The sequence below is a fragment of the Numida meleagris genome, chromosome 17 (genome assembly GCF_002078875.1).
Source record: "Numida meleagris isolate 19003 breed g44 Domestic line chromosome 17, NumMel1.0, whole genome shotgun sequence".
Taxonomy (NCBI): domain Eukaryota; kingdom Metazoa; phylum Chordata; class Aves; order Galliformes; family Numididae; genus Numida; species Numida meleagris.
This window is the reverse complement of record NC_034425.1, coordinates 8586890-8730049: the sequence shown is the minus strand read 5'-3', so window position 1 is coordinate 8730049 and position 143160 is coordinate 8586890. Positions and strand designations below refer to the sequence as shown.

Genomic DNA, 143160 nt, shown 5'->3' with positions numbered 1-143160 from the left:
CAGACACTGCTGCTGGAGTGGAGCTCTGCAAGCGGGAAAGTTTCCAGACAAAAGGCCAGTGTTGACATAGTTGTGGTCTCTCCAGGCCGTGGTTGAGACACATCACTGGGGTGGTATGAGGGGAAGTTTCCATTAACCATTGTTCCCAGCTTGCTTCCACCACCACTGTGGAGTTCTGCAGCTGGATTTCCAAAGGAGCTCAATGCTCAAGAGCTCTCATTTCAGCAACTTAAATAGAGGGGCTAAGATCTTTCCAAAACACTTGGCATTCATCAGCCCCCATTGAGAACAAAGCTAAGCACATTAAAAAACCCAGCCACTTTGCTGTTGTGAAAATTTGGCCACTGTTGTGAGTATGGAGCGTTTAAATAATGCAGAGACTGGCAGTGAAGGCATCTGGCAGCTGATGCTGAACAGCAGGGGCTTTACCTTCACCTGGCCTTGCGGCTGGCACTGGAGGCTTCCTCCTTGGCTCATTCCTTGCACATCGTGGCCTCTGACCGGCCCTCTCTCGGGATGTTGTGACAGCTGTGAAGCTTGCTGATGTGAGGATTAGTCGGCTGCTAGGCACATGACGTTCAGATTGCTGTTCTTATTTGACCTACCTCTGATTGCGAGGAATTTAGTGCATAAAAATAACACCCTGAACAAATTTGGCAGAAGGATGCACAGCTAAAGTGCCATGCACACAGGGGGAGAGGAGGTTGAAAAGCAGTGTAACATGAGGCCACATACTGTACTTCTGCAGTAACAGCAGTGCCAAGTCCAGCGCAGCCCACGCTGTCATCTTAGGTTACGACGAGTTCCAGCACCACATAGATGCAGTGGCCATTAGCCAGTAAACTAACGAAGACAGGTTCCTGGCTTGCATTATTGGCAAAACTTGATAGAATAAATACAAAGATACAAAGTGCCAGGAGTTGCCTAATGTAAAACATTGGACAAGGAAATACTGGTTTTTTTTGCCTGGGGTTTCATCCACCCTCATTAACTCTGTTGTGCTCAGTGGAGTTCCTGATCATCTGCAGAGCACTCTGCACACCAGAGCGGAGAGCAAACACAGACTGACAGAGGTGTGCAGGTGGTGGGAGCCTGTGAATCTCTTCTAGCATAACAGTCTTCAGGCTCCTAGGTGATAATGCTTAGCTGTGCACATAATTTTTTCAGGCAGTGCATTAGTGAATAGCAGTCACCTTTACTGAGCCTTGCCTTGAAGGTCCTTAAGGACCTTTACCTACTGAGAGCTTGGACTGGGCAAAGCAAAGTTCATGCAGGTGGGTAACAAGGCAGGATTGTGGTTACTGCACGTTCTTCTCCCACATTACTTGGAAATGCAGTGCTCTTTGTTTTATTGGTTTGTTGTTTTGTTTTTTTTTCACTGAACAAGATGCAATACCTCAATATCCCATGCTTAAAAGGAGCTTTTGTGCCCTTTCTTTCTTTAGAGAGATCTTGTAAAATTTCATTTACAAACCTCATATAATTCTGTCATATGGCACATTGTAGATAAATGATAATATGTGAGCTGATAGCCTGTACCTAGAACTTTAGCAATACTGCAATACCAGTGCTTCTGTTGAGGGCTATTAGAAAGCTGGGGCAGATTTCACAATCTCCATGACTTTTAGAAACACCCTGCACGCTCACTGAAAATATTATAAAGTATTCAGAGAGAGCTTCATTTTTATCTGCATTACAGAAGTTGCAAGATTTATACATGCGTATTTCTATATATTGGTCTGCATTAAAGACTGTCTGCTCTGATACAAGCATGCTAACATCAAAGGAAGCTTTCCTGCATTTAATCCTTTAAATAAGCCTGTTTCTGCCAGCCCATGTATCTGGAATGAGATTAGCCATCCATTTAAAGCAAGGGACAAAAATGTCTTGGTTTACTGAGCCTTCTGGGCTGGCTTTAAAACAGTTAATAGTTTGGATTTCCTCGCCACCCCCTTTGAAGACAGTTTAGCTTAAACACCTATTAAACAAAGTTATCCCCAGGTCTAGCGAAAAAACCTTCCTGTGAAAGCTGCCCACAAGTGGAGTCCCATTGCCCGTGTCCTGCTGCCTGTGTCCCTTGAGTTGGTCTGTACCTGCCAGGCCTTAGTAGGCCTCAGCAGGCCTCAGCGGGCCAAGGTGGGCTGAGGCATCGCCATCCCAGAGCTGCCCAAGCCCCAGGCCCTGAGCACACAGCACACGGTGCTGGGCTCGGTGAGGAAGGCTGCCAGGAAGCCCCGCACTCAGCACCGAGGCCTTGGCAGCGGCGTGCCATGTCGTGCGGCACGAGAGGAAACGCTGTGCTGGCGCAGTGCGGGCAGATGAATTCTTTCCTCTTGCTCTCTCATACAGATATATATATTAATCGAATAACTTTGATCCTCCTTTTTTCTTCTCCCAGGCCCTTACTAACCTTTCCTGGAAGCTGATTTTATCAGTGCTATTTTAGAATGGGAATTACAAAAGACAGGCTCCCTGTTAGTAAGCCCTGGTTTGCACAATGCAATTCCCCGGTGCATTTTCTGTGCGGTTCCAATATTGTTGCTGCAATCTTTTAGATTAAAATAAAACCTACATTGTTAACGGTGACCTTGATTTGGAATTAGAAATGACACTTAATGTTTACCATTTTACACCATAAATATTACAGATGCAGGCACGAATAAGGAAATATTATGCAGTCACAGGATGTTTGTGTAGATATTATGAAAGCCATCATCTCTCTAAAGTCAAAATGAATTAGCTAATAGCCGAAATTATAAAAGAATATCTACTTCAATCACAAGTTCTTCTGAAGTCTGTGAGGCTGGTACTTCTGAGGCTTGCGAAAACTTCTGAAAATTCTGCCCATGGGGATGGGCAGCTGACCTTAGGATCCTATTTTGGGAACCTTTGGTTGAGATTTTAAATTGGAGTTGTAGTGGGAATGGTGCCTGTACTGGGGCTGTCACACTGAAGTCTTGAAGGGTATACTGAAGGTTAAGAAAGGAAATGTAGGGGTGATAATAGTTCTTTTCTTGCGGTAGGCTCATTTTAAATAGTTCTTATATACCATTAAAAGAGCAATAAATAGTGTAAATAAGGGTTCTTCCGTTTTTGCACAGCATCTTTGTAGCCTGCTATGTTGCTAGTTTCCTTCACTGTCTTTAAAACATTGCTGGTAAGATTTCTGAGAAAATAGTTAGCACCTCCTTAGTGGAGAGCTTTAGCACAGTTTGACAGTACGCTTTCATGAGATTTTTTTCCTATTACAACTAATACACTCAGATTCTAGAAATCTGTGTGAGAATAAGAGGAAAGATTACAGTGTAATGGATAAATCAGACCTAAATTACAGTACTTAAGATTTGTTCCTGAGGCTGCGATCATAAGGCATGGGTTGGAGCGGTAAGCGGTAAGCCCTCTGCCTGCACTTGAGCACAGCTCTACTGGGTTCATTGGTCCTAAATGAGGACGTAAGATTAGCAACCAGAATTAGGAACCAGTTTTGAAAATAATGGCGTGAGCATGTCTAGATCAGAATATGCACCCTAAAAATGGGCAATCTAATATTTGACTAGAGTTGCTACCAAACTTACAGTGAAAGCTTAAAGAATTATTGGTTGTAAAGTATTTACAGAGCCTCTAAAATCCATGTTCAGTGGTATTATTTACATGATTTCTTCTAACATAGCTGAATTCTTCCTTTATTTTTGTAGGTCAGATCTTGCCAACAAACCGAAACACACCGAGTCCTATTGATCCGGAGACCATCCAAGTTCCCGTTGGCTACGAACCTGACCCTGCAGATCTTGCTCTTTCCAGTATTCCTGGCCAGGAGATGTTTGACCCTCGTAAGCGCAAATTCTCTGAAGAAGAGCTGAAACCACAGCCAATGATTAAGAAAGCTCGCAAAGTCTTCATTCCAGATGACCTGAAGGTAAATTGGAACTGGTGACAAGATTGTTCATACACAGACCCTAAGGCAGTTGTTCTTTCAGATACACATTAGGAGCATGAATCTGTTTGCTCATGTAATGTAAATCTGCCAAACTAAAAATGGCTTTTTTGTAGAATAAAACTGTTAATGGTTCTGAGGAAGATTGAGGGGAGGATGTCCCTTTTGTGTTAATCAACACTTGAAATTCATATCAATATTAATTTCCTTTGTATGCCAGAAACTTCCTGCGTGACCTTGGCCGAGCTTAATTTGTCCCATATTTCCCATTTACAAAACAGTCTGATCACGTTTCCTTTTCCTCCACTCTGTCTGGCTCATTGGCATAGTCTTCAAGGAAGAATCCCTCTCTCACAGAGTGTAGTCTGTGGAGACAGAATAAAATATGTTTTGTCTTGTTTGAAAGTTTCTTTAGCTCTGTGTTTTACCAACAAGTGGGAACACTACGCTACATACTGTTAATTTAAGTGAAAGAATCTAAAACTGTTGAAGGAAAGTAGAAGAAAATAATTTTGCCAATAAGTGTATTTTAGTACAATACTTAAAATATAATACAATCATAATACAGTATTTAAAAAGAAGCACACTTGTTTATGTCTCTCACCATTTCTGAGATGGGAAGAGCAAAAGCTCCCCAGAAGAGAGCTGCACAAATTGACCGGCTGATTCAGTTTATCAAATAACTGTGAAAATTGTCATTACTTTCAAAATTCTATTCCCAGCATGTGATTGCCAAGAGGACCTTTTTATCAGAAGTAGTCAGTGCGGTTTCATTTGGCTGTTGCTCCCCAAGATTGAAAGCCTGTTGGAAGAGGGAATCTTTGGCTGTGTGTGCCAAGAGGCTGTGGTGCCACGTGTGTACGCCACAGTGATAGAGTTAGGGAAAGAAGCTGATGCTGTTTGCTATTTTTGTCCCTCAGGATAATGTTGTGCAAGCTAAAAGCGCAGAAAGCACAATCCCAGTAGTGTTCAGGTGATAATGTTGCTGTCACTTTGTAATGTCCTCTGTTTTCATTCAGAAATGTTTCTCGGTACCATGGCATTATTTTTTCAGGCAAATTTTACTATTTTTGATGCTCTGTTGGCATTGCAGTGTACTGTGAGGTCTACCTAAGTAGAGAAGTTCAGTGCAGAAATGGCTACACGGATGTAAGGAGAGTGAAAATTGTCTCTCTGTTGTATGTCATTTTGTGGTATCTCCCAGGTATCCTAGCTAGCCAAAGGTAGCTTTTGCCAAAAATGCCTCACGACAGAGGCAGAAAATGTCAGTGCCTTGCATGCAGCAGTGGAGCACATGAGTTTTCAGTCTAGGACCGAACTGGAATTTCGGGGTCACATTTCCCCGAGATAATCACATCAGATGCCCTTGACTCATTTCAGAATGCTTGACCCAAGTGCTGCTTCTGCCCTGGCATGTGGAATGGCTGTTGAGTTCTTGGGGAGGGTAAGCAGATTAGACCAGTCAATCGTCTCTGGGTTGCATGTGATTTTGAAATGCCAGCCTTACCTCTTTTGGGCCTGGATTAAGGGATTTGCCGCAGCAATTTGTTAAAATAAAGATGGATGAAGCCTAGGTGGCACACTAATAAATTGCTTAAAGCTGATTTTTTTTGGAGTGGAATGAGATGGGAAATTATAAACAAGATTTGGGTCATAGCTTTTTGCTGCATGCTTGTTTTTAAGAGGATTTTGGGGGGGTCCTATCTAAATGCAGGTGAAAAGAAATTTAGAGATACACTGGCTCCAAATCATGGTTGCTGGACACCTCACTCAGCTAAAATAGTATAAAGCAGTTGTAGAGTGCTTCTAGCTGTCATTTTGCTCTTGCTTTGCCTTGTGCAAGCAGCGGCAGAAGATGCAGAGCAGCTGTATTAGCCTTGGCGTGTTTCCTGCAGAAAGACAGAGGAGTGGGTGATGTTTCCCTGCTCAGTAGGGACAGATGGCTCGCAGCTCTCGCCCGGGAGATGGGGCTGTGCTACCATGCTTGGTGAAACAGGAGTGCTGCACTCAGATCGTAAGCAAATGTAAGCATATAAAAATGGAAGGATGGTGCTGGGAAGTTGGAGCTGTGTGGCTCAACCAGGCAGTCTGAGGGCTGGATGGCCGTGTCACTCTCTTCAGGGAACTGAATTTCACTTTTCCTAAGAGATTCTGCTCACTTTGTGTTTACTGAGTTGTTCCAAATTTCTAGAGCTTAGTTCACTTTCATAGCAACAGTGATGCTACCGTTTTATTAGAAGAGTGGAGAAATCAGGTGAAATTAAGTAGTAAGTTAGAGCTTTTGATGTACAAATGCAACTAAGGTGATCTCCTAGAGGCAAGTCTTTTGGGGGAACGCTTTGGGAATATGTTGACTTGTGAAACTTTAGAGGTGAGCAGACGTATTTCTGGCAAATGCTTTTTTCTTCACTGTCAGAGCCCATTGCACGAATCTCTTTGCAGGTGATACCAAAGCAGCCATCCTTGTTTTGCCATTCCTGAATTGGCTGCCAAGGAATCCTCATCCAGTGACTTGCTGCTCTGGTGTGCAAACACGAACCCTTTGGGGTGCTGTAGTGAAAGCTCTGAACAGAGGAAAGAGCTGAACAACAGAGGATGTGGATGGTTCCAGCAAACGGAGTGACCTGGGTGTTGGGTGGCAAAGAGGAGCAGGGCCATACGGGAATTAATCAGTACTGCTTGAGCAACCAGTTGGGAGTCACTGCACACGTGGGTGGATGTGCTAACTAGGGCAGCATAGCTGTGAGATGGGTCATGCTGCTGGAGTATCACCTTGGTTTTCCTCGGAGGAATTCATTCCCAGGAGGATGAGGGGGTTTGTGTAAACGTTCTGGCAGAAGTACAGGCAGGCCTCTGTGCTCGCTGGCTGGGCTGAGCCCTGCAGGTCTGCAACTCATGTCCCTGCAGTGCCCGGCCTTGTCAGGGCTCATTGGGCCATTGAAACAGAATAGGCAAAATCACAGCAAAACCCGTGGGGTCGGGGCAGCCGCAGCCTGGGGGCTGCACGCAGAGCCCATCCCGCTGGCCGCTCCCTTCCAGATGTCTAACACCTCGTTTGTGTCTCCCCGTGTTCCGTGAGCAGGATGACAAGTACTGGGCAAGGCGCAGAAAGAACAACATGGCTGCCAAGCGGTCGCGGGACGCGCGCCGGCTGAAGGAGAACCAGATCGCCATCCGCGCCTCCTTCCTGGAGAAGGAGAACTCGGCGCTCCGGCAGGAGGTGGCCGACCTGCGGAAAGAGCTGGGCAAATGCAAGAACGTCCTGGCCAAGTACGAGGCTCGGCACGGCCCCCTGTAAAGTCACGGGAGGGGAGTGGGGTTTTTTTTTTTTTTTTTTCTTTTTTCTTTTTTTTTTGTTTTGTTTTGTTTTGTTTTGTTTCGGTTGCGGGTTGGCATTTGAATAGATGGACAATGTGTTTCCTGTTTGATAGCACCACGCCCAAACCAACCTTTCTGTCTTCAGCACTTTACCAGAAGCAGAAACAAAACTGACTTAACGTTATTTTGTTGTTGTTGTTTGCGTGTCCCGGCGTGTATGTGTGCACGTGTGTTCACACGTCCGTGTGCGCGTGTGCTTGCACGCGTGTGTGTGCATGTGCGTGTGAGCGTGTGTGTGTGTGTGCGTGCGCACGCATCTCAGCACTTCCCATTTTTACGAAGCCCTCTTCGAAGGGTGCCACATTTTTACCTGGACTGTTGAGGACCGCCATCGTAAGCTTTTTATTGTATTTTTTCAGTGCTGCTTCGGATTAGGGTTTTTATGTTCTTGTAACCGGTTCCATCCTCCTTGACTCACTTGGAAAGATCCCAGTATAAATTATATATTTAACAAAAAAAAAAAAAAAAAAAAAGGAAAAAAAGAAAAAAGAAAAAAAAAAAGTAGATCTCAGTTTTTCGAGAGTAACGAGCTGTCGTTTAAGTACGTCTAATCAGAAAAGTTAACATGCTAATAAAGTGCACAAATAATAATTTAGTACTACACTGCAGAAATATTAATTTATAGATTGCTTTTGTTGTATTTTAAGTTCTGGTGATAATTGTCTTCGGATTTAAAGTGCTGTTAGACTGAGTTAGCTCGACTCATTATAGATCCCGTAATGGCTTCTCTGTAGCTATTAAGGTTCCTTTTATTTCCACGGACCCCAGGTAGGTAGGAGTACTATTGATAGACCACGGAGTGTGTACCTTGCACTGTCTGTACCTGAAGCAATAATCCTGTTGTACGCTAGCGCGCATGCTGCCTGGATGTTCCTAGTGGACGTAGGATGGTTTCCCTACCCAACAGGAGTTTTCATGTCTTTAACAAAAAAAAAAACATTAAAAAGTAAAAGACACATTCATGTGAGCATGCTAACTGTATCCCTGCCATAGGGAGCGCATGTATAGGAAGCAGGATAATTAGCTGCAACAACGAAATTAATAGTGTCAAATCAGATCTGGCGTTGAAATCAGAGGGGCTTTTCTGTTTTCAGTTAGTTATGAGTTCCATTTTGTGATTAAAAATTAAATTACCTGCATTGAGTTGTTTTTTTCCCATGTTGTGTAATATATTTTCTGTGGATTCTATCTTGCTGTTCTAAAAATCACTTTAATTCAGTTAGAAGAAGTCACTGGTTTGCAAAGCCCATTTTTCCTAGTGATTGTTGTTTTGAGTGTGACATGAACTGATGGTTCTGAATTCTGTTGTTTTAAACTCTCTTTGCTTTTGAACACTTATGTTCGAATCTAAAGTGGACTTCTGAGAAATGAATGTAAGAGACACTGGTGTATTTCAGAGGGGGATGGTGTTGTCGTATACTGTGGTTAATCCAATCAATCTAAGTGTTTACTATAGACCAAAAGAACAGATATTATAAAATGTATAAAGTTTATACAGAATAATTATAGTATGTTTGTTTTGTACAGTATTTTTCAAGTACAAATACCGACAGTGTATTTTGAAAGACATATATTATATATAACAAAGAGAAAAAGCTATTCCATGTTAAAAATATATAGCAAAGATGATATATATTCTCCATTATTGTACAGAAAGGAAACGCTACGGAGGTTGTTGGTTGGTTTTAGTTTTTGTTTTGTTAATCTCTGATATTTTAAGCCTACCACTGGCACGCTGGCATGTTCTGTGCTTTAAATTAAATTGTTATGGAAGTAGTGTGGCTTTCCAGGCTGCTCGGTGTTCCTGAGGAAGAGAGACTTCGCTATTTTCCATCGGAAACATGTAGCGGTTCTGTTTCATGGGGACAAAGCACAATATGGATTTTAGGCAACTATTGATTGGACAGCACAGTTTCTAAAGGCAGAAAAATAGCACGTAACCCAAAAAAACCCAACTCGGTCATTTCTAATCTGCTGCTGCTGCTGCTGCTGCTAGAATCTGTTTCCAGGTGATTCTTTTTTAATAAACAGCTCAGTTCATGTATGCAGTTCCGTGTAGTGCATGTGGTTATTCACATGTGAGGAAGATTCGGTGCTACATGTCTTGCTCACCGTTTTCTGAGCGTTTTGGCATTGTTTTCAAATACAAAGGTTGTTCATTCCATTAAGTAACGATTCACGCTTCAGGAGATTGCTACAAAGGGCCCCGCATTTTGCTCAGCATTACAAGTATCTGTGCACTATTGATGTTGTCCCAGTGCTTTTCCTCAGACAGACCCAGCGTGTCCCTCCCCTCCGGGCCATTCACTCAGTGAGCAGAGTTTCCATGTGCTGCAGCGAGGCTTGGAGTGCAGCAAGTTGTTTTCTAGGGGTCAGTGCAAGGCACCAGATGCATGGGTACAGAAGCAGGGGGCAGCGGTCGGTGCAGCTGAGCCTTTCCTCGTCTGCTCTGTGCACTAGGAAGCCACGTTTGTTTCCCTGTGGTGCTGCGTGGCAGTGGTGGGGCTCCCCAAGCAGCCACTGCCACGGATGCATCTTCAGCAGCAGCGCAGCGAGCAGCAGCAGTTTCTCATCACCATCCCTGTGAGTATTCTTGGAGTGGTGCCTGAAAAGGGGAAATGGTGGAAATGAAATCAGCTGGTACGGAAATGGCTGCAGCCATGGGTGCGCTGCACTGTGACCGCAGAGCGCTCTTGGAAGGAGCCCGAGGGCCTTGGGCACCCACCCCGAGCTCTGGGAGCCGTGGGAGCTCGGTACTTGGGCTCGCTAGGAAAGGGAATGCTCATGGCCTAGAGTCTGGGAAGGACAACCAGGCTGTCTCCCCAGGATGACATAAACCAGCAGAAAATGGGGCTCCTTTTCAGGCCCTAGGGTCAGCTCAGCTGCTATCATCACACCGCCAGCGGCTCTGAAGGAGCTTGCAGGCACAAGAAATTCCCGTTTTATAAAAGTAGAAATAAATGTGTGTGCAGAATAAATACTAGTGCGTCTAAAGGATTCACTGACCTCTCCTAAAAACGTAAGCATGGGTAAGATGCTTATTTTTTTTCCTCTGGGTCTTAGAAGTGAATTCTTTCTTTTCGAGAAGGAATATCCTCTAAAAACAAATCGAATCCGAGATGCGTTTGCGAACGCCTTGGGAGCCTGCTTGGGAAAGCGTGTGGCAGAGGGCACGGGGAGCGCTGCTCTTCCTTTCCCAGTGGTGCCATGGAGTCCCGGAACCTGGCGCCGTGGCAGCACCGCTCTGACTTGAACCCACAGAAGCCAGGAGCTCAGCAGGCGCTGGGTGCAGCAATGCAGCACGGAGCCGCGCGCCGACAGCTCCCCGGCCTTGCAGCATCCTGCCTCTGTGGGTTTGTAATCACCCCACTTATTGCTTCAGAGCTATTTTTGCATGTGACTTACCATAGGGATGTGCAGTTTATTTTTATTTTGTTGAGGTTTTTTTTTTTTTTTTTTGGTTTTCTTTTCCGATGTCGAGAAGGATATATATATATATGTATTAAAACAAGTGATCAACCATTGTATTTCTGGCAACACCACAAGACAGCATCTGTTTAAATACAAGTTTAATAAGATCAAATTAACTGTACGACATGAAATGGATTGCATCCTGTATGCTGTTCGGCCCAAATTTTATTTTGTTTTATTTTTTGTCTGTTATTCTCAATGTTTAATAAACTTTTAAATTTGTCTTCTCTCACCTCTGTGCTCTGGTCTGTCAGGGTGGGGAGGGCTCTTCTCCCGCCGTGCCCCCTCACGCTTCCATATTTTCCAGCATATCTATACACACACACGCATATAAGCGTACATTTAAGCGCGTAGCTGGCATACACAGATGTGTGTAAATACACGCGACGGAGAAACGCTGACAAACGCGCATCGCCGCGCGTTCGTTCACACAGCGCCGCACAGCAGCGCTCCCCGTGCCGCTGCCGCCCCCTGGCGGCCGGCGGAGGCGCAGCCGCTCCCGCCTCAGGGACGGAAAAGCGGCCTCCAGGGGGCGCCATCGCCGGCGGTCACTCGGGGAAGGGGCGGCGCTGCACGGCTCGGCACGGAGCAGCCGCAGGTCAGGCCGCGAAGAGCCTTAAAGTGGGGCTTGAAACAGGGGAACGGAACTCGCTGAGCTCGGGGTTTCTGCTGCGAATTTCCATTTCATTCCTCCCCCTAATCATACTGCAAATGAGAGCGTGCGTGAGAGAAATGGGAGGCACTGTGGGCGGAATGTGGAGCTGCGTCTCGTCGACGGCCACCGAGAACCCGTCGCAGAGCTGCTGCCATCCCGGCACGAAGCCGCAGCCGCACGGGGCTTCCACCCACGCGTTCCCGCCGGGGGTGGCCGCGTCCCGCGGCTCCGGATCCCGCCGGCTCCGACACAAGGGGTCACGCACGAGCTGTGCTCCGCTCCTGGCTTCTGGGCTCAGTGCCAAACCGCTCCGCTTTTCACCTCTCCTTCGCCGACGGCTGTAATCTCCTCCCCATTGTATTTCTCCCTCTGTGATGCTGCAGGAGGACACGGGGCCCTGGCAGGTGCTGCGGGCCACAACGGGGACAAACCGTGACCCCCACTGGCACCACAGCGCCGTGCTGCTCGCCTGACACCAGCAGGAGATGGCAGCGGGTGGCACGGCCACTGCCCGCAGCCGGCACGGGGACCCCGAGGGCAGGACCCTGGCACCGGCTGGGGGAGCCGCGTGTGCAGCCCAGCACGGGCCCAGCAGCGCAGCTCCGGGTGGTGGGTGCTGGGTTTGCTCACTTTGTTTCTATCTAGAGCCTTGCAGCGCATGTATTTTATGGAGATCTGTTCCTCTGTATGCATTTGAGCGTGTGTAAGCGTTTAAGTACGCGCCGAGGTTGTGTACGTGCATTTTAGTGCAGTGAACTACATGGCCTGCTTAGGAAAGGTGGGGGTGCAGGCGGGCAGGAGCCTTCTGTTGGTTGCTGGGTCAAACCTCAAACCCCAGTGCTTCAGCACAGCTTGAGACATGAACTCAAGGGCCCAAGGCCAAAGGAAAAGGAAAATCAGCATCATTTGAAGCAAACAAACACATCGGAGAGCTGATCAGAACTGCTTCCAAACCACAGATAGGGGGTGAGATAAGCACAGACCCCCAGCGCCAATGGGGATCCCAGTCCTGCTGCCCTGCACAGGCACAACAGCAAATACGTCCCAGCAGCTTTGTCTGTGGGGGAAATGGGTGAGTGACGGGTAGGCCCCACAGGAAACCAGCCCCAGCCGTTGCATGCACCCCTGCTGCAGCCGGTCCTAAGGGGATCTTCCCTTCTTTTCCATGCGGAGCTGCTTGGAGTTTTGAGTGTTGTTCCCGGGGTGGAATAGTGCTGCATTGCTTGGTTGCACGGTGAGGGCAGGAGCCTCCCAAAGCTGCAGCCCAAGAAGTTTGTGGGCAGAGGACACCCTTTATTTTCCCTCCGCTTGCTCACTTTTATCATCACTCCGTTTATTGCTGAGTACTTGAACTGCTGCAGAGTTCCTGAAGGCGGCAGAGGTGACGGACACAGAATGTGCTCATGTGAGCACCTGCGGGGCCAGGAGGAGGGGGATGCTGGGGGCAGCGTGCAAGGAACAGAAAATGTGACTTGTGAAAAAGGATGAAGGAACTGAGTTTGTTTGAGTCTAGGGGAGAATAAAGAAAGGGGAGGAGTGACCGCCTGCACACGCGTAGAACGTCGCTGTAAGGGCTCTTTGAGCACACTGCAAGCAGGGCAGGGAGTAATGGGCTTGAATTATAGCAGAGACAATGAACGCAGCTCAGATAGCAGAAAAAAAAGTTTAGGAGGGCAGAGGGTAAAATCCAGAAATAAACTGCCTGGGAGGGTTGTGAAATCCCTGTTGTTTGAGGCTGTTTGGAACAGGTTGGACAAGCCCATCAGGAATGACAGGCAGAGTTCATCCTGCCTGCAGGCAGAGGAAGGGATAAAAATATCTGAGTCCCTTCAAGCTTTATTTTCAGTGCTGTAGCAGAAGGCTGATTAAGCTGCTCAGCAACACCGTCAGCTTCAAGACAAAGGCTGTTTTCATTCAGTCAAACGTTCATAGAAGGCGGCGTGCATTTAAAAAAAAAATCTGTATTCCCTTCCTAAACTCATCTTTAGCTTCCCGGGTGTGTGCTTTTTAATTTCAGAAGATGGTTGAGCCCCCGGAGCGATGACATCCAGTCCTTTACTGCGTGCCATGCTACTGAATTGTGGCCGGTTGAAGCCCAACGTACCATGGATTCCCTAGGTTGGCTGCGCGTTGTGGGTTGGGTTTCATTGCTGGTGTTAATCACTGGTGAAGTCGCTCACTAATTAGCAGCGCCCTCTGTCCAAGCAGCCCGTGAGCTGGTCTGAGCATCCTGTCTGGAATGAGGCTCGGTCCCTGGCCATGCCAAGGGAGCTGCGTGCCGTCCCCAGTCACTGCCTGTGCTCCAAACCTCTGTGTCACAGCTGGGCTGAACAGGACACCAGGGAGCAAGGAGAGTTCTGCGCAGCTGTGGCCACTAATGCGGCAGGTCCCTGCTAATGGCTTTTCACATCCGTGAAAATGTAAGGGAGATTTTTCAAAGGCACCTAAAGGATTTGGGAGCACAAATCCACCGCCAGCATGGCTCATGCTGCTAAGCAACGAAGACATCCGCATATATCCTTCCGAGAGCAGCCAGCCTCATTAGAGGCAGTGATGTAACTTCTGTTATAAAACTGGTGTTGGCTTCACTGCCAGCCTTTCACAAGAGGATTCTGTTCCCCTGCTCCTCCTCTGTAACTAGCAGCCTGGTTCTGCAGAGGGACATGACTGCCGCCCGTACTGCACACCGTCTAGCTCACCACGTGCAGCAGGGGATGCCTGCTGTGACACAAGCCATCACACAGTTCAGCAGCAACACACTGGCTCACTGCAGCATACTACTCAAATCAGAATTTGGAAAATTCCTGCTTTGGGGTTGTGTAGTAGAAATGCAGAGTCACAGCCTGGAGCAGTGATCCAGCACCTGGTGGGAAGGCAGGGCCAGCCTAGGGCAGCTCAGGTGCATGCAATATGGAGCCAGGATCCACCTCTTCCCAGACCTCACTTAAGGATTGGCAGTGGAGGTGAGGGCATCTCACTGGAGATCCCTGCATCTCTGTGGCCTTCCAAGGGTAAGCAGATTCTTTCCTTTGTTTCTGTGTCCACAGCTGCTGCCTTTGAGCTTACCCTCTCTTGCTGTGAGTGAGGAGTGACTAAATGAACCTGGTACCCGTAAAATAGAATGGCTTTGGAAGGTGCAAGTAGGACTAAAGTTGTGTGGCCTACTTGCACCTTGGGGGATGTTATTGGAGTTTGGGGGATCGTTAGTCCCCATGGTAATAGGTACACGGCCTGCAGACACAGAAGTCAACACTCCTGTTTTCATTGGTAAGGGGACCTTAATCATGTCCCTATGGCAAATCAGGACCCCCCCCCTCCACCCCCCCTCCTTGGGAGCGTATGGAAATGCTAAGTCACGGCCTGAAGCAGTGATGGAGCACCTGGTGGGAAGGCAGGGCCAGCCCAGGGCAGCTCAGCTGCAAGCAATGCACCTGAGTGATTGGAAGGGGTGGAGCCAGGATCCACCCTTCCCAGACCTCATTTAAGGGCTGGCAGTGGAGGTGAGGGTATTTTGCTGGAGATCCCTGTGTACTTGAGGCCTTCTGAAGGTAAGTAGTTTCTTTCCTTTATTTCTACGCTCACAGCTCCTGCATTTGAGCAAATCCTTACTTGCTGCAGCTTAGGACCTTGCTACTCTGCTGTCATTCTGTGCTTTCCATCACATTGCAGTGTTATAGGTTGCTTTCCTTTAGAGATAGTAAGACCAGAATACTGCATTAGTCCAGACTGTACGTGGCACAGATGTTATAAGAGGCTTCACTTGATCTTTGTGTTTGAATTCTCAGTGCAGCTGACACTGAGCAACCTAGGGGCATTTGGCCCTGGGTTTGGAACTGCTGCTCCACCACAGGTGCTATGGCTGGGCTGCACTCATCCTAACAAAGCATCCAAATGCTTACAAGGAGCCACGAGTGAACACTTCAGGCGCTTTATGTGCATTCCCTTTTCAGACTGTGGCAGTACTCGGTGAGTTTAGTCAGAGAAATTCTGGAAAGGGAAAGCAAACTTCTTTTTAATAATGGAAGAATGACAGTGAACAACCTCTGGCTGTTGAGGAGCAGCTGCCCCTGCCACAACGCAGCCAACCTGCTTAACTTCCAGGAAACGCACACAGCAGACACGCATCTGCCTCATCTTCCTGGTCATTCTTCTGTTAACTATTTTTAGATTTAATGACACCTATTGACAGCGACTAACAGGCAGAGGCTAACATCCTGCACGCTTCTAAAAATAGCAAAGCATGGAGAAAGGACTTAGTCAAGCAGACAGTGCAAACATGGCAGCCTTAGCCTCCGGAGAAATCATGCAGCTAAAGAAAGAATTGTGTAGGTGACTCAGAGGCTTCCAAAGAAGCAGGGTCCTGGGCACAATTTAAGCTAAAGTTTTAATAGAAAAACCTCTCTGAAGAGATCAGCACCTTGTGCTTAAGTTAAGTTGCTCATTCTGCTCTCCTGCCACATACGTTTCACTAAGGAGCAGCACAAAAGATGCAGTTAAACCTGTCCGAATTACCCAGGCCAAATATCAGCATGGAGGAGTTCTGATCTGAGCTAGGAGAGCTGTGCAGGAAGCCATGAACACGGTTTGTAATTACTGCAGGCCCACAGCGCTCCCCAGTATCAGTGCATGCTGCGCTGGGGGCATCCTGGTAAAGACCCCCAGACCCTCCCAAGCTTCTATCACTGCTCCATTTACACTCAGCACACTTGTTGCAAATTCTAAACCCTGCAGGCACAGAAGCTGCAGGAGCGAGTGCTTCTAAGGCATTTTTAAAGATGTTTGCTTCCCTAAGAAGCGGCTGCATCTCTGAGGCTGCAGAAAGCAGTGGTAGAAAAGCAGCATTGTTACCCCCAGGAGCTCACAGGGAGGGGGTGGGGCCTGGGACACAAGAGCCTGATTGACAGAACATTGGTTTGCAGACAAATGTGTTTTTAGTTCAGCTTGTCTGTGGTTTATCCGTGTACTGCTGCATAAGAGGGAAGTTCTATGTTTTAGCACAGCGTGCTTGAACAAAACCAGTATGAAAAAGAGCAAAGCTGAAGTAGTATGGTCCAAACGTGGATCAAAATGCACATGAAAATGAGATGTCTTGCTGCACTGGCAGCACACAGAATCATCTTGATTGTACTCCTAGTGTTCTTAGTTTGAAGGGATGGCTGAGACAGCAAAACTTTAAGAAAAACCTCTATGGAGGGGTCATTATATTCAAATCCAGATCTCCTGTGCTAGCACCAGCAACAGGCTTTGTCCCTTACACACCTGCACCAGTGCTGGGAGAAATTCAAGAATACAAGGGTTTCCAAATTGCACAAAATGTTTATTGTTAGTTTAGTACATTCAGTATCATATTGACTAGAGTACAGTAATTCAAAATATTTTTGGCGACTTGAAATTTTTAAAAACCATTTCAAACACTCCAAAAAGCAATGCCAGGAAAAAAATTAATTTCAAATTAAAACAAACGTATTCGAGCAGCCGTTTCACTTTTGACTCCAGGAAACCTTTGCACGTGTTCTAGTGGTTTTAACAGTACTGCGTTTAAAGGAAACATATGAAATCACCCAGTGGAAAACACTATAAGAGACACAATGTTAAAAAACTGAGGCATCTGGATGTGTGGGACAGTTGCACTGGAAGCACCCACCTGGTCGCTCTGCTGCTGTGCTGCTGCTTCTCCAGCCACCTCCTGACACTGCACAGCAACTCCTCTTCAGTGCCTTGAATGCTAGGCTCTGCTTACAAAAGGATCTAACCTAAAACACGCAGCCCCCTGGCCAATCGAGGTGCAACAGTAAGTGGTGCCTTGAAAAGCGCCCCGACCTTGCTACGCGTCATCTGAAGATAGGCAATATTCAGAACGAAATCTGAGAAAGGCAACACGTTTTGGTTTCGTTTTCAAATACTGACATGAAAAACTGAGTAAATTAGAAAAAGGATAAAGTCAATCTTAATATAAGACATTCATTATACAGTGGGACAGAGAACAATTATCGGATAAACAGTATTACAATGACTCTTCTACATCTGGTCATTTAATGCACATTCTACAGTCTTGCTACCACGTTTTATTTTCCTGTACAGAAAGACAGCAATGCAAGTAGAGACTGGTTCTACTCTGTGTTTTAAGTCCCAGAATGACAAGTGACACTGTATCAGGTCTTACACCTTTCCTCCCTAGCAGGCTGTGCTTGGGGAGAACCAATAGCCACGGCCTCCCTGTGCTCAGTAACTGCTCTGACCTGGGTTTCCTATGACACATCAGCTGAAGCCCCAAGGAAAGATGCTGGGAGCTGGTTTTGTCGGCCCATTTGGAATCCCTTTGAAAATTGGAAGCCTTAATATTACAGCACCAGTATACATACTCTGGAGGAGTTTCTAACTTTGTTTTGGATCGAGGCCTATTAGCCGGCCGCCTTCATTAACGCAGCTTCCATCAAACTGCTGCCCCGTCTATTGCACAGCACCAAGTCAGAGTGGGAATCTTGAAGAACTGGTTAATGCCAGTTTCTTCTAGCTGACTTCATTTCCATCTCAGAGCCAAATTACGGTGCTGTTCAAGTGGTATTATAGATAAGCACACCATTATCACATTAAAACTCAGCAGAAGAGTATTTACATGTTAGTTTGCAAAAGTGGTTATAATTACACCTATACTACAACCCTTGGAAGAGGTACAATGTTTGCCTGTCAGTACAGTATGTGGAATGTAACCGTTTCTTGCAAGATCTTGCAACGTGAGGAACTGCATAGATGACAGTTTTGTTTTCAGTTCAATAAATGTACTTTTAAAGTTTACAAAACCCCCGGAAAGTTTCTATAAAAGTCATATCAAGATGATGGGTGGTAAAAGTAGATCGTTCATCTGTGATTGATGTTTAACAAATGGCTAGTGGAAGGGTGACAGAAACCCATTTCAAATCAAGAGTTCTATTTTCACTATTGCACTGACTTCATTGGAATCGTTAATTTAGAAAAATCATGTCATTAAAAAACCTCAAAGTTAAACTAGAATACAAAATTTCTTTGTAAACATCAGGTAGCCAGTTCTACTAACATGGAATGGACTCTGAGTACTGCAGTACAGTACCTCCATTAGTTACAGCACTTGCCATATGAAGGGCAATTCCAGGACACGCACGCATCAGTTCACAGTAATTGTGTTCAGAGAACTACCAAAGTCAGTGCAGTTTTTCTGTGCAATTTTCCAATTTCCCCAAATTCCTTAAGTCAAATAATACTGTTACAGAGGCCAAGTGCAGCTCTCCCCCCACCCCAATACGTACACGTACATCATAAGTGACGAATGATGTCTGCAGGACTTCTGTAGAGGTACTTCCAAATGGCATAGTAATGAACTGCAGCCGCTGTGGCCACAAACACGTGCCAGATGGCATGGGCAAAAGGAATGACTCCATCGCTCTTGAAGAACACCACGCCAAGACAATAGATCAAGCCTCCCCAGGCAACCTCCTCGAGTCCTTCGGTGTTGCTCTGACAATTAACAAGGACATATTAGGGACGGAGCACAATGGAGGGAAAGAACATTTCCTACACATGGTGGGTATCTTGGTGAAGTCTGGAACCCAAGCTCTTTTATTTAGTCTCTGCAGCCCAGACTCAACAAAAGGAGGGAGCACTTCACTGAGCCTAAGCTCTAAATCCAGAATATAGCTGGCTATATTTGGTTCTTCTGCAGAGAACATTTATAATTATGGTAGACTAAAATTAAGATTTTTTCTTGTCAGAAGAAACAGCTGCACCAGAACTTAGACTAGTCATAAAAGGAAAGTCTGTGTGTTTGTAATGTCAATAGTCACATTCCTTACCATGGATGTCACTACCAGAGCAGGAGAAAATCCCATCGCCAAATAGAAGAAGAGTTCAACAATCTTGTACCTAACATGGAACAGAAGTGAATCTTTTCAGGTGCTGTACAGGAATATGAGCACTTATTTCAACAGTAAAGATAAGAAAATATATTCCATTTTATGTTAGCATGAGGCCATTAAACTTTTCAGAAAGCTTTCTGCACATTTTATTGTAAGAATAAAGCCAACATCTCTGCATGCTAAAGTTGCAGGCAATACTTCATTCATTAAAACGCCTGGATGCGTTAATTTGCGTTAAATGCTAGTGAGAATAAAACATTCAGAACACTTATATTCCTATTGGAGAAGAAACTCAGTAGCTCTTCATCAAAACAACCAACAGTTGGTCTTGTCCAATGGAAATAAGTAATGAAATCAGGCTCCAGAACTTAGAGCTGAAGCTGACAAACACAGATTTCAAGCAGGAAACTCTCCTGCTCCTCCTCCATACACAGTATTACGTTGCAGTATAATCCGGGCATCATTTGACCTTATCTTACCTCACCCATTCTCACTCCTGCTTTCGTGCAGCAAAGTTCAGTTTCCAATCTGGATGCTTCCCTCCCCCAGCTTTTAGAGAAGACAATAAAATAGCCTAAAGACACGTTATGACAGAGTATCTTTGAGCAAGCTACAACTTGGCATCATTCTCATCACTTATCTCCAGCATCTCAAAGGTCTTCCTTCAGTGTGTGAAAGGCCAGAGACAACGCTCAGAAAGTAAAACAAAAGTCTCAGTTTGAAGTTAAATGCAAATAACAATTCTTACTTTTCATGGTAGAGAAATACATAAACAGTGCCTCCAGCAGCCATCAGCCAGATAAACCAACGCATGTGAGATGCTAGAGGTCCAAGCTCACGAAGATTTAACCTGGAAGTACAAAGGTTTCAACAGACAAGATGAATGAATGAATGAATGGAGCACGCTGACACAAGAATACTGTGTTTCATATAAATAAAATATATATGATTCATATAAATAAATATCCAGAGCTATAACTTAGTCATGATGGGGGAGAAGACTGTGGGCATACACACAGAGGCAGAAGCGTGTTTATGTTGATGTGAGAAAAACACCAAGTGGGATATGGGGAATATACACAAAGAACTTTCTGTTTTTTTCTAATTACTTTCTGCTTAGCAAATCCCACAAAATTATGTTTGGTTTTACAACGCAGAACACGATCAACTGCATCTGTGAAGACCCCTATAGAAATTGGAAGGTTGCAAGGATGAAGTGTTTACATGGAGTGCTTCACAATTAAAGGTTTTCTTCCCCTCCCCACTTCTTACCATGGGGCATACGACGCTGCAATGAAGACGTAGATCATCATTCTGTCACACATGTGAAAGCAATGCTCCATTGTCCTAGTAAGGGAGAGAACAGGTCAACAGGGCAGATTTTGGGAAGATTTTTGTATCACTGAATTTTCCTGACACATTTTGGAATTACTTTAGGGGAAATACAGCATAATATCTTAAAATCATTTGGAAGACTGTTCACTTTATTTCAGCTTCACAAGGTCATAAGCAAGGCACGTAGGAGATGAGCATTCTTTTACTCCTCTCCCTCTCTCTATCTCACCATACATTCTACTCACTGACAGTGAGGCAGAAAGCTGTCACATCAACCCTGCTTAACCCAGAAATGGTTATCCAGGGACTGAGTTAAACCCAATTAATGGCCCCGAATTATATAGGTGTCATAAAAAATATAAAATACATCACATTTTAGTTTTGCTGTTGCTGCCTCTCTTCCAAGGCTGTTAGTCATTTTAATTCTCTTGGCAAACTCTGCGTTACTCCAGGTACTTGAGAATGACATAGTCCCAAACAGTGTTCTCATGACTGAGATGGGATTACATCGACCTCACACATGGGTTATGTTCTTCCCACTCAACTACTAAGATTAAGAGCTGCAAAGGCTCCTTAGATCAACATCTTTTCCTTCCAAAATGCAGCAGACACGTTTGTTTGTATGTGAGCTTGGCTCACTGTTTCTTTCAACAGAATCAAGGGTTCGTGTTGCTTCGTTGTTCTTTTCTGCAATTATGTGATTAAGGACAAGGTACCACTCTGACCTTTGTAAAACTACTAGTTTTTGACCACTTGAGAAACACAGCATTAAAACCTCACAGAACATGAAAGTAAAACATCTACAGAAGAGCTACAGCAATACCTTAAGTGACTCTTTTTCCAAGAAACAATATGAAACACTGTGGAGACGATGAAGAGCGCGCAGAGCCCCATGCCATAGATCCATGCTGTTATTTTTTCCCATCGATCGTCAGAAAGTCGGTGGAGAAGGGCACTGCCCACAATTGCAGGAACAATGAGGAACTAAAACAAAAACCAAAAAAAAAAAAGGTCGTTAAGACTCTACTCACAGCAAATGTAGCTACCACCCACAGCATTGCAACAGCAGGGCAGCTCATCCTGCAGCACGCCATAGAGGAACATGAGTACAACATCTGGTGGCAGTCTCCCAGCTGGAATGAGTTTTCCATTTAGTTGTACATCGACACACAAGGGTCAAGATTCTGACAGTGTCTCAGACAATGAAGTTATACCTGCTTGTGACAGATTTACTCTCATATGGGATTAGGATGGGCTGCTAGCTCCTCTAGGCATGACTGATTTTTTATTTTCACATTCTGCTTCCTGTTCCTAAAAAGGTTTTGATCTTACTCTAAGCTGAGCTCTAAAGCACCTCTTGTGCATTGAGGCTAATCACAGGACAGACCAAAAGAAACGGAAATAGCAAGTGAGTAAAAAAATGAACATTTTAACATATGCAGTTAAATAGATGGTAACGGAATTAACCAAAGGCTTTGCAGAACTTGGGCTTCAGACACCAAATACATTAGCTGCAGACTTAGAATCATAGAATGGTTTGGGTGGGAAGGGGCCTTTAAGATCATCTAGTTCCAACCCCCTGCTATAGGCATGGACACCTCCCTCTAGCCCAGGTTGCTCACAGCCCCATCCAGCCTGGCCTTGAATGCTTCCAGGGAGGGGGCATCCACAACCCCACTGGGCAACCTGTTCCAGTGCCTCACCACCCTCACAGTAGAGAATTTCTTCCTGATATCTAGTCTAAATCTACCCTCTTCCAGTTTAAAACTACGTTCTCTTGTCCTGTCACTACATGCCCCATAAGAAGTCTCTCCCCAGCTTTCCTGTAGGTCCTTTTCAGGTACTGAAGGCCACCATAAGGTCCCCCTGGCGCCTTCTCTTCTTCAGGCTGAATAGCCCCAGCTCTCTCAGCCTGTCCCTGTAAGGAAGGTGCTCCATCTTCATGGCCCTCCTCTGGACCTGCTCCCACAGCTCCATGTCCTTCTTGTGTTGGGGGCCCCAGAACTGGATGCAGTACTTCAGGTAGGGTCCCTCCAGGTGGGGACTTCTGCTATAAAGATGCTTAATGCACAAATACGAAATTATATTGCAGTGTATGCCGTACTGTTTTCCTTACAACATCCTTCCTCGAGCAGCGTTAACTCAGGTTTTCCAGCACAATGTGGAAATGCATTTAAAACTCCACTTGTTTTCCAGGTTAAGTTACATCATCTACCTTTGTCTCATTCAGAAAGAAAACACCAAACCAGGAAGTATTTAAAGGGAAGAACCTGCCAACTCAGACATTTCTACCTGTCTCCTTTGACTATGAAGGAGAATCTTGGCAGCCCTTACGTTAAAAATTCAGTATAAGTTCTTTTTCAGACACTTCACAGGTTAAATTCTTCATTGCTTAACATGCTAAACAAAGTCAGGAACCAGAAACGTTTAAACAAATATGGCAATTCTGCTTTGCATTACAGGTTTGTTAGCTTAGAGTACAAAGTTCTGGTCTAGCCAGTACTATCTGTCCTTTATCTACTTGCAGACAAAGAAATTGAGACACTTATCACAGCTGCAGCTCAGAAGATGGAGAATGTACTGACTCAATCTGTAAAGCAGCTGGTTATTCCAGAAAAAGAGCTAAAAAAACATAACAATTCTTCTTCCTATGGATTTTGAAGTGTATCAATTGTAGCTTCATTACTGTTATATTCTCTTCTTTTTTGCAAAGCTTTCTACATTTAAGCCATACAAATGAGAAGTGTGGCATTCTTCTATCTATAGCATTTGGACCAGAGGTGAAAATACTTTGAGTTTTGCAATGAGTCTATGGAAGCTGACCTCATGCACTTTAAGGCCAAAAATAGTCTTCCAGTCTGGCTTCTCATTTGTCACAAACCATAAATTTCCACATACATATCCTGGACGTCTCTCAAATTTAAGAAAGGTTAAAGCATTTCACTCCTCAGGAGATTAGTCGCTCTGGTTTTCCACATATGGCATACAGTTTAAAGAGTGGCTAAAGCCCTTAAGACAGCAGGGAACTGATTAGATGTGACAGTTATTTCATTTCACATTTGCAGGAGACAGATTAAAAACAAAATCTGTTCCAGTCAAGTGGACAAAAGTTCTTTAGATTCTTGTGACTTTACTATATCTAACATCCATCTCAAAGGAAAGACACTAGTGAACAAAACAAGACAGACTCTCATATGAAAAATCCATAGTGCAAGAACGGTGTTTTAATCTTAAGAGAGAAGCAATCAGTCCTTTAAAAGGAGGGGTAGTTAACAGAAAAAGTTAAAAGAATCAGAACTAATAGAATTAGCGTGGTTGTGCTGTGTCATTTTAGGGGAATGACACGGCATGTCTAAGTTGCCAGCATTCCCAGTAGCAAAATTAGCTAAAGTCATGAAAAGTTTTGCTTATTTCATCATGAAGTGCAATTCCTCCAAATTAATATCATAGCAAATTCCCTGCTAACTCCCATCTGTTCGGGGTTGCTGAGAATAACGGTACTTTGGTCAGCATTTTGTCTGTATTCTTTCCTTATATCTGTAGATACTCTTTCCCATGGAATGGTTTAAAAAACTATTAAAAATTGCTTTTATATATAATATTCATACCAAAATTATTTTCTTTGCACATGAGGTTATGTAGGTCACACAGTCAGCAGTACGCACAGCCACTGTGGCAAAGCATGGGATCACTGCTGCTCTCTCACCTGCCTTTCATTGAGGGGGAATGCTGGTAGCATGAAGACAGACCCTACACCTCTTTGGGATGGAAGAGGACACAAAGAGCAAGAAGCAGCCAAAACAATTAGAGAAAAGAAATAATCACGTGACAGTTAGAAGGAATATGATAAACCGTGCCCATTTCAGACTCCCTGCTCCAGAAGTGTAGCTCTGAAGCCAGGTACAACATCTCTCTACGCACGGATTTTTCTCCTCACAAATAAGGAGACAAACATCATGGAAGGAGGTGCCTACTGGCAACTTGGATTTTTCCACTATGCAGAGTATAGAGAAACTGCTAATAACCATCAGACACAACCAAGACATTTTCTTGATGAGAGCACTTCTGACATTTTGAAGGCTCCTCCTTCCATGCACCAATGGCCTGGAAGATGCTCTGAGCTTCATTTCTGAAATATTTACACTTCCCCACCCACCCCCACCCCCGCTGCACAAAATGAGTCTAACTTGTCTTAAGAATAGCTCCTCCTTTTAAGGCAATGGAAAAGCTTTGAGCAACGTAAGGAAAGTTGTGCCTAAGTTCTGAGGTTTGAATACAACAGAGCATATCTTTGTCTAATAAACCTTACATACACTAGAAAGTTTCAGTATGAAATAGCAACCCCCCCACAACGCTTCGACTTCGCTTACCTTACAACTCAAATGCTCATTACTCTTGCTTTTCTCATACACCGTTTCCTTCCTGTTCTTCTACACAGAGTGCTGTCTTTTCTGTCTCTATATTCAACTGCTTAGCAGCCCTTCCTGTCTCCTAGTGACTAAAGACAGGTCAGTGCTTTGTTTAAGGTTTAAAAACAATTTTCAAGACATTTTAAATAGCTTTTCTAGTAAGAAATTTGAAGATACCTTACCACGCTACGCAAAGTTAGCTTCATTCTCGTACCCCAGAGCTGTCTGTAGGATCCTGTATTCCCATTTACCAACTGATGTTTCTGAAGCAGCGGCCCAAACAGACTACCACGCATTGAAGTAGAAAACCAGACGTGACACCTACCTGAGTACAGCCAGTCATGAAATACAAGCTGCCTACTTTCTGAATTATGAGTAAAATTTTGAAAGATATATGGAGAACCATTGCTAAACACTGTTACACAGATATTCTATCAGTGTCTAACTGAAAACTCCTATTGTAGGCTAGCAGCAATTGCTCAACTACTTGAGCTTCTAATATTAGTAAAATCATCTGTAACGAGAAAAAAAAGCATGCCCCCTAGCTTTTTCTGTATAACTCATTGTGCTTTCCCAGTTTAGATTCCCATTTCAAGGCTTCACATTTTGATTTAAAAAGGTACTTATTGCATACAATTTTAGTTACAGAGCAACAATCCCCTTATTATACTTTATTTTCTCTAAAGTGTATGTTAACATATCCTCAAGTTATGAACAGTCTCTGGTATGCTGTAGCATACAGCCTGGCTGTTCAGAAAGTAATTAGACAAATTCACCATAAACAGCAGCAAACCACAAAACACTGATAGGTCATCTTGGCTGTAACCTGCTGCTGACAGGCAGGAACATCACATGCCTGTTTTTCAGCTAGGTGAAGCCTAGAATTGCTGAGGAATACAGCAACTTCTGCCAGGTACCTTCAAATCCAACTTCCCGGTCAGGATTTGTACAAGGATTAGGAGATAAACCACATACTAGTGCTAACTAACAGAATGTTGCTACATTTCTCTAGACAAATAAGCACATATTTACATAATGCTGTAAAGCTTCAGTTTGCTTTTCTACACGTAAACCAAAGTAATTCTGTTTTCACCAGCAACGACGATTGCTGGAAAACAACTAGCTGGCTGGTGATCCCATTTACTAGGCTGTTAGGGCTGAAGCTTATGAAGCAAAACCAGAGAGACTGTAAAAATGCATACACTTGGGCTAAGGTAAGCATTTATCCATAGAAAAGGACACGAATTTACTGAAACACCTCGTTTAGAAAGGAAAAAGGGAATGTACTTACTGCGTGCGTGTAACAGTTAGCAGCATGTTCGTAGCAAGTGGGTTTGTAGCGGCTGTTGGCTGGAGCTGGGTGGTTCATGAACCTGTTGAGTAATTAAAGAGTATTTTTAATAAGCCACCTCTTTGGAATGTCATCAAGGACCATCTCCAATGCAGTCATGTTGCAAATATAAATACAGACATCTTTAAGGTAACCATTATTAAAATTCCAAGTTTGTCCAAATACGTTCTCTCACCAGAAATACAGGTTAAAACATTTCTGTGACTGTGTAGGGGATGGTTATCTGCAATCAAGACTTTTCTCATTTAATAGAAGATACATAGAGAAGTCACACCTCCCTCTCCCTTCAATTGCTTGGTCAAAGGAAGAATTAACTATTTCCTATTTTAATTACATAACAAAGACTTGCATTTTTCTTGAATTATGGCCTTCATCACAGCTGCCGAGGGTTACTCCTTTTCAATGAGACTCTCAGGTCTACAGCAATATTCCAGCTCTGCAGCACCTTGGAATAAACCTACTGGAACCTTCTTCTCTATTCCTACAGCAAACAACTTTTGCAGTTGGAGTGCTAGACAGATTTTTCTGTGTGTGCAGTGCTACTTTCTATCCATAACTAAGCCAAGTTACATAGGGAAGAAGGGAGACGCTAGTGGTTAACGCAGAAGAGGAACAATTTCCATAAGCTTACCAGAGACATTGCCTCTTTTCCTCTAAGAATTTTCAAACGTTACCTAGCAATCAATCAATCACAGCAAACAAAGTCTGTGCGAGTCAAACCAAGTCCGGCAAAACCTGAGAAAAGCATGGAAGAACCAGCCAAAACAACGGGGCATTTCAATACTGCAAGAACCAAACGTTTGAGTTGTTTCCATGAAATTACAAGAATCAGATCTGCATATAAAAACCTCTGAAAACCAGCACACATATACACAACCAAACTGCCCAAGTAAAGCCAGGAACCCCTGCAGCAATGGGACGCACGCAGCCTCCCAGCACAGAGTGCTGCCGCACACAAGAGATGCTTTCACTTGTAAGTTCTCGTGTGTATCCCAGGGTACTGCAGACTCCTGTAAAACGGAGCACTGACAGGCACACAGGTATCCAGCAGGGCAGGAACAGCTCCACGTACACGGAGCATCTCGGTATGCTCAGAACGGAGAACAGCTTTGCTGGCAATTTTTGTATACACAGCTTATGAGGGGAACCACAACCAAGCCAACCAGAATTTTACTGTCTGCACAAGCAGTTCCCAATTTCTGGGATATGAGATAGGTGGTTTGCAAACCACTTATCAGTCTGTCAAGAAAACCACTGTTTCCTAAGCTGATATGTGAAAATGCATTAAAACTATTTAAGAGCCTTGATAAAGTAACACGGTACCATGATGATTTCCAAATTGTGGCAATTAAAAGAAAAACCAATGAAAAAACATCAACTGTTACTAACATTAAGGATTAAAAAAAAAAAAAATTATTCACAAAATACCAGTGCAGAAGGCTGTTGCAAAGGAACAGTTCCAAGGGAGTTCATACATTGTTTAAAAACGACATTTTTTTGCCAGCGAGAAATGACACTTCGTTCTCAGCTCCAAGAGGAGAATGAGGCTGTAGTCACATGAAGCCTTGCAGAAAGTTGGAGAACAGTTCTGCTGCCCAGCTGCCGAAGATCATCTCCGCATCACCTGCAGATGCAACGCTCGGTTTATGCAGATCTGCTCCCAAGTTTGGGGGACATTTAAAAATGAAGGCATCGGTTGGCTCAGCGGAGGGACCACCATCACTGCCGCCACTCGACTCCACAGATTGAAGTCACAGAAAAGCTCCCACGTGTAGAATGCTATTCCATGCCTTAGAGGGCCACAGTGGTACTGCAGAAGCCCTACAGGAGGGGAGAGGCTAAACCCGCCCCCCCCAAAACCACGAAGGAATAGGCTTATCCTCAGTAATAGCTTGATCATTTCTGTTGGTCGACATTCCCGTGTATTATCATCTGAAAAGCTATTAATAATTGAAGGCAGCCTGCTAATGGGACCTCCTGCTATCCATTAGAGGGCTTTTTGAAATGTTTTCCTCTTCATTTATATTTATTCAGGAGAAAAGGTGATGGATCGTTCTCACAGCAGGGCCTGGCGTAAGGTAAGATTTCAGGATGATGAACAAACCTTTCTGAAAAGTCTCTTATTGGGATCTGGCATTCTTGCTAGTTTAGGCAGTGTTATCAGCAGTAGAAGAGGACAAAGGCATTAACAAAGCGATCTGTTCCCTCTTATCCACACAAAGGGCCTTTTTCACCCTTGTTTGTGCTGTCACAAGAAATAGTCATTTATCTACATGGTAACTTTATCCTGGCAAAACAGACATGTTTTCAGACAACTTCACACGTGCACCTTTAATTACACGTAATTTCAACCATCTTCCTTAAATAAAACAATAAACAGTCTCGATCGTCTGATTTAAAACAATAAGCTTACTGTTGTGACTACTGAGCAGAACGCTTTACTAGACTCCCACGGCCACTGAAACGTGCTTTTCTTCCATTCTGGATTCCCATCTGCAGATGGAATTATCCTTTGATGCACAAAGCAAGGCATCAGAAAAAAAAAAAAACAAAAAAAAAATAACAACCAAACAGCAAATACTGATAAAGTCTCAAAGATGTAATTTTTTTATTTTGGTCTTTTCAGGAAGCATGCTTCCTTCATTCAGCTCAAAAGGGCTCGCACTTCCTTCTAGCAGCTGAAAAGCACATTGTCCCTTTTTATATCATTTTTTTCCTTGTGCTCTCCAGCAGCAGGAAAGGCCAGTCAGACCTCCTAAGCCACAAATAACAGCACACCCCCAAAAACAGCACCAAGGCGGGGATAATTCCACGCAGACAGCAGCAGCACGCATTAAGTGGGCGTATAAATTTAGATACCAAAGCAATTTATTACATTGCCGAGGCTCTGTGCTTTTGAGAGGAAAAAACACCACAAGCAGGTCAGAACAGACCAGCGCTGCGTTTCAACGATAACCACATAGGCGCGATTTTGAAGAGAAAGAAACAGGCTTACAGTAGGGCTGATGATTATTATTTTTAAACTAAAACGGGAGATATCTCCTCTTTGTGAATTCGGCCCATTCAGTTCCAGCGACAGGCACATCCCTCCGGGCCTGGCACCCTCCTGCCCGCGCTAGCTGCTATCTAGTTGTGGCTGGTACCTGCCCACATCATCTCTTGCATCGCTGAACTACCGAGACACAGACGTAATTCACGACAACGCAGAAGCAGGCTGCTTCTTTGGAAACATCAATGAAATCACACACGTGTAAGGATCCCCATACAGCACGATGCTAAGAATTCACCGATATCAGCTCCGCTCTGAGAACCAAGGCCGTGGGCGAAGGCGCCTGCATCCCCGGCGCTTCCTTGCGAGCGCTGCACAGCACAAAGGCGCGGGGACATCAGCCTCGTGCAGAAAGGTCCGATCACGTTCGCGCCTCTCTCTCCCTCCGTTCCCTTTCAGTTTTATTTCCTTTTTTTTTTAACGCTCACGCTTCGGCTTCTGGAGCAAGCAGCCCCGCAGCGGTGCGTTTACCTGAGGAGAGAAGCCCGGCGCACGCCGGCCTGCCCGGGCAGCCGCTCTCGCTCCGAAGCGGCGCCGGGAGCCGATGCAGCTCCGCAGCCCCAGCAGCCCGAGCCGGGGGGGCCGAGAGCCACAGGTCGGGGCACCGCGGCGGGTCCGCGGCACACGGGCGGATGTGTGACCCTTCACCCATTTAGAGGGGAAAAAACATCGCCGCCGCAACACTGCCCGCACGGAACCGCCGCCCACCCCCCGCCCCGCCGCGGTGCTCAGCCCGACGGAGCCGCGCTGCCCCGGGGTCGGCACGGAGACCGCGCGCACCGCCCGCAGCCGGGCACGGCCGCACGGAGAGAACCGACCGCCCCCAGCCCGGGGACCCCACGGGCACGGAGGGAAGAGAAGGTGGGGGGGAGGGACGGGTCTCTCACCTCCGGAACCGCTCCTGGAGCCGCCGCATGGGTCCGGGCCGCCCGCCCCGGCCGGGCGCTGGGCGGGGGGTCGGGACGGGAGGCTGCGGGCGGCTCCTGAGGCGGCGAGGGCCGGAGTCCGGGCCCTCATTGGCGTGCGGGCCGCCGCGGCGCGGAGCGACGGCCAAAGCCGTCCGTCGGTGAGGAGCTAGAGCCGGGCAGGCGGGCAGCCGGCCGCTTTAACCGCCCTCCGGGCTCCCCGCAGCCCGCCCGGCCCGCGCCTCGGCCCGCCCCCAGCGCACGGCCCGCCCCCGCCATGAGGCGGGACCATGGCGGGGGGACATGGCGGCCGCCGCGGGCGGGGAGAGGCTGGGTTGCGCTGCGCTGCTCCTCAGGCGCGGCGGGGTTAGATCGCTTCCACCTCCACGATTCACCCAAAGAAACAGATAGCTGAGGGTCTGCCGATGCAAACAGGCCCATCTTTTGAAGTGCAGAAGCGAAAAGGGCCCCATCCGTGAGGAAGGGGGGTGGGGGTGGTGGGCTCGGGCTCAGCGCGGGGCTGGGGTCTGCCGGCGCTGCCGCTCCGTGCCCTCCGCCTGGGCTGCGGTGGTTACGCTGCTGCTGCTAACCCGGCAGCTCTCTTCCTTCACTCCCCCCCCCCCCCCAGGCTGTACGCCGCTGAGGTATCCTTATCTGCTCACACCCTACAGTTGTCCAAGCAAGGGTTATTTTGCATAAGAAACGGTGTTGAGAATGTTTCCATAAGATAGGTGTGGTATTGCCTATACCACTACGGTACAAATCAGGGCATGAATGAGGAGAATATTAAGTTCTATTCGAGCTCCTGTGTTCTAATCTAAGATCTTGTTTACAATGGGATTCAAACAGTTCCAGCCCTCAACAAAAGCGATTAGTGCAGGCACACCAAAGCAAACCACCATCAGACAAATAAACAATCCAGCACCGCTATGGGTTAGGTAGGACAGAGGCAGATGGGACCTGCTGCTCCTGCAGGAGTTAACCCCAGCTCAGCTGCCACCTCGGCCTGCCGGGAGAAATTAGCGTTGTCACTTGACTGGCGGGCAAACTAAATCCAATCTCTCTATGGCCCTTCCTCCCTTTTACTAAATCTTCCTCCACACAGTGACTGAGCAAACAATGAAGTGGTAACAGCGTTGTAAACTGCCCCCACGAGGCTTGCCTGCCCCTTGGTTCTCCTCTTTCAGGACGGAGTAAGCTCTGCTGGAGGAATTGCAGCTTTCAGTCGTACAGGGGCTTGCTGCCATGCCCACTGAGGCTGGGCCAGGACAGCCTGCAGACAGGCCATTGCTCTTAGGCGAAGGCAGAACTTGGGGATGGAAAAGTGTACAGAAGTCAGGGCGGTCAGGTGAAGCCCCCAGTGATGGGAAAAAAAGTTAATACAGCACTCATTTTTAAGAAGGGTAGAAAGGATGACCCAAGGAACTATCGACCTGTTAGCCTCACCTCAGTGCCAGGGAAGATCATGGAGCAGGGCCTCCTGGAAGCTATGCTAAGGCCCATGGAAGAGAGGGAGGTGATATGGGACAACCAGCATGGCTTCACCAAGAGCAGGTCCTGCCTACCCAACCTTCTCACATTTTATGACAGCATAACCGTACCAGTAAACAAGGGAAGAGCCACTGATGTCATTTATCTGGGCTTCAGTAAGGCCTTTGACACAGTTCCCCATAAGATCCTTCTCTCCAAATTGGAATGATACGGATTTGATTGGTGGACTGTTTGATGAACGAGGAACTGATTGCAAGATTGTACCCAGAGAGCGGAGGTCAACGGCTCAATGTCCGGATGGAGATCAGGTCTGTTGCGATAGGACAAGGAGAGATGGCTTCAAATTAATAGAGGAGAGATTTAGATTGGGTTTAAGGAAAAAGTTTTGTACACTAAGGGTGTGAGGCACTGGCACAGGTTGCATAGAGAGCTGATGGAAGCTCTGTCCTTGGAGACATTCAAGGTCAGGCTGGACCAGGCTCTGAGCACCCTGATTTACCTGTAGATGTCCCTGTTCATTGCAGGGGAGTTGGACTAGGTGCCTTTTAAAGGTCCCTTCCAACTCAGGCAAGTCTATGATTCCAAGAAATGCAGAGCCAAGATAGTTCCTGGATGCTACTCCTGAGTTTCAGGAGGGCTTAAATTACTTCCATTAATCTCAGCAAGATATCACTGTTAATATACTGGTATAATTTTTCATCTGATTTAAGTGTCACTACTAATAAAAGAAAGTTTCATGTTCTGGAGGTACATCCTGCTCATGATATCTATTAATCCAAAAGGAACAAAGCTTTGGGACTGCAGAGGATCCCAGCCAAACAAGCCTGGCTGCATTTTATTGGTATCCCGGTAGTGTGGCTTTATTTTGAGGTGAAACTTGTGGTAGTTCAGCTTAGTGCCACACCCACTCATCCTTGCATTCCTCTACATCTGCCCCAATAATTTGCTCTTTTGGGCTGTAAAAATGTTTAAGAATGTATGATTCTGTGGACACCAGGACTGGGAGGCTGGCTCTGTGGCTCTGGTGCGAGCTGGCCTCCTGTAACACAAATCTGAGACCTTTAGAGGTGCCCACAGAGTCATTGCATTTGGTCTCCATCTCCTCTCACTCTCTCTACCCTTCTTTGGCTGTTTCTTCTGACTCTTCCCAAGTCACTCTCATTATTTTTTCCTTCCCTGCTGCCTTTCATATCTGATTCTACCAGCAAATGTGTCACAGAGGCTTTTTCTACGCATTTGTTCTATGGTCACAGATCTCACACGCTGTGAGATCTCTGAAACAACAACTGACATAGCTTCCTGTTGTTGGAACATCAAAGATTTAACAGATTCAAGATCTAGCTAAAATCACTGCTTCAAACTTATTTGAGTGACGATAAGAACATTCAAGCCACAAAGCTCAAACAAGTGGAACCAGTTGAAGAAGACCACCAGCCATTGTGAGAGCTGTGACGAGACTGGAAAAAATTGGCAAAACATGCATTTAACTGAATCTCCATGTCTCTTAAGGATACCACTAAATTACTCAGCATAGATATCTTTAAAGTAATCCTGACCAATAACATTTTTTAGTACCAGTGACTCTTGTCGAACTCATTTCTATAATTGCTTTTTATGATAAAATGACTCAGAGTGCCTTTTTTAAAATCAGAACAGAAGAAACCTCATTATGGACCAAGTGACTATTAAATATAAATCCTAAAAATTGGCATTAAGTATATAGAATTAAGGAATTAAAACCCTTATTTGTTTGATTACTCTTATTTGCAAAGTATGAAAGCAAAAAAAAAAAAACCCCTTAACTTCAAATACAAGCTCATTTGATTCAAAAAGAGTTCTCAAGACTAAGAGATATGTCATAGTCTCTTCAGCCAGAAATATGTTTTAATAGGTGAGTCAGGGTCATGAGAAGATGGAAGAACTTTCCTTACTGGTTGCATTGCTGCTGTGGGGGTCTCATGTAGTGTGTTTGGAAAAGGAGCAATGCATTCATATGTAGAATCATCACATTGAAAACAAATAGCAAAGAGCTTGTTAATAAGGAATTTAACTTGTTATTTTTTCATTAGGAGAAAGGAATTTAGTTCTTATCAGTGCTGTGAGGTATTTGTAGGATGGATTTTACAGGATGAATGAGACAATCCCTATTTGATTCCTAATAGAAGCTGTTTGCATAGCAAATCTGTTCTCTAATTGCAGTTCTTGACAGTCTCGGAAGCGAAGTTGATGACCACAGGAGCTGTGTGGTTTGCCCTTATCGTTTCTAGGTCAAATTTTTTACCCATGCAGAAGCTCTTACAGTGCCTTCAGAGGAACTGTCTACTGTCTAGAGAGAGGAGTTTGTTCCGGACATTTAAGCCAGCACTTTTATGAGCATTAAACTGGCACACAAACATGTGTCATTACTGAATCAGAACTCGGGCAGCTTTTATAGGGTTATGCAAATAGAGACACAGATGTGGGGTCAATAGCTACAGAATTAGCAGTAATAGAATGAAAACAAGAACCTCTTGGGTTGCCACAATGGGCAGGACTTGCTGGAAGCTTACCTTTACCCAGTCAAGGTGAAATTTTAAGTGCCACATGAGATGTCAGCGCTGAGAGGTTCTGTCAGGAGGTTACACTGAACATCTCACACAAAAGCCGAGTTTCTTATAGCCATTTGGCGCAGGTAATTTGTTTATGTATCAGCCTGCATAATACCTAGTGTCTTGATTTGTTGAACAGGTAACAGACAAGCATACATCCGTGCTACCAAATGGATCTACCAGTGATCTTGCTAAGTAATGTTCCCAGGCAGGTACTTACTTTTTGGAGCTGCTGGTGGTGACGGGCTCTGGTGGAGCAGCAGAGAGGCACGCTGTGGCTTGGGAAGCTCTCAGCTGAAGTAATGCAGCAGAGAGGCAAGCTGAGCAGCACCGGGCCTTAACGAGGCGTGGGAAACAAGTCTGACAGGTGAAACTCCTCTCCACTCCCAGCCTACACACTTCTGGCAAGGGAGGGGAAAAGTATCTTTTGCTTTCTTCTTACTTTGTAACAAATATGAGAATCTGGACTTCCTCTCTTGGGAGTCTTCATGCTAATGGAGGAGGGTGGTGGTTTCCCTGAGGTTTGATTTAGAAGCTTTAGAGGTAAAGCTCCTTCCCGTTCTCAAGTTTAGAGAACAAATTCTGAAAGAAGTGTGGTTGTCACTGACTGCTTCATACATGGTCATGGTAGAAATGCAGTCTGACAAAGACCTTCTAGGCTGATAAAACCTAATTAACTGACACAATTCTGGACGGAAATGCTATTCTTCAAGTTTCTAATACGAAAATTGGTTTTGCAGTAACACAACCTGTAGGACCAGGACAACAACAGGTCCCAGGTGAGCCCAAGGCAAAGCTCAGTGTGCTGCCCTTGGCTGTGCTCAGGCACATCCCTGTAGTGCTGCAAACCAGCTCATATTCCCCAGGGAGACTTGGCATGTGTGGGGACACGTGGCTGCAAAACATCCTGTGCCTGGGCTCAGCATGGCACGGCCTCCTGGGGCCGAGGCTCCTGCACACCTCATGGACATCTCTCTCTTTTTTTCTTGCCGCAAACTGGCCCAGATTGCTGCCTTTCCTGACAATCTTCATGAAGGAGAAGAATCTTGTACTGAAATGCACGTCAATGGTCTTGCGAAACAAGTACCTCTCCCTCCCTCAGCCATCCCCCAGCCTAATTAATAAGGTCATCCCACTGAAGGCAGCTTATAAATAGCTTTCCAAACACTAATGGAATTAGTTCTGCCCTGGACAACTTCTCCAGGGTGACACCGGTGTCTAAGAGGGACCAGCTCCTTGGCACACACCGCCACTTGCAGTGGAAATAATGTTGAAGCACAAACATTTACCTGATGTCACAGCCCTCTTGCTGCCAGCGTTAACCTGAAATGGGATTACAGTGTTACTTAGTAATATCATAGAGAAGATTTACTGCAAGTAAAACAAGTGATGTTAGAGGGTTGTGCCTGGTTGTAGATTAGGTTATGCTAGATAATGAAATTTAAAAATCTGCTGAAGGTTTCTTTCTATCAGTATTTCTGATAAAAGGGTATTTTTCATGGCTACAAACCCTCAAGATTTTGCAGGGACCATGAACAGCTATGTTGGGGGATAATATAAAAGTACTGCAGGTCAGTAGGAATCTTTAATATGAGGTCAATCAGTAGGAAATAAGTAGGGTAGCTATAAAGTCTCAGAAGAGAGCGGTGTCTTAAAATTACTCAGTTACTTAAATCATCCGTGAATTGACCCATTGAATTCCTCTGAAAGCAATGACTGAATTATTAAGACTTTAAAATTTTGGAATTTTCTATTAAAAAAACAACAATGAAATACATCACAGAAAATGTAAACTTACACCAAAATACAGAGAGAATGTGTCAGTTGTTCTCTGATGTAGGGACTTCAAACTAGTGAGAGTTATGCTTCTTAAATGAGATACAGACGTTACGAAATTATAATTTCATTATCTGTTTGACTAATGAAGTTAAATTCTATCGTCAGGAAAATCATGCAGAAACTGTTATTTTGCAGTCATTTGGCCTGTGCATCAGATGGCAGTCCTGCTGTCTGTTGCATTTGAAGACAAGCCTGTTCTAGGTAGTAAAATCACACAGATTTCAAAAGACAGACCTAGAAAAGTAAAGGTCAAATTTAATTCTAATCTATCCTTTCCAACAACAAAAAAAGTCTTCAAAAAGATTTCATTATCTCACACGACATTCTTGATTGTAAAAGCACGGTTTCTCATATTCCGGTGGTTGAGACTATTTATAAAACACTGAGTTTTTTCCTCGTTGTGATTGGCAAATGTGGTTTTGTTTGGATTCACGACATACCTCATGTTGCTGGTTGAAGTGCACATGCGCACTGCAGGGCTGCGGTGATTTATGTTACAAAGAAAACTTTCTGTTGGAGTGAAAAATTCCTCCTTGTGGATGTTATATGCTTGGCCTCCCTGGGTGAAGAAGCCACAAGGCCTGAAGCTGCTCTGTGTAACTGAAACAAGGTTACAGTGACAGGGAAGGAGGGGAGAAGAGCAGCACTTGCTGGGCTGGATACTGGCCCTGCAGCAGCCACGCACAGGTCTGAATCATCAGATGAACCAAGGCAGCTGATGACGGCAAAGAACTTGGATTTCAGAAAGTGTAGAAACATCCTGCTTTCAAATATTGATTCTGTAGTGTTTCCTTTGTGAAGCGTTAGTCAGTGTCCCAAAATTCGAGGCTTGTTTAGAAATGACAAAAGTCTGTTTGTTTTGGCTTTTAGTTATTGGACTGAAAAAGAGATGATCAGGGATGTTAACTTTTTTTTTTTAAAGCAGAGCATTATGCGTGCAGAACAAATAATTTCTCTATTTTATACATATACTCATTTTTGGTGCCTCAGAAGTAAATGGAAAATGTTCACGCTAACACCAAATCCAGAATAAAACAGATCTACCTTTAAGTCCCTTTCCCCAGGCAAAGCAGAGCGTCTTTAATTGATGTTCGTGGAATTTCTGTGCAAAAACTTTTATTCTCCTTTCTTCCCACCATTGCATTTTTTTTCCTGCAGACGTGCCTGCCATCTGTAATGACTCAATACCTCATTTTTGACATCACAATCAATGATGTGAAATAAGCTGTTACTTAATGGGACCGACATAAAATCCATTTAAGTTAAAGGAAAGACTCTCATTGTTTCCTATCAGCTCTAGGTCAAGCCTAAAGAGAGCAGAGGGAGTGGAATTTACCCTGTCATTTGTCATCTGAGAGGAAATGGTTTCCATATCCCATTTGGACTACTCAGAGATTTTAAACGTATTCAGTGAAAGAAAACAAATTGATTTCTTGTCAGTGGATAAACGGTTGAAACTTTACTCCAATAGGATATCCTCTCATTTTCAGATTTTTAAGATAAATTTGCCTGAACTACATTATTTTTTTCCTCAGTATTTTAGAAAAATCAAACCCAGGGGTGAAAGCCAAGACCAACAGAAGCCAGCTCTCTCGACCAGGTGTCCGACTGCCCTGTGTGGCCATGAAACAGCAGCGGAGGAGCCAGCGGCCTCTGCCCTGTCCTGTAACTGCTGGGAGGCCCAAAGGAAGAAGCCACAGGAGGTGGGAGGTTGTTGGGTGCCCGATGGCCAGTGGGCAAGCAGCCACCCAGAAGGGCACAGCGTGCCTTGAGCTGTTTTTCCAAGACTGCACATTCCTATTCTCCGTATTCCGGGGTCTGAAGCTCAGACAGCAACACGATCAAGGAGAAGATAAGTTAGCTTAACAAAATCAAGAAATAACAGACAATGCTCCCGCTGAAGAGCTGAAACAGGGGTAACTGCACACACACACAGCACGGCTTTCAGAAACTCTTTTTCTGAGCAAAGTGGGGAGAGTCAAACCTTGCCAGGCCTTACCTCGTTCTGCTGCACTGGATGTACAGTTTTTTTTTTTTTGTTTGTTTGTTTTTTATCTGCAGCTTGTGGACATAAAATTGCAAGGTCGCATTTTTGGGAACAGAATGCAAAGCCTTGGAGGAAGGCCACGCTGCAAAACGTGTTTTCTCCATACTTCCCCAGCAGCCAGGCTGCAGCGCTGGCAGGTCACAGCCTGGGAATTCCCAATCCGTGCTTGGACCATTCCTCCCAGCTGAGGTCACCCCAACTCTCCGTCTTTCTGTTTGCATTTAGCAGGATCAATTTTATAGATTGCAGGACCAGACACAGCCCTGGCATACGCCCGCAGGGTGCCCCGGCTAACACGGTGGCAGCTGGCAGTGCCCCAGAGCAGTGTTATCAGCTGTGCGTGACACGTTGCAAACAGCCTTGGTTTCTGAACTGCCACTCATTCCTTGTAATTTTACTGCAATCTAGGAATGATATTTTACTTAAATACTGCTCTTCTTGATTGTAGGCGGAGCTCCAAAGCTTGCAGCACCCTTGGCATGGGAAAAATCTCTGCAGAGGTCTCAGGGAAAGGGACAATTTTTTTAATCTGAATTTTCAAATCTGACATTTTCAATTCTGTTATTTTTGTTACAGCTTTCCCCAGGCTCCAGCAGAGACTCATGCTCTATCACACACAAGGTGGCTTAAAAATGAATATTTTTGAACACAAAATCCCTCCACATACACCAGAAAAGTATCATACTAAAGTTACAAAATCAAATGCCTTAATATTAGGAAGTACCAGAATCAAAGTCACTCTAACCTGCTCTTTCTGTATGTGTCTAATACGGAACAGTACGTAATGCTATCAAACTGCAGTTTTCCTTCTGGAAAAAATGACACACTGGGTAGTCTATGTTCTCGTAGGGAGCAGCTATTCAATATTTCATTTGCTCTTTACTTTTTATTTTGTGCCTGAGGTTTCATCCAAACTGGGAGGTCTCACAAAAAGCCTTCTTGACAATCCCATCTCATCCTGTGGGAGCAGAGCAGTCCTAACCTAAATTGGGCAGGGGATGTGTTGTTGCTTGGATGTTCGTGGCATGCAGATGGGTGCTTGGGATAACTGGGTGCAAACACAGCTGTACTCGTGGCTGGGGATCTAATGGTGCCCTTTAGGCTCTCGCCTCTACCCAGTGCTATGCAGCTCAAGCTGAGCTGCATGTTACACAACCAAGCCAAAAGAGCTAGAGGTCTGTAACAGCAAGAGAATTGGATCAAGACTTGTGTAACAAGACTGAGACCTTAAAAGGAGATGTTGCTTTAGGTATCTCTGTGCTGCTAAGGAGCAGAGAACAAATATTTGTAGGACAGCCTTCACAAATCCCATTCGCATAACCCTCCCACCAGCAACAACAGGCTTCCAAACAGCTCTCTGTTAACTTTTGCTGCAGGTGATGAGCATGCCAGACTCAGAGAGCAGCCGCACACCAAACCTGGCCCTGGCACAGCAGGACCAAGCCATCAGGGGATGACCCACAGCCACTCCATAGCTGCAACTCAACGCACCTTCATCCTGGCTGCTCAGCTGGGCAGCTTTATGGCCCAAATCCTGCTTTTCTTGTAAGCTGAAAAGTAAAAAACTAAACCAAACTGCTCAGAGCATCTGTGTCACTCAGCATGTACCACCTGCAGCTTGGCCTTGACAGAGGAGGGATGGAAAGCAGCACCCTGGGGCACCAGCTCTGCCCATCGGCTCCTCAGCCTCTGCATCACAGAATCATCTGTGTTGGAAAAGACCTTCAAGATCACAAAATCCAACCCCCAACATGAGCTACCGAGGCCCACCACTCAACCACGTCCCTCGTGCCACGTCCACATGCCTCAAATGCCTCCAGGGATGGGGACTCCGCCACTATCTGCTGCCTGGAGCTCTGTGGGACCGCATTCTCCACTCACAGTGCATCAGGCTGCCAAAAACAAGCAAGCTGTGGCGTGGGGTATGATGTGTCCACAACAACTGGGCACTCTTGCATGCCAAAGAGAGTTCCCAGCTTGGAGGGGACAAATGGGATGGCAGCCATCCCTCCTCAGACACTGACACAGATGAGGGCAGAGGCTGCCCTTTCCTGCCCACAGAGGCACAGCACAGGGCCATGGCCGCACAGCCCTGCAGGCCGGCTGCCAGCTTGGCCCAGCCCTGACCTCGTGCAGCCCCATGGCTGCAGCTCCAAGGCCAGCCCTGAGCCATGGCTTTGTCCTCTGCCAGAAGGGTTTGTTGTGACGGCAGGGGAATTAATTAATGGGCCTCACCTCCCTGGCTGTAAAATCCCTGGGGAGATGAGGCGTGCATCATTTTTACTGTGCCACAGCCAGGTGAGCGTAACGCAATATTTCCACTCAGGGATGACGGTGCTCTGCTACCTGACTGTACAAAACACAGCTGCTTTCCTCACTTAGTGGTGGCAAAGCTGCTATCCATTAACCATCCCACTTTGAAAATCATACCCAGCCTCCCAGAGGGGCCACCTCAGAGCCTGCCAGCTGCAGGAGGCTGATGTCGGGCATGGCCAAGGCAACTGCGATCGCTTTCTTTGCACTGGGACCTCAAGCAGCATCAAAGGAGCAAGCTCTGTTTATACTTTTTTCACTTCACTATCTATTTTTGCTAATAAAATCTGCAAATAAACATACAGAGCCAGGTCATTTTTTACCTCTATCTGCTGTTGATAGAATACATTGCCTTTCCTACAGATTTTCAGTTATATCTCGGCTTCTATTACGTGCTTCCCAACATCAACACAAGAAGAAAACGTTTGCCATTACAACCCTTTGCAAACATGGTTCTCTTCCAAGATTTCTGCCTTGCTGCTAAATAAATGTGTACACAAGATAGCACGCGCGTACGTGCATGTTACTACAAAAGACCATTATTTACACAACGTCCAAACCTGTACAAACTCCGCTGTATAGTTCAGGCAGTGTTTCCTAAGTCACAGAGCCCACACAGCCACGCTCACACCGCCTCCAGATCCGGAATTCCTGCACAAGGAGAACCCCAGCCCCATTCCTCCTCTGAGCCTCAGAACATCGAGCTGCTGCCCCTCTGCACTGCCTCAACATCCCAGTCACTGCATCACTCGCGCAGAAGGAGCCTGGTTTGAAAACCAGAGGCTGTTTCTTGCTTTGCAGCCAGGCAGCAGCATCTTCCATTTTGGCCATATGAGCACATTGTGAGCTCCGCCTGGAAGCCTTGCAGGGATGTATCTGTATGTGCACTGATAGGTGGCCCATGGTTTGCCATCTAGATTTGGCTGCAGAAGTGATAGAGAGGGGAGTAAAGACCAGGGTGATTTACAACTGCTTGAGATCTGGTCTGCAAGTTGCAATATACCTCACGCACAACACACATGGCTGTGTGTCATACAGCAGAGGCTGGGCCAAGAGGCAGCTTGGCTGCAGAAGGCACAACATCAGGAGAGCACAAGCCCGGTCAGGTAAGAGCTTTGTATTGAAAACGTGTCCTGACACACTTTCCAGAGGAGATGAGGTATTTTTGAAGCTGACTTTTTTCTTCCAACTCCCTAGTTCTCTGAGCTCATTAAAATAAAGGCACTAATTTCCAGGAGGGGCCAAGAGGGAAAGGTCAAGGAAGGACTTCATGTCAGTTCTCAAATTCCAGCAAGAAGAACAGCGGAGTTTCATTAAGCCACTGTCGAGCTACAAATTACTGCACTGTTGAAAGAATGTAGGGCTGCTATTACCTTACATGCAAAGGGCAGTGGCAGAGAAGACCTGATGACTTACAGCTTGTGTACAAGCCTGCCTCCTGCCATGCACAGGCTGCTAGCAGCAGGAGCTCAGCTTGGCAGGGCAGGGCCCCAGCCCTGTCACCCAGTGTCACACATGCCCTTTGCACCACGGCTGACATCCACGCTGCTTCGTGCTGAGGGCACAGAACCACCCAGAGAACAAAGCGCTTGCCAAGAACCGAAGTCTTCAAAACAAGCAAAGCAGCTGTTTTTGTTACTGCACCAAGCCCTAAGTAATGCAAGAATGCCTTGGGAAGGCACTGCCACCTCTGCCAAAGGAGACATTGGCCTCCCGGGGGGCCCAAGTTAAAGCTGCTGCTTGCCACTTTGTGTTTTGTGTTTCCTGGACAGATGTCAGAAGAAGGATTAGACAAATCCCAATTGAAACGAATACTTGATTTTGTTCATTCCGTTAGCTTTCGAAAAACACTGCCCGGTCCAACGTTGTACCTAATAAGTTAGGAAAAACAACTGCTTGAGACTCCATAGCAGAACACAAAGCGAGTGCCGCCTCAGGATGCTCCTAACACTCACTGCCTTCCCTGCTCACCAGGGCTGTCCTCAAACCCATGGGCTGCTCTGAGGAACCAAATGCCACCTTTTAACAATTTGTTAGCTGGAGCAGTTAGCGATCATTTTGTACAAGGAGCAACAAAGAGCACGAAGACCAGCAGCAGAAGACCAGCAGTTGGACGTGAAACCAGGGCACAAACATGAGGCTCTGGATTCCAGAAAATGCTTTTTTGGAGGACAATGCTCAGGACAGCGATTGCTTCTCACAGCTGTCAGGACATCTGCCCTGTCACATGAGCTTCTAGGGAGAAGAAAGAAGGCAATCCCAAGGAGAGAGGGAGGATGAAAATCAAGCTGGGGGGACTTTGGAATTAAATTCAAGATACCAAGACACTGAGTTAAAATGGAAACACCTGCAATCTTTATATAACAACCTGTAATTACATGCACAAAGTCACACACCTCTGAGTATGAAGGTGTATGCATGCATTAAAATCTAAGCCCGATGTATCCCTTTGAACTCAGAGCTTATCCAAGCCCCCACTGCCCTCTGTTGGGTTATTCAGCATGCCCAAGCTGGATGCAGCCAGGCTGACAGAGCTTTATCTGCTAAGACAGCAAAGCTGCACCCTGCAGGTGTTAGAGCCAATCTGTCAGGGTAGTGCTAAAATAGAGAAATGAAAAATTTGGCCAGGTGCACGACAATGCTCCCAGCACTGAGCAGGACACGATGCGGCCCATGCCCACAGAGCCTGCTACGCCCACTGGGCAGCACCAAGCATAGTTGGGCCCGGTCTACCCTGGCTAAGAGCAAGATTTTGCAAAGCATACCGACACAGAGGTGCACTGAGGGCACAGCCCGGCTTTCATCATTTTCCTGCATCCTTTCCATCCTGCAAGCACGTCTGGCCTTCTGCTCTGAAAATCAGCAGCCATCTGGCCTCCCTGGTTCCTGCCTCCCCACAGGCAGCTGTTCCACTTCAGCAATACAGGAAGCCGAAGCCCTGTGCCACGGTTGCTCTGCTCCCGAGGGATGCACGCCCAGGCAGGAATGCTTCAGGCCCTCTGATGCTGCCGCCTGTTTTTGCTCTCTTGCTGCAAACTCTGCTGCCCACCATCCCAGATGCGATGCACCCGGCTGGGGGATGGTCCCTCCCACTGCACACCAACGTTTATGAACAAATAGGTGGTGAAACAGAACCATGCGTTCACCTTCAGCAGAGGGAGTGGGCAAAGCATTTTCGTTTGGGCAAAACAGGGAGAGGTCAGCCCAGACATAACGTTACCTTGCACCCTCCTAACAACATTTAAGTGTTACCCAAAGAAGCAGCTAGGCTTTTGTAATGCTGAGAACACAAAATCCCAAGAGGAAGGAATGCCAGGGATGTGCTGTGTTGCAAAGCTGATGAGACAAAGTTAGCTAGACAGAAAGGAAAAGGATCCCTCGTCCCTCCAGCACAGTAAGGGTAACAGCAGATGTGCATGCGTCCTCTCAGGCCATCGACCTTGTCTGGACAGCCACGCAAACAGGCTTGGCAGTGCTGAGCTGTGTTCTCAGTGCTGGCTGGAAGCTCCTGCCCCAGGCAGCTCCCTGACCCCACTGCATGGAGCTGGCAGAGCTGCTGTCCTGCCATGGAGCACACTGCCGGTACGCCTTGTAAATACGCGGCCCAAGGACGTAGCGTTAACACTTCCCAATTATTTTCTGTGTGCCAGAACGAGTTAAAGTAGCAGTCTCTGCCCCGGCTTTGAATTTCCTGGCTTTCCCCTGTCTGCGTCACAACAGAGCTCTTCCCAGCCAGCCTCTTCCTCAGCTGTTCGGAGTTAGCGCTGGGAGCACGGCCAGCTCTGCTTCCCAAAACAAACAGCCGGCCTCCTGATGCCAGACATTTGCCTTCTATTCAATACCCCAGGGACCAAACACTTGGCTTTACATGCGCTGCCCCAATTTTCAATTCTGCAGAGGTATATAAATAAAAATGCAGCTTTTACCGAGTCTTGTCTGCACTGGAGAAGACTTGATGGCATGTCCCTACAAGCTACCTCTCTCCATCAGCTGTAAACAGAGCCTCAATTAATTAAGGAGGCTCCCTGCCAGGTTAGCACACATTGTTTCAGCAAGCAAAATAAGGCTTATTGTCAATTTACTTTTTCCTGGTGTAATCACATCTGCATTGGAGTGGGGTGCTAAGCCTGTATTCCTTGCTCAGGCTGAACTCAGCAACAGCACGGTGTATTTTTAGGGTAAGGAAAAGCTATCCCATGGTCCTTCAGTACTGAAGGAGTGTGAAATGTGGGCGCTTCAGGAGCATGGCCGTGTCTGCATTCTCCAGAACAGACACAGATACTTAATCAGAGTTATTCATAATTAACAGTACCTCCATAGCGCTGCCCATGGAAGGATCTCATGATCCTTCATAAATATTAATTAACTCAACCCAACACCCCAGCTGTGTAACAGTTACTGCTGCCGCCATTCACAGATGGAGAAACTGGGGCAGGGTTTGTGCCCGCAGAGCATCCGCAGCGGCGCAGGGAGCAGTGACCCACAGCAGTGGGGACTGGTGCTGCCCCCAGAACCCACCCCCCAGGCTGGGGCTGCCTCTTAGGAAGATTAATGCCAAACAGCATTGTTGTGAGAGAAGGGATCTAACAAGCAGTGTCTCCAAGGAGACCAGCACGCGAGGTAGAAATAGGAGCTGGAATGGGAAGCTGGGAATGGCAGCAGCTCTGATTTTCCCTTTTTGGTATTCCTAGTATGCTTTTCCTTGGTAACGTTAGATAGCTTTCCACAATGAATGGCAGGATGCTTTGCAGGCAGTCTGTTCAGCTTTCTAACCCTACAGCATGAAGGAGCACCCCGCTGCCATAGCCATGCCCTCCCTGCTGTCCCAGGAGCCCAGCGCCTCCATCCTGGGCAGCTCCCAGCACACATCCTCCAGTGTGCAGCCTCACAACAGCCCTAACCCCCATCTGCACCCGCTTCCCCGCCTGCACCTTCACAGCAGGACAGAGGCAGGGAGCCTGGCCCTGGGCAGAGCACAGCCACTGGGCTGGAGCAGAAGGCACAGCTTAGTGCTTTGTAGTGTAGAAAGTACAAAGGAGCTCATGGGATTGGCTGTGCGGTTTGTGATGCCTCCAGGAGATGCCGTGCTGGGCTGCCCGGCTCCCTGCAGGAGCCAGAACTGGTGCCTAGCTGGAGGCACAGCATTTCTCATCACACACCCGGGATCATGTCCTGCATCTCCCTGGCTCCCACCAGAACCAGCGCTGTGCGGGCGGAACTACTGATCCCACAGGGACACAGGGCTGTATCAGTTCTGTATCTCTTCTTCAAGTGGTTTGACTTGGATGTGTCTCTGTGCTTCTATTCATAGTGCCAGAGGATGAATATTTGCACTGTTAAGAACAGTGTGCTCATAAAAGGAGGGAAGATTTGATTTATGCTTTCTGAAATTCAAAAGAACCCTCAGAGCACGGGAAGCAGCTCTCCCAGGTCAGTGGGGGTTACCCTGCCTGGGCTAATCCTCCATTCATATCGAGTGCCTCATTAGGGATTTTTTTAAAAAAAAACCTGAAGGCTTAGACAGTATATTTACAGTGAAATAGACTCAGATGAACTGTACATATGATTTATGCAGTGAACGTAATGGTACATTCAACTTGAACTAATGTTGCAGAAATCCAGCAATCTGCTCTTTTTTCCCCTGTTGGTTCTATGAAATCCGTTAAGAAAGGCTTTATAGAAGCAGTAACACATAACTTTAGAAGGGCACTGAAGCCAACTGAAGAAGAGCCTTCCTGCAAGTGCCCATCTGCCCACACTAACCCTGCCCCAGGCACAAGCCAAGCACAGCATCAGAGCCCTCCACTCGCAGTGATCATTTGCAATTCTCCATGGTACCCAAGGCTCTTTCTGCTTCAAGTACACCAACACTGTTTTGCTATAGGCAAAGCTTTTAGAAACCCACTTCCCCCACTTCCATCGGGATGGCAAAGTCCTGACACACTTTAGTGTCTCATCTGGAAAGGGATTTTGCCAACTGCTCATAAAAACTATCAGGAGGAAAACATCATTCATTGCTTTGAGCTCAGCGTTGCAGGGCAGAGTCCACCAGCACTGTCACAAGTGATAAGTCCCCTCAGCAGCAACGCTGTGCTCCTGAAGCAGCTCCACTGCTCAACCCAACCACGCCAAAATCAAGAGTTTTGCCACTGATAGCCAAGCAGCTAGAACTTACAGATAATTAATTGCACTTTTTCGGTGCTGAACAAACAAAACAAGGCATTCAGCATTGCTGTTTCAGCATGGTATATGGCAGAGCATCACGCCACCAACTCCCTGTTTGTCACCTGCATGGCAGCACAGGTCTCTGCACAGTGCAGACAGCGCTGCCCGCACACAGCTCTGCTCAGTCACGCAATAACTCAAACCATCTGTCCGAAGGGATGCAGTAACCTGGCATCGGGTGTCCTGCATTAGGATTCCAGAAAGCAGATGCCAGTGTTCTGCCCTGTCACGGACATGTGTGGGTAGAAGAAACCAACTTAATCCAGAAGTTCCCTGTAGCCAAAGTAATTTTATACGTATCAGGTAAGCAGTTAATGGGGACTGATGGGGCCAGTGTGGGACGAGTTGGCCAAAAAAGGCCCTTAGCTTGCAGCCCCCAAATTCTGGGAAGAACAGCAAGAGCAGATGGAGCTATCATTGGATTCAGCGGGGACACATCCCCAGCCTTCTCACAGCCCTGGAAACCCCACTGCAATATGGCATAGCCAGAGGAAGGCTCGGAGATGAGAAGACAGTGACCCATTCCTATCACATTACAGGTACGTTGCCCAGGCTCACTCTGTCCCTGGGGAAGGAGGCACCGTCCCATGTTTTGCAGGAAGTATTCTGGGTCCTATCCCATTCCCTGGGGTCTGGGAGTGGCTGGGGCTGGCAGAGCTGTGACAGGAGCAGAGCCCATGGGGGCTGCCAGCAGCAGGCAATGCTGAGTCCTGCTGGGAGCAGCAGCTGGCTGCTACCAGAAAGATATATCTCCATCCTATTAAAATCCTTAAACACTTCTCTCGCTCGAGAGAGGAGCAGCCTACCAAGGTCATTTGCCCATGGAAGATGCACAGAAACTGCAAGGCAGTGTGGCACAGCCCAGCAGGGGTGGGATGCTTTGCACAACGCTACTCCTGCAGAAATATCGGTACCGAGCACAACCCATGATTAAAGTGGAGACCCTTCCCGAGTACCTGAGAGCAAACACTTTGCTCCCCCTGACTGCCAGTGGTTGCAGGGCAGCACCCACGGGAATGGAGATCAGTCTGCACGGATGAATGGCAGCACTGCAAGCCTATTTCAGCACAGGATCCTCCTGGACACAAAACGACCCCACAGCAAATAAATCAGCATCTTGGCTTACCTCGTGAACTCGTTATCCTTTCGCAAATGGAGAGTAAACATAGCTGCCGAGGCAGGCGGGTCGGCAGAGCACGAGGCCCTCACACCACAGTAGTCCTTTTCCCCTGCAGGTCGGGGGAGGTCTCGTAGGCAGAGACGAGCCCCTTCGTCCAGCGGGTGCCTGGGGCACCCTGCTGCATCACCACCAGCCGGATGGGGGGCTGGCTGCTGGTCGGGACCTCGGGAGCATACTCCTTGCTGGGATCCTTCCCCCTGCAGTCGTAGAGCACGCAGGAGATCAGGAAAACCAGGAGCAAAATCACGTAGCTAGCTACCAGAATGATGAGATTCAAGGTAACAGGGTCAATCTCCAAATAAAACTCCATTTGATCCCATACTACGGAGTGCAAACCCGGACAGTGAAGTTTCATATGCACGAGTGAGTGACCGCTAACTGATCAGAATAGATGTATTGGCTTTGCGGTAAAAATACACTAATCCTCAGGTCTCCTGTAGCAATGGATTTCCCCGAACTGGATGATTAAAGCAGCTCAGTTTAATAACTTAAGCTCCTTCTTTTAATGCCACGTTGCCTACAGCGGCAGAAGCTAAATTTGAATGCTATATTGACAGCAAAACATCTCCCTTGTTCGGGGACTCTCTTTCCACAGGTAGGCACCAAACTGAGTCTCCTCAAAGGGTGTTTTGGAGAACACCCCCTAAAGGTGGGATCGGGATCCAGATGTGCTCACTGCGGCTGTGGGCTGGATAAAACCACGGTATTCACTTGTAAATGAGTACAGAGATAAATAAGGGAGAAAGCCACTTGCAAGGTACTGTTCTCAAAGTCTAATTGGCCCGATCCTCATTCCAAAACCTTTTTGCCCTGCCCTGTGCAATGGAAGACCAATCCACAGCACAGCACACAGCAGCAGGAAGGCCGTGGGGAAGGGCAGGAGGCGATGCTGCCAAGCACCTGGACCCCACGTCAGCACGCTCACCTCTTCCACGCAGCACCCGAAGGTTTTGGTCAGCATTACAGCACAGGAGGGCTTTAGGAATGGATTAGGCTGTCACCGTCTTAGCGCTGCTGGAGCTGTGGAAAAGGGCTTTACATGTCAGCGGGAATCGGATCCAGTGCGTCTAAGCTGTGAGTAAGAAATATGTCATGGGGCCACCCGGCTGCCGCAGCCCTGGACGCCCAGCACCCGCCTTAAGGCCAACAGTAGCCATGCTCCCCAGCCTGTCCCCCCAACCCTGTTATCTCTGGGCAGATTTGCATCCGGAAGAAATCAGTGCAAAGCGGGCACTGCAGGAGACACGCTTAACAGTGAGGAGCCGACGCAGTGAGGATGAGCGCTTGCAGGACACCAAGTAGCACCAATGCAACTTCACACTCCATTCCTCCCGCAGTTTTCTCCCCAGCTTGTTCCATCCACACGAATTCAGAGATGCTTTCGGATGAAAGCGCTTCTTTAGCGAGCGCCCAGCTTGGCTGGGAGGACAAATGAATAAAATGGGCATAAATAGAAAATTCTGCGTTTTGAAACTTGCGCTTGAAATCACGGCACAGTGACCTTCACAACGGAGAAGCTGAGGTTATTACAAAAACAGCAAAGAACTTCTCCACCATCAGAGAACAGATAGTACAATGATAAGGCTTGGGAGAAGGCGTCCACAGGACCCTGGGAGCGCTTCAGCTGGCGGAGCCCACAGGGCAGCTCCCAAGGCTGAGACGCAGCACAGCCCCCAAGGGCAGCGGCGCTCCCGGGCGAGGCCGAGCAGGCGGCAGCGCCTCGTGCTCCGCAGAGCGCCCGTTCCTGCGCCTTAGAGCCCGGTGCGCAGCGCTCAGCGCCGGGATGATTGGCTTAACCGCGGTGTCATTGCTAAAAATAGCCCCCGGGAAATAAATCTCTTCAATCCTGAAGGCGGAGGGGAGCACGGCTGACGGCAGCCCCAAGGAGTTTCGAGCAGAACGACAGATAGGCCGAGACGGGGTACCGGGATGGAGGGACCTCCTGCATCCGGGCACGCCGGGCTCCGAGCTGCTCGCACCCATCGGCTACTCCCGCCGGCGGCCACGGCTTCAGAAGCTGAGGGCAGCGGGGAAGGAAACACAACGTGCTGGGAGCGAAACCCCGGTAACACCGGGAGCCCCAACCCCAAAGCGAAGCCCCGGGAGGCGCCCCGCCGCGCGCAGTGCCGCAGAACGGCCACACGGGGGCGCTGCCGCTCTCCCCGCGCAGCCCCGGAGCGGCACCGCTGCCGCCAGGGGGCGCCGCACGGCGCGGACCGAGCGCTGCGACCCCCGGGCTGAGCGCGGGCACTGCGCGCTGTGCCGGCCCCCGGCGGCGCCCGCGGAGCGAAGCGCTTCCCCAGCGCTGGGTTTTGCGGCGCTCTCTCTCTCTCAGGAAGCGTTTAAGCAGCGTGGTGAAGCCGCTTCCCGCTTTGCACGCACGATTCGTAAATCTGTTCGATCTCTACGGCTTTTAGAAAACGGTTGCTATAACGCTCCTTTTGGTGGAGGAGCGGAAATTCCAGGAGGAAGATTGAAAAGAAAAAGGCATCATAGCCACTATGCACAGAATGACTCCCTCATCCTCCCTGTGCTCTGGGAACCCCAAAGCGGCCACGTTATCAGCAGAGTGCCCCACTCCGGGGCTCCCATCTGGCCTGAGACCCCCTGAGCGCTGCTGGCAGAAGCCAGAAGCTCAAAGCAAGGATTTGGCTCTTACCACACGACACACTGCTCAGAGCTACTGCAGCATTTCCTCAGCTCCGTCCCCAAAAACTCAAGCTTCCCTACCACCAAAACCACTTCACAGCCACCCTAAGCTCACCAGGCCAACACACTGACATCAATCTAATTTTCTTCACCTGCAAATCAACTTAGCAGGGAGCTCTCAGCTGGAGGAGGTCAGATCTTGGCAGCACGACCTGCTGGGAGGAGGCAGATGCTGCCCAGCAATGTGCCCGCTGCCCTACCCCCATCAGCACTCCAAATTGCGTGCTTGGAATTTAATCAAACTCAAAATCTGCATCATGTAAGCTATCCCACTCTGTGCACTGCTCCTCCTTTGTGCCGTACAAACCACTTCCGCCAAGGACTCGCTGCCCTCGTGCCCCTGCTCATGGGCTTTGCAGAATAGAGATGGATTGCAGGCACGGTGTTCAGCTCCAGCATTCACATTCAGCTCAACTTGGGCTGCTGGGTCCTTCTGTTCTGGCAGCACAGCCAACTCCAAGCAGTGCTGTGCACCACTTGCCTTCAAAGTAAGTGCGGCTGAGCAGTCCCCCAACTGGTTTGGTGCAAAACCTGTACATCTTCCCATGGGATGACGTGTGTACTCACCCCTCTTTTTGTATGCCTCAAATAAACCTCTGTGGGGCAGCATGTAAGGAACATATCACTATTCCAGGGGCATATTGGAGCACTGGTGTGATCATGTTACAAATCTGCAGGCAGTAAATCAGTTTTGCTTCTCAATGCAATCTGCTTTTTCTTGATTTGCTTTCAAGACTCTGCTACCCTGGGACAGCTGGCAACACGTAACTACTTTCCAAGGAACCTGAGGACTTCTACCAGCTGGGAATTGGTAGAGGTTCTCTGCCCACGTGTGTGGGATTGCAGGCAGGAGAGGCACAAGTCGCTGCGGTCACAAGCAGCCCCTGCTGAAGCTGCTCTGCAAAATCAGTGGCTCCAAGCTCTGCTGACCATTGGCTTGCGGAGCAGCCCAGTGGGTGAAGAAGACAGAGAGGAACTGGGTGATAAGAGGAAAGTTTATCTAAGAAATAACTTGCCAAAAATCTTTCTAAGAAGCTCTTGCAGAGCTCTCTGTGTGACACAGCTGGTGTGCAACCAGAGAAAAACCTGAGGTTTCCTAAAGCAGCTTTCCTTCTTTGCTTTGATTTTTTTCAGGCTCTTGCTGGGATCTCCACAAATCATATTATTTGCTGCCCTCAAACACATGAACTTGCCCAAATTCAGCTCTTTCAGGGTTTTTCAGGGAACACAGCCCCCCCCAACACCAGTCAGACACCTGGGTAGCAAGTCAGCTGTTCACAGCTGCTCTTTCCATCTCTCTTTCTCATTGTTTGCAGGAACAATGAAGAGTCTGAGGACTGAGAGGGTTGAACTGACAAAAAAAGAGACCCAAGTGGCAAGCTCTTAGTGCTCTTTGTAAAACCCAAATAAATGGAGAAATAAATCAAGCTCAGACATCAACAGGAAATTGAAAAGTTACATCAATGGAAGGACAGAAACATATACGTCAATCATTTGGCTGGAGATATTGTGGTACAAACAGATTTTTATCACTTATAGCCCGCTATTCAAATAATTGTGTCCTAGATTTCTTCTGTAGAAGTACACAGAGTACAATTTTGCCAAGTAACCTCTGGGAACAAATATGAAAATTAAAGCAAGACTGGCTTTGCTGTCCCTGATATCATGTTAGCAGATGTTTTGAAGTGTGAGTTTAATTCAGGAAAAGAAAAGAGGGTTATGCATAGCCCTGTGTCAAGGCCTCAGCACTTGTCAGATGCCTACAGCTACGCACATTTGCTGAGCAGAGATGGCCTCCTTGGACTGTGCCACCCCACCACATCCAAACTCATCAGCGCCGTCTCCTTCACTGCAAACCTCTGAATGACTTCAAATGCCCCGAGGCTCAGGTGAGCACAACAGCAGCCCATTGCTACCCGAGCACCCTGCATTCCCACCTCTGAGCCGATGTGGGGTCAGCTGGGCGTCACCTCCACCAAAGGGACGTGGTCATGGGAACCCAGCTGCTGCCAGCCGCCCTCAGCAGATAACCAGCCCTGGCAGACAAAGCCTTCGCCTTCCTCTTGAGATGTAAGATATGGGGATACAAACAGCAATAAATAACCGGTGTCAGCCCTGATCTCAGTCCCATTCCCCTGCCTCACCCACTTCCACTCCATTTACCATCAGGATATTTTTTTCCTCTCTGTTTCTTCCACACCCATGTTTTTATTTTGTATCCCCTCGGATAAAAGCAGTCTAAAACAAGTGGCCTTTCCATCTCTGGCGACAAGGGAGCCATGTTCCCCCGTGGTGGGAGGTCTGGGCCCCTGGTCTCCTTCCAGCCTTGCTCCCGACCCTTGGGCTCTCCCTCTTGCTCAGACCATTGATATATGGCCATCAGCCCTACCAATCTCCTCAGGTTTGTTTCTTGGCACCAGGCATGGTTTTCTGCTGCCCCAGTCATTTTTGCATTGTTTTCTCCCAGACGCTATCTTATCATGGCTGCATTGTTCCTCCTTGGCTTCCTCTGTGGTTCCTATCTGTCTTCTGGCTCTCTGTATATCGCTTCGCTTCAGTCAAGTTTTGATGTCATTCATCAGAGCTCTGGTTACCATTAGTTCAGAACATCCCAGCTCCACTCTGTTCCTGTCAACGTGCGTCAGATCTTCCACCCAAGAACTCAGCTGAACTCCCGTCAAACATCGCCTTCCACTGAGCAAAGAGCAGCGAGTGGAGGTGGAAGTCAAGGTTGCGTGAAGGAGACCACGAAAACGTTCACAAGCACAACAAGAAACGACTTGGCCTGAGCTTCCCCCAGCGCTGCGGAGCAGAGCACAGCTGCCCGAAACCCCAAGGAAACTGCAGACCCGTTTGTGTGAACTTCTGCCAAAGAACAGCTCTGTTTTGAAATCAGGCGCTCCTCAGAGTTTTATAAGAGTTGTTGGAGAAAAAAAGAAAAATCAGTCTAACAGCCACAGTTCTGGTTGAACTCTGCACTGATACTGCACGTTTCTTTTCCCCAAAAATGGCAATAGGAATGCTTCCATACATTGATAGGACACAAATGGTGACAAGCCCACACCTTGCCACCAGTGCCACCCTGCTCCGAGCGATGCCTCAACGAGCAGAGTGCAGCCAAGTGGTGTTTTCCTTCTTATTCTAACAGCTCAGCCAATTAGAGCACAAAACAAGATTCTCAGGCTTGGCAAATCACTCTGACCTTGAAAGAAGTGGCCTCTTTTTTTTGTTCCAACAACATGGAGACCCAGCGCTAAATGACACAAAAGAAATAAAAGATCCAATTTCAAACAGTTGGTCTGGAAGCACTTCAGCTGATTGCCGTGATTCAAAGGAGGGAAAAAAAAGTGTTTTCATTTTGAATATTGTAATGCTTTTTAAACAGCACATTGGCTGACCCGTCCTGGATCGTGACCTCTAGAGCCTCACATACACGGCTTTGAAAAGCAGCTTCATGCTTTGCCTCAGCAAACTGATGCCCGAGCTTCACAGCGGGGCAGGCTGCTCACACAGCCCAGCTGAAGGGCCACGCTCAAAGCCAAGGTGGAAAATTCTTTAGGTGCTACAATCCCCACTGGCCAGGTGGCCACCATCCCCAGTCCTGCTTCATGAAGCGCAGTTTTAAAGTAGCAGCATGTGGATTTCGGAAGTCTTGGGACATAAGAGGAGGTAAATGAGACGCCTGATCTTGCCAGGGAGATATAGGTGCTCAGAAGTAAGGTAAGTTTCACAGGACCCAGCCCGACATGCAGGCTCCATAGGACCACCCAGCTGCACAGCAAGAAACCCATTTTTCTCATAGTTTCTGCCATGTCTTCACCAGACACCAGAGCTTTGCTGGCTCTCTTGTTTTCCCAGCTGGTCTGTGTGCCTGAGAGCAGGTCACCGAAAGCAAAGGGCTTGCTCAGAAGTTAAACAAAATCTCTTTCAAGTTTAACAAGTAGAAGCCCACCTGCAGAGAGCCCCTTCCCAAAGAGGAAGGGTTCACTCCGGGGCCTTTCTCCAAGGAACCCCAGGCTGAACTCACCCACAACGAACACTGCCAAGGTGATGGGGAGAGAGGTTGGGCCCTTTCTTTAAGATAAGAGCATTTCAGGAAAATATATGACAGAAATAGACACCCAAGATTTAAAACACAGGAGCAAACCCCCTTCTTGATAGACAAGAGGCAGGAGAACAGAGAGCTGGAAGGGACTGGCAAAGAGGAGAGCAATGCTCAAACAAAGGGACCCACACTGCAGGAGCTCAGTGCCCACGCAGCCTGCACTGCACACCTTGAGTGCTTCTCTCAGCAGAGCAGCAAACGCTCTCTGGGCACATGGGGGTGTCCTACATCCATCCCCTGATCTTTGGGGCTGTTCTTTGCACATGCTGCCTTGATTTTTTTTTTTTTTTTTAAAGAACAGCAAGAGCAGAAGTTTTGTTCCCATGGAAGCTATTTTCTACTGCATGCCTAAACCTAATCTTAATTCTTCCAAGCGTATTTTGGAGCACGGCCAGGCATGCACGGGTTGTAGGAAGCTGCCTGTAAAATGGGAGAACCTGGGGCAGCATGGCAGCACCCAAGGGTGTGAGGAGGGGGCAAGTGGCACCTTGAGGGGCAGGGACGTGGCCACTGTTATAGCAACAGGGTGGGAAAGCAGCACATGCATATATTAAAAAATGAAAAGAACAAGCTACTTTGATAGCTTTAATGTCACAATCAAGAGAAACTTCCTGGCCTCATATTTTCCATATAAACACTCTCCACTGGATAAAGTTAATGGTTCCCCAACTGCAATGCAGAAGGGCTCAATCGGTTCAATTGACGTCACAGATTGAGTATTTTAATGAGATGTGCTGTGCTTCCCCCATTTACACGCTTGACCCTAACCCTTCCCAGATGTTCAGTTCACGCACACAGATGCAGCAGCGCTGGGTTTTGGAGGCACTCAGAAATGCAGTGCTGTGCCACTGCTGCTCCCTGCTGCGCCTGCACGGCGAGCGCTGCTCCCCTGAGCACAGGAGCCCACGGGGCAGTGAGAGGAGCCCCTGCCTCTGAATTGGGCTGAAGTCACCACTCTCCTCAGGGCGGGACCCCAAGGGCTTGTGCCCCCAGGACAGATCAGAGCTCTTCCTCGAGCATCGACATCTCCCATCTGAGCTCCGGGCACCCTTTAGAAGCTGCTGCTGGTGGAGCATCCCTGCTGGCACAGAAACATGTGAGGGCTCAAAGGGGAATCCAAAAACTCCCTCTGCAATTTCAGTATTTCACCAGGTGCCACTAGCAGTTTTCTGGTTTTTGATGCTCATTTAAAAAAAAATGTCCTGCTCATCCTTTCTGCAAAGATAAATGATGGAGGAAGAGCAGTTTAAAAGGAGGTCTGTGTTCCCGCAAAGCCCCTGGCTTTGGTTTTAGACCATTTCATTTCAGGTAAGTTGGAAGCTGGGCCTGAGCCACCCTTCATTCTGGGTTTGGATTAGCTAAGTGGAAGTCACAGAACCAAGCCCATATCGTTGCTGGCCTGCTCTGAGCTGGAATGGAGTTAGCCCTGAGCGGAAACACATGAATCACTCCTCCAAAAACACACAGCAAAATGCTGAACTCAACAACCACAAGCACATGGGATCCTGTGCAAGGCACCCAGTCCTTTTAACCCAGGAAAAGCCAAACTTGCAGCACCGCCACTTTGCGATAGATTGGACAGCAGGAAAGTTTGCAAATATTTAATAAATAAAAATTAGGTGTTTTCCTCCAGGTATTCCATAACTCCATGCATACTTATAAAAACAATTTCTGCAGCCAAACCACGGGCACTTGTCCCTGAGCAGATGACAGCAGCAGTTAGTGCCCAGCCCACGCTTTGCTTTGACATCATCTCTGCAAACACTGACACTGGGATAAAAGTGTCGGTGTACAGAGCCAGACTGGCACAGCTGCCCCAACCCACTGCAGAAAGGACACATCCACGTTCCCACCAATGCACACTGAGGATGCAGAGATGCGCACGAAAGACAAGTCCTCCCCTGCCTGCACGGCACCGGGTGCTGCAGGGGATGTGCACAGATGTGCATGTCTGTGCAGAAATCCCAGGGCCACAGGCGAGGGCTGCCCCCACCACAGCTCTGCCACCACAGCACTGCCCATGGCAGTACCAGCAATGGCTCTTCCTAGAAGTTGCACAACAACACAGGAATTTGATGGTAACTCAAAGCACATGGCACAACGCAGCTGCTCTGCCCGCAGCTCTGAGGTGTGGGGTTTGCTGCAGGGCACACGTAGGCACAGGCTCACCCCACTGCATCCTGAACACTGGCCTGGGCACACCACTGCTCTCATTAGCCAGACACATCCATCCTACTATCAAGATACCAGCATCGTTACGAGCCAATAGCAAGAGCAGGTAGGGCCCCTCGCAGCCCTGAGGGCCCTCTCTGGGATCATAGATTCACAACAAATCCACCTGCAGCACCCTTGATCAGTGTATTTAACTGGTGGCAATGGGAGGGAGTGGAGCAGAGAAGGAAATAACATCTCTGTGTGTATCAGGGCTGCAAACTCGAGCAGGATACCTTCCCCTCCCTCATTTGCACAGCCCCACAGATGTGCCCGTAGGGAGCAATCTCTACAGGCAGTGGGGACAGCACACAGCCCACCCCAAACGCCTCTGCCTTGCTGGTAAGAGTGCAGAGGGCTGTTTTCCCTGCTACCCAGCAAAGCTTCAGCCCATTTGCTTTTATTTTCCTTTGCTTACTAGCTTCAAATTGTTCCATTTCTCTTTCTCAAACACTTTTCTTGACATTGGTTTGACTTTTGTTTGCCCATTTGTTGCAACAGGAGCAATGAAAGAACTAATCTGGGTTTACCGGAGCTGATGGAAGGGGATAAAACAGGCCCAGGACCTGCAGGAGGAGGATCTTCCCTTTTTCCTCACATTCATCAATGAGTGCACGCTCAGGAGCAACACCCAACCCCCCCAGTGCTTGCCCCACTGAGCTGCTGCCCTGCAGCACCTGAGCTTCTCCATCCACCTCTGCCCATCATCACGAGTTCTTTGAGGGAGAGTTTGTGATCAGCATCATCATGCCATTTGCAACAGTCAGTGCCCTTTGGAAACTCCTGGCTGCATGAAGCAAAGCTCAGCGTGTCCTGCCAGAAATGGGTTTAAATGCTCAGAGCTGGAGTTTGCTTTTCCTGCTAATTGGGTCTTTGAGCTCCAATGATGCTTTTCCTTTGATTTAATTAAGGGAAACAGTTTCCAAGGAATCAGACATAAGCTCACATCAAAGACTCCAAGAGCAGCAAGCAATGCACCCCGAGATGCAGCGGATGTGATTCAGGGTGACTCACGGGCTGTGTCCATCTGCCAAGTGAGTCAGTATTGCAGTAACCTCATCACAGCCCATGGGCCAACATTAAGGACTCGCAGCACCACATCCACGCCAGGTGGAGGGAGATGGGCTCCAGCTGTCCCCACTGCCCCTCAGACCTCAGTCACAGCAGCATTCCATCCCTGTCTCCAGGATGGGGTCCCGCAGACTCTGCATCATCACAGACAACCTCCCTGGGGAGGAATTTAACATCTTGCCTCAGTCATGCCTCTGTTTTCCTCATATGAAGGGAAAAAAAAAAGCTGGATTTCTGGTGAATATTAAGCCTGGGTGCAGAAGAGCTCAAGTCTTCTCAGCTCATTAAGAGCCAGACTCGAGCCAGCTCCAAAGGAGCTTGTAGCCAAATGAAGTGCTGAAACAAGTTATTTGTGCTACAACTTCTGCAGGAGCCACACTCCCAGCGCTGCAGCCCAAGGGGAGGCTCTCTGTGCTGGACCCGGTGCCCGCTCCCCTCCTACTTTGCCCAAACAGCAGCAAAGAGCTGATATTTTCCCCCCCTCTGCAGAAAGTGAAATCCGAATTCTCATCGGATCTCGTAAAACGCAAAAGCTGAGCACGCCTGGATTTCCCCGCACACCCTCAGGAGCACACACCCGTGTCAGTCACAGTGCATCCCCCCAGATGCAGGGGAGGACAGCAACCATCTGTTTTTCCAGACGGGAGAGGGAAGGAGCCGGGAGGAGCGCTCTGCTGAGCCGGCTCAGCGCAGGGCCGTGATTTATAGCTGCTAATACAACAAATCCTCTCCAACCGCGCTGGCGTTGCTCAGGAACCAGCACCCAGCCAACAGAGCAAGCAAAGTTCAGGCAAGTTGAATGAGGATCAATTGGACCCAGAAAGTGAAAGGAAGGCTGGGCACACCGCTGCCCTCGGGGTTCCCACTGCCAGCCCCACACTGAGCACTAAGCCTGGGGAGACCCAGGTCCTTCCACAGCAACAGGGACCTGTGGGCATCCACCAGCCCCAAACATCCCCACCAGAGCCCCCTCCCCATCCCCTCTCTGCTCTGTTTAAATCACTGTGAACTTTCCTTTTCCTCTTCCAATTACAGCTAAGTGAGAGGCTTCTCAAGAAGTGAGAAGGTTTCATTTTTGGTTTCTTTTCTGATGTTTCTTCTCCACGTCTCATGGGAAGGTAGTTATGCACAAAACCACGATTTGCCACTTGCACCCAAAGGGAACATTTTGGTGTTTCTGTTACTAATGAAAGATATAGCGACCACCTGAAATAAATGAAGAACATTATCACTTCTAGGAAAGCCTGTAAGGATCCTGGAGATTAATGAATGAGCTGAAAAGCTAAATTTCTCTTCATTATGAGATGGAACCACACGCAAACAACCAACCCTGACACCCCAGCTTGTCTCTGTCCTGCAGGGACCATGGTCCCCTCTCATCACTGCTCAGTGAAGACAAAAAAACCCTAAAGCCTAAACAAAAGCTTCAGCAAACACAACGTGGGCTCAGAAAACATCTCAGTGTTACCAAAACTGCACTATCCACTGGGTAGAGATGTTTGAGAACCATTTCCCTGCATCTGCTGGTAGCCGATGGGAACAGACCAGGTGCTGCCAGCCCAGCAGAGCCCTCCAGCCCAGGGATGCCCCATGTCTGCAACACCCCCACTGAGCCATCCCTATGGGCACAGCACTAAATCTCAGCGAGAGGGCAGCCCTGCGCCCCTGCACATGAGCCCTGCTTGGGCATTATTTAATTCTGTGAGTACCCAGCCCCATGGGGCAGACAGGCACAGGGTAATCTCAGACAGGATATCCTCCAGGGATAAGCCTCTGTGCAGCCTACAAACAATAGAGTGGGGTGGGCTGGGTCCCGCATCTATGCCTTGGGAAGCTGTGGGGTTGCAGTGATACTTGGGAGTGAGCTGACATTCAGCATCTCTCTATCTGCAACCCTTGTGCCATAGAGAAACCCACACTGAGTTTTACAGCAAGGCTTTGAGGGTCCAGGTTGGTCGCAAGGCAACAAATGTGCAAGTTGTTGGTCACGGTCTCCCTGCCTCACTCATGTTATGCTGAGCGAATCCAATTGCCGTGCCCTGTTCCGCTCCCAGTGATGTCAATGCAAATTTGGAACTCCTTCATTGCCTTCACAGCATAACCTCATTTAGCAGAGAGCAGGGCTTAGTGTGCCTTCTGGATCTATGTGGTGTAAGAGGGAACAGACCCGCACCTCTGGCTCATTAGCAAGGGAACACTCTGAAATGAAGGCAGCAGGCAGCATGCCATGCACAGCCACGGCCATTTCGAGAGCTCTCAGCACAGAGCAGGCTCTGAAATCCCCACAACCATACAGGTAACATGAGCATGTGCTCCTCAGCCCCTGCCCAGCACCCAGATGATGCTGGACCGCAGCCATTCCTGCCTGTGGTATCTCTGCTGGGTGCTTCTCTTTCTTTGCTCACCCCTGAGCCACTGCTGGATTTGCAAACACTTAAGAATTCCAAGAAGAGGTGCACTGACGTCTCCAAGCAAGGGAAAGCCCTTTTCCTGCCAAGGAGGCACATAATTGTCAATACCCCATTGTTGTGCTTGAGCTCACCACCCCTTAAAGCCATTAATGGAGAAATCAGGGGTTTTTCTTTGGCATTTCTGTGGGTGGAGTTTATTCCCATCCTTATCTGAGCAGTGGATCTTTCCCACCACTAACCTGGTGCCAGGGTGTCCCACAGCCCGGGCCGCCCAGCACACAGCAGAACAAACAAACCCAATTGCAGGAGGATATTTACAATTGCTGACCAAACTCTCGGTTTCCTCAGCAAGCTCCTCCAGACAATATGCTCCAGGCGCTGGCCTCCAATTGTACTGTCAGAAATTGATGCGGGCCCAAGAATGAGAAAATATTGTGTTTAGATGTGTGATAGTCAAGCAAAACAAGCTCGGCACATTACTGCAGGGCTTTCCCCCAGCCCTGTATGTTTGTTTGTTTTCATAGGGCTGAGCAGGGCACACCCTGCCCCCCATGCAGCAGCTCAGCTCTGCTTTCAGATGCTCTAGTGCAGGTGAGCTCCTTCTGCTCAGCCTTCAGCTTCGCCCTGTGGGAGCACTCATGCTTGTGGCTGCACATACCCAACAACAGAGGTGAACTCTGCACATGTCGATGGTTCAGTCTTTGGACTGATTCTCCTCTTCTTATTACGCCAAGAGCAAATCCTGAGTGACAACACTGGAAGTAGCATGTTCCAGATTCACACCAGTTTAATAAGAACCAGAATTTGGCTCTACATCTTACGAGATCATGCTCTATACTCATGGCCAATACATTAATGCCTTCCAGCACCACGAGTCCTTCCCTAAAGACTGTGTGAGCCCTCCCTTGCAGGTTATCCAGTGATCAAGGCCCAAAAACACACAAAGCAGAGCAGCATCACAGCTTTCACATTTAACACAGAGTAGAGTTTCTTATCGCTAGGTTTGTTCAGCTGAGAACATCCATGTGTCATTGAGGGGATTAGGAACATTCAACAGGAGAAGAGAAAAGAGCAGCTCTGCTAGCAGCAGGACTTCAGTCAAATGAATAAGTAGGGGGGGATTTCTCCAGATTTGCACCACACTACCACTAAACTCCAAGCCAGAGAAGGAATATAAATTAGTTAATGAGAACGGGATTCCAACCAGCTACTCTGCTATCCCCTAACATTCATGCGTTCTGCTTTCCTCCCCTTGCTCCGTTAACTGACTGCAGACCACCCAGGGTAAGAAGGATGTATGACAGAAATACAGTGTGTATTTATGTTGGCTCCTCTTGCTGTAACCTCCTTTGGGGTATGACCCAGCTTTAATAACTCAGACTTAGCCTATCACTTTCTGGCTTATTTCCTTGTGGGCTTATAATATACACAGTGCTTCTCAGTTTGTTCTTTTGGTACATTATAGGGGAGGAGAGGAAATGGAGAAGAAGAGATTCATTACAATCGGTTTGAGGCGCGCTGCTTAGGGGCTCCTCCAAATACTTCTCAGCACAGATCACCTCCTGACACCATTTCCCTGGGGCCAGGAGCAGCAGCTCCAGAGAACAGCCAGGTGCTGCAAGCACTGCAGCTCCATGCTCTGAGAAGTGCAAACATCTCCGGGGTAAGCAACTCTTCACTTTGATCATTACAGAAGATCATACGAGGAGGCAGGAGTTGATGTAAAATCAGGTTATACAGTGGGAAGAAATCTGATTGTAAAGGCGTACCAGAAGGTGTTCAAATAAATCTGCTTTCCTAATGCCTTGCACATCCAGTTCTCCACAGCAGAAGCTGTTAAATCAAGTTATAACTGCTTACTTGCAGTTGTTTCTGTACTTACAATACTACAAAGTGTGCGGTGACACTATTACAGCTACACTGCTTGAGTAGGTTGCAGGTTTAATAGCAATTTCCAATTTGCTATCAGAGTTAAGGAGGAAAGAAGCCATCTGGAAGATACTGAGGAGTTGAGGAGCAGATTGGAGCAGCTGAGTTATTGAGTTGATGCTCATAATCTAGGAATTTAGGTTAAGGCCCACCAATAGCCAGCAGCAGCTGCCCCATTTGTTCCTACAGACCTCCATCCCACCCTGTTAGCTCCTGCAGCACTGAAGCAGGTCGTTCCTGGAAGTGGCAAGCATATGAAGGCAATTCAAGGCTAACAGGGAGGCTGATCCCAACTAAAAGGATAAGAACTGCCAGGTAAAGAGGAGAAAGCGGCTGTGAGCAGGCTGGAGGGTGACACATAGGCATGGTTATGCCTTTAGGATACAATGGATTCTAAGGAGACAAGCACCTTGAGAAAGAACGAAATAATTGGCCTCACATAAACTTCTGTTTTGGCCAGAAATTCCACCCTGACTGTAAGAATTACAGTGAAAACTTCATGGGTAACAACGTTTTTCTGCATGAAAGTTCAGCTTCAGCAAGTGGGAAACTTCTCCCCTATGAAAAACAAGTTCTGTTGAACTTCTGGCCTTGCTCAAGCATGAGTTCAAAAAAAAGACATACGAAAAGCCAAGCACAGGACCTCAGCACACTTGCAGGAGAGGTAGCACTGAGCAGAAGGCAGCGCCTGCACAGCCCAGCAATCCTCTGCAGTGCTGTGATCACAGGCAGCCTCTGAGCTGCAGCCCATCACCTGATGGGATCCTATATTTCAGACATGTAACAGCTCTAAGTAAAATCCACATGCATAGCCCTCAGAGTAAAACTGAAGACTTCTGTATTTGGTTATGGAGACGAGACATGAAAGATTACCTTCCCCCTGTAGCTTATTAGCTATTGACATGATTTTCTTTGCAAATCCCAGTTTCCAATGACTTGTTACTTTTAGCACTGGAAAAGGGAAGCCCAGAACGATGCCAGTTAGCTCTGCTGGCTGCTCTTCACATTGCTCTTCCATTTGTACCCTCAATTGCTCTGAATAGATTCAAGAAGCCATTGGAAATCTAAAGTCTTCTGTCCAAAGCTGGAATCACAACCACTTGTGTTCTCAAGGAACTGCACAGGAAGCCCATTACAGAAATTAACAGAAGCAGATCAACAAAGAAATCTACCCTTATCTTTTCAAATAGGAGCACAGCTCAGGAAGGGATGTGCAGAACAGCAGTTGTGCCAGTTGTATCTGCCCACTAACAAAGATCATTTTAGGAAGAAACAACAAACATACAGCAGTTTCTTTCCCCCACTCCTTTAACCAAAAGAAGTGCTCTTCTCTGATGGAGAGAGATCTTCTAACTCCATCCCAAGTGTATTTATCGCCAGCTTACACTCATTTGTTCTAGTGCCAACATTGTCGTGTTTAAATAGCTCTTCCTCCCTGGTGCTTACCCCTCTGATGTATTTATTACCCTCATGATATAGTTAAATGAGGACTGTATTCAGAAAGCTCTTATATCTTCTCAGTGGTTACTTATCAACAGAAGCTGTAAGTACTTGTCCCAGGCCACTCAACCAGAAATTAGAGGCCAACACCATGCTCACTGCACCTGGTGGCTCTCCCAGTCAACAGCATGGCAACAACTGCTACTCAGCATTAACCCAAACAGCTCACAGGCAGCAACAGGCACTACTCATTCACTGTTAACATTCCAGCAAAACAGGGATATGTGAAGAGAAGCGTAACATGATGGAAAGCACAACAAAACAGCAGAGCAGCAAGGCCCCAGACCACAGCAAGCAAGAATCCACTTAGACACAACAGCAGCAGGCAAAGAAATAAAATAAAGAACATGCTTACCTTTGGGAGGCCCATAACATCCTCAGGTACACAGAAATCTCCAGACGAGATGCATCCACCTCCACTGCCAGCCCTTAAATGGGGTCTGGGAACGGCTCCACCCCTTCCAATCACTCAGGTGCATTGCTTGCAGCTGAGCTGCCCTGGGCTGGCCCTGCCTTCCCACCAGGTGCTCCATCACTGCTTCAGGCCCTGACTTTGCATTTCCACTACAAGGAGGCTGAGTTTTAATCATAAACCCACCACGAGGTCATTGAAACTCCAACATTTGTTAAAAGTACAGGCAGTAGACATCAGCATTTCCTTAAAACTGTCCCATCTTAGAAAGAGGTCCATAGAGATGTAAGCTGTAAGTGACTGTTAGTGAGGTTTGGGTAGAGATATGCATTCTTACACCTTCAGACTTCAGCCACCACTGGAGATAGGACACATGGGATCAGCATCCTCACCCACATCATCCCTTCTGAGTGCTGCGGGTGCTTGGTGCTCACAGTGCTCGAGCTCCAGCCCACCTCACAGCACTTCAGGAGAGCAGAAACACAGCGTGCCATCCTCGCAAGAATTAGGGTACAAGTGTACTGCAAGGCCAATAGGGGCCACATCGCGCAGACGTGAGCACTGATTTTGACCACCTCGAGATGTGAGGATGTTGGTTCCTGAATGTTTTTGCTCAAGCTGCGACTGGAAAGGAATCACCTTGGCACGTTCGCACTTGGTGTCTTTCTTTTGCAGTGATCCTATTGTTCCAAAACATAATAGGGCAGAGCCTTCTATAGTCCCAGTGGGACTGTATCAAAACTGACATCAGCAATGAAAAGCATGCTGTGTAACGCTGCCGCCTGCTCTTTGCACCACAGCTTCAGCCAAGGAACAGCAAGTTATTCACACTGACTCCCAGTGAAATGGGAGGCCTTTTAGTCAGGCTCTGCACTAAGTTTCAGCTGCCCCAAATGGTCTCATTCTTATTCAGGTCAGCACTTTTGACTCCAGGCTCGCAGAGTTCCCAGGGCGGCTCAGCCTGCAGCAACACTGAGGAGCTCTGTTCTCTGTTGTTACCCGATAGTGTGGTTATTTAAGGCATTGGTTAGTTCAGACTCCTCCAATCCACATCCACATCCAGTAAAGGAGCAAGGTAAGCAAACAGTCAGATGCATTTTAACCCAAATTCTGAACACTTGTCTACATCCTCACCTCCATCGATCTGTACACTAAGAACTGATTTAAAGAGGAGTTCATGCCCTCAACCTGACACCAAAATACTGATGTAGGGCTGAGGCAAGCCTTGCAGGAAGCCGAAGAACTGTGCAGATCGATACAGATGTGTTTCAAACCTGCACATTGTCAAGCATGAGCCTCCTGATGGTGCCCAGCTGCGCAGATTACACTCCTTTAGAAAAGCCACCGAAGAATTTCTTCCTGCCCTCTCTGCTGGTAACAGCTGCAGTGAGCTCCAATGGAGCAGGGCTGTGAGCTCGGGGGCCAGCAGGGAGGCACTGCTCTGGGGGAGCGGTGGCACTGGGCCTGCTGCCTGTGGGGCTGCAGGAACGCAATGATGGGCTCTGGGAGGGCAGGGAGCAGCAGGGAGGAGGTGGGTGAATCCTGCCACCAGCTTGGTCAGGAGGGGCTGTCAGACCAGGGCAGACGCCGTGGGACACATCTCCGTGCGCTACAGAGCACGCACCTGATCACTCCGCTCTCCACTCCCCAGGTTTGGGACCTGGAAACCCCCAAGTTAAAGGCACGGGGGAATTTTGGGACCTGGCAACGTGTCAGCACCTGTTGGTAAATGCAACGAATCCAAAATTAGCCAGGAGAAGTGGAAGAATCATTTGTCAGCTCCTGGTCCCCTCAGCCATCTTTAAAAAAATGTCACAGATACACTGACACTTCTGCTGTCGATTTAAATAGCAGCCCCCGGCCGGGGTCGGCTGCGGGGCCAGGGGCGACGCACCTCCCGTCCCAGCTCCTCCTGGATCGGGTGACTCACCAACGCGCCCAAGAAACTCCCTTCGGCCACAGACTCCAGTAGCAACCCCACAACAAACACTTGGCCAGGGCTCGCGGGCGCCCTGCAGGGTTTGGGACGTGACCCGGCCGCACTTGGGAGGGCCGTGGAGGGCAGCGCTCATTGTCTCGCTGCTCCCGGCCACGCTGTGGGGCTGGGGTGGAAACCCCCATTTTGTCAGAGCGTCCTCTACCCCCCCCCATAAACCGTTCAGGGTTTTGGTGTTGATACACTGCAAGTCAGACAGCAATAGCAAAACCCTCTCCACGCTTTTCCAGTCGGCTCCTTGAAGGAGGGGGTGAGAGGCACACATCCCATAGAACTGAGCATGGTGCCCTATCCTGGTCAGTGTGTGCTGCTGTCTCTGGACCATTACAGCTTTTGCTGAACCCCACTGGAGCACCTTGACACACAGACACGTCCTCAAAACGCTCCATTCCTTCACAAAAAGTCGTACCTCCCGTCAGCAAAGCAATCTCAGAGGAGTTTTGGCTCCAGCCAACACCGCTACGCTGCGTTTCTTACATGAAAACAGAGCTCCTAGGAGGGACTTGGGAAATCGTTTCCCCTCCGCCTCTCCTATCAAGCCCAGGGCCGGAGCCGTGATTGCAACGCTCCCAGCCCTACCCCAGGAGAATTACAGATTGCGTTTTGGAGGTAGAGCTGAGCGTATGACCGTGCTGCTGCCCAGCTCTGGGAGGACACTCCTACACAAACATTGCTCTCATCTGGACACAGAGAAGCCGCAGAGCTTCCTCTGACCTCATCATGCCCCGTGCAGCTGCAGCAGACACCTTGGGCCCCAAGCGCGGCTCTTGCAGAGCTCCTGCAGCCCAGCAGCGCTGCGCCGGAGGAAGCAGGGCTGCACCTGAGCACGGGGACAGCTCTGCAATGGGCTCTGCAGGAACAGGCGCTTCGTTATCGGAGCTCTCGCAGCACACCGAGTATTTCTCCACATCTGTCAGGAGGAGCTGAGCAGCATCCAGGGATTTCTCAGCAGTACTGGGGAAAAGCTGAGCCACGGGTGAGGTAGAGTTTTCAATATGACAGTGAAACCATTACACAAACGGCTTCAGAGCCAACAAAAATCAACGATGAGGTTTTCGTATCTCTTCCAAATGAGATTTTACTTTCGCCATGCTAGTATTTCTTTCACTCACTCACTACAGCAAGAGAGTACCTGCGTTCTAAGGAGAAAAAAAGAATGATAGAAAGCCAATTGCTGGAATAAGTATTGGCAGTTTCTAGAGTATAACCAATAGACCAAGTACCACGACCCTTCTCAACATTAGGATAAAAGCTTATCACATATAGGCACCTTTCATTTTGTACTTCATTCTATTCCGGAGCTCCACTGAGCCATCTCCCTGCTGCTCTGACCTTCCCGTTCCCAAACACCGCCAACTCCAGTTAATAGAGTTAGAAGTTTACTCTGTGGAAGTTTTTAATGCTTTGAAGAAAGATGATGTGTTTATAGCTGAAGTTCTTTATTCGGAATCCAATTCTTCAAGCACTTAACTATGTGAATAGTCCTTGCTCTGGGAAGAGAAGCCTTCAGGACCTGTAAGCTGCGAGCCGAGGTCTCCAGTCTGCCAGAGCCCACGTCCCCACTGGTGCCACCAGCCCCGTCCCAGGGAGCCGGCCCCACTGCTCAGAGCATTGTTCTCACATACCCACCAGAGCCCCAGGGCTGTGCGTACATTCGGATGGAACCGCAACCCTTCCCCATCGCTATCTAGCACACAGTGTTTATCAGGGCCCACAGACCACTTCCTTTTTAAAACCCTTATTGAAATTTGCACAATAAACAATTTACCCAATTTGTTGTAGGAAGCCCTCAGCCCTTTTCCTTTCAAAGGGAAAACAAAACAGATGTATTTATTATATAGAAGTGGCCTGGGGGGAAAGCAAGGGCTGAGGATGTGAGCATGGATGCTCGGACAGAGGCACGTACTGGCCCACGAGGCTGTCAGGCCGGAGGTGAGGCACACGGCCCCTGCTCCAAATGCCCCAAATCACCCAGAACACCGCTGCTTCACCCGCTGTGCCTGGAGCCCTCAGGCTCTGTGCAGCCAGGAGCTGCCCCACCACCACGGAGGCTTTGCTGCCTAGATAATTTTTATTTTAGATCTGCCAACAGATCATCCCACACCAGACTGGGTGCCACAGACATTTTCCCATCATTAGTTTTGACCTTCAATTATTTTCCAACTGCAGAACACGGTACGAGTGCTGCATCCCATAGGGTGTGAGTGCCCAGGTGCCACACACTGAGCACGCGTGGGTGGCAGCAAGAGAGAAAAAGAGACTGCTTCTGAACAGAGGCTCATCTTCAACACTCCTACTGAAAAGAGGGCGAGAGAAGCAAGCTGGTAGGGCCCATTCACAGTCGGGTTTCAGAAAGCCATGCAGCTGACAGAGGGACTCAGGCACAACGGTTTCGGGTGCAGGGGATCCCTGGTGCCTGGCCAAGGGAAGAGCGAATATCAACAAGCAAAGCTTCCAAAAGAGGAGCAGGAAAGGTCTGAGAGGATGAAGCCCAGACCTCTGTGGGCTCAGTGCCTCTGCAGGAAGGCAGCAGGGGAGCAGGTGGATACCAGTATTGTAGGGCGCAGAGGGGAAAAACAACAGTCACCCAAGAACAACAGCTTTAATAGCAAGATAGAAGGGATTTACTTTTTCACTCCCCTCTTTCTATCTGAACTGATGTCATCCGCAAGGGGCAGAGGAACCAGAGATCCCTCCCCAGCCCAGGGAGCCCCAGGCCACTTGCAGATGCCACCCTCCTGCCCCAACATGTCACACCCCTGAGCAGCAGCAATGCATTGCTAGGAAATGCCAATCTTTCTGCAGGCAGCAACTCATGGCAACGCCTCCAATGTGAAAAACACAGCAACAGCTCAGTAAGAGATGACATATTCATGACACATTTAACGTCGACAGTTTCTTGTCAAGTTGCTCCATACTTTTTTCTTTTTTTAAATGAACTTTACACTTGCAGATCTTGCTTAAAATGCAGCCACAGCCAGAAGTGAAGGAGTTAAGCAACCCATACCGGACACACTGCAGACAGAAGGGGAGAAGCCAGGGATGGATGCAGTGGCAACAGGCATCCATCAAGCACAAGCTCATTAGTGCTTTCAGAAAGAGCTTTCAGAGAGAGGGCAGAGAACGGATTTTTGCTGGAGTGTTTGGGGTAGGAAGCATCACAGCTGGAGCTGGGAGAGTTCAGTCTTGCAAAACGCTGTTTGTATTATCTCAAGGCAATGAATACTTGCTGGGCAAGCCAAATACAATTAATTCATGGTAGGAGTTGGCAAGTACAACTCCATCCCCAGATTTCCACCCTTCCCCTCCATCCTGACACACACATTCTGCCTCCAAAAAATATTCACTCATCTGGAAAGAAAGTAAGGAGGAGTGCTGTGTCCTGGGCTGCAGCACCGCCTCCAACATTTGCACTTTCCCAGGGCCAGTCATTTATTCTCTTTGGCTGTGGTTAGCTTCTCTCCAGGAAGGGGTAGCAAATAAAATCACAATTAATCAGTTTTAAGGCATCTTTGTGGAGTGGATTTCTTACATACAGGGAAGTGTTAGAAGTGAGCAGTAGAACGCTGTGATTGAGTACCTGAAGGTCATAGGAGCCCTCTGCATGGAGGACAAACTTCTTCCCTCCCCCCCCCAGTCCTTCTTGATAGCACAAATTGAAAACAAAGCCAGCTGTTCTGTCTGGAGAGCCTTCGGTCTAAGCCTTTGCCTTGCTCAATAACCCTTTCATTATGAGCTTCCTGCTGGGAACACTCAGGAGCCAAGGCGTGCTACCGGGAGCGCAGCACACTGCCTGCGCCCAGCGACCTTCATCCCTCCACGGCTCTGTGGAATTGTTGCCCTTTCTACAGCTGATGGGGCAAACCAGAGGGTGTTGCTTAAAAAAGCTAAAAAAAAATTAAGAAACAAGATATGCTCTGTGAGAAACCAGCAAATCGTGTGCTGAAGGGTCTCCAGCAGCCTGCAGAGGAGACAAGAGCAGAAAGAAGCAGCTCAGCTATTTGTGTGCAGCAGGGCAGAGCTGCTCCTTCTCCACATGGGTCATGTCTGTAGCTCAGAGTAACTGAAGGGATTTCTTCACCTCTGAGCTTGCTTCAAAGTCCTGTCAGGTCTGCAGGAAATTCTCAAGGTCCCAGGTGGACTTTTGCTCAAGTTCTCCATTGCTTGCATGAAGGGAAGATAAGAACATTGCCACGAACCCAGCAATTTGGAGGGTCTGGACAAGCACTTGTGGAGGATGGAGAGAAATAAAACACAGAGAGCTGGTGTGGTCCTCTGAGGTGTTCAGCTGCTCTATGGCTCTAAGCCTGGGACATTTAAGTCCTTTGTACTTTGTATGCAAATTGCATAATCCAGCAGCATCCCATGGCGCCTGTAACTTCATGCTTCAGACAAGGCATTTATCAGTCACTCACTCAGGGCCCAGTGATGTGACACGACTTGGTGCACGAGTGGAGAATAGTGTGGTTCTGTGCTGCCTGCTCATCCCCAGAGGCAGCTGTGGAGCATGGAGCCCACACAACGCCTTGTGGGCTTCGATCAGTGGGATGTGTGCTCAGGGTGAGGCTGAAGCCCACAGCACCAGAGCACCGCCAGGCCGAGAACATGGAGCTCTGTTCCTTTCAGGCATCTCGAGCTCAGTTTTTGCTTCTGCTGAACCGCAATCAAGTCAGTGACCTCCAGTAAACTTCAGAGCAGTCCACGCAAGCCGTGTTTATACAGACTTGTCAGCAACTTCAGAAACCGTACTTAATTGGGCTGACTACACCCCAGCGAGAACACAGGGCTCATTCTTTTCTCTTCCAGCACTCCCAACCCAACGCGCTGCGGGAACTGGAGAGCCCCGCCAGCCCTCCCCAGCACTGAGGGGCACGCTCTGACCGCTCCCCACTGCAGCCCCAAAGCTCTCACTGCTCCGTGCTGCAGTGCACACCCATGGGTGCTGGGAGCTGCTGGCAGCAGGCACCCCATGGCATGGAGCAGCCCGACACCACGCTTTTTGCCACTGATCCATCTTTCAGAGAGCAGCTGACGGCGCATTCTAACACAAGGGTCTCAGCAAAACGATCCTACTGCTCTTGTGCTGCAAGAGCAGAGGGAGAGTTTTTCTTCTGCAGTGAAACCTGAGCACAAGGGCTGTTTCAAATGATAGAAAACATAAATGTTATGATTTCAGAATTTAGCATTCAAGTGGAAGAGGATATTGCCTTCTACCTCAGTAAGATTCCAATGCGCAGCTACAAAAACACTCTGGGAAGGTCCAGCTGACGCCAAGCCCTAATGACTTTCAGCAGGGCTGCAGCACAGAGCTCCCCCTCCTCAGCCCCACTCAGAGGTTATTGCAGCCCACACCTGAGGCCTCTGAGTGAGCACAATGCGTTCCCCAGCTTGCCAACAGCCTGCGCTAGGATATAGCTTTTAAGACAAACCTCACCTACAGAAGTGCCAGAGCTACAGAGCCTTCTGCTTAATCTCACATCCTACAGGACAAGCCACCATTAAACCAGGCAGTAATGCGCTAATTCAGGGGAATACCTGTTCTCCAGAAGGCTAACAGTACAGAACAGCCTCACTGAACGCTACCAGGAAAACAATCCAGTGGTCTCTCAAGTTCAGCAGCACCCGTGATGACATTTCTGCCCCACAACATCCTCATGGATCTTGCTCGGGTGGAAGGCAGAGCTCTCACAGAGCAGCTGTGTTTTTTGGAAGTGACTTCATGCTTCTGGATGTTGCCTACCGCATGGAACCTAACATCTTCAGCAGCATATAAAGCTCTTCCTTTCATCCCATGCCACGTTTCCTCTATGTAATAAAGGTGGTAGACGATCGTTTAACTCTACCACGACTTTTTGCTCTTTTCCCTTAAAAGACTGCACCTCTGTAAGTGCCCTTTCAAGTTTCTTCAGTTTCCAACTCAGTTTAAGCAGAATTTTTATATGGGCCTGGAAGGACTTTTCTCCTCCCGCTTGCCCTCATCTGCACAGATGTGGATCTACTGACTCATGCCAAAATTTCTGCAAGGAAGTCCCTTTCCCAAAATGACCTGTTTCATAACGAAAACACAGCTTTAGGCTGATGGAAATCCAGTCCTATTTACCAAGTTATGTGTACAACAAAAAGTGTGATTTTTTTTTTTTTTTTTAAAAAGTATCCAGCTTTAAATCCAAGGCAGTAAGAAAGAAAACTTCCTACAGGAAAGTACAGGATCTTGCTGATCCCCCCCCCTCAGCCCACCCACTGCTGGGTGCTTCATAGGGCAGAACACAGGGGGGGGTTCTGGGGATGGAGGCTCCAGTCCTTCCCTGAATCCAACCCTGCTGTGCTTTCAGGAGATACCCAAATTGTCCTGTTTTCTTGGGTAATACCTATCTGGAATTGAACATTTGAATACACGTTGAAATATATATGCAAGTTGCTGCTAGCTGAGAGAAGTAAACAAGGAAGTAGTCAGGAATTGGGAATAGCAGGGTGTCTTTCAGTTATTTAAGGTATTAGCTGAGCCAATGGGCATGCTTTTCCTGTTTTAAATAGACACAATGAGATAAAGGTCAGCAGGGGAATTGGTTACGTTTCTCTTTCCCACATGTAGGTGTGCTGCTGGGGAGGATGTAATCCTGCCCAGAATGCTTTAAAGTTACAGAATAACTTGGAAACTTTACCAGCCCCATCAGGCCTGAGCACATTATAGGGACCAATTCCCTGTGAAAACCAGCAAAGTCTGGGCATTGGTAGTGAAACAAGAAAACAGAATCCTCCTATGCAGCCAAGGGAGCCGAGAGGAAAACCGTTAGTATCAAAGCTAACTGCCCTGTATGCTTATTATGGTGAGAGAAATTCTTACGTTACAGGGAAAGCACATTTTCTAATCAACATTCTTCAATGGCAGCAGACAAATGAAAAAGAAAATAAAACACAGCCAGAGGCTCAATAGACAGCACCAAAAGTGAGAGCTGCTTGGGCCAGGCAATGAGATACTCAGCAGTGCTCTGCCTGACCCGCTGACACACCGACTTGATGCAGGCAGTGCGGCCCACCCTTATTTTACTGGCTTACCTCCTTACATTGAAATTAAATCCACACAGCCTCAGTATATTGGACAGTTACAGAAGTGTCTCTTTCAGACAAAGGAAAAACGGGCACCATGGCGTTACCAACCTGCACACCCTACTGAGACTAGCAAGAGCCCCCAGGTCACTCAGAGCTCTAGCTGAATAGCAAGTGCATTTATAATGCATTCTAATTCATTAGAAATCAACTAAGATCACTGACAGCTGTAAATAATTTAGTTGTTAATCATTGCTACTTCAACCACTTTCATTCAAAGTGCAAAGCAGGTGGTTGTTCTGATTATAAAGGTACTTCCAAAGATATCGTGTTGTGTTTATATGCATACATGCTTGTTAGTATGTGTGTAAGCTCAAGAGATTTAAATTTATGGAGAAGTACAGGAGAAGCATTACTTGAGCCATGTCCTGGCTGCAGCTTCCTTAGCTTCAAACATGAAGCCTGGGATTGACCTTGCAAAGCAGGCAGCAGTGTGAGTTCCCTGCATCTATATGCAGGCCCAGCATTACCGGTCCCTCACTGCCTCCAGAAGCATTGCTCTGCAGGACGTGCTGTTAGCTCAGCAAAAGTCAGAACTCTGCTGTCAATATTTCAGGGAAAAGCAATTACCAGAGGCAAATCATGAGGTCAATCGATGATGTTCTTGGAATGTTCCTGAATAAAGAGCTTAAAGCAATTGAGTTGTCTTCCTTTTGTTTTGGAAAGAGAGTCATGAAACATTATTCTGAAGATCCAAGATGAACAAGAGATCCGTTCCCTCCCTTTGTTGTAAAAAAACACATCTTGCAAAATCTGTTTCAATGGCTTATTCCTGGTCCAGCGATTTCAAAATGCACATGGCTATCCTCCAAACCTTCCTTGAAAGACACGGGATAAGCCTGTGCTATGCTTTAACTTAGAAAAAATGTTCTCATTGTATGCAAATTCCTCCCCTCGTCTATGGGAAAAATACGTAGTAGTGGTTGTGGGTTGTGCAGCTCTCACTGCAGAGCTGCACTGTGCAGTTTGGGACTCATCTCATCTTTCTGCCCGACCGCTCGAGTGTGGAGCACCAGCATCCTGGTTTAGCATTAAGCACCTCTGGTTTGTTTACTGAGTTTGCAGCAAGAGCAGAAAATCACCCTTAGTGCATCTTCCCAGAGGCTTTTATCCGAACAAAATGTATTCAGAGTTTTCCAGAGAAAATAAGAGAAAAGGGAATAGGGGGATCTCGTATTGCCTTTCATTGCCGCTCCCTGGATGCATTTGAGTAGTACTGGCTTTGGTCAGGCTGCTTTCTCAGCTCCTTGTGGTACCACCAAGAACCTCTGGCACCTGAGCAGACAAGAGGAGAGCTGAGGAGAGCGAGACGGCTCCGTGATGCGGCAGATAATGGACTTGGAGCGACCGAAGCCCCGCGCTGTGCTGCTCTGCGGGCAGTCGTGGCAGAGGAAGTTTGTTTAGGACCTAGGCCCAAGGTTCCCTGTAAACAGGGTGGAAGTTGACTTTCCTGTTGGTGAGAGAAAGAGTGACAGCTCACAGCGGCCCTTTGTGCGGCCACGGCCGCCAGGATCACTTGGCAGTTTCGCTGCAATGTGATTAGGTTGTAATTAGAGTGTGGCTCCACTGCCTTTTTGGATCGCTTAATTGATGGCTCCAAACCAAATTACTTTCCCTACGTGGAAAAAAAAAAAAAAAACACCCTGAAACTTGAATTCCATCTGCTGGATTGGTTTAACGCATTCGAGAGTGGTTTCACTTGAAGCAAAGGAACCTTCCTTCCTTGTGCACTGCGGATGAAACCTCCAGAAAATAGGGAAAGAACCCCACTGCGGGCTGGGCCGGGGGCTGGGTGGCTCTGCCAGAGGCTGCTAATAACTAAAAGTTCATCAAATTTGGCTGAGAGAAAAGCACTTTTCTATTTTGATTCAGGGGATGATGTATGCATTTATTTCTTCTGCTCCATAACACTGTCACAAAGATGAAGCTCCTTCCGTAACGAAAATGAAGTTGTCAGTGGAGAAACACCTGTGGGCAAAATTTTGGCTTTATGGGAGTCGGAAAGCTTTGTTGCTATCATCAGTGAGACACAGGTATCGGTGGAATAAAGGAAGAATTGTGGTTTCCTTGTAGCACGCTGTAGTTTCCGTATATCACACGTGTTCATAGCTGTGCTGACCAGGGCACGTTTCTTCACTCAGAAAATGAAAGTTTTCACCTCATCTACTTCAGTGAAGAGTAAAACATGACACGGTGAGATTTGCATGCACAAGGACAGTATGTGTTTGAATAGCTGCTGAACAAACAGCGAAGCATAACATCTGAAAAAAATAACGTTGGGGAAATCAAATAGGAATCACTTCCATCAATTAGCACAGTGCCCAACGGGAAGCGCAGCTGATGAGCTGGAAACATTTTGAACATATCCAGAAACATGAGGCACGAGCTCCTATTTGGCAAACACTGTCCAAATGGTCCAACACCAAAGGACAACGCTGAGTGATCCGAGCACAGCCCGTGCATGAGGAAGTTCCCTACTTATTCCTCCTATATCAAACCAGATGATGGAAACATGCAGGATTAAGGAAGAGCAGCCATGAGGTCTGGCCGTGATATAACTCACATGCTGAAGAACGTAATTTCATGCTATGGGTGTTGCTGAACTGCAAGCTTTTAGTTTTGACTTCACTCTACTTAATCCCTTCCACGCCAAACATTTCTTCAATAGCATCTTTTATGTCCAGCTGAACTGCTGCACCAGCCCAGGGGAAGGCTTTGTTTCAAGGTGGATTTAATTTTTGCTGGAAAGAAAGCAACAATCCGATCAGAGCAGTTCACGCCGTTTTCAGCGCTGCTCCTGCCCGCAGTGAGCAGGGGCTGCGGAGCGCTCTGCCCACCTCTGCTCTCCCACGGGCTGTGCTGGGAGCCAGGATGCCTCCCCCTCCCCTCCATGTCACCATTTCTGTGCCTCATCCGCTGCCAAACGTTCCTCGCGTTGGTGTCGGCAGGGCTGGCTGCCCAAGCGCCTGACGCCCAGGGCACGGTGCGAGGGAGGGCTGAGCAACTCCAGCCCTTTCAATTGGCGGATCTGTGCAAACAACCCCAAGCACTCTGCAGAGCTGATGCCAGTCACATTCGCAGAGTTCCAGTGTTGAACAAAGGCTTCACTCTGGGGACAGAGCATTGTCCAGCAAAGGAGACGACAGAGACGTCAAATCTATATGCCAGATGTCGGTGTTGTAACTTGTCCTGAGACTCCTTTCTCTTTGTGCTCTCGGCCCCACCGCCCGCAGTGTGCATTTCCCAGCTGGAAAGGCCTAGCACGGGGAAAAAGAAAATTGCCCAAAGGGAAAAATTACAAAAGCTTTGCCTCTGCTACAGGAAACCAAACCTGCCAACAGACTGCGGCGCTGAGCTGAGTATGTCGGCAGAACGGGCGCGTAGCAAGGTATCAGCGGGGAGTGCACAGAGAGAAAGAATCCCCCAGGTCAGGTTATTTTCTCTCAAAACAGCAGGGCAAACTGCACAGAGAAACACAGCTCCAGGATTCAGAGCTCTCCGCTGCCCAGAGCCTCAGTGCAGGAAGAGTTTATTTCTCGTTTTGTTGCCTTCCCAATCTGGGAGCACAAATCTCAGCCTCAGGATTCTGTCTGTGCTTGCATTTAGGATCACAGCCTTCATCTGCATGTACAACAGCTCAGCAAGGTGCAAGTGTCTCGTGTCATCCTTCTCTTTTTGATCTTTTAAAAACCACATGGTTGAAAACCGAATGTCTTAACGTGACCTCAACTTCCAGTGAAAATGAATAAGCCATGAAATTGTTACTCTTCTATAGAACGTTTGGAGTCGATCACGTCATCATTTCCCAGTGCGGGACGTGTGCGCTCAGGGATTTCAGGCTGCTGGTAACTCCAGGCTTTGGAAATGGTTCAGCTCGGGAAATTGAAGAAAAAAATCAGCACGAAAACCTCGGAGCGTGGCAAAGCGGTGGTTGGGGCAGCAAGGGCTGCCTGCCGGCCCTGGGGCACCGGAGCTGAAGTCTCACTTTCTCCTTCTTCTCAGTTTGGAATCCTTCATTACCTCTTAAGGCAGAGTAATTTATATGTATACATAATGTGTGCAAACAATTAGAAAACTGATAAAACTCCAGCAGATGGCGCTCAAAAATACCCAAAATTTGTGTCCTGGCTCTGCCAGGAGGACCTGGTGCAGCCCCACCAGCCCGCAGAGCCCGGCCAGCGAAGCACTGAGCCCACGCAATGGGACACAGGGTCCCACGCGGCCCGGTTTCCCCCGCCCCGCCGCACGCTGCCACCAGTGGAACCTACTGGTCACCATCTCAGTGTAAAGCTAAGAGAAAATACACAGAGAGGTGATGGATGAAGAGACCTCGGAGTCGTGCTGAAGTTCTGCAGAGCGCTGAGGCCAGGGGCAGCTGCAGCACATGGCGTGCTGGGCAGGGCAGCGTCCATCTGCCAGCTCCTGGGCGGCTGTGTCACTCAGCAACGCCCCATTCTGGTGCCAGGTTTTAATTTTGCAGCGCAGCTTGGAAGGGACCTGTTGCGTTACAAAGGCAGCTCGGTCGTAATTCTTCAACAGAAGCACAAACACTTTTACCACCACCCAGGGAGTGGTTTCTGCTCAGCACCACAACCAATGGCCGCGGTGAAAGCTGATGCTGTTTGAGCGAGCTCCCGCTGGGTCCTGTTGGCAATGACCCCCGCTCCTCCAAAGCCCCGGAGGCGCTGCCTGGGCACACAGCAGCCACGCACGGTGATTCCTCTGCAGGTTGTCCAGCAAGGCACGGCGTGGAGCCCAGGTCCCTGCAGCCAGCACGCAGCGGGCAGGACCTCAGCACGGCGCCGGCGGGGACACCGTGCCCCACACCTGCGGTTCACGCTGCCCACAGTGCCTGGAGCCGGTGCAGGGAGACGGACACCTCTCGGCTGCTGAGATGGGGGGACTGAAACGTGTGAGGAGAGAAGCTTGTTTTAAATACCTAAGTGTACATTTTTTGTTTATAAAGGCAAACAAGGCTGCTGATGCTGTTATACGTAATCCCTCGTTTTGCAAGGGTTGCGATGTAAGCAATAGCCCCGCTGTCCTGATCTTTGCACAACAATGACATTATTCAGCACTCTTTGCCTTTGGGCAAAAAGGGCACGGGGTGACAGGACGGTTTGCTTCTAGCCTGAATTTCACTCCATTTCAATTGTACCCGTTTTGTTTCCAGGTCAGGAGACCATTGATCTGGTCATCAGGTTTTCCTATGAAAATGTTCCAATTACAGGGAAGCGGCTGTGGGAGCAGGATGTTTCTTTACAAACTTATTTTAAGAGTTGGCCTGATGGCTGAAAAGCCCTTTGGTTGTGTGGTAGCAGAGGTCATCCCCCGAAGCACCACTGGTCAGTGGGCAAAGAACGGCACTTTCATTATCTCTGTCCAGATAGGAACAGACACAGAGCAGCAGTGGCACAGGGATGGTCACACACAGCACAGCCCGTCCGCTGCAGCAGGACCAGCCCCATTCGCACTGACTGTACCCAAGCTGTGCATCTTCTCGAGGAGCCCTTGAGTTCATGGTGTGAAGCGCGGCAGGATTTCAGCTCTTCCATGACGCAGGAGATGAGGACAGACGATCGTGATTCAGAAGGCCTGGTGGGATCAGACATTTCCCAACCACTGCACTGCAGAGGCAGTGGGGAGGTGGGGAGCGCTGGTTCAGAACCAATGCTCTGTTTGCTGGATGCTCCTGGCACTGACGTGGGCTGCAGCCGTCGGTCCTGGGAAGGCACTTCCTATGGGCAGTGCACGTCTGTGCTGCGGGTGTTGGAAGAATCCGTGCCTCAGGTCCTGCACTCCTGTGTGGATCAGAGAAGCGCATGTGTGTGTGTTTGTGGTCTTTCCCTTCTCTCATTTTGACGTGGGCTCCCTAACTCACCATTTAACCCTAGCAGTCCGTCCTGCTCTAACCTTTCCCACTGACAGCAGGGCAGTACCAGGAGGAAGCTCGCTGCAAACCGTGTTGGGCCGGCAGCTCGTTTTCCCTCGACGGAGTAATTCCCTAGAGGAGTGGCAGCAGCCGCTCAATGAAACTTCTTGTGCTCTCTGGGGACCTCAGCTAATTCACGAGCAGCGTGCTTTGTGCTTTTGTCCTTTGTTCGGCCACTGCTCTGCACCGCCGGCAGGGAACAAAGAGCAGCAGCGGCAGCGGGAGCGCAGCATCGGCTCTTCCCGTGCGGCCCGGCCGCCTGGATGTTATTGCAGCGGCTGTGCACCCACCCAAGCGTTTCTGCGGGCCCAGGAGCTGCACGGCTGTGACGCTGTGTGAGCTCGGAGCTTATTCATGTTCAGGAATGGGAGGGTCAGGGCCATCGGCACACACCAGCATCCTGCTGCCTATTATTTCCTGCCCGCGCTGGCGTCGCACCAAGCCCTAACATGACAGGTGGATGGAGTTCACAAGGAAATAATGTCATGGGCCAGTTTTCCAGGAAAGCTGTTAACTCTATTCACAAAGCCGGGCCCTCAGACTGAAGGGGAATGGGGCTGAGAAGAGGTGGTGGAGGGCTGCTTTGCTGCTATTCACTTCAATAGATTTTTCACCGACATCTCTTGTTGCGGTCCCAAAGTTTTCACCTCTCAATAGGGCCCACTGCTTCCAGACCAGACCGTGGCTGAATGCCACGTAACTTGAAGAAATACAGGGACACTGCCTCTGCAGATCCCTCTGGCTGAATGGTTTCAGAGCACAAAGCAGCGAGCCAACGCACTGCTGCTGTCTGCTGAGCGGCTCCGGGGAGCAGGCACTGGGAAGAAGGGTGAGGTGACACCCAGGGCTGGTGTCAATGTGGGGACTGCAGACATGAAGGATGTAGCAGCAATAAGAGCTACACGACTTGCAGCAGGCTGTGCCGTCCTACATTTGCTGTCACGTATTCTTCTTCTCCTTCTTTCCTCTTTTCCTCTCTGTTTTTGAGGTTTCATACTATTTTCTCTCCATCAAGAGAGCACAGAATAGTTAGGAAGTGAAAATAATTAATTCAAACTAAGCGTTTTCAAAAAATGCCGTATTTGTCACAAATGCAACTCTTTGGATGCACACTTTGAACAATAAGACTCCAACTGCTGCTGCGGGAGGAAGGATCAGGTCCTCCAACAACCTGAATGACAGCCAGCAATTCATGTCGGTTCTGCAGTTTGTGGCCATTGTTCTCCTTGTATTTTAGCCTGTAACATTTGGTCTGCCGCAAAGTTTTACCAGGATTTGCATCACGTTTCACATCACGCAGTGCAATTCTTTATTTGTCAGTGTACTTTTACCTAGAAAAGCCCTTGGTAACTGACAAAGGTTAACACATCCTCCAATCTGAAGGCATCGGAGTGCTGGACAGACACGCACAGAACGGTGGCTGGCAGCACCGCTGTGCTCCTCTGTTGGAGCCCATTGTGAGAATGAGATGGGGTGGATGCCCCATGGCCCTGGGGCTTTCAAGAAGAAATCAGGTGAAAGCCATGGCTGCGTGACCAGCAGCCCTGTACTCGGGCTCCAGACCAGAGAATCTGAGCAGGAACTCGGGGCAAATACTGAGCCTTGTTACACCAAACCAGTTCTTATGGTCAAACTGTGTCCCAGGCTGTAAGCAGCTCTGTGTACAATAGCAATACAGGGTGTAGTTACATACACAATTTCCTGTGCTTAAGTTTGGAAATTATTTTTTAAGATCCCCGTAACATTTGCCCAGCGCACCGCTGCAATTCCCCTATTAGATAATTTTCTATCCTTGTGAGGGCAATTCTTCTTACGCAATGCTGCCAGAGCTTCCAGGAAGGGAGCGACAAGCAATTGTGGTAATAAACTTTGCATCAGCTCCCACCCAACCTCTCCCAGAACCAAAATACCATTTGTCGCACTCAAAGCCTTTTCACACCAGAAGGGAATGTGTTTCGGAGCCGGAAAGTCATTGTGATCTCTGCAGGGCTGCGTCCTCCGGGCTGACTTCTGCCTTTCGGGTTCCCACTCATGGAGTTCCAAAGGGCTCTGCATCACAGAGCTGCACAACCCCTGTCCAGCATGAAACCCCAGCGTGGGTGATGGGGCTCCAAGTCTGGAGCTGGACTCTTCTGCTTGTAGCTAAGCTGTTTGGAGGGGTGGACCCTTGTGAAAGCATTTTTTTTTTTTTCACCCTTTTGAAAACATTGCAGATCAAATGGTATCACCACTCCCCGGGAAGGGGAAGGCGCAACGCCTGCTGCACAGTGTTGGTGGAGCACCTCCCCGACAATGACGGGTCGGTAAGTGCTCAAAGGAACGTGCCTGGCTGTGTTGCAACCTGGATGAAGGGTGCAGGGAAAGAGATGATGAGAATGAAAAAGCCTGTAATACATAGGTACATGGGAAGAGAAAATAGAACCTGTGGGACTCGTCTTGGATGTCACCACTGGCCGTTAAGGGAAGATGCCAGTAACTACTCCCAGTTGTCCCCAGTGGTCTCCGTTCCCTTCCTTTTGACCCCTGCCTTGCACCACTACTTCCCTTCTACATGCTGCGCACCACGGGCAACCTGCAGCATCACAGCAATGGTGAAGGGAAGGGCTGCTGAAGGGGCACTGCTCTGCTCCAGCTCAGCCTGGGGGCCAAGCGTGTGCCGGGGGTTGCTGCGTCCCTGCAGCCCTGGCAGCTGAGAAATGGGGAGGGGGAAGGAGGAGTCAGAAAAACTATTGTGTTCCCAGGGGAAAAAAATAAACGGCCCTATTTAGCTTATCCAGCTTTGCTAATGTCAATCACTTGTCTCATTTTAAACAGGAAAGACACCGCTTTAGTCCACCTGTTCCATTATTTATCACGCCGTGCATTTCCTATGAATTGTCACTCATGCAAAACCTGTACATCGTAAGGAGACACCCTAATATTTTTAATGACCTTAAGCAAAGTGATTGACATTAGACACCGGTGTCAGATGTTCTGGTGACGCAACATGTTCTCCCAGCAGCAGGAGAGCTTCCTGCCGCGATTAAGATAGAGCTCTGGAAGTGCTAAAATGTGTTGTCAGCTTTCCTCTGATGCAAGTGATTTTATTATAGCGTCTGGTAACCACGGAGTGTGGCAACGCAAATACTGACTCCAAACATCCCCTCCCGTACGTATAGCTTGCTCTATTTAAAACACAAAGTGCACTTTGCAAATGCGGGGTTAAGTTATGGATGTAACAAGCTCAAACCACGCGGGGCAGAGGACAAGGTCCCACTTCACCCAGCCAGCTTGGGCGGCTTCAGCAGAAGCGCAGGGCTCGGGGCTGACCTGCAGGAGGCAATGGGATGCAGCACTGCTCAGCAGCTCCGAGGTGGCAGAAACCACCCATGGCCCTTCTGAGTTGGGGGAAAAAATGAGAAAAAGAGGAGAGCACACAGTTCCCCCCCTGCTTGGCACCCCACTCATGCCGTGGTTTGGCTCAGCACTGCTCATCCTTCATGATACAGAAATGGAAATAATGTTCTGCTTGGCTGCGGTTTGGGGCCAGCAAGAAACCCAAGGGTTTCTTGGGTCACTACCCAAGAAAAGTTGGAAGACCTCTGGAACACAGCATTTACAGGGGGGCACCTGAGAGCTGTGCTTTCCTACAGACGTGTAACCCCAAGGCTCACCCAACAAACACACGGGGATGGCCTGGCTTTCACAAGTGACTGCTGATAGCCCAGAGTGACACGGCTGCACTCAAAGCAGAAGACACAAGCTATCTTGTAATAATACAAAAATCTTAATGTCTAGCAGCACTGAATATTATTTTAATGACACTTACTTTTTAATTTTATAGCAAAATAATCCAAAGTGCTAAACTCGACCACTTTAATTTACAAAAGAAGAGTTTTATCTTTTAAGCTATAACCATACCTCGTTACTTAGGTTAGACAATATAATTACAGATTTCTACCTATTTCTATTCGATAGTAGGACAAAATTAATATTAGTTGGTTTAAAAAGGGGGGGAAAGTACCACGGATATCGGGGAGGGGAGGAAGTTACATAAAAGATAAAAATCAGCTTATTGAGCAATCTGCAGTTTGCTTGGTTGCCATTGCTTTTTTTTTGCTATTTTTGTTGAGTATCAGCGTCCATCGCAGAATCTGCCATAACCCACTGCAAATGCGATGACTTCTCCCTTGGTCAAATGTCACAGCGCGGGTTTGAGGAGATCCCTGGCATTTGCACTCAGCTCAAATTATGGTCTTCGGTCTCAGAGTCCCCTTTCCAACACGAGCAGCACGTCGGGCAATGCACTTCTGGCGATGGCAGTTACAAAAACAGGTTTCTGTGCAGGAAAATTGTTTTCTTCCTCTGTCTTGGAAAGGATCACCATTACATCTGCGGTGAGAAAAATAATAAGAGCATTTGCAGACTTGCTAAGAGCCTTTGTTAATCCATTCCGTTTCCGTGTCAGCTCATTCCCGACGTTAAATGGAAAGCTGTGGTCTGTCCCATGACAAACGGGCGGGCTGGTGGGGAGGCTCCGCTCCTGCCCACGCCTCCTGGCCGCCTTCAGCCAAACAGGGTTCGGTGGTTGGCCACAAGCGCCGTCTGGCTCTCGCGCCTCTTTGCTTTCTTGTTTTGCTCCCTGATCTTCCAGCACACGGCACTGGAGGCCAGCAGGAGGAGTCCTGATGACAAGAGGACCAACCCGAACACGGAGATGATCGATCCGTGGGAATTGAAGCTGTACGCCACAGCAGTGACCACGATGCCGGCGATGAGGATAACCACTCCGAAGGGAATGGTGCAGCGGTAACAGGAGAGCTCCGCCCCCCCCGTGGCGGCCGTCAGCTGGCATTCGCTAACCAGGGGGATGGTGGTTATCACACAGTCATTGTTATTAGTCTTCTCCGTGGTTACGGGGTCGGCATGCTTTGGGCTGCCCAGGATCTCTTTGATAGGTTCGGTTGTCATCTTGATGCCCTGCAGACCGTCAGCTCTGCGGCTAGAGCAGGCGCCGCTCAACACTTGTCACACTGCGGAGAGAAGAGCCCGAGTTCAACAACCACGTGGCAAATGGGGACAGAGAGGTACCCACCCGGGGCGGCAGAGGAGCAGGGGCCCTGAAACCCACAGGGATTCATGCACAAGCTCGGCTGTCACTGATTGCGGTGGGTTGGAATCAGCTCTCACGTCACTTGTATGCGTGCAGAAGTGCTGCATAGAAGGGACTCACAGACCCAGAGCGACACCGATTGCAAAGTGTCATGGGATGACCCGACTGTAAGGTATGCACCAGCATCAGGAGTTCTGGATGCAATTAAGGTTTACATCTTCTGACACAGAGGTGAAGCTCATGGGCTGCCTGGCTGGAAGCCCTACTCCTGCTCACACAGCCTCGCTCACACTGCTTCTCTGTACATACACCCCTACACACACTGCACAGATTTGCTCCAATGCACGTCACAAATAAACGGGCAAGAACTGCCCAAGAAAAAAAAAGAAAAATCCCCCACAAAAATCCAACCAACCAGGACTCGCTTCCTTATTCGCGTGCTTCTTCATACCATACCTGGAATTTGTATATGCTTTTTGTTTTTCCCAAATCCAAAACAAATGGCAAATCAGCTCTGGAGCAGACAGGGTATATCTGGACATTGCAGCTACACACAGCACGTGCACCTCAAAGGGTTACGTGCACACAGGCTGCAGGAGTGGGCTTTGGTTACGGCTTGGCAGCAAGCCTGCTTAAACAGAAGTGGATGTACCTGCTGCAATGTGGCAGGCTCACAGTGTGCTGAATGTCTGTAACACAACTGGGGATGCAAATGGTCCCAGTTCTTGTCATCACTTGCTCCCTCCCTGCCAAAGTGTTTAATCATCCCGACGGAAAAGTTTCAAGCTTCCCGAGCAATGATTCTTTTTTAAATTAAATGATATTCAAATTACTTTCTGATTGATCTGTTGATGCCAGTATCATGGAAAGCGGGAACTACTCCCTGGAGCACAGATATCGATGCCCGTAAGAAAGTTTGCACATCCAGGGACTCGTAACTATTGATCTGAGTTTTCCAAAGAGCTGAGGGAGATTCCACATGGGAGAGCTCAGCGCTGGGGCACTGCATGCTGCCGCCTGACAACGGCACAGCACGCAGCCCAGGGAGCAAGGAAGAGCGCTGGCAGCGCTGTAATGCTTTTATCACTTTTATCACCTTCACATCTGTGGCTAGGAAGTTAATTGCCAGACGCTTGTGTTCTCCTTTTCCTTTCCCACCACTCCCACCCTTGTTGCTAAGATATATTCCTCCATTGCGGAGAGCCCTTGGTTTGGATCTCCGCACCTCGTGTGAGTGACCGCGTGTTTTGCGAGAAAGAGGATTTCACTATTTTTAACACACCCACACCCAGGCTGTGCCCTGGACCTCGTCAGAGAATTTGTCTTTGGGTTTCCTTGAACTCTAACAAGAGAAAGTTCAGATCTGGTTGGAAAAAGCTTTTGTTCTATGGCAGTGAGGGAGAGTGCTCCGCTGGACGTTGCGCTGCACACAGCCGCCCATGGGCTCAGTCCCATGAGATGCCTCCAGCTCCCAGGCTGGGCCGGGCTCCCTTCCCTGGGGCAACAGCGGAGCCCCTCGGTGCCTCCGGGGCAAGCAGGAGATTAGAGCAGCACCCAGGGAAGCAAAGACATCATGCTGGCATTGTGTGTGTCCAAGGTTCTCCTGGGCACTTGTCTTTGTCCTCTGAAGCACAACCCACAACTCAGCACCCTTTGTACCAGCGGGAGGAGACCAGCCAAGCACGGATTTGTGCTTGAATGCCAGTGATGTCCACACGTGGATCTAAGCCCAAGTTCTGCATTTTCTGTGATAACTTACATGACAGAGACACTCACCCTGGTGCCATTATGCTGCTGCATTTCTTGTCCACAGAAGATGACAGAAGTTCAGCACAAAGGGCAATGTGGACCCCCAAACGCTATCTTTTTTTGATTTTACCATTAGTAAGAATCAATTTGTTCAATGGCTTCTTCCTAAACTTCAGGAGGATCTCTCTGCAGCATCCCTGTCTGTTTGCTTCAGACACATCCCCAGTGAGCGCTGCCTTTTTTGACATTGTATACAGAGATTTATGAAGAAGAAGAGATAGTTATACAGTCAAAACTAACATGGATTTAAAAAAATTGCAATAATCCTAAACTACCACAACTCCATCAATGGCAAAATGTCTGCAGGCTTCTGAGGAGCCCGGCTGATGCCGGCACTGGGAGGTAAGCTGACAGGAGTTCACACAAAACAAACAAACCAACCTCTATTGAAATGCTGAGAGCTAAATAAACAACAGAACCCATCTGAAGTGCGAGTAAAGGTATTCATCCCAGAAAACAGCCCGAGATCCTCATTGCCAGCAAAGTCACTTCTGACTTACGCCAACAGGTGACTTGGTTCAGGTTTCAGGGTAAGAGATTTCGGCAAAGATTCCCAGCAGCACAGCATCCCCTCAGTGGCCATGCCAGAAGACTTGCTCAAGGAGCTATTTTGACTTCCAGTAAGAATGCGTTGATGTGGCAATCTGTGGCTAACACTGGATGAGGGGGAGAGGAATTTCTGACCCCAGAGCACACAGTGCCCACTAATAGGAGTAAACTGGGATTTGGGGAAAAGCCACGAAGCACAGCAGCACGCACAGCAGCACAAACACCTACCGGGGCCGAGAGAAATCCATCGCTGGAGGGCGACTGCTTGAGATGTCCCCAGTGCCAGATCCAGGCAGAGCCGGGCAGCGGGAAGAGTGTGCCAGGCTTTGAGGCCCCAGATGTCGCTGTGCGATGAACTGGAGGTGACACTTCTAGCATGGAGGTTTCCTACAAGAAAAGTGGTTGGATATTGATCAGCTTCCTATGAACTAAACTCCTGCATGGAAAAGTTCCCAGTCTGCACTGTGTTTGTAGCCATGGGAAGCAGGGGGTCTTCTCCCCCATCGTCTCTTCCCTTGCACCCACTGCTGTGCAACTTTCAGTGTGGCTGATGTGAGGAGGGCTGCAGCCCAGGCAAGTCCCCTCATGGCTCCTGGCTGCAAACTGGCTGTGACATCTCCTGCCAAAGCTGCCTTTTAAATCTATTCTGTTATATACATAACTAATAGAATCCCCCAAACTCCTCCTGAATGAACACAATAAGAGGCAAACCGAGCCCAAGAACACAGTGCGATAAATGTAATTTCCTTGTGTTTAATATCCTTCATTTCTATTATCTGACCGTTCAGAACAAGGCAGGGGCTGCAGCAGAGCCACGTGACAGCTCCACAGAAAGCAGCAATGGAAACCGTTCTCAGCTGCAGAAACTCTGCAAATCCACCAAGCTGCTGGGCAAAACTCACAGCAGTGGAGAATTCTGTTGCTAATCTTAGTCAGCATTCCCTTTCTATATGCACACGGTCATTCCAACACCAAGGGTCATCTCAGCACTGAAGCAGGAGCTCCTGTGTGGGGATGAGAATAAATGCACGAAATCATATAGTGATTTTCTTCTTATTTTCTTTGCTTTTTCTCTTTTTAATTCCTGCAGGCCATGCTACCATTTCACAAGCACGGGCATTCACGGCCACAAACGGCTTCTGCTCTTCTCCAGAGGCTCCTAGGAATAAGCCCAGGACACAGCTTGGGTACACGGGGCTGAGGGCTGCAGGGAGCTAGCAGCAAGGCAGCCTCCTTGCTTCTCTCCTTGACTAGAGCCCCGCACAGTCAGTCTGACTTCTTGAAGAGCGTGGAGGAAAAGGCAGAAGAAAACCTAATACTTTGGATGAATCACTTAGGTTACATTACAGAGCTCTGGACTGTCTGGCAGTCCAGTTCCACTCGTGTTGTAAGAATGGTTCTATCTGTTTGGAAATCTTTTCCCAGTGCCACGGTGCCCCGCACTGCCCGCCCAGCACTGCTCTAAGGCACACCGCTGCTGGCCCTTATGGTTTTAAAGTAATGCCTTTCTAAAACAAAACTCTGTCAGAGTGACTTTTAGAGACAGGATTTCTTCCCTCACTCTTCTCGCCCTCACCACAAAGCCAAGAAGCAGAAGACACAGAACGCACACCTTACAGCCCCCGTATCAGAATGCTGCTCGTGGCAGTGCCGTGCTCCCAGGAGCTTCCTGCACTGGTACCTGCACGACTGCACAGCGCTGCCATCCCTCAGCTGCAACTGCTCCCCTTTCTGGCTTTGACTCCAAACCTACAGGACACATTCAAGTTTTCTCGTCTCTGGACACAGACCTGACTCCCTGTACCCAGCACATTTCAGACCCCTGTTCCAGTCGGTCACGATGCCCACGTGCCACACTGGATTTTGCATTGGAGCGACTATGGAAAACTGTCACAAAGAGCGTGGCTGTACCGAGAGGAGAGCCAGAACTGAGGTCCAACACACCAAAGCGATCCTAAACACAACCCCACAGCAACTCCTCGTGGGAACCCTGCTGCGAGCGCACAACCAGAACTCAGACCCACGGGCTGCAGGCAAGGGAGGAGAAAAGCGCACCGCTCCCCTGCCAGCTGCGTGAGCCTCGGGATGCACGCCGGCTCCCCACCAAGCTCTCAGGGAAAATCCCTGCCGGACCCGAGCGTTTCTCAGGCGTGGCTGGGGCTCGGGGAGGGGCAGCCGAACCCTCCCGCACACAGACTTCGCTCTCTGCGAGTCGCAAAACTTTCGCACGCATCGGTAAAACGCCACACACGCAGCGCGAGTCCCGCACCGCGCGTCCCCCTATTGCCACGGAAAGCGGCCCGCCCGCGGCACGGCAGCAGCTCCTCCCGCGGAGCCCCGAAGCCTTCGGGTGCCGGTGCTGAACCCCGCGTCCCCGCACACGCAGCCCCGCGCGGAGCCGGGGTCCGCCGCAGCGGCACCGCAGCGCCGCGAGCAGCGAGCGGGGTCAGGAGCTGCGCCGCGAGCCGAGCCGTGCCGTGCTATAGCATGCCGTGCTGTGCCGTGTTGTGCCCTGCAATAGCATGCCGTGCTGTGCCGTGCTTTAGTGCCGTGCCGTCCTGTGCTATAGAATGCCGTGCTGTGCCGTGCTATAGCGCTGTGCCGTCCTGTGCTATAGCGTGCCGTGCCGTGCCGTAGCATGCCATCCCACGCCGTACTACACGCTCCGCACCGCACTGCCCCGCGCCGAGCCGTGCCTTACCTCCCGCCTGCCGGTCGCGACTGCGGCGGCCACGAGCCCGCAGCCAGCGTAAGAAGGGGATGCAGCTCGCGGCACAAGGGACTGTAAACAAAGTTCTCGGTGAGAGCGAACCAACCAAGGGACCGGAGCAAATTCAGCGGCGGGTGCTGCCGGGGCGGGGCGGCCGCTCTCACCGGGCAGGTCCGCTCGGCGCTGGGCAGGAGGAGGGCTGGCCCCGCGGGCAGGGACGGCCTTGGGGGCCGGGCCGGGCCGCGCTGCGCGGGGTGCGGGGCCGGGACGCGGGGTCGGGTCCCAGGAAGGCTCGGGCCGGGCAGAGCCCTCCGGCCGCAGCCACGCGTGTCGCGACGAGCTGATGGCGGTCACCAATCGCAGGCTCGTGGGGCCTGGAAGGGACCTGAGGAGGTTGTGGGGCAGGAGGAGCGGCAGCTTCTGCCCCGCGTCTGATTTCCACGGGGAGGAAGGGCACTTGGGATGACATCCGTAGAGGATGAAGTGTCAGGTGTCACCTAGAAACAATTTAATAGGGTTTTTTTACGGTTTAATCGCTCGTTGAAGTGGAACGTCAAATGCTACAGAGGTTTGGAGTGGAGGAGTGTGAGCGTGGTGGATTTTGTACCGTGATTTCCTTTGTTTTCAGACAAAAAACAAAGATGTTTTGCTTTTAAAGCTTGTAAACGGGCATGTTTGTGTTTTGTGGTTTAGTTTACCAGAAGTTTATGTTTTAATAGCCCCATTTTATCAATGATTGATAAAAGAGCGGGGCGCCAGATGTATTTAATCAGCCGCTCTGTCTCTGAAGGCACGCGTGTACTTCTGCCTCCCTTTGCAGGGTGAAGTCCCGGCTGCAGCGAAGCTGGTGGCAGTTTTGCTATTCATTTCTGCAGGGCTAGGATTTCACCTCTGTGCGTTATGAAGGCTTTGCGGCGATGCAGATCCTGCCAGGGCATCTGCCGGGGGTTCTGGCAGAGCTCCACAGCTTTGTACAACAAACTGGCAGTTTTCCCCATTTGCTGCCTTCCCTCCAAATGCACATTTTGCAGAGATGAGAAGCAACCAGGCCCGAGGGGAACAGTTAGTACAGAGCATCGCCTGGGCCGTCACGTCCAGTCCTACATAAGCAGCCATACCAGCTATTAGCTTTATTATATTTGCAATCACCAGTTTTCCAGATGAGCCTTCATCTGTGTTTTCCACAGAAGTGCAAGTGTTCTCCTGTCTCTACTAGAAACACTAACATTGCGTAATCATCCTGTGGTAGTTCAGTGTATTTGGATTTCTCTCCAGTATTGGCTCCATTTATCATCTTGTATCACAAATTGCTGTTGTTAGCACACGTGTGCACGACCTACATTTCACCCCATTCCTATTACAACAATTCCTCTCTAGTCCTTCCAGTGTGTTACTTGGTCCTCCTGTGTTGATATTGGACTTCCCTCCCATGCTTACTCCACCAACGGTTTCATTATTACATTTTCACTTTTCCATGCCAAGTTTATTGCTGAAAGTGTTACATAAAAAATACAGAAAGTTTTATACAAAAGAACTCCCAACAGTGATTTGTGAAGAACTAATCTGAAGCACACATTATCCTTAAAGCTCATCTTAGGATTTCCATGTCTCTGTTACTGACTGTAGTAACGCTGGGCTAAAAATTCTCTCTGCTCTGGGCAATTGTCTCCTTTCTGTGGAGCAGAAAAGCTGTGATGGAAAGCTGTAAGAATGATCCCTCTGCGGATGAGGGATAGCGGGATCTTCCCCAGAGGGGTGGCTTTGTAGCTGTGGGGCACAGAGGGGCTGCAGACATCCGGGCACCCTCTCCTCTGGCCCTTAAAAAACAGATGACTGACCACCTCTGCTTCTTCAGGTCCTGCTGTCCTGAGCATGCCTCTCCAAGCATACAGGGACATAGGGACAGAAGAACCAAACATGCCCTAAGCAGCACGTTTGGCACCTGAAAGGAATCCAGCACAAACAGCTGAGGAAGCTGCAGGACTAAGCAACAGCTGCAGCAAGGGCTCCCAGGTTCACAGCTTTGGCCGGCCACGTCTAACTGCTGCACAGTTCCCCTTTAGGACCTGCCCTAATGACAAAATCTCCTCTCTCTGGCTTCCACACAGCTGCTTCGTAGGAGGTGCAGCTCGGACAATAGCGAGAAGCGCGTGTGATTCTGGAACTCCTGTTCAGAGAGCAGAGCTTTACTCCTACGTTGCGCAATGCCATTGCTCTGCCTACTGAGCTGCACTTGCAGTGCTTCATGGCTTCCTCTGAGTTTCCAGCAGTCTCCTGGGTCTTAACAGCACAGCAAACAGTGACTCATTCCTCTGGCAAAGTGCAACCACTGTGGGCTCCCTGTTCAGTCTGTTCTTCTTGCCTTTTCCCTAACTCTCCACTGAGTTTTCCTTTATTTCAACCCTAAGCCCACACACGGACACAGCTCACCGGTTGAGAGCACTCCCGGGAACTTTAAGAAAGCAAGCTTTCAACATGTTTAATGCGTTGGAAAAATCGTCCTTATCATGTCATGTGGTTTGAGGTTGGGAAAAGAGTCTTTAACAAAGCTAGAATGGCCAGGGATGTTTGGTCCAGTTCACACAGAGCGCTTTAGCTCTCCTCTTCTTAAAGGCTTCCAGGACCTTAGCAGGGCTCAGCACTGCTGCCGGTAGCTGTGCACACAGCCTCTCTGTGCAGTCAGGCTCATGACATGGATGTGCCTCTACTGATGGTCTCTGGTGATTGGGAATATGGAAAGGAGTGCTCTTTGTATTTCATTAGATCCTACCAGTGCTTTGGTCAACATCAGTTATCCCGCGGAGCACTGGAGCTCTGTTATTGCCCTCCTTGACTTGAATCTTCCTGCAGTGCTGAAGAAGACAGGCATCTGGGACTGAAAACAATTATTCTCATCTCCTACCGATTTCATAATTACATGAAGCTTACAGCTGAAGAGCTGCATTCCTTGAGTGGAAGATGTGCCTTTAATTAATGGAGGGATGTGCCACACCACCAGAAGCCAAATCCTGAATTTGCAGTTGGTTACAGAACCTCTGGATCCTCAGCCAAGATGCAGCCTTCTGGCTGAGCTGGGAGGAAGCATGATAACAAACACGAGATGATGTCATGTCACCATAGCTGCCCTTTGGTACACTGTTAGAGAGCACTGAAGTAGGCTCCTGCAGGTTCAGTTGGGGTCTAAGTAGGTACGATCTCTTCCCACAGCTCTGCAGTGGGCTTTTCTCTTTTACTTTTTCTTTTTTCCCACCTACACTGAGCACCCCAAAGAATTCACAGGGCACACAGACGTGCAGGGGAATGCAGACAAAGAGCTGAAAAAGTGTCTTGTCTGCGGTTATCTAGCAGGTAATTCCATGGAGATGTTTTCTATCTCCTGTCCCCTCTCTGCCCATAGTTATGACATAAAGAGCATACTGTTCCCTTTCCAGATGGTCAATTGAATGGATGCAGAGCACTTCAGCTCGGGGTAATTGACTCTCCAGCAGTAGAAAGGGTATTATGAGCTTTCAGCTAACCTACACAGACCATAAGCTGAATTACTTTGCTCAAAGCAAGTCTGTCCGTAGGCTCCAGACAGCTTGGGGAAATCACTGAAGAGGGAGAGTTACGGGAAAATAACCACTTGCCATCAATTAGCTCCCACCGAGCTCCATTAACAGCCTTCTGCCAGCAAATTCATTAACTCCCCCACCCCAATTCAGTATGGATGAGCACATGCACAACCATGCAGGGCTGCTCAAACTCACACAGGCGACATTTCTCTGTCATTATATCAAACAGTTTTCTGTCTTGGGGGCACATGTCTTCAGACACAAAATGTACTGTGTACGTACATTGCTTCCATCTTGGCAGCAGGCTTCCTTCCATTAAACTCCGGGTAAACTATTTGAAGCCCTTTGTGCTCATGATGGAAGACAAGCCCAGAGGAAGAGGAACAAGAGCAATCTCCCCATCAGAGAGGACAGCCAATGATTTAGCCTCTACAGAGGCTCTTCATCTGTAAAAGCACTTCATATCTGTTAAGTGATAGAACAGAACCTGTTTTAGCAAAAAGTGCTTAGGGAGAGAAAAAGACAATCACATACTGAGATGTTTTTCCAGGTGCAGCTGGGTACGAGCAGATTACGCCTGGACACTGCTCCGAGAGCTGCAGCCCTTCCTTGCCTCCTCCCAGCTCACCGTGCTACTGCTGTGAGCTGGCAGCTGTCCTCCCAGGCTGTCGAAGCAGCCATGGCTATTGCCTGGGAAGGAAACACACCTTTGGCCCCTCTACTGTTACATCCACGGACACAGCTTAATGCAGAAGTTCAGACCTGAGTCCTGACCATTCCCACAAAAGAGATCTTTCTATGTATATTATTTGACTTAGCATCTCGTGCTAAAAGAAATGATTAGAAATGTTTTCTACATCCATGCAAACAGGTTAGGAGAGTGGAGGGTGTGGTAGTGGGAAGCATGTGCCAAATCAAGATCTAAATTGCCTTGTTTATCTTCAGAATGAGTCATTTCAGGTCATGCAGATAACAGTGCAATCCCTTCTTTCCTTCAGCTATATTTTAAACTTGCTCCTCTTTACTCAAGGCCAGACACATAGGTTGCATCTCACTATCTCCAGTTTATTTGCACTGGAAGGGCATTACTTTCTTTTCTCTGGAGATATTCGAGAGCCGCTGGGACACTTTCTGGTGCACCCTACTCCAGGGAGCTGCTTTAGCGAGGGATGCACTGGGGGATCTCCAACCCCCACAGTTCTGTGCCTCTGTGAAAAGCTGTGGCTAATAATCCTAAGCAAACACAACAAAATGAAAGAGATGGATTCTAACATCAGGAGTCCCTACTAAAAGAGGCAAAAGTAGATTGCCTTACTCATGTATGCCTGTGGTGGGAGATGCTGCCGTTACTTTGCGGCTTTCAGGGTGAAGAACTTGCTTAGTGCAAGCTGCAATTTGTAAGGCTTTCTCACAGTGCAGTCAATAAAACAACAGCAGCAGAAGAACGTAATTAGTTTGGCTGCGTATAACAGGAACACGAACGTGCATACCATATAAATTGTGTCAGGACGACTCAGCACTTTTGCAGAGTTTCTGAATGCACTGAATAAAATGAAATGACAGTAGTATATAAATGTCTGCACAGCAGCTGAGTCCATCAAAATCCCACATCTTCATTCAATTTCTGAGAACGTCTCAAAGTGCACCAGTGCCACACTGAGACAGATGCAGGAAAGCACAGTGTATGGCTGATAGCACTCTCACATATGGATACTCAGATCCAAAACAAACACTGAAATCCATCTGGGGCCTGGAAACATCAATGCAGCATTCACTGCTGCTTTCGTAGTTGGCCGCGTATGATTTCCTGGTGGAGGGAGGAGTTCTCCAATTTACTGGTGAGATTCTACACGGTCCGGCTCAGTGGATTACAAGATGTTGATTTTGCTAACAGAAAGGTTAGATGCTAGGGTGGAATTAACAAAGATTACTCTCATCATGAAAAGCAGATGGGCATTGCAAGTGCACTAATCCCACTGACAGACTGGATTCACAATCTTCCTTCAATGTATTATTTCCCCCTGGAAGCAGCAGCAGCTACATACGTAAGGAACACTGAGCATGTGGGTCAGGTCATCTGGGCAGTCTCCAAACTCCCCATCATTGCCCTAGAATAGTACCCCTCTGTTTCCATTCCATTAGTACTCAGGTCCCTGGCTCCTGTGTGGGCAGGGACCGTGCTGTACCTGGGCTACCTTGGGTAGCAGTGTGCAGGTTGGCTTTGTGCTCCCACCACCGGCTGCCCTGAAGCAGTTGCTATCCTACTGTCCATTGGAGCAGAGCTCTAGGAAACGTCTCTGCTGCTTCAAAACTCTCCCCAGACTACAGCCACTCTCTCTAGCAGTGCAGATATCAGAGGGTTTGGGATCACATTTCAGCTTCTGTCCCTAGGCTAAGGGCAAATACATGGCCATGCAAGCGATAAAGAATAACACTTACATAAACAAGCATGAAAATGGAAAATAAAGTCTCTTTTCAGAACAGTTTGTGCTTTCTTAGTAAGCACCACTCCTTATTTACCAAGAAAAAAGGTCACGTATTAGTGCCTTTTTCAAAACTTTTGTCCCTAGAGCAGCCCTGTGAGATGAATCTTTTTCCATGAGAGCGCTTGGGGGAGGCGGGAGCTCCGATGCCACGCAGGCAACCATCTCATGCAGAACATTCACTGTAAGACAACAACAACGTGGAGCTGTGGCCAGTTCTGTTGCACAACGCTCCTTAAGAAATCATGTAATTTCTCACACTCATTTGCAGGTATGTGCCCTTGTTTGCATGTTAATCAGCTGCTGACTCAAATACAGCTGAATCTCTGCACAAACACGAGCTGTAAGCTCTCGCAGTCTGCCCAATGTCAGAGCATGAGCGGGATTTCAAAATGAGACATAGTTGATAAAATTGACACCAAATTAAAACTGTTCAAAGAACTATTTCTGAAAGGTAAAGTAGATCAGTGTCATCACCCCCCGTTCCACCACAAAGACCAGAGCCCCCGCTGGGCGAGCAGAGCTCGGCCGACTCAGTACTCGTAGGGGTTGATCCATAAGGAACACATTGCACTGCGCTCTGGAGAACCAGGCGGGCCAGCTGACAGTGCCTTGCTGTAACTCACAGAGAACACTAACAAGTGAAAATATTTTATGCGTATTGTATAAATACTTTATAAAAAAGGTCATAATGCATGTAACCATGTTACAGAAACAAAAGGACTGGAATGTTTGCGTAGCGGCTTCATTGAGAAGGTGAGAGCAGGTAGTGAGATACAGGACCGCCAACGCTAGTGCCGTTATTTCAGACAGAAGGCCAAATGGTGGCACCCAGCCTGGGAGGGGGCTCGCAGTGAGGACCCTCTGCCAGCAGCCCTTCTCCAGAAGCTGTCTGGAGCTCCAGGGTTCAGCCACATGATGCCCAGCCCAGGCTGGCAGCCAGGAATCCCCACGCTCTGCTTGCAAACCAATTGAGTGGAACTGGAAAGGACAGCTGACAGAAGTGAACTCTTTGTCAAAAGGAGGCAGCTCCTTGGCAGGAGCAGAAAAGGCGACACGTTGCCAGGTGCACAGGAGTTACCAGCACCAACACGGGGCTCCTGCAGCAGGCAGGCTCTTTGTGGGTTTGCTGAAGCCCCATAGCCTAGAGCTGCGAACTCATTAACAGCTCCGGGGAGAAGATGGACCCGAGCCACCGGCACGTGGAGGCCCCGAGCGCTGCGGGGCAGCCGGCATGCGGGGCTGGTCCCAGCAGGAGCCCGGGCACCGCGCGCCCCCGGCTGAGCCCTGGGACAGAGCTTTCCGCTCGCAGCCCCCCACGGGCCGCAGCCCGCAGCCACCTGCTCTGCCTGAGCCCGGCCCCGCTCGGGGACGCGGGCACACACACACACACACACACACACAGGCAGCGTCGCTCCGTACCCGGGGGAGACGAGCCCCGACCGGCAGACCGCACGGGGACACCGCCCGGCCGCCAGCCGCTGCTCTGTCATGGCGGCGCGGCGGCCCCGGGGCGCGGGGTGGGGGGCGGGCGGCCCCGCGGGAGGGGCGGCGGCCATCGGCGGCCATTGGCTGGGCCCGAGCCGCCGTTGTGCCCCGCGCGGGGCCGGGACCGGGGCCGCCTCCTCCCGGTGCGGAGAATGGAGGCGCCGGGGCCGCCGCGGCGTTTCTCCGAGGAGCAGTTTCGGGCTGCTTGCAGCGAGCTCGGACAGACGGCGCCGGGGCCGCCCTGGCAGCTCCTGGTGGAGAGCATGGGCGTCAGCATCTACCGGCTGTACCACGAGGTGGGCGGGCAGCGCGGCTCCCCGGGGCCGAGCCCTGCGGGGCGAGGAGCCGGGCCGGGATCCGGGGTTGCGGTCGGGCCGAGCTACCGCCGCTTCCGCCTCGGCTCGGTTTCTCCCGGCTCTCCGAAAGCGGCTTGCAGCGTAATGCTATTAACTGCTGATGGAGAAAGCCGCTCCGCTGCTGCTGTAAACACCGCTCTTCGCAACGGCGGCGGGCCTCAAGCCGTTAGCAGCGGCTCCGGGGAACGCGAGCTGCGCGCAGAGCGGCCCGGCCCCGCGCATCCCCCGCACTGCGCAGCGCAACTCGGGCCGCGCGCTGCCGTCCCCGGGGCTTCTCGGTGGGCGCTGCTTCCCCGGCTGAGGGCCCCCCGAAACGTTTGACTCGTTTCAGCTCTCTTATTGTGAATTCTCCTATCTGCTGTGAGATATGCTGCTTCAATTTTCAGATCACGATTTGTTGTTTCGTACTCCATCAAAACGCTACTGCTAAAACCAAAAGGTTTTTAATATTAGTTATCTAATGACATAGGCCGCGATTTGTCCAGCAGCGGAACAAATACATTGGTAGAGAAGCACAGCATCATTTCTACAACAGCTTGATCCTTCCGGAGCTGCGGTACAGGAGCTCGAAGGCTAGAGGCGGCGGAGGGACTGCTGTAGCCCATGGGCCGTCCTGTGGCTGCCTTTGAATGTAAGGTAGAACCAATCCTGTTCGTGACGTGAGGAGATCAGGTAGTGGAGCAGTTGTGCTTTGTAGCAGCTCCTGAACTCTGTGACAGCAAATTACATCACTGCCAACTCTATTTTGGCTGATGCTGGAGGTCCTATCTATAGCAGAAAATTCTTTAAAGTCCTACATTGTGAGCATATCTTTCGATAAACCTTGATCAAAAAGTCTTACTGGCGCTTCCAGCTGCCTAGGGGGTGGAACACAAAAGCTTTAGAAACAAATAATACAACGTAATAGTTCATGTTCCTAAAGCTTTTACACTGTTTAACAGCATGAAACTGTAGTTTGTTCTAGGGAAAGTAGGAAGCACCAATTCTACACAAAACCTTTGAGGCCCGTTCTCATAGCTTAAATTGAGAGAATTACTACGTGGCTTTCTTCTGCCAAAAAGATTGAGACCTTTAGGTCCTTAAAGGATGCAAAGCAACTGGGAGTCTGCTGGTGAATAGCTTTGTGTATTGTGTGCAAAATTAAAATGTCAGGTGTGTTTTGCTAAGCTATAGGTTTAATAAACTCTAGGGAAAGAGTGGAAAAAACTTCAATGGAAGAGCAGTCTGAGGATGTGGGAAAATAACTTTTTTAATTATTAGAAAAGTGAGGAGCCTGGTTTGCTATAGCTCTGCCTTATGTGGCACTTCACGTAAGTACGCATACATATAAGATAATCCATATAGCATTTCTGATTATGGAACTAAGTACATCTAAGCTAAACCAAATATTTTTGAAGTACCAACACAGTGCTTTGGCATAGTTTGAAAGCATGCTGGTGGATCTGGGTCAGTTTCAGGTGTGATATTTGCAAATGTACCCCTTGTATGGATGGAAACGTTGATGCCTTTTACAAAGATGATAGGAGTGTATGGGCTTGCACAGGTGCTGAGCAGTTCAACACTGAAGCTAGGGATTGATGCTTCAGTGGTGCTACAGCAAAGATGAATAGCTTAATCTTCTTGGACCCATTTTTATCTTCTGCTACATTAAAACTTCAGTTTCTAGGGTTGAGTTGTAGAGCATGAAGAGGGGAAGAGAAGAAAGAGAAACCATTCACTACCAGAGTGTTGTATAATCCTTCCTTCTCTTTTTCCGGGATCGCTTGAATTTGAATACACTGCATTCTTAAAATACTCTCATTGTTTGAATGTAGTTGTGAGTTGGTACTAACAATAGTACAACACTGCTCTGTAGGCACAGATGTAGTTTCCATATGTTAAGAGAAACACTAAAAGCATTAGTGTTGGAGATATCCTGCACCCCACCCCTTCACTGCAGGCAGCTTTCACAAAGATAACAGCTAACAAATAATACTCAAGACAAATATATGTAGTATGTTATACATAAGCATGAATATTGTAAAGCCTTCTTGTAATACAGCCTCCAGTACGAGCATAGCAAACTTGCAGGAAGGCTTCTTCTGGGTCATGTAGTACTTGGTAACCTCCTGGAAATGAATGAGATCCTTATGCTTGTTACATAGAGCCTGGAGATTCTGCCGCAACAATTAAATGCTCCTCTTCTGATATGCCTCAGTGATGTCAGGAGTTAGTCTGTCTACCCTGCCTATTGGAGATGAGAAGGGGTGGGTGTGTGCAGAAAAGTCCCTTTGGAACTGCTTATGAAGCAAAAGAGTACTGGTGTAAGGGAAGGAACAACCATTGTGCTGGGCAGGTCAGCGTGTCTGGATTTATACTTTCATGTATAGATCAAAACGTCGAGAGGTTAAAGACTGAATCTTGCATTGTTTTTTCAACACTTGCTTTCACGGCTCCTGAGCGTATTTGTAGTATGTGCCCCACCTAATTTCCTTCAGCTGTTCTCTCTGCTGCAGAATACTTCCCTTTCCTGTGTGACTTTTCCCTATTCTGTTTTCACAGCAATCAGGACTTTATGAGTATAAAATCTTTGGTGGTCTTGCTGACTGTTCCCCAAAACTCTGTGCAGATGTCTATATGGATTTAGAATTCAGAAAACAGTGGGATCAGTATGTTAAAGGTAAGCTGATCTAGGTGGTATAAAAGCCAGCTTTGCATCCACGCTGACTCTTCCCACTAAAGGTATTTTAAAGCTCTATTGTCCAAAGACTTTGGGATAGACATGAATGTCTTTTGGGATAAGCATTCATACATAAGTAAACACTGACATGAAACAGCTAACATGTCACTGCCACATAGCTTCCTTTTGGAACAAACTCTTTCCATGTTGATTAAAGCACGAAATTGGCATCACTTGCTATGCTGGAGCACCTAGCAGCTTTTACTGCTGTGACTGTTGTAATTCCTTCATTAAATTTTAGCAGGTGTTCTGTAGTGTCTGCATCTTTGCGTGGGTGGAAACAGGGATGGAAGTGTGCAATGGGGTTGCTCCCATTTCTATTTCCAGAAAGCACTGGTTGTTCCTGGCTCCTTTTACAATCAGAAATATGTGAATCCAGAGAATAGTTAGTAATCTGGTGCTTTTACAGAGAAAGGAATAATTAACTTAGTTTTGTATGTTTAATGTTTTTGAAAGAAAAAGGGAGTTGGGGCTGGATATCTCGATGATGTTAAAACATTAAGTTGGTAGGGACAAGGCAATGATTTAACTGATGCAGGTCTCCAGTAATCAATTTATTTTAAAGATGTCCCACTTTAATTCTGTGCCTAAAATCAGCTCAGGCCAATAAAACTGAAACGTGTCTTGGTAAACAAAGAATAGTATTATGTACCAAGGAACTGTTAATTGTTATGCATGTTAAGCCTAGGGCAGCTCTATTGGAATGATTACTGCAATGCCTTTAGCTGTACTTGTACAGAGGAACACTTATGTGGCTCACGTCAGTACTTGGGCACAATTCAGAAGCTGCCTCTAAATTAGTAAAGGAGTTATTTGTCTAAATGGGCAAGGCAATAGCTTTCTTGTAGGAAAGGCTGCTTTTCCACTAGTGAAACAAAACGATATGGAGGTGGGCTCCAAATACACAAATGCCATTAAATTGGATGTCAGACATGTTGTGTTAGCTAAAGTTACTTCAGCAGTCTTTAAGTGTGTTTGGTAACGCCTTCTTTGAGAAAAGAAAGGAAGCAGTTGGGGGAAGCTACACCCTTAAAGTAAAAACTAGATAATGTTTGCAGAGCTGGCGTTTTTATCCTTGCTGCCCTTGATATCTTCGCCTGCAAATTCGTACTTGTGTTGGCACTTCCAAGTACAACGTTGCACAGCAGTTAACCCTGTAAGGGCATAAACATAATGTTAAAGCTTTTCTTTTAGCTCAGAATTTGACACAAGCTTACCCATTCCTTAGAACTGTACATATGGTGAAATAGTGCTAGCCGACATTTTTGATGTAAATTATATAAGCTCGTTTTATTTCTGCCTTCACACGTAGGGAGAAAAATGTGAAAGCTTCCATTCAGAGTCTCCTTGCTCTTTATTTTACTGTTTGTATTCCTCGTTGCTCTTACAGCTATACAGTAACGGCAGTCCAAGGAAGAGTTCTCTGCTCAACTACAGCTGGCACTGAAATAAAAATGAGACCAGAGTAGCAGTAGCTGACACTTTAGTTGAAAAGGTAACTGCTCCTGCACAAAGCGTGAGAGGAGCTAATCTCTATCCTCTGGTTTTGTTCAGCAAAACTTTTTATGGAGCCCTGAGTGGAGGCAGATACGAACAGGATTCCCGTGAGTACTTTAGAAGATCATGCCTTGATCTCTTTTTGCCTAGGGCTTGCCCTTGGCCTCTGAAATGTCCCCATAAGTCTGCTACTGCTGTTGCATTGCAGTTAGCACCCTGGCTATTTCCAAAGCAGTTTCTTGGATATCACAGAGATATCCATGAGAGCAGCACCTCTCAGCTGTGATGCGGTTATCTGGGCCTGTGCTGAAGCTGCCAATTCAGCAGGGAAGCTGTGACTGAACTGTAGAATAGTGATGGAAACACCACAGGCTCCTGTGGTATGAAACAAAATAGTTGGGCTTGAGCAGTATTGAAACTTGCTGCTCCTATTGGAACATGTCCTGACCGAGACCATGCTTTCCAACAATTTAATGGTAGTAGTTGACTGCTAAAGTAGCAAATGCTGATTATGAAGAAGTCAGACTTGTGATATACTGCAGGTAGATGAGTCATTAGCTAACAGTTAGATCGAGGTCTTTAAATCCGTGTTTTAGTTCCTTTGTAAAAGGAAAGCTCTACAGTTAAAAATGAAAGAAAAGCTAATAAGCCAATACTCCAGTGACCTCTGCTGGAAAGCATAACACTGTGGCTTATTACAGCACTGGAAGTTTTAAGCAGCTGCTATTACTCCACTCTGGAGGAGATGCTGCTTTTGTGGATGACAGCTGACTTGCAGAGTATACTAATGAAGTCTAGTTGGGAGCATGTTATTTAGGGAAAGAATCTGCCACTTGTGGCACTCTTCTTGCCTTAGCAATGAGGTTATTTGTTCTAGCCTTATTTTCAAAACCACATAAAGTGATATGGCAGACTTGTGTTAGCCCTGAAGGATATGTAGGACCTCAAACAGAAGTCTGTCCTAATGTAGAAGAGAGCTCTGTTGTGACCCACCTGTTCTGGATCACACTCTTTGTAGCTGAACCTGTGAAATGACCACTGGCTGGACAGGCAAAAACTCACTCTGGCTCAGGTCTGTGAATTGTCAGATCCTCACCCCGACAGTGGCAGTTACTGCCTGAAGAGAAGGTGCCATGTTGTAGAGAGTTCTCTACAAACAATAAAACTCAGTTTTATTGTTTGATTTGAACTAATTTTTCTCCTCTACACCATGCTACTCCTATATGAGTCACTGCCATGTTTTAGGAACTATTCTTAGCTATTTTTTCCCCATTCAATTGCCTTCTGGTTGAGTTTCAAAGCAGACTGGAGGTGATATAATGGAAGCTCATAAACTGTTCAAGCTTCATGTTCGCTGTTGTCTTCACATACTACTGTGAACTTCCGAATAGCTTTTCTAAACTTCACTAATTTGTCAGGTACTACTTCTTCAGGTGTTAGAAACCAGTACTTATCCTAGTTTCATGTTAACTCAATCATTTACAAGGATAATGACATGCTTGTGAAAAAACATGTTCTACCTGTGGTTCAGAGTAACACAGAATTTGCAGAGGTGAGGAGAAAGCTTTGAGATGGAAAGGCTTTGAATGAGATAACTGTCTGAAATGGAATTTGATTGTGCCCTCCTCCCAGAATTGTTCTGTCCTTCTTTTATTTTACAATCAATGAATTGAATAGTAGCAGAAAAACCAGGCCACTTGTGTTTGTGTGCTTGGTTTCTGAACAATCCTGCTACAGATTTATTTTGTTAAGTCTTCAACAACTTTACATAAATACCAATTTTGCAGTGGAAATGAAAAATATCTACAATCTTTCTTTTTCAACTCTAGAACTGTATGAGGAAACGTATGATGGTGAAAAGATAATCTACTGGGAAGTGAAGTACCCTTTTCCTCTCTCAAACAGAGATGTATCCTTCCAAGCCTCTTGCTTTTTGTGGTTTTTATCACCCTGTCATCCAGGAATCCTGACAATATACTGAGTACTGCTCTGCTGCACTTGATCTAACACCGTACGTGCGTCCTCATGCTATATCAATATGTATAGCATGAAGAAGAGTGTAGGTTCTTCTTCCCACATAAAACTCAATCTCACATAGCTGAATTGTTACTCTGTGGGATTGAGTCATGCAGAAAGGTGAAAAATAACTGGTACTTGTAATGGAATTCACCTGTCAATTCATCATATGTCAAACTGACATTGTTTTGACATGCCTCCTCAACTTGGAATACAGTATGTCTATATTCGTGAATGTCAAGAGATGGATGTTGATGGGCGGAAGATCTGGGTTGTGTTAGCTCAAAGTGTGTCTGTTCCTCAGTGCCCTGAAAAGCCCGGTATTATCAGAGTTAAAAGTTATAAACAAAGCCTGGCAATTGAAAGTGATGGCAAGACTGGATCTAAAGGTAAGAGGTCAAAAAAGTGTGGTCACGTTGCCTAAGAATATGTGCATTAACAAAAAATGCATGAAGAGGGAGAGTGGAGATTTTAAGCTAAAAGCAGTTACTAAAAATTGGATGTACTGAGCTCTAGGAGTATTAAAAATGAATGAGCCTCCCAACAAAGACATACTTGTTTTCCTACCAGTCAGTTCAGTTGAGCAGAGTTTGATGCTAGTTGGAAGTTGCTTGATTCAGCAATGAATTTAAGTATCATGTTTGATAGATTTATAGATGACAGGGTTTTCCTAGAGAGTGACTCCTGACTGAGATTAGTCCTTTAAGGACAAACTTATAAAGACAGGCTGCCTAATCTAGTTTGGAATGATATAAATTAATATTATCACTCTGAGCTCCCCAGAGATTAACTAGGAAATGTTATACACATTTCGCATTCCAATTCAATACAAGTTTGACTTTTTCTTGGTAAAGGACTTGGATCAAAACTGTTGTATGCACTGCTTCAGTCATGTGCCTTGGCAGCCTCTATCATATGGTGTTAGAGCTAACACTCAGACTATGTCTGGATAACTTTCTGATGACTTCTCTCTCATCTCTAGTCTATATGTACTATTTTGATAATCCTGGTGGCATGATTCCATCATGGCTGGTCAACTGGGCTGCCAAGGTAAGTAAAGCTTCATGGTGCAATTGCCTTTGGCTACTCTGTTTTGAACAGTCTATTAACTGCATCGAAACCTGTATTCTACATGCTGAGCACAACATATATACGTAAATATGTATATATGTACCTATATGTGTATATTTTTTTCTGAAATGGATACATTCTTCTTCCTAGCTCTGAGACAGTTCCATTTTCTTAGAGACATGCTGTTGTCTGTTCTCCTCAGAGCAGCTGTCTTAATATTTTTTGATTCCTATCAAATTCAGTTAACTGGGCAGTAAATTTGTACGAGAAAACAACAAATCAGTATTCCAGACTGTATGTGAATGGTCTTAACATTTGCAAACTTCAGTAATGTAATCTAGTCATGTAGTATTAAATGAATGTCTGCTGCTTTGTACCAGATCTTAGAATTGCCCTGGATTTGTTTGTAAGTCTTGATCTATACAGTGGGAACAGTGATCTTAATACGGTGTTGTTTTTTTTTTTATTGCGTTATACAAAAGTGACTTATCCGCTTTTCTCTTTACAGAGTGGTGTGCCTGCTTTCTTGAAGGATATGCAAAAAGCTTGTTGTACTTATTCTGAAAGAGCATAGGTCAAATTTGATCTGAATTATTTAATTCCTAAAATTCTGCACTTACAGAATGGGTATAATGTAACACACACTGGATAAAATCTACCTCTAATATTGGAAAGAATTTTTGTTGGTGGTTTATGCCTTGACTCTTATTAGACCTTTGTTTCCCTCTCCAAGAGAAGAGTTAGTTGCCAGCAAGGTAATACCAACATTAGCTGCCTTCCTTTCATAGCACTTATATTCTGTCATGTCACCCATGCTTTGTGCTGATTGTCATAGGTCAGCTACAGCTTTATTGATTAAAGCATTACATCCTTGGGCAAGAGATAATAGTTTTTACTAGGAAAAATGTCTGAATTTATACTGAAAATTCTTTGCATGTATTATGTCTGGGTTTCTCTTTGTGGCCTTGCATGGTGACTTCTTATTGAAATTGAATAATACAACTTGCATTGTTTAGGAGGAAATGCTTTTGCTACCTGAATTTATCATATTTAAAATGGTCTTCTCTACTAAAAATAAAAATAAAAAATAGCACATATAGGTAAATTACCTGAAGTTTGCAATAGGAACAGGAACGCTTACTAAGCTTCCTTGTGATGGCTTTAAGTGTCCAGGTATAAAAGGATGTGTACGTAAAGCCTTGCATTCACATCTCAGTATGCCTATATGAAAAGTATAAAGCATTAGCTATGTCTAGCTAGCAAAAAAAAAAAAAGTTTGCTTTCATGGTTAATTTAATGGGAACAAGTTACATCTTTGGAGTCCGTTCCCTTACTGACTGCTTGGAAAGCAGCTTGGACACCAGCTCTAAATTGGAAATAATTTCAAACTGGATTCCTGTAACTGATTTAGAGATGCTTGTTTCCCTGCTTCTGAATGAACTTGATATGAAAGTTGTGGTTGTTTTACATTTTTAATGCTGATGTAAAGAATGAAAATGTTCATTTTGGATGGCAATCCAGCAGAAGCACAACCAAGCAGGAAATTACATTTGCAGCACCTTTGGAGCAGAAGGTCAGAGTTCAGCAAGGGTGAGATGGCCTCAGTCTCAGGGATTGAAAATATTTTGCATCTTTACTAAATCTAATCTTGTTGCTGAACAAATCTTGTGATGGAGTAAGTTTATTTTGTTAAAAAAAGAAATGGTTGAAGTCATTGCCTTTATACTTTGTGTGAATGTTTCCAATAAATCCTTACTGTATCCATACAGTGTTTTTTTCTTTTTTTCTTTTCAGTTTCTCATGTTTAAGACTGGCCATGCTGAGCAGGTCACAGTGACAGGCTGATGTCATGTGCTGTTTTATTTCTAAAGCAGTTTTGAAAAATAAGTTGGGTTCACAAGAACTAAGTAGGATTCCATGTGTTCTGACAGAAAACTTCTTAGCAGTTCAGGCTTCTTTTTAAGAGTCTGACTTGGAGACTGTTACTGAATTGGATATTACAGTACAAGACAACTCTCAGTCCGCTTTGAATTCAGCTGTTGCAACATTTTTTTTTTCCAGCAGATAAAGAACAGACACCAAAAGAGCATAGTACTGGAACATAATTTTCCTTAGCTTTCCTTTGTTTTCAAACCCGTACACTTACTGGAGCTGGCCCCAGAAATGAATTATCTGTCAAAAATATGGTGTTTTACTTGAGCATCAAGATCAGTGATGCAAAGTAACATATTTCTGATTCTTTGTGAGGAAAAACCATCCTCTCTACTGAAGTAGTATAAAACCTACCTGCAATGTAAATCTACCTTAAAATGCAGAGTTCCAAAGTTTACAGAAAATATGCACCTAGCGAGCTGAGTAACTGCACAGAAATGAATTGTATACAGATGAGTTAATTTTCTTCATTTTCTCCAGCTATTCCATAATTTTGTTCCTTCTTGAATAGAAGAGGGAGGAAGTGGAAGAGTTTTGTATTCATAAATACACGATTGCCTCCTTGTCATTCTTGTAGTTACTTGTCAGCAGGACATAGTACGCATTTGTCTGCAGTGGGCTGAGACATTAAGACCAAGCATTCAAGGGGCTGAATGGTTCCATTGTCAGTCTTGCTGAAAACTTGATTTCCTACAGACCTCACACTGAGACTGTAGAATACATGGCATTTGCTCACGTATCCTTATTAGAGGCCATTGCACAGGCAGTTTCTTGTGCTGTACATAACTTTCCTGATTAAAATTCACATTCGATTAAACCATACCTACTGGAAACAGCTTCTCCTTTATTCACATTAAGTGGTGAAGTGAGATGAATACAATACCAGATCTTCTGCTAAATTTATGTCCCCACTGTCTTTCATAGTGACATAAACACATAGTGGCACTTCATTCAGTTTATTTAAGCATTAGTTACTTCACCTATCTCTTATTGGTAGGGAAGAAAAAGCTGTTGCAGCTCTGTGTGCTGTGACTTCTTGTCTAAATAACCAGAAAAAAAAGCATTAGTATTGTAAAGTCTCCAGATGCAGAAAACACATTCCAAAAATATGTTATAGCTTTATTCATAACTGATTAAGTTTTGATCTTGTATAAGTTGTACCTACATTATGAACTTTTCTGGATAGCTTGAACAGAAATGTATCTGCTCTGAAAGTTGTGCACAAATGCTGTGTGCAAATGCCAAGGAATGGCACCCCCTTCCCCTGCTGCTTGTTCACAAAGCTCCTGAAGATTAGCTTGCTGTTGCCACCAGCTTGCCTACAAATGGAGTTCAAAGTCTGTGCTCCCAGAATGAACCACGGTGAATGTAGCATTGTTTGAAGAAAAAGAATGAAAACTCTCCATTAGTTGATGACTGAGTCCCTCATTTTTAATATCCTATTTCAGTGAACAGAGCAGTGGGAACCGATGAAATTTTCATGATAGTCAAGTAAAACTAGAAAGCTGCTGTAGTTTCTGGCAGTATGCTGACATCTGATCTAAAGCTCGATGATCAGATCCAAAGCTCACTGTGACTTACAGGAAGACTATTCTCCTACATAAATTTTGTTTTAAAATTATGATCTCTTCTAAAAAAAACCTCTTTTTACAATATTCTCTTCAAAAGAAGTTGTTCATTTTTCACATTACTGCTTGCCCACCTCCTGTTTTCATGAGGACTGATACCAGGCAATTTGCAGCACTTTGTCCTGCCAAAATGTGTATGAGAAAATGGATAGCCCTCCACCCTTCAAGTTATTATTTCATGACTGTGACAGCAAATGGCTTTGTTGTAGCAGAGTGAATATAAACCATTCTTCCACGTCATATTCTAGTCATTCAAATCCATTCTTTCCATATGATCTGTGTAAAACTATTGTATTTGAGTTGGAAGGTTAAGCAAAGGAAAGATTCTGAGTAACCCAAAGTCAACACAGTGAATGATATCAGATGTGCAGTCACTAGTTCTGCCTCTCAGAAGATGATGTGTAAGGGGAAACACAAGTTGTCTTTGCTCAGGAAACATCTGGTTGATATTTTATTTCTCAAGCAGGTCATTGGCTTTTTATAATTGAGCGGAACAGAAAAATGTGGGAAGATGGGGGATAGATGTAGACTTCTGATATTAATGCTCTCCAGTAGGCCACTTACCTTCCCACCAGCAATTCTGCTTCCTATTGTTAGTCTTCTTTGTATAAAGAACATTTTCAAATGAGATCTAATTGTATTTCAATTTCAATTAGCTGAGAGTAACATCTTCTTAACGTGGATTTGCCTTCCTCTAACAGGAGGATAATTCATAACCAAATTTACTGATCCACTGTAGTATTCTGATCAGAGGAGAGTACGGGACCTCCAGACAGTGTTTCTTCCTTTTTCACTCCTTTCCTCAAGCTTAAAAAGGCACTGGTAACCTCCACACAAAACCAGAGAAGGAGGACTTATGACAGGAGATAAGTTAGTATAAATCCAGATGGACTACATTGAAAATAAATGTTCTTTGAGGAGAAATAACAACAACAAACCTCTGTAGCAAGATGAGTTGTGTTAAAATGATTTCGTACCACTCTGGCTTGTAACTGCAGACCTAGGAGGAATCCTGACCAAAATGGTAAATGAAGTTATTGTTTAAGCATTTCTAATGTTTTTCTTCAGACAATTAACATACTAATTAGAAGTACACATGAACACATATGCACTCATAAGAGAATATCATATTCCCCTATTGATTTAGTATTCCCTGTTCTTTGAGAACTTGACTGTAACCAGTTATTCTCTGAATTAGAAAAGTAGCATTTAGTCCTGCTGTAAGACAGGAACATGTTAAATGGGAACGGTTCTCCCCTGGAAACCTTAATTCCCAAAGTAGGGAGGACTGCGTACTATGAATAAGTGTTTCATGGAACATGCCATAATAAGTAAGGAATTATGTTGAATGGCCTTGAGCATAGGAATTAACATTATCCATGAGAAAAACTGCCTTTATCCCAGCTGTGCAAGTAGTTAAACTGTAAGGTGTTCCTACAGCTTAAGCACACGTAATTGTAACAAAGATTTAAGTGATTTTGTTTCTATCCTTTTCTGTCTTCATTAGGTAAACCTTGCGATGCTGGAAGATCCAGTTTTTGCCCCAAACTTACTTCTCTTACAGAGTTTCTCTACAGAGGAACCCTTGAGAATGAATCATTCTCATAGATTGTGTTGTTCCAGATTTGGATTGTAACAGCTCTTCCAAGAGATTCTATAACACAAAGCCAGAGGTTACACCTACGTGTATGTACTTTAAACAGATGCCTGCTGTTAAGTTACAAGTCTCACTGCATTTCTGTCTAAGCATATCTTGAAAGGTTTTAAGCCTTTCCTATTTCACCCAGAGTTGTGGAGGTTTTGATTTTTTAATCCCCTAGTGCATATAGATATCTTCCAAAGCATGACAGAGATGGTATGTAATTGTTTCTAAGTGGATGCTTCATATTCAGCTGCAACTCGGAGTTATGGTTTAAGAGTGGGTTTTAAACATTTTTATTAGGACCAAACTGCCACTGTGCATGTTGAAAGTTAAAGCATTTTCTCAGTATGGAAGTCATATAATTGAGCTACCTATTTGAATGGAGAGCATGTTCCCAGAAGAAGCCAAAATTGCCTGTCCAACCCATTTATCCTGTGAAAGGCTCATATAATGTTGTTCACTTATTGAAATAAAAGCAAACAGTAGGAACATTTCTTCAGCAGGAAACTACATTGACACTGACAGGGTCTATTGTCTGAGAGCGCCCGGTGGGCATGTGAGAAAGTACATTGCCTTCCCATGTTTTGTCAGGTTTCTTTGTAACATAAGGATAAACTGCCCCTTGATAACACTGAAGATACAGCTCTAGGAACCATAAAGTGGAGAGCATTATCACTGAAAAATTAGCTTGATGAATGCACTACAATGAGACAGACATGTCAGTATTTTAGAAAAAGGACTTCAAAATCCATTTGGAGCAAGCTAGAGAATAAGAATAAAAAAAGTATTCTGAGGACCCTTAGAGGTCTTTCAGCAAAGACAAGCCTAGAAATACCTGCCAGACCACCAAATAGAAGCATATATACAATTCCGGCATCACAGAATAGAAGTGACTCCTTTTCATGTACATTTCACAACTATGTGTTAAATCCATCTTTCTCAGGCTAGTAGTTCTGTACACTGAATTTCTTTGCTTTTGGAGTTTATTTTGAAAATATGATTTGAGTAGAGAGCTAATACTTTCCTATGCATCTTTTTATGATGGGTAGATATCAGGATATTTTATGACAAATTAAGGAAAGGCTTTTTTCACAATGATGATAATCAGCAATGAAACAAGTTGCTCAGAGAGACTACAAAGTTCCTGTTTTTGGAGATACTCAAAGCTCAGCTGGTCAAGGCCCTAGGCAATTTATCTGACTTTGAAATTAGAGCTAACTTCAAATTTGGTGCTGCACTGAACTGTGGGTTGGACCAGATGATGACACAACCCCCACCTATCTTTTCCAAGCTGAATTATTTTTTTTTAAATAATAATAAATCCAGGAGATTATAGCACAACTCCTTCTGAGAAGGCAACTGTAACACCATAATGCAAAGGAAAACACAGTAATGATAGCATAGTAGTAGTCCTTGGCTACAGCAAGTGGGAATAAGCTCAAATACAGCAACTCCAGATACAAAGGAAAAAAATCTACTTACCCTCAGAAGGCCTCAAGTACACAGGGATCTCCAGCAAAGTCCCTATGCCTCCACTGCCAGCCCTTAAATGAGGTCAGGGAAGGGGTGGATCCTGGCTTTACCCCTTCCCATCACTCAGGTGCATTGCTTGCAGCTGAGCTCCCCTGGGCTGGCCCTGCCTTCCCACCAGGTGCTCCATCACTGCTTCAGGCCGTGACTTAGCATTTCCACTACAGCAACATTATTTTCTTTCCAAGTACTGTTAACAAACTGACTTGAATAAGCTAAATTCATATGATACACAGTGAGATGCACAAGAATGTAAAAATCCTGTAATGGAGATCTGTATTAGAAACAGGTATACACACGTTTTTTACATGATCCTTGTGCAAGATTGCCTTTTTGTTCTCATTTATTATTTTAACTACAGTTATTGGTTGGAGTTAGGTGAAAATCTGGGAAATTTAAACTAAATGAAATGAATTTTGCTAGTGAAACTTAATATTGTAATAAGTACACTACTGAGAGAAAACACCATGACTACTTTTGGAAAATAACAGCAATGACAGACAAACTGAGGCTGCGCTGCAACTCAGAAACGAGTTATTGATGCCAGTTGTTACGCTTCATTTCCTGTTGCATCCAGCAGCTGTAGTTCATATGTGAAAGGCTAAAGCTGGCAAAAACTCAACTGGGCAAAGTTGTGATGTAATAAAAAAGCAAGATGAAGTGCAGATTTGGAATATCTAAGCATTCTAGAAGATCCTGCAGCTTTACCTTAACTACAATGGCGCATAATTTTTCAAGAGAACACACTGAGCCCAGTGGCACTCACAGAATTATAGCCTCAGGTTCTCTGTTGTTTTTCAGATGGGAACATATACAGAATCATATTTAATTAAAATTAAATTAATATTAAGGGTATATTTTTAGGGTTGATAAGTGGAGTTGTTTTCACCAGACCAGGTTCTCATTACCAGCCTACTTCAATATTTAGCAACAGAAGACAGAGAAATACTGTATGGATTCCACAGCGGAGTTTCCTATACCTGGTCAAATGGTTGATGCTTCCAGTCAATGTTTTCTGGTGAATATGACATCTTTTATTCTTACATGCTTTTTCCTTTCCCTTCCCCCTCCAGTATTGCGTCAACGTTTGGGATGAGCCCAAATCCTAATGTGTGATCTGACCTTCTGACATCTTAGCCAGCGAGCTACCAACTTAGACTTGCTTCCTGCTCTGAAAAGTAAAGCATAAGCATAATACTTAAGGATCTTAGTCTGCATACCTTTATTTTTGAGCCTGCCAGTTCTAGTACATTTTACTGTATTATAAAACTCCTGGATGCATTTTCATTCTGCACAAGAAATAAGATCTTCAGTTAATGGACTTAAGACAGCAGATACTGATTACACGAGGACACTGAGAAACAAAACCCATGTGTTCTGATCCAGCAGATGACACTGCTAAATTGGCATCCTCATTGTCTTACACAACGACCTTGCATACACAGTCTGGTGGGTCAGCTGGCACAGACTGCAAGCATAGGACTATAGAGTCTGAAATGTGGCAGAAGGGTAGGAAAACAAAAATATCTACACACAGAAAAGTATGCGTGTGAAGTAAATAAGGGCAAAGCAGCACCTGGAAAAGGGCAATAAATAGAGCTTGGTAGTGAAGAAAGACTACAGGAAACTGAATACCCAAACACAGTAGAACCAGGAAGGCATACCAAAGCATTAGGAAAGAGCCACAGGTACAGCATAACAAACAAAGGCACCACTGGGCACACACAGATTACTGATCTGCGCAGACTACAAAAGCAGGGATCTGGGGAAATAGAAGCAATGTGGATACAGTATCATTTTTTTTTTATCTGAGAAGTCACATCAGCATTTTGTTTCCTTTTTCCTGATACTTTCCTGATGTTTCACTGGAGGTTGGAAAAAGACCAGAAAAATTGAAAAAAAAGTGATTTGGTTTAAAAAGTAAGTATTTTGCTAATTCATACTATTCAGAGGCTAAAATACGGTTCTAATTAAAAGTAGCATGTAACCATTCTAACTCCAGACTTGGAGGTGAGGCATGTTCTGAGTTGGGTGCGTTTGTGCTTAGGAAGGACCCTGACTCAGGTCTGCAAGAGGATTCAGACACTCACATACAGAGGTAAATTCTTGTGTGGATATTATATGGAAATTTAATCAAGCAGTTTCACTGAATTCAATGAATCAGAAACCTCAATATAATACCCTCAAAACTATATTAGTAGTGCCACCTCTCACAGCTCTGTACATAGGAGAGACATTTGACCATTGGGCTGAGAGGAACCTTCTGAGGTTCAACAAAGGCAAGTGCAGAGTCCCACACCTGGGGAGGAATGACCACACACATCAGTACAGGTTAGAGGCTGACCTGCTGGAAATGAGCTCTGCGGAAAAAGACCTGGGTGTCCTGGTGGCCAACAGGTTGGCCATGAGCCAGCACTATGTCCACGTGGCCAAGAAGGCCAGTGGTATCCTGGGGTGCATTAAAAAGAGAGTGGCCAGCAGGTCAAGGGAGGTGATTCTCTCCCTCTACTCTCTCTCTCAAATATATATATGTAAGTCACTTTATATACCACCGTATAATTAATCCATGGTAAAAATGTAAAAAAGTTTGCCTTTAAAGAGATTTATGTTGTAAGGACTCTTTTAATGAAAAAATAAAAAAGAGGGAGAAAAAGAAGCATAGAAGTAAAGTGACTTACTCATTCTGTTCATAAATTATTTGTTCTGTCTGAAGGATCATGGAGTAAGAATGGGATGAAATCCTCATCAAAGCTGAAATGAAACAAGAGGATATGACTTAATATTCAGTAATAACCATAGCTAACCCTTGCTTTCATAAGTTTATCTCAAAGTTCTTTCACAAACAGTTAAATACCATTATTTGACAGACAGAACACAAGATAAAGTGCACTCATTCAACAGCAGAAAAAGAAGTGAAACTCAAATTTTCTGAATCAACAGGCTTATCCACTACAAAACCCTGCAATAGCTTTTGATTTTACCATGAAATAAACAGCCCGCCATCAACCATACTGCCTTCCTTCGAGTCAACCTTCACTCAGGATACTTCAATCAAGTTATTCACATAAACCTTTATTTGACAAAATCTTTGTGAATAAGAGAAGTTTCTGTAGTCCACAATCAAGAGGTGTTTTGGTGAAAAATCCATCTCTGATGAGGGCTTATATATTCATTAAATCAATCACATATGAATGTGTACCATTCATACAAACACATCTATCATATCCATATCAGCATGTTCTAACAGAAGCTTCTGGGTCAAAAACATGAGAGCATTTAACAGTTTACCATTTCACATCTGTTTTGGACAATAAGAACCTAGAATCATGTATGGTTATGTCAAGTTATGTCTAATGAAAGTCTCCATGCAATACTAACTGAAACTACAATTTTTTATGCTATGCTATTGACATCAATCATGTTTACCTAGTTTTTAATGCAATTGCATGGTGGCAGATTTGGCTAAATGTGATATTCATAGAGCTGCTTGATTTTGCCGATGTCTGAACTAACAATATCCACAGTTTTCTAGGCAGACACATAAACCCTTGCAGGAAAGTATGCTGTATTCAGCACATGAAATGTGTTTGTGGCTAGCTTAATCAATTCAGACTGTAGACCAAAACAAGCTCAGAAAAAAAATCTAGCTCTATTTTGTGCTTGGTTTACATTTCTCAACAAAGATAACTAATGACACAGCGAATTGAGGATTTCTCTGGGAAGTGTAATAAGTTACTGCCATCTAGTGCTATGAAGTAGACTCAGACTCTGTCAGACAGCTTAAATACAATATTTTAATATGACATGTGGGAACATTAGGTAAAAGAGTTATGTTTCTTATCAGTTGATCCATGAAGCCAAGGATACAGTTGAGTGACATGGTTACTTTTGGTCTGGCCCTGTGGTCTGTCCTCTGTTTATATGGAGTAAAAATGTAACAATGGAGTAAGATTGTAACAATGGAAAAGCTCCAAAATCAGAAGCGAAGCATGGCAGCAACTGTTCTGAGAAAGTCTAAGTGAAGATTATTGGTTTCAGAGACAAGATTAGAAGAGCGGTGTGGCTCAATAAGTCAATAATCTCTAGCCAGGATAGGGCTGTCTTTGTCTTTCCTTTTATTGAATAAGAAATAGCAGAACTCTCAGGTGGCCTACAGATGGTGTTCTATTAACATTTTCCTAAGACCATATGGTAAAAATTTGTCAAGATTTGAGACTACGGCGATTTCTTCATCGACATTAGAACTTTGACTTACAATGAAAAGAATATACTTAAAATTTTTGTGTTTGCTTGATGAGACCAGCTTCTGGATCCTGATAAGATGCTTGGATGGAAATGATGCATTTTCAAGGAAAGGCTGCCAAAAGGAAAACATACTGAAACTGTATGGACTCTGAGCACTGTTAGGTAGTATGTAATTGAAAGAATTTCAGTTGTCAGTACTGAGTAACTTGTATTCATTAACAACTGTAATTTTTACTTGTGCAGTAGTAGGAAAGTTAAAAGTAAGAAAAAAACATTAGTGTGGAAATAGTTCAAAGCCTGATCCAAAACTTATCAAAGTTTAGGAGGCTCTTGATTTGAATTTTGGGCCAGCACTTCTAATTGTGTAAAGAGAACTTCAAGTTTGCCTTATGAGTAGCATAAAACAATGCAGAGTTAAATTATTTGCAGGAAGAGACTGATGTTGAAGGATTTTCTGCATTCTGTCATTTAAAACTCACCACTATTTCCTCAAATAGAGATGCTACTCAGGAACTGGAAAGGTTGGAATACTTATTTACTAACTATGGAAATGTCTGGAAAAAATTACATTTTTTACGTGGCTGTCCTGATTTCTCTATTTGGTGAAAGTCTTCTGTAAGAAGTCATTTATTCCTAGTTAATAGAATTACTCAACTTGCAACTAGAGTACTTTCAGAAGGGCATATAGAAAAGCAGATCATTGAGATTCTTTTGTGATAGTTCAAAGCGAATCATTTTCTATTTCCAGCCACTTCTACTTGCAACGTGCAATAACCCCACAATAACAACAGGCAAAATACACTTCAGTCCAACTCCATCCTATAGTGAATGGAATGCTAAAAACAGTAAGATCCAAGTCAAATTTGTAACATTTGTTTCTCAAGTTTAATAAAAATACCGAACAGGAGTGCTGGTGAGATCTGCAATAGCCCTCTGGCATTACAAGAAGCAGATTACAGATGAAATGTTCATTTCCTTTCACCTTGCACTGGAGAACCCTCTTATATCCTTTATAAAACAACAAAAACAGTGGAATGCTGTGGGCCATTTTGCACTGTTGGCTGTGAGAACAACACAAAATGAATCCCAAAGTGGTATGCTTTGTAAAAATGGGAATAGGCTTGCTGTTTGGGGTATCTTTCAGTCTTTCCCTACCTATGCCTTTATCATCCAGCTTGCAAGTCATCCTCACTGTTTCAGTGATTTCAGAAGCTAATCACTGCCTCTCCAATTTATTATCAAAGGGCATAGCAATGATGTATCTATAAATGATCCTCTTGTAAAAAGAAATGCAAGATAGGTCCCTTCCTCCCTTTTCTGGTCCCTCTCCCATCTTTAAGTACTTTCAAGTTGTCATTCATGCTCATCAGAGACAAAGCTTTACCCCCTTCTAGGATCACTGGCCAGTCACATCTTCTAGCATCTGCCAAAGATGTACAACCAACAGCACAGGCTAGGAATGATCTTTATTAGTGGAATTCCTTGTGCAGTACAAACCCACACAGTCAGTAACTCAAAGCAGGCTTACAAATCTCCTGGCACTGCAAAAAATACATCTCACCCCAGGCTACCAAAGAGCAAAGAAAGTACCGAAAAACCTGCCCATTAGCTTTTTATTTTCTTTGCAATGTACACAACCACCTCCCCAAATAAAGTGAAATGTAGATATTTCCCACTGAAGAGAAACTATTTATTTTTCCTAAGTTATGATCAAAATAGGCTTGATGTTCATTAATAGAAGAGTACTGCTCTCAAGTCAAACAATTTCCTTTTATTGCAACCACAGCAACAGAATAAGAAGCTGAGTAACTAAAGTAGCAAAGTTGGGAGCTGTTAATGATGAATCTGAAACTGCCTTTGTTCTGTGACATTAATGTAATGATAGGTGTGATTGAAAAAGAGAGGCTGCTGTAGCATGTAGGAAACAGCTCTCTTCACAGGTCGGACTTCGTTACTAAACCAGCTTCTAGAAAGGACTGACAGCTTCACAAGATTAAAGGGAAGGCCATTCCTTCAAGGAAACAGAAAACAAGTCTTCTATTCCTGAAGAAATAGCAATACTATACAGATCCATGGGATCTTTTTCTACTTCTGTTTCGCAAAGATGAACATCTTTCTCCTACAGTGTGAATGACGCAATATAAACTAGGCAATACAATGGTAACTGGAAAAGCTGATCCAAAAGAAGACACCAGCATGAACAGATTAAGCTTGAGAAGATAATTTAGCAAGGACCTAACAACAAAAATGAAATTGTTGGCCTAAAGCCTGAAAAAGCAAACAAAATCTTAACAGCTGGCTCTCAACTCCGTAAATCCTACCAACCAAGTATGAAGAAATATTCCTATCTGAGACTGAGAAGATGGGGCATGTTACAATGGTAGGGTGATTTTCCCTCAGATTATAACAAAATAATTGATGGGAATGATTTGTGGCATGGGAAAGTTTGTTCTTGTCACAAGGGAAAGAACTACTAAAAAGGCAGCCTTGGATTGTCTCAGGGGTAAAGGTTTTCCTGATTGAGATTATTTATAGAGAATTAGTTTTTATGGTGGGCGTTTTATTTCTTTTTCTCTTGAAAATTCCATCGGTTCCTTGTTATTCATTTCAGATGTTCCACATGAATGAAGCACAAGGTGTCCTTCGCAGGCAAAATCCAGCAGGAGCTCAGTAAACTCACCATCACTGTAAGTAAATTCAGTATTCAGAATTTGTCAAAAATATTTTGTCCTCTCCGTACCAGTCAGCTAAAGGCATTGGAAGAAATGGTGTACATTACAGTGAATCCTCCACAGCACGGAATGTATGTGTAATATGTATGGTGTCATGAATTTATCTCCAACCAGATCAGAACTCTTGTGAGCAGTCTGCAGATTTAAAATATTTCCTGAGTTGCATCTGCCAGGACATTCTGCATGGGAAGCAGATTGCTACTGAGTTTTTATTGTATTTGGAGAACTAGATTTTTGCAGCAGCTGATTAACATTATTATATTTTACCAGGATTATTACACCACGCTGTCTTCTACTCTTATTAACAGTTCTATTATGTTCAGCATGATTATAATAACAATAATTCTCTGGAGTTTTCTATGCTTTCATGTTTCTCGTTAGCAATTCTAAGGAAAATAACATCTTCCTGATTTAATAAGACATCCTTTTTTCATGCTTTCCTGGACAGTAAAAGATTTTTAAAGCAACATTTAAAACCATATTAATGTAAGAAAGCCTGCATTTATAAAAAGATAAGCTACTTTAGGATGATGACTTAAAATTCAGATACAAAAAGATATGTTCAGATACTAACAGCCGAGCATGCCATTAAAACATCAGGGCATGGGCTTAGAGGGCAATACTGATAGATCATGTCCTTGTCCTTCCAAACTGTTGCTCAGAAGATGCTGGATCTCTGACACTCTTCTCCTCAGAAAGACTGCAGGTAACTGGCAAACTCGTACACCACAGCATGCTTTGTATTTCCAGTGTCATGTTGTCCTGCGCTCATTTTGTGCACTCAGAGGCTTCTACATGTAACACACCCAGGCTATCAGGGTACGTAAGAGCTATGGGCAGTGTTTTTTGTATGCAGATCATCTGGATGCATCTTCTGTTACAGTGGTAGTGTGGGAGTATTGACTTTCATGCTGTTTCTAAGCCAGCTTTACAAAAACAGAATGAACTGCTGGCATATTCAGCGGTCACAGAAAAGCTGAGCAGCTGTTTCATGATCCGTAGGGGCATAAGAGCAGAGATTCTTTTTTCAACTCTTGCTTGTTTTTGTTTTGTTCCTTTCTTATTTGCTTATTTATTTATGCCTATGAATGGTCACTTCCACACTGAATAATGGCCATTATGAGTAACGTGGTCTTTGTGTGATTTTGCCCCTTGTATAATGGCATACAGCACCATATAAAAACAGACACAGGTGATGCAAAAAAAAATATGGAGTTCTCCCTCTCTCTATCCCTTTCAATTTTTAAGAATTTTTATGGACCCTTGACCTCTGTACAATTATCAGTGCAGAGAGCTGTGAAACTGGGGACTGTTCAGCACTGAGATTCTGAAACATCATCCTGATAACAGAAACAGCTACAGTGATAGAACGAGGGGGAAAAAAGGAAGAAAAAGAAAAATACCCACAACAATCAGTTCTACAGCTGGTGGAAATCAACACTACCTCCTCTGAGTCCCATGTAATTCTGACCACGTAAGCCACCTGAGACACAGGTCTTCTTCATGGAGTATTATGGAGAGTATTATATTTAAACACAGCTTTCAAAAATGGCAGTTTTCATTTTGACTGCCCTTCTCCATATCTAACAGCACAATGGGGAAGGAATGGACCGTTCTGATACTTTTAAATAGGGTATTTTCCTTCAATCTCCCCCTTCCCATGGGACAAAAAAAAGGGAGGGAATTTAAAGGTAGTTTTCATTTCCGTTCTTTTTTATTGAAAGACAATTTTCATTTTCCCTCAAAATAATAAAAAAAAAAATTGAAGATGAAACTATCTCTAGAGAAAATATAATTAGAAAGCAATTTCTTCCATGAGGATTGATTCAATAAATGACATTCATCCATATGAAGGTATAGGATCTTTTAGTATAATTAGAATGGGATCATTTTACAGCTGAGTACCCAGTGCCTCTGTTCTCCTACAATATTGCCTTTCAGCACACTGTACATCAGCTGCCTAGAAGATATGGAGGAAAAGTTTGAGACAGTGCAGGTACCACTTCCCTTTCTTGGTCTGTTCCATTGGAAAGTAAATGCTTTAGACAAGCAAAACTGAGCTGTAAATCTAGTGAGCCAACCTTTGCTTCAGTACTTGCAGAATTCCCACTTAACGCTCCCTTCAGATTTGAATTGTTGAATAATTTCTTGCTTCTCCTTCTAAATAATAATGTATATTGTTTCTTGCAGAGAATTACTTTTATATTCTATTCCATACAATGACTGCATTATAGGAGTATGTGTTTGGTCTTTGTATAACGTGTGTGAAGAATTCCTTTGATTTCTTTTATGTTGGTTGGTACCAAACAAATGCAAATTGTTTTTGTGTAAGTTCACTAGCTGTCAGCAGTGGCAGACTTTGCAATAAATGTTTGGAGGTGGAAGAAATCTTATCTAGCAGGGAAAATTTATTCTGAATTTGCCCCAGAGGAAGTGGATCTGCATGCTTAGCGTTAAAGAAATTATGGATCTCTTAGTTACAGAATTCACAGAACAAAAGCGTGCTTAAGAAATACTTAATGTCTCACTGTGAATTTGTTCCTGTATTTACCCATTCAATTTACAATACTTAGGCCCTGATGATAAGGTATAGGTAATAGGAAGGATGAAAAAGACTGAACTTGTTCAAATCAGAACATTTCTACTATTTTAAAAGAGCCAAGAAAAATTTACCTCAAATGAAAGTCTGATTTGTGAATTCAAATCTGTTTCTCGTGTGGATATTTCATTTGATTCTTTTGAATAACTTTCCTTTTTAAATAACTTTTCAGAACAAAGTGATCATCAATCAAAACTAAGTGGCCATCAATTTCTTCCTTCAAAACTTGAAATTAGCTCCTAGATGCAGTTTGGCTTTACATGAGTCTGATGTTTCCATAAGTAAAACACACACAATGAATATTGCTGCTATGGTTCCTGTCCCAGAAAATAATAGTGTTATATTTGATTAAGGCTGAGAATGTCTTTAGAACTGCCTACAGGAACGAAAAATTAGAAAGCATATTCATCAAATTCAAACTTTATGGAAACAGAGGAAGCAGGGAATTGCATTAAAGCAGCACTTTTCTTACATGAGAAACTGAACACCTCTTTGGGGCTCAGTGGTGTTTTAGAGTGATATCCCTCCCTACTTCATGGCTTACTTTTTCTTCCCAAGCTGTACATGAAATGGTACATGACTTCCATGGCAGCAGTTCCAGTTCATGTTGTCCTTGTAAAACAAATAGGGAATTTCTTGTCACAATATTAATCAAGAACGCAGTTCCTGGCATCGAAGTGGGCTTATGGTCTGTACATTTATGAAAGTCTTTTTTCCTTCCTCTCCTGCTCAATGACAGCGCTCCACCCGCAATAGTCAGAACCTCTTAGTTCAGTCCATCTCATTTTTCATTATGTTTTTATTGTTTTCTGTCCATCAAACTGAATAGAAGTGGCTGCCAGGGGATTTCAGTCTGTTCTGGTGAAGCTTACACTTTTCAAATAGTAGCTGCTAATGCTATATGAGCAGGAGTTCAAAGAATCCACTTGCCCCATAAAAAGACTGTTATGTTTGGTTTTCTATTTTAAAAGTGGGAACTCAGGTTATTTGGTGTCAAAAAGTCTCCTGTACTGAAAGATTCCCAGACTTCACCAAGGCTACAAACAGCTAATGCAGCTCTAGCTGCTAAGTTTAACAGCTAACATATGAGGGCACTACAGTTAAGGATAGCAAACTTTCAGCACCTTTCTCCTGATGTCACTTCAGACAAATACTTTAAGATCTTGGTTCCTTGTCTGTGAAATGAAAATATTCTTTTCTTGTTTCCTCAGATGGGAGGTGCTGTATGAGCCAGTAAGCTTATGCTCTATTAAAGTAATACCAGCACTAAATAGCTCAACAGTTGTGCTGCAAGAGGAACAGTCTGTATGTGTCATAGGCAGCTGGAAAGCTAGTCACCTTGTCTTTGTTAACATTATTGGTTCACTGTTTCAGAAGTTTCAGAAGTTTTAGAAATGGCTCTCTGCCCCACGAAATGTAAAGGTTAGGGCTGGCACAAACAAAAGGCTGAAGATACAACGCGCTGCGAGACTGCAGGAGCCGCAGACAGTGGGCATTTATCAGAGTTTACAACTGAAAGGCTTTTTTTGTATGCAGTAAGTTTAAATGAGTAGGAAAAACTAATGGCTTTGACTTCAGGAGGCCAGAAAGTCTGTAGGCAAGCACTGTGCAGATCTTCAGACCGGCCTGCAAAGGCTCCCCCATTCTTGCCCTCAACACTCCTATTATTGCCTTGCAATTGCTGCCAGTTGGCTTGGTAACCATGGGCATATTTGAACAGCTGAATTCTTCCCTCAGTTACACTTGGCACCACTACGGACTTCAGGGGAGCTACAGGGTGTAATTGAGGGCAGAACCAGCATCCACTACAAACCAGGTCAAGGCCACCAAATGAATTTTTATCCTTAACGTTTTAATCCATACCGTTAGCAGTAAGAACCCACAGCATTACCTGTACCGTCTTGCCTGAGAAAGCCAGGCTCCTTCACAGGGGTGCAGGATTATGTTGTGCATCAAGCTCTGTCAGCATGCCAGCCGGGGTGGAAGCAGTGCACTTCCTGCAGCCAAGGTGCAGCCCTGGTGTCACTCCTCCCGCTGCCGCCCGCCTATAGCGCCGAGCTAAGCCAGCTCCGCAGCTGCTTTGTTTTTTACCTCATATTTTCATTTAATAAGACAGAGCTAAGTATCCTGAAACTAAAGGAGTATTTTTTCATGCTGCTACAACTTGTGAAATAATGAGACATTTTGGTCTGTTAACTCTTCTTAAGTCACACCACAACACTGTGCTTCTTCTTCATTTGTGGTTGTGAAATATTTACTTTTCTCTTTAGCAGATTATATGAAGCTGTGTATTTTGTCTCGGGAGTTATACACATACAGATTTATATATGTACATATAAACTTAACATCTTAGTAGAAGCTGTTAGTGAAGCTATCTCTGTGCTCTCCATCTGATTTTGGATCCTCTTAAAAAAAGAAAAACCAAAAAAATTACCAGACTATTGTGAATTGATTTGCTGATGCCATCTTTTCCCAAAAAAAGTTAGGTGATTAGAAATAATAAGGTTTTATTTTCACTGTGAAGATGATATGCCCACAACACAGTCTTCACTTGTATGTGGAATATATTCCTCAAACAACTATTTAGTGAATTTAAACCATCCCTCATTAGAGGTTATTAATACAAGGTGGTAAAAATGATGTGTTTTGTTGCTGTCTTTGATACCCAGCATGGACCTACTTCTCACAGTATAGCCCCAGGATTTCTGAGGCTTGGGTTACACAGGTGCCACAAAAGCTTGATTCATGGAGAGAGGCTGACATTGGTCTTATAGCCCTGACCAACAAGATTCAGTTCTCCCAAGAAATCTCAAGCTGCTGCTTCTAAAGCAAACACTAAAAGCTACACTAAAGAATTTCAAAACAAGCACTGAGGTGGTATTACAATAATCACATATATTTTAATCTCACAGGCACTTTTGTGTCTAGTCAGGGATAAAAGCCTACACAGTAATACGCAGCTAGCGAGGAGAGGAGACATCCCCAAAAAACCCTGGGCTAAGTGAAGTGAAACGCTGCATGTTCGTCCTCCCTTTCAATGAGCTTAGCCAAGGCTTTACCTCTCTCAATGCTGATTTTCCTGGATGCAAACGCTTATGAAACTTCTGTCATGTGCACGTTTTGTCACTGTACTCCAGAGGGCAGTATGGCAATACCTATGAGATTTGTCTACCAAGTCATGCAAGAATCCTCCAAATTTTCATATTAAATAAGTACTAAATTATTTACAAATAGTTTTTTTTTTTTTTTTTTTGCAGAAGCCATAGCATATACGATATCAACATCTGAGGAAATACTAATCAACATGCACAGACACCTATATTAAAGCAGTTTATAAGGAGATGAGATTTAAATTGAATATATCAATCTTTGTATACAGTTTTATTAGTTTTATAAAATGATTTCACAGTCCCAAGCTAAATTCAAACAACAGAAAACAAAAGCAACTTTCATTTCTTAAAATAAAAATAATAAATTTCTCAAGACTCTCCTGCTAACCCACAATTTTGGGTGAGAAAAGTGTTAACACATCAACTGCAATATATCCTAAATGAACTGCTTTTTCCAAAATCAGTTATATAGAAACATGCCGCTTGGTACTCATTTTCATAATTTATAATGCATAAGTGCTAGAAAGAAGGAAAAAAATCAAACTTCTAAATCCTTCGGAAAACATTAGCTGCTTCTCTGTAACTCTTCTCTTTGTGCTTTTAGATACTGCAACCTGAGAAATAACTTGTATATGTAACTTGTATTTAAGACAGATCTGCATGAAACTCTAGCTCTTGACAACCAGAAAATTCTGGATCTAAAACGTGCACCCAAAAGTTTGAGTCAGTTTTCTCTTCCCCAAAGCAGTAAGCTCTTTCCTGATTATAAGGTCAGTGCAAATATGAATAGCAGAAAACCCAGTGGACAGACTAGGTTATCTAAACTTCACAATAAGGAAACCATTTGCCACAGTGTAATAAAAAATGTCTGCAAAGTGAAAAACTGAATCTTTGGTTTGAGAAGCTTACTCCACAGAACAAACGGAGAAAGGAAATATTACCTTTATTTACAAGTTAGAAATTAGAGAAATTAGCTAAAATGACTAGAATCACAATATTTGCAACTCTGCAGCAAATACCTAACTCTGAACTCACCTCTAACTCTGCCCTACCACACGCACAGAGTAAGTCACAGCAGCTCTTTGGGCAGAGGGCTTTATTTAATTCCATCTCCATGCCAGCAGTCACAGTATTTCACTGCCTCGAGAAATACTGGGTTGGACTTCCTACAGAGGTTTCAAGATTGCCTACTGGTGACGTGAGCTATGGCGTAAGGTGTTTCCCAAAGGCCTGAGGTCAAAGGGTTGATTACAACATGAACATACAATACACTGTAGGAGTAAAATATACCCCCATTATCATAATCCTTAGTATGCTAAATTGGCAAATAGCCAAGACCAAATTAAAAGCATGCATATGTGTATGTATAAGTATATATGCCAGAGTGCCCAGCAACTGAGAATCAATAGCCACCCTCACAGTAACAGCAAAAAATTGTTCCTCAAGTTCATTATATAAAATTTCAATGGGATCATATTCCAATTGTTTTAATAAAACGACTACAGTATGGAGCATTGTTTAGTCAGGGGAGGCCATAAAATTCAGAAATTAAGCCCTAACCTGTATGTAGCAGAAGGTTTCATGTAAATAATGCCAGCAAGACAAATGGGAATCCCTATATCCTGCAACAATAAAAAAGCTTATGGAGTGTTGCTTTGCTTATTACGGGTTTTATCAGGGTTTTGTTGAGTGAAGCAGCAATTAAACTAAATATGCTGTCCCAGAAAACATTTATGACTCTTCTGTCTACACAGAGCAAACTACACTGAAAGAGAATATGACTTACGCTTCAAAACATGCTTAAGCTTTCTTTTCAGTGGTCAAAAAGAACCTTGTATGGGTCTCTTTACAAGGGATCTGATGAAATAAAAAATCTATGGGGTCAAATACTTTTAATCTTCATTCCTATAACACTTGCTTAACCCAATAGGAACCTTTTCCAAACAAATTTTAGGTTATTTATGATGAAATAAGGATTATGTATGAATTCAATAATCCGACAGAGTGTTTTAAAAGGCAGTTCCTAGATATGATGAGCTTTGGAACACTTCTTGCAGCCCGTAGATATTTTCAATTCTGGTATGTTTTTCTGGAGTTGCTCTGACTTCAGAAACCTTACCAAAGGATTCCGCCAAAACTTTTCCCGAGGAAGCTTCAACAAATCAGGATCTTTGAAGGCAAAAAGTATGCAGAGCCACTTTTATACCGACGCTTGTACAGACCTAAACAATACTGGGGCTGTACTGACACTGCGCCCCTAAAGATGCTGAAAGTTTACCCTCCCCACTCACAAGAAGGATTTATGTAAGAAGGGATCAGTATGGGGTAATCAGTAATTAGAATCTGTAAATAATTAAGTTTAGAGAGAGGTTGGCTAAAAATAGTATATTTCAAAGGAAAATGCATTTTCTCTGGTCTGAAAAGACATAGATGCTGCCACAGTATGATTTTGACAGTTCATTAACTTTATCCGACAGCCCAGAGAAACAGAGATTTTTGGCTGAGTTCTGCTTCACTGTTTATCTGTTTCTTGCAAGTCAGGCAAACCTGCTTTCATTTCCGTTTGTCCACTTGCTTTTTATGAAAATAGATTTTAATAGTTCAGCTAGGAATTTTAATATATGAAACTCAAACAGTGTAAAACATTTGCTGTCCAGGTTCAAATGTGCCCCAGTCTAGTTACAACACCACTGTTTAGTTCTGTGACAATCAAGTGTAATTCTACCATTGACATATAAAATTATGACACAGGACTCACAGACAAAAATGGAGGCAAACTGTGAAAAAATAAAAAACAAAATACAGTAAACTTTTATTTAATGGAACCCTTCAGTGAAACTAAAGTATTTCTATTACACAATAAAAGTAACAATATGGATTGTCACAAAAGTGATAAGGAAAAGTGCTCTTGTACCTGAAGTATACCCTTCAGACATGAAATCTCTATTCAGCTTTTCTCCCATAGACACTTTGTTTTATGAGGGAGAAATTGGTTTCTCTATGTTATACTTCTCAACATGAAAAACTCACCCTCTGTTGCACTAAAGCAGCAAGATGTTTGGGAAAGAAGCTTTGTAATTATGCTTTTTGTACAACCTTGTAGCAGTATTGGCTGATCTCAGCCAGGGCTGCTGAGTGCTGTTTTAAAACAAACATTCTTGTATATAGCTTTATTTCACTGCCAACAATTTATGTCAGCCCCTAAGCTGCTCTAATATTTAATTAAAATACATCAATATTATGCTTTGAATGGCAATATCGTGTTGCTTCCAACCACACACTAATTATGCCATCCTCATTTACACAACATTTAATTGCTTAGTTGTTATCTGGAGATATTCTATAGTATTTTTCAGAGCTGTGGGTACGGTGGCTTTTTCCAAAAGACACCTGTGCTGTGTGTAGGAAGTTTTTATGAAGGAAAATCAGACTCTGTCACCTTCTTCCTCACTCCCCCCATGATTTCCACATGGAAGAGTGTCAGCCATTGGCCTGTAATTATCTTCAGGTCACTAGTGCTTGAATAGGACTGGCTGCATGAGGGACTGAAACTGTTACAATGAGAAGACTAAAGCAGATACCTAAATGTGTGCATCACCTAGCCACAGTACATTATAATTGTACTGTTCTTGCTCTACAAAAGCTATGATCCAAGGCCCTGATTCTGCAAGCCTTAAGCAAGTGCTTCAGTGACTCAAAATCAGACACTTAAAATCTTAAAATGTATGACATCTGCCTAAAATCCCACTTCTAACCGTCATAAACCTGCAGGAGAATTCAGTTTGGGGAAAAAAAGTTTCTAATGCTGTCATTGCACAAAAAAAGACTGGAAAACATGACACAGATGTTTCCTCAAGGCTCGGTAAACAGAAAGCAAATTAAAAAATACCCTTTTTTAAAAAAGAAAACTTTCTCTGGTAAAGACCACATCTTTTAAGCCCTGCAGGCCAGCCTGATGATGTTTTAATACCTCCGGCTGACAGAGCGATCACTGCGACTATTCACAGAGCATAAAGATAAAAACGTGCAAAAGATCTTTGTCAGATCTGGGCCCACAGCCAGCCCCACTCCCCAGGAGCATGTCAAATGGCACTACTTCTAAATTTGGCTCAGACTTGTTTTGGTGAGTGCAAAATTTGCCTAGATCCAAAGCTGGTTCTGCTTCCACCATTTAAAGCTTTTCCATCACATGTATAAACCTCTAAATAAATATTACAAGGAAGCTTTTATCTGGATGTAGGTGTGCTTGTAAGAAAGTAAGAGAGGTGAAAGAAAACCACAGTGGGGAGGGAATCAGAGGCTGATTTCTGGGCAATAAATTATCATTGATTACAGTATTTAGTAAATTCACTAAAAATCACTTCCTCAGTTTCCCTGCTTGCAGCCAGATGGCCACCTGCCTCTCCTTGCCCAGTGCATTTGTCCCTGTAAAGCCACAGGGAATCAGCTTAAAGGCAACAGCAGAAAAAACCTGAACACAATGATTTCCCTCCTCTCCAGCACTGTCCCATGTCATGTTGTCAACTAAATCTGCGGAACAACAGTTCAGCAAAGGAAATCTTTGGCAATGGCTGCGTGTCTCCCACCACAGCCCCTCTCCCCACGTGCAGCGCTGTATGCTTAACCACTTGGATTTGCCGTGTGGAGAAGGCCCGTGTACAAAATGAGGGCATCTTGTGCACGCAGCTTCCTCCATAATCCCATCCAAACTACAGAAATGTCAGAGAAATGGGTAGAGCTTAATCTTCTCCCAGTAAAAGCATATAATGTAACAAACGGAAAGATAACATCTGTGAAAGAAGCAAAGTGACCCTACTCTTTATCTGCCAATAGGCGCACAATGTGACATGCATAACCCCAGTCCTCCCAGTGCCTTCCTGACTGGATCTTCCCCTTGAGAGCACCGGTTTTGCTAGGAGCTGGGGAGGGAAGCAAATGTACAGGAAAATGAACTGCAACAGGGCGGTACAATTTAAAATCTGAACACCATACGATGGGTGAGATGGCAGGAATGGCACTGCCATTGGGCACAAAGCCTGCTGCAGCCAGAGCCCAACCAGCCAGGCTGCCCCAGGTGGGGCTGCAGCCAGAGCTGTTCTGAGAAGTGAAAGAAGAGTTTATAATAAACTTTCCAGCGTGGGAGCAGGTTCCTTCCTCCCAGCTTGCCCTCAACACAACAACACTAGTTGCTGTCTGAGCCTGACGTGCGCAGGGCTTTCCCTATCCTGTCAGCCCAGCAAAGGCTCCTGCGCTGTTACCTGAGCGAAAGCTCCTCTCACCTGAAGGAAGGCTCCTCTCTTGCCACCTGAGGGACAGCTTCTCTTTTCTCAGCTGAGGGAAGGCCTCTGTGTTGTCCAGCCCTGCCGCAGAGCTGCGTTCACCCTCAGGCACCCCGCGCTGGCCCTGCCTCGTGGCTCGCTCCCGACGCGGCTTCCGAAAGCTTCCCGCCAGCCCAGCTCCCCTCAGCGCAGCGCGGCTGCTTTCCTCGAGCCGAGCCTCGGCCCCACAGGCGGGGCAGGGAAACAGCAGCCTTCGTCCCAGCTTCTTCCTGGCCTTTAAGCAGAGGATGTGTGGGCTCTCAGGCAGAGGGAATGCAGGAGGAAGAGCACAGTCAGGTAGAGTTCTGCAGGAGGTGAAACATGCTGGTGATTTCTGGGATGAAATCCCAGAAATAAAGTGGTGCTCTGAAGGTGTAAAATTACAGTCTAGGCCTGAAATTGTGAGCCTGGTTATGAGGAGATCTGGGCTTCACCTCAGACACTTGGGACAGTATCTGGCTTCAAGATGCAAAACGTCCAATTTAGACTCAGTGTAAGAAGTGACTTGCTAAGCTTACAGCATACATTCCTCTCTATCCACTTAGGGCATTAAGTAATGAAACTAAGTCTAGATCTAATCTCCATCTCATGAATTTGACTTTACTGTGCCTTAGAAGACCAAAAACCAGCATCCTTTGGTGAGGTTTATGATAATTAAAATGCTTGATGACGATGAGTAAAATAACAGATATCCAAGCTTTAATGTGTCTGAGGTGATGCTTTGTTTAAAGCAAGCAAGCAAGAAAGTGTTTGGTTGGAAGCTCTGACTTTTAGAGCAGTATTGTACCGCACAGTTACATTTGCAGAAGGCTTCTGGGCAACAGTAGTCCCATGAAAATTCACAATGATCTATGAAATGAAACACTCAAAGGGAAACTAAGAGCTAATTTGTGCTCTTTCAGAAGCTGCTTTTTGCAACTCGGTATGATACAAAGCCTGTTCCTTTTCTTGCCTCTTTTTCTGTTTGGCTCCATGTGTATATGAAATGCTGAGCTGTTTATTGTTCATTCCTAATTTTGAATCTGTTTGAAACTGCTCAATAAAACCTAAAATGACCTAGCTTTTCTTTGGCCACCAGGAGTTTCATATGGTTCTCATAGACACTCATGTTGAAAAATGAACAACAAAAAAAGTCATGCTGCAGTTATTACCAATCTTTGCTTTCCTGTTTCATTCCTTTTCTCTCTTTCCTCATCCTCCAGCGTGGCTATGGCATTGAATACAACTGAGAGCAGGTTCCAACTTCTGGTACTTATTCTTGGCTCATTAATTTTTGGCAAAGTAGAGACATTTAAAAGGTCTGATGTTCCCAGGGTAGGTGGCGATTGATCAAAAGTCAGCACAGTCAGTGTTGCTATTTTTTTCAGACTCATAGTAATGTTATTCCCTAAGAGCCCACAAAAACAAAGTAATTAGGCTGGCTTGATTGGAGGAATGGTGGTGGCTGAACCTTCCACAGCACTGAAGATAGGAGATTTCCATGGGACTAACTTTCTTCTACCTATCTCTTAAGTCTGCCAAAGTCTAATTTATAAAAAGACAAGGTAATGCGTCTTGTGCTTAAAGTGTGTTATCTGGATTATGCCAACTGTGCTCTTCAGGAATGTGACATTGTGAAATGAGATTTCCACACACCCACAGGAATGAGCAGACACTGTATTTATTAGCCTAGTAAAAGTACAATGTTATATCAACAACACCCAGGCTCTCTCTCTGTTTCTTCCTGTTTGTGTTGTGTGTCTGAGTTAGTCTTGCTCTAAGCCAGTGTTGCCAGGTGTACTCACCAGAGTCTACTCGTTGGAGATGTGAATAACAGCCAAAAAATAGCTAGCCCTGTGTGGATGCTCCAGCAGAGGTAACAACTGAGAGCCAGTGAGAGAGTATGCAAAGGATACGCATAGCTATTCGCTGCTGGAGCTTTGAACTTGTCTGCTGAAGATGAAGATGCAACATCACAATGTGGAGCACTATGAGCTGTCTGAACAGGATGGTTAGGAAGACACCGAGTGGTAACTTCAGCTATTTAAGCTCAGTTAGTGCCTTAAGACATATGGCTATTGGGTACGTTTGCTTAGCCAGTACCTTTCTTGTGACTTGGTTTCCCCATCCCTGGAGCAAAACCATTTTGTCCATGAAACTGAAAAATCAGAAATTTTGAATTCCAGACAAAACTCAGTATGGGTATTTTTGGCAGGGAAAATATCCCAGCTGCATTGATTTGGGATTTCATAATGTTGGCAACATGCTTCTGGTGAAGGTAATGCTGCTGGTGGATGACATTCACTTCTGCACAAATTATAGGTTGATGGGGGACTGTTGGGACTCATGATATAAATATACTGCACATGTAGATGAATTTCACTAATTCCTTTTTTAATCTGTCAAAGAGTCTCTGAGGGTGTTGATCAGATTCAGAGTGTATGAGACCTCCCTAAGCTCTGGCAGAACTTTCAGGGTTAATAAAAGCAGTAAATGACTCTGGTTTTGGAACCCATTTAGGCAGTTCTGGAGTGCCTGCTGCAGCTAATAGGCTTCCAGGGGTGGTCTGAAAATGGAGAGCTTAATTTTGGTTAGGAATATAGATGGATAACAAGGGCACAAAAGCCAGAAATGAAGAATTTCTGTCAGACTCTTCCTAGAGAATGACAGACCCAGCAGAAGAAGATTGTTTCTTTGAATGTCAGTGTCTGATTCATTCTTGTCTGAACCCCAGTAAAGCTGAATTGTTGGTATTTCGGGTGAGCCAGATAGCTGCCAAGAGTCTGCTGAAGCCAGAGCCTGAAAGAAGTGAAAGGCTGTCTGTGTTATCTGAACTTTAGGAAGGAATGAAGAAAATGTTATCTAACCGTTATCTAACTGCAGTGCTGAGTCATTTTAGCCTTCGGAGCTGCTTAGGTCAGCTGAAAGATTGGGAAAGAAAATACTGAATCAAGTATTTTATTGTGTCAGCAGTGTGGGCTGGAGCTTGGAAGTGGGGGTCTAAAAGGAAACATTATCAACAGCAGTTGCTTTAAAAATAATGTAATTCCTTTGTTTCTGAGGATTGTCTAAAGTCATAGGAAATCCTGCCACATCTAGAACTTCTAATCTTTCCACAAGGAATGCTCGTACCTTTGTTAATTATTTTCTAGCATAATTATATTGGTGCTTGCTTAAGAAAAGCTTGGTTATACAATCTTTCCATATATTAGCTTCAGCTCAAGCAAAATTTTCAGGTGCATCTACGTGACTTAGAAGCTGGGTCTTCTAGAGCTCAAGTCACTCCTGGCAGTTATTGATATTTGATATTTATGAGGGTGCTACCTGTGCCCTATTGCCAAAACATATCATAATGTAATCTTTTTCTTTAAATTCCTTCAATGGAAGGTCTCAATCTCGTGGACTTCTAAATGAATAATTTAATTCTTTCTTTTTGCAAAAATATTTATTGACACTCTCCCCATATGATGATGCCTGTATGATTTGCTCTTGATAAGTAGACCAAATTGAGAATTTTCTGACAACAAGGTATGTTGCTGGAAAATGCTTCAACTGGGGCTCTCAGGGTTTCTTTTATTTATAGGAATTCTACTGTAATTCCTATGAGCTTCAGTGATCAAGACCCTCGCTCTGGGCTTTGACCACACTTTTGTGTGTGCCTCAAAATCTTGTTTCATTCTGCCTTCCAAAAAGGTCTCCAGATATTAGTAATAGCGTCTCCAACTTTTTCTTTACTTTCTGCTCTCCTCCTGAAATAGAAGTCTATTCCAATTCATTGTTTTTTTCATGCTGTACACGTTGCAGCATCTCTAGCTGCAAGATCTGTTCCGTTAGCAGTTGTAAATAGCTCAACTGTGGGAGGAGTTTCTTTACATAAATTGAGAAACTGTTTGTCTTCTATTAGTTCTTTACAGTAAGTAAAGAAACAAAGCTTTTATAGCTAAATAGGTTCTCTTTAGAGTGCATTAAGAGCATCCTTAATCTGTTTTCTTATAATGCATCCAATTAACATGTTTTGTCCTAGCATCTGATGAGATAGGTTATGTAGAAGAGTTTCTACTTTTTGAATCAAATGTACAAATGAATGGTACTCCTGTTGTGGATCTAATAATGTTAGTCCACTAGATGTCTTGACTAATCACATTTTCTGATGTTTCTTCTTCACTAGTGCTGCTTCACACGACTCTAGAGTTCCATTTTCTCCTGTGATCACTGAGTTGTTTTTGTATGTTAACACTTTACACTAAAGTATATTCTATTGAAATAGGTGCAAAATCTGTGGCTGAAAGGCAAGCAGAAATTGACGAAGGAGGTGATGACTTGTGATTGAGATGTTCTTGCCTTCTATGTATGTCTGCAAAAAGGAACCTATAAGGCTATAACGTTCATAGATCTTTCATTCAGGAGATGGGGTACAAGGAAATTTCCACCAGATTCTTTTCTCTTTACTTTTTCTTCAGCTTACTATCCACCTGAATAGGTGAGAATACCACCTCACTGGTAGGCTTGTTCATAGAAGGTTGTGCTTAAAGCCTTGTATTCGTAATTGTTTTATCTCCTTGCTCTCCAACACAGCCATATGAATGAGATCATAGTAAGTGGTTATAGTCTGGCTCCTTGATACCTTTGTTTGCGTCCCTAAGGATTTCTGGTATCTGAACCCTTTCTTTGGGAAAGACTGTGGAAGAATCTTTTCTTTAAAGTGTAATGATATTGTCAAATTTATATCCTGTGTTTTCAGTCTTTGAATGATTATTTCATCCCTATAATGAGAATGCTTTGAATATCAAGATTCAGCTACTGTGCATTCTGCAGGGGAGTGCAGGCAGAAATTCCAGAATATTGATTGTAATTCAAAACATCATTGCCCCTTATTAAAGCTGTGTTAGCTCAAGTATTAGAATAAAATTCTAATTTGGGAAAACGGATCAAAACACTACAACTTTTTCTTCCACCACAGTTTAATATTTCTTTCTTTTTTTCACTTAGTGTCAGGAAGTGGTGCTGTGTTGGCAGCAGCGTATACCATCCCCGAGGAGACTGTAAGTATGTGTTAAAAATGGTCCTGTATAAAAAAATGAATTTTACTGAACTCTAAAAAAAGACAGTAATGGAACTGCTTCTTTCAGCAGTTTTTTGTTTATTACTATATGCTGGTGCATTGATTATTCTCTAATGGGTATTTAAATCCTTACCTGAAGTCTCCATCCAAATGGGAATACTTTCCTAACCGTAACTATCTGATAAAATTTCTATGATCTTCATTATATAGGATAAAATTCACCACTGCACAAATTAGTAGGTTTGGGAGATCTGTTACTAATTCATTGATTCATATAACTAAATCTTGTGCAGATTACTCTTTTTGGAGAACTTGCAGCTTCGTTCATCTGTTCACTTGTTTCACCACAGAAGTTGATGCAATTAAGTGTTCTCATACACTAGAATAAATTTGGGAGGCCATATAAGATGGCCTTTCATCAGCACATTACAATTATTTCCTCTAAACAGATTTACATAAATATTTACTCTGCTTCTGATTCTCATGCAGTGTTATTGTTTTCAGTATGGTGGTAACATCAGTAATGTAATCTAACTTATTTAAGTGAGATAAAGTATCTGTCACGATTATTTCAGCCTTCACTTGTCTCGTAAGATGATACTGAGATTTTATCTGTTCTTAAAATATAATATCATTTTAAAGGAACGTATAGCTTTTGAATAACAGGATATTCATGTTACTGATTGATTAAAAATCCTATTAGAGTGTAGGTATGTCCTCATGAGCTTACTAGAAATATTTTGTAGTTTTTCTGGGGGTTCAGAGTTCCACTGGAGGACAGATGACATGCGATAGGATATCATTACAGTCTAATGTGTTACTTCATGGTCTCAGGTTGCTTTTCTTTGAGTAGCTGGATACTATCAGCTGTCTGTTTCTCATCTATTGTTTCTTTTCCTCAGAAGCTCAGTAAGTGGGAGATGACAGAGCCAACGCACTGCCTATGTTAGAAGAGCAACAAAACTCCGATAGCAATATAAATTATTGGAACAGTGCTCATCTAGGGAATTGCAGACAGACAAAGCAGCTCTGAGGAAATGCATCCCTGTCAAAGAACGTTTGTTTCAGCTGAGGCTTGAATAACAGCAGAAATGAAAAGCAGAGTAATCTGGTGAGGGGAAAATGAACTGCAGCCACTGTAAGTATTTCTGAATAATTTGTTACAACGTGCACGGATCTGATGAGCAGATTACTATGTGCATTTCTGGACATAATTTTTTGTCTTTGAAGAATGAAAATTGCTTTTCCTTTAATGTGATGCGTAGGCAGATTATTTCTTTTCTGTTCTCTAAATATGTGGATTGGATATCTTATATGAAGAAAGGAATTTCAAATATTTGTAGGGGAGAAAACGCTTTTATTTTGCCTTCCGAGTATATACTGACATTTTGATGTCAGTATATACTGATACTTTGGCTGCATGGTCAATCTTTTCAGTGGGACGTTCTTATAAGCAACTAACTGTAGTATTTAAGACTGAAAATTTCATTTCAGTTTATGGAATTAGTTACATTTCTACTGTTTTCTCCAAGAATCAATTTATGGGTCTATGTTGATATTAGTTACGTACCTGCATTCATGCATGAGCGAACTCAGTGCTAAAACTGGCAGCCTGTAATGAGTATACATACATTTTTATGACATTCTGAAACAAACTTTTTAAATGAACATTTCATCTTTAGTTTGATTCTCAGCAAAGAGTTGTTGGTATGTGTTTCTGGTAGCTAGTAAGTAAATTTTGCCATTAACATAGACTTTATGGGACCAGTTTTGAAGGGGACAAATAAAATCCAGCCAATGGAAGATTAAGGAGCTCTGAATTATGCTACCAAACTCAGGCTGCCATGACGAATAAGTTAAGAAAGGTTCATCTGAATTTTCTGAGATTAACCTGCCATGATTTATCACTATGTTTTCCAAACAATACACTTTAGCAATGAATTCAAAGCTTCCAGCCTGCTATAGCAATGGTTTTTAGAACTGTTTTCAGAATCTCTGTGGGGAACTGCAGCACTGCACCAGCCTAGAATTTTGTGTGTTTCATTAACTTATTAAGAAACCTTTCTGAAGTGAAAAACAGTGTTGTAACTTCTCATGAATGTATCTCCTCTGAGAGATTTTGATTTGACTGTATCTTGTCAGAGGCTCTAGATAAATTGTGATTTATGTACGTAAATGGTCTCATGGAGACTGCGATTTCTACTGGAGAAAGCTTGCTCTGCAGATATGTGTTTCAATTTGATTGACTGTTGTGGAAGTAGCATCTTGTCTGTAGTCTTTTGACATACTCAGTAGTGTGGTCCTGTTTTCTTTTATTAAAAATTGTTTAATATATATATGTGCACTGTTAAGAAAGTCTCCAAAGAACTTACCTAAAACTTTGCTCTGAGTTCAATACAAACTACGGCAGAAGAGCAGCCAGCAATTCACCTAGCAGTTAATACCCGTTTCCTTTGTTTCCAGTGTGATGTCATATTCAGTTACACTGCATCTTAACTGAAATTTTGCTGATTTGGTTTAAAACTTTACTGCTGGTCTCCATAGGAGATGTCTTGCAATTTTTGCCTTTTTTATTCACAGAGCTTCTCTAGTTAGTTCCTCATTATTTAAAATTCTTTTTTATTTGTTTGTTTAAGGTTGATGGTAAGCTGAAGCAACTATTTGATTCCATGAAAAATTCAGATCTTCCAGTAGAACAAAGAAAATATCAGATCAGATGTCTGCACCAAAAATCTTTTGTGGAATATTTTTAGGGGAAGATCAGTTTACTCTAAAAATTACATAGCTAATTAATTTATCTGTTTTAATATTAAAAAGTATGCACATGGAATATGGTGGCTTACTCTAAGAAACAGAGACTTAGGTTTCAATTTCTTAGAAATGATGAAAATCTCATCACTTTTTAATAAAAATATGAAGCTATTTGTTACATGAAGTATTACATTCCCCATGGAATATTTTTTAAAAGGGGATCAAGCATTTATGAGGTAATTTCAATTTCCTTACTTGTATATGTAGTGCACTAAGACTTCCCAAAGTAACAGCGAGATACTCTTGTTTCCTCATCTTGACTTGCAGGACAGGAAAAATGGCTAGGACTCTGATATTTTTGCTTGGATAATAGGAGGTTCTATGTAACTATTTAGCAAGGCTATTGATGTGAAAGATGAGCTAAAATGAATTCTACTGCTTCTGAGGTCTAAGTTGGTCTATAGTACATTCGTGCTGCCCTGGAGTAAGAACTTACCTAGAGTGAGACAGTTACACTCAAAACACAGACTGCACAAAGTAGATGTAGCATATGACTCCTACACCTGACTGCATGTCAGAAGGGCTTAGTACTTTGTCAGGCATTTCTCAAAATCTCACGTTATTTCAAACTTCATAAACTTATGATCAGCCTAAAATGGATGACTAACATGAGTTGACTAAGGAATGTTATTTGAATAGCAGAAGAACCAAAAATTACAACCCATGGATTATGACCCATGTTTCAGTTGCTACTCACTCCAGTAGCTTCTGTCAGGGAAAATTGACTGCTTAAACTTACCAGCATTAGTTTAACTAGAGCTGTGAAGAGCACGGTGCAGACTACTTGTTTTTCTGGCTCAGTATTCAGTTGCAGAGCCCGGCTGTACAAAAACATACTTTCCTGGATTCAGCTCACCAGAGGCTGCTGGTCACTGGTTTCCTCAGCATCTTCACCCTCTCATCCCATCACCTGGTTATTGCCATCTTACTGGTAAAATCATACAATATGTAAACTATATATTTTCTATATTGTGGTACAGTGACAGTTAAGACTAAACTATATATACATTCATTGCTTTTACAGCCTCAGATATTTCACACTTTTCATGTAAAGCTTCCATAAACTTAGTGGGATACTCCCAGTTAGAGGGAGGACATAGTCCTACAACTGCATGCTGCACAAATGTTTTCTAGCACAGATGTGAGAGCAGTTGGCTGTACTCCAGTGTCCTTCATGAAAGGTAAAGAGGTAAAATAAAAGCACAGAATGGAGTGGAGAGATCCAGAGCACTGGTTACGTGCCCTTTATATGTAAAAAAGTATGCCCTATAAAGTTCTGATTGAAATTTTCTGAAAGGATGCATGAAATTTCTCCTGCTCTTATCCTCGTATGCCATTTTCAGTGACTATAAAATAAAACCTTTGGTTATTAAATATAGAATGTATGTTTTGCTGTGGAATTCCTCTTCCATATATAGTTATCAAGATAGCTACGGGTTATTTAAAGACAACCTTTTGGTGCAATTAATATGTCAGTAAAGCAAACCAAGTGTATGTCTTTCAAGCATCCTTGAAGACACATTAAAGAAGTCATATTTAGTATGCTAACTTGCATGATCAGAGTGTGCATTCCTTCCTTATGATTAACTGTGGCACTGAAAAGAAAATTCTAGGTAGAACTCGTACAGTGACACTAAATACATAGATTCTTATATTCTGTACTGGAATGCATGACACACTGGCTACAGCTGAAGTAACTGTTTAAACCAGCAAGGACACAATTCACCCTAAGGTCTGACTTTTCCTCAACAGAAATACACAAGGCATTAAGCAACTTGGACAAACAGTCTGGAAAGTTACGTTATGGTTCATCTTCTTGCACTTTGTTCTATTTATGTAATGGTGAATTTTACTCTGAGTTCTGCTCTGTAAAGGTGGGCCTTCAGCTTTTTTTATGAAAACATAACAATTTACAATATCTATTTACCATAAAGTAAAGATAATCCATACATAGATTAGAATCACTTTCATCACATTCTTTAAGTTTGATATGTAAGAGAGAAAGAATATTACAAAAATATTAATAATGGCTATTTTTGATAGTATTGGTAAGAACTTTGTAGCATTGTGTTCTAGGGATAAGATCGGTGCTGATGCTCAAGAATGCTGTTCCATATAAACTGGTGTTGCTAAACAATCTCAGTTTAGCTGACTGAGCTATGCTTAGGTTACAGGAATAACAACAGGTTTTGGTGATATAATTGTGACTGTAGAAGGATGGAAAACAAAATGCTCTATTCCTTGGAGTTTGGTGCTGAAACAGGTGAATGGCATGGTGTTGTTTAATAGTGCATACACAGCTTAAACGATGAGTTCCTGTACAGAGCTGTGTAACTTAAATTCTGATTTACATGTGCACTTAATGTGGTCTACTGTCAGCTTTCCTTGTTTACTTAAAGAAAAGTCTTACTTCAGCTGTGGTGTGATACATCATTGTAGCTCCAAGTAAAGCTCTCTAATTTCAATTTTATTGCTGTTTTATATCAGTCTATCAATTTCTCTCCATTTAGAGATCTTCTCATGCTTTTGATTGTCAGATGTCCATCCAATTGCTTGATAAATTGCTTCTAGTTGAAGGCATACTAATACATATCTTTAGATTAAACTCTTAGTTATTTTAAGCCAGTAGATTTGTTTTAAAATGAGTGAGACTTTGTAACCTAAATAGCTTTAAAAGCATCAGTCTTGGGAAATAATTATTGTTCTAACCTTTGTTGGCCTTGAGAATGTGTTCTCTAGTGAGTTTTACGAAAGGATGCTCTTACTTGGGAGATGAGTATGTTTAAATTAACAGGCTGCAGTATGTTATTGTAAAAGTGCTGGAAAGTACTGTATCTTGGAGACTGGGGAGTTCATATCACTCTGCTTTAGGACATAAGTTATAGTATGGATCTTATGATTTCAGTCACACATAGATAATTAAGAAATACTGATCTAGGGCCATGGTGTCAAAGTTATGTGAAACAAACTCTGAACTGAAACAAGTTCAGATTATCTTTCAGTTTTGGAACAAAGTAGGAATGTGCCATATAATATAATTTTAAAATACTAACTTTCTAAAATTAGATGCCACAAGAAGATACTGCTCAAGGAACAGATGAATGCTATTTCATTATTAAAATATTTCTGATTAATAAGTGCTTAAAAGGAATAAATTGCACTGCTTTCAGTAATAAATTCTAATTGGTATATTTGGCACTATGGCACTGTAAAAAAAACAGGTCATGAAAATACAGATTTCAGTCCAGCTCCTGATTACTCTGCATTTTCTGATTTTCCAATACAATCGTCCTACAGAAGAGAGAAAGGGAAAGCTAAGTAAGTCATATGTTCCATCTTTACTACTACATTCCTTAGAGGGTTCCATATGTTTACCTTTAGCTGACTTTAGATTCTGTGTTTTTGTGGTTGCTGGCAAGAACTGTTGAATTCTTTCATGCCTATTGCTTTAATAAGGAATGCAAAGCCACATAAAGAATAACACTAGAACACAACAGTATGAAGCACAAATAATCTCTGATGAGATGCCTATCTTGAGTACAGATTAGGAATGCTTTGCACCTAATTCTTTATTTGGACTGCTAGATTTAAAAATTCCAAAAGGGGGCAATCTTACCCTCTGCCTGAAAACATATAAATATAATTAAATTGAATTAAATTGAGGAAATCCAGCATGGTACTTTCAAGGTTCTCATTTACCTTGCAAAGTTGAAGGTTAGTGCATAAATGATAAGAACAATTCTTAGGCATTTGGCTTTTTTTATTTTTTGAATTAAATTTTAAAACGTTACTAGACTTCAAACTTAATTAACTGCAATACTATGAATACATGTGGTCACCCTCAAAGTTGAATGGTTAAATTATCTGATGCATTTCTCTGATGCATTTAACTGTAGAGATCAATCCTGCTGTTGAGTGAGAGAACCACCCAAAAAAAACCAAAAAGCACTTAAATTGTTCTTGGACATAAGCAAATCTATCTCTGAGATTTAGGCAGAAAACAGAATCTCTAAAAACAGAAGCTCATCTCTTTCTCCAGCTGATTGCGCCTTATGAATTGAAGACAAAAAACGTGTGCTCTCTTGGAGGAATGATAGCTAAATTAGTGCAAGTTGAATTTCACAATTTTTATCATTTTCATCATAAGTCAGAGAAATAATTTTTTGAAAAAAACTTTCAGGAACTGTGTTTGCCATTCATTTTTAGTAATTTTTTACTATATATTATTTTTTTCAATGAGAAGTGTACATACTTCCTTTCTATACGCTTTCTAAATAATGTGCTGTAGACTCATTATAATTTGATGGCAACAATAATTTAACTATAGGAAAAGAAAATGTTTCAGGTATATGATACATATACATATGCAAGCTGCCAAAAATAACATCTATAGGTATCTCAAAGCCAATACCAAGCAATGCAGAAATGTCTTAGGAGGAAAAAGCCATGAACATAAAGTGAGGGTTAGTTGCAGAAAAGCATCTGCAAGATTTTGGGAAAAGCGCTTTGATACTGGAAAGAAGTGGAAAGCAGCACAAGTAAAATGGAGAGAGCAGACATGTCCTGGTCACTTGAGGAAAGTGGATAGTAAAGTGGATAGTTTGCAGGCGAGATGCCATCCACATTCCTTCTCTTTCCAGACTGTGCCCCTGATGCAATGTAATAAAGTCCATTGTGTAGCCAAGTCTTTATCCCTCTCTATCCCTGCAGTGCCATGGGGTTTGAAGGAAAAGATGGGGGGTTTGATTAGACCAACAGATACAGTTTGAGCAGAAGAAATCAGACAGATTTTCAGTTATAAAAGATATTTATTACATCTGAAACTGAAATGGCGATTTTCAAGATGAAAAAGGATTGGCAGTGTCTATTCTGAATGGTGCTTCAAGTTGTTGATTACCTAAACAGTCCACGAGTGAAGAGGGACTGGTAGCTGTGCAGTAGAGGAGGATATACGTGCTGAGAAAACTTACTGGGGTAGTTCCTGTGGGCTTGATCAGGCCAGACAGGAAACTGTGTAGCTTGTGTGAAGTTAGCTTAGATGAGTTATGGGAAAAATAGTAAAGTGTCGTAAAACCAGCATTTCTGTGAAGTCCATTAGTTTTGGATATTAGTGTTTTAATTTCCAGAATGAAATGCTGAAGATATTTTCTAGGTCATTTTGAAGATGAATACTAAATCTGAGATAGGTTTGGGAGGGAGAGGATATAGTGCAAAGAACATTTCAACTTCCTTTGGTTTAATCAAGCTGGCATTGAAAAAGAAGTCTGCAAGGAACTAATGAGAAGCATTCTTGCTCTTGACTGCGTATCCCAGCATGCTGGAATCATACCCTTTCAGTTTTCTTCAGATAACACCTTTCGGAATATCCTGTCTTGCTTTAAGACTGAATGTCTGCTACATGGTGATAATTCTGGCATCTTGCAGATAACCCCCTACCTCAGAAACCAATACCTCAACTGACATAGTCTCAGCATGCTGAAGTGAAAGCTCTGGAACCTCAGATGTTCTTATTGTTATAGGGCAGATGAGAGCTGCGCTGGCTGGAAAGAAACAGGGAGATACAACTGAGAGGTCTGTTCTGAGCTCGGCTCTGTCTTTGATTTTGTGAGAGAACACTTCTAATGTTTAAAAGATTTTAAAGTTTTGAGAGACTTTCGAATGCTGATAATTATGAATTAAAACATAATTGGTCATTCATTTCTCTTTTTCTTGCAGTTCATCCCAGTAACTGTGGGGCAGCATATTTTCCCATGATAAGGGCAAACCCTACAATTAGTCATTACTAC

At 45.4% G+C, this 143160-nt stretch overlaps 5 protein-coding genes across 10 annotated transcripts in view; 2 read left to right on the top strand and 3 right to left on the bottom strand.

Moving 5' to 3' along the window:
- HLF (HLF, PAR bZIP transcription factor) overlaps positions 1–11011 on the top strand; it is a 34126-nt gene extending 23115 nt beyond the window's left edge. The window contains exons 3-4 of the mRNA XM_021414630.1: positions 3696–3916; positions 7017–11011. Coding sequence (XP_021270305.1) covers positions 3696–3916; positions 7017–7232 — 437 coding nt within the window. The 3' untranslated portion in view covers positions 7233–11011. The remainder of the gene's footprint in view (positions 1–3695; positions 3917–7016) is intronic.
- On the bottom strand, positions 16735–64385 carry MMD (monocyte to macrophage differentiation associated). 3 transcript variants are annotated; one of them, XM_021414924.1, is made up of 9 exons: positions 64351–64380; positions 35745–35778; positions 34676–34856; positions 26363–26444; positions 21486–21646; positions 20600–20674; positions 20076–20177; positions 19265–19334; positions 16735–18929 (listed from the first exon to the last, which is right to left on the bottom strand). In XM_021414924.1, the coding sequence occupies exons 1-9, from the start codon at positions 64363–64365 to the stop codon at positions 18729–18731; spliced, it is 921 nt and encodes a 306-aa protein (XP_021270599.1). In that variant the 5' UTR covers positions 64366–64380; the 3' UTR covers positions 16735–18728. The 3 variants fall into 3 exon arrangements, with proteins under 3 accessions (XP_021270599.1, XP_021270601.1, XP_021270600.1); XM_021414926.1 differs by lacking the exons at positions 34676–34856; positions 35745–35778 and having other exon boundaries at positions 64351–64385; XM_021414925.1 differs by lacking the exons at positions 34676–34856; positions 35745–35778; positions 64351–64380 and adding an exon at positions 30359–30588.
- On the bottom strand, positions 83209–89791 carry TMEM100 (transmembrane protein 100). 3 transcript variants are annotated; one of them, XM_021415143.1, is made up of 4 exons: positions 89594–89791; positions 87121–87279; positions 86311–86519; positions 83209–84454 (listed from the first exon to the last, which is right to left on the bottom strand). In XM_021415143.1, the coding sequence occupies exon 4, from the start codon at positions 84390–84392 to the stop codon at positions 83988–83990; it is 405 nt and encodes a 134-aa protein (XP_021270818.1). In that variant the 5' UTR covers positions 84393–84454; positions 86311–86519; positions 87121–87279; positions 89594–89791; the 3' UTR covers positions 83209–83987. The 3 variants fall into 3 exon arrangements, with proteins under 3 accessions (XP_021270818.1, XP_021270816.1, XP_021270817.1); XM_021415141.1 differs by lacking the exon at positions 86311–86519 and having other exon boundaries at positions 89594–89788; XM_021415142.1 differs by lacking the exons at positions 86311–86519; positions 89594–89791 and adding an exon at positions 87795–89579.
- PCTP (phosphatidylcholine transfer protein) lies at positions 97219–106552 on the top strand. Of its 2 annotated transcripts, none has more exons than XM_021414993.1 (6): positions 97219–97423; positions 100025–100142; positions 103529–103608; positions 103933–104104; positions 104698–104765; positions 105295–106552. In XM_021414993.1, the coding sequence occupies exons 1-6, from the start codon at positions 97280–97282 to the stop codon at positions 105358–105360; spliced, it is 648 nt and encodes a 215-aa protein (XP_021270668.1). In that variant the 5' UTR covers positions 97219–97279; the 3' UTR covers positions 105361–106552. The 2 variants fall into 2 exon arrangements, with proteins under 2 accessions (XP_021270668.1, XP_021270670.1); XM_021414995.1 differs by lacking the exon at positions 97219–97423 and adding an exon at positions 97441–98114.
- LOC110407507 lies at positions 111993–130895 on the bottom strand. Its single transcript, XM_021415266.1, has 5 exons — positions 130674–130895; positions 130310–130371; positions 129484–129827; positions 114197–114269; positions 111993–112807 (listed from the first exon to the last, which is right to left on the bottom strand). The coding sequence occupies exons 1-5, from the start codon at positions 130893–130895 to the stop codon at positions 112780–112782; spliced, it is 729 nt and encodes a 242-aa protein (XP_021270941.1). The 3' UTR covers positions 111993–112779.

Coding starts and splice junctions, on each gene's coding strand:
- PCTP (XM_021414993.1), top strand. CDS start 97,280: ATGGAGGCGCCGGGGCCGCCGCGGCGTTTCTCCGAGGAGCAGTTTCGG. Junction 97,424..100,024: donor TCTACCGGCTGTACCACGAG/GTGGGCGGGCAG, acceptor CTGTTTTCACAG/CAATCAGGACTTTATGAGTA. Junction 104,766..105,294: donor TGGTCAACTGGGCTGCCAAG/GTAAGTAAAGCT, acceptor TTCTCTTTACAG/AGTGGTGTGCCTGCTTTCTT.
- LOC110407507 (XM_021415266.1), bottom strand. CDS start 130,895: ATGAGTCTGAAAAAAATAGCAACACTGACTGTGCTGACTTTTGATCAA. Junction 129,828..130,309: donor TCTGCAAATGTAACTGTGCG/GTACAATACTGC, acceptor CACCTCCTGCAG/AACTCTACCTGACTGTGCTC. Junction 114,270..129,483: donor AGAGAGGAGCCTTCCTTCAG/GTGAGAGGAGCT, acceptor GTTTCATTTCAG/CTTTGATGAGGATTTCATCC.
- TMEM100 (XM_021415143.1), bottom strand. CDS start 84,392: ATGACAACCGAACCTATCAAAGAGATCCTGGGCAGCCCAAAGCATGCC.
- MMD (XM_021414924.1), bottom strand. Junction 19,335..20,075: donor GTATTTCTCTACCATGAAAA/GTAAGAATTGTT, acceptor GTTCCATGTTAG/GTACAAGATTGTTGAACTCT. Junction 18,930..19,264: donor CTCTGGTAGTGACATCCATG/GTAAGGAATGTG, acceptor GTTAATTGTCAG/AGCAACACCGAAGGACTCGA.